Source organism: Mus caroli, unplaced genomic scaffold (genome assembly GCF_978045245.1).
Source record: "Mus caroli unplaced genomic scaffold, Mus_caroli_1 scaffold_11, whole genome shotgun sequence".
In the NCBI taxonomy this organism is placed as follows: Eukaryota; Metazoa; Chordata; class Mammalia; order Rodentia; family Muridae; genus Mus; species Mus caroli.
The window spans coordinates 17,784,352-17,922,599 of record NW_028227266.1 but is presented as its reverse complement, the minus strand read 5'-3'; the positions used below and the strand labels follow the sequence as shown (position 1 = coordinate 17,922,599).

The following is a 138,248-nucleotide window of genomic DNA, read 5'->3' as shown; positions in this document are numbered from 1 at the left end:
GGGAGACTTCATAACATGTGGGCCCTTCCTGTAACCAAGTGCTGGAGGACTCTCCTACTCTGCTCCAGCCCCTCCGAGATTCCCCCTACCCGACTCTAGCTGGCCATGGTGTGTTCAGCATCTCATGTTCTCTGCCCACACAGATTCTCCCTCCTTCCCCTATCCCTTCCCCGGGCTCAGCTCAGTTTTCCTTGCAAAGGAGGGGTGGGTGACTCAGACCTTTCATGAAAACAAATTTCTAACCTCTCTGCCTGCCTCTCTGCTCAGACTGCTGGGGTGGGGTGGGGCCTTCACAGCTCATATACCCCCCTCCTGGCCCCTCTGCACAGGCTGCTCCATCCGGGCCCCCTTCACAGCTCAAATGACTTTAGCAGCTACCCTGGTCTCTCAGACGTGTCACTAGTGACCCTCTTCATTCTCTCCATTCCCACCCCCAGCCTTCCCCACACCGGATGTGACAGAGGCTCCACCATGTTTGTTCCAGGGGCTTGACACATCTGGATTGCATCCTGGCACTAGAGGGGGTGCCAGCGCCCTGCCCACCCCCCAGGGACCCTGTGCCCTTGTGTAGTGTGAGATGGTGGGGATGGAAACCAGCTGTTAGTGAGTGGGTTGGTTTTTTCTCTTCTTTTTTCTTTCTTTTTTTTTTTTTTTTTGGCTAAGTCAGCATCTTTTCCCAGAAGATGGAGTGGATGGAGGCAGCCCAAAGCTGGTGTGTGTTGAGAAAGGGAGCACTGAAGACGCTGGCTAATACTTGTTGGATATTTCCTCTGCTCTGTGTGTGTTGTGTATGTAGGTGCATGTACGTGTGTGTGCACATGAGTGTGTGTGCCCGAGAACATGGTCACCTACTGCTCCTCAGATTCTATCCCATCTATGTTTTGCTTTGTTTTTTTGGGACCGGGTCTCTCAGTTGCCTGAGACTGTCCAAGATTAGATTGAAAGACCGTGTGCCCGGGGATACTCCTGTCTGCTTGCCCAGTGCTGGGTCACAGATTTAAGCCCTCACCCTTGATTTGTTTATTTGTTTTGAGACAGTGTAGCCTTGGCTGTCTTGGATTAGCTCTGTAGACTAGGCTGGCCTTGAACTCAGAGATCAGCCTGCTCTACTTCCTCAGTGCTGGGATTAAAGGCATGCACCGCCACCACCCAGCTCACCCTAGGCCTTTTGTGTAAGTGCTGGGCATTAGACTCAGGTTGTATATATTTACAAGGCAAGCATTCTACCAGCCTGTCTCTGCAGGCCCTGCATATATCTTTGTCTTTTTAGATTTCTTTCCACTGAGCTTCTGGGGAGATCCACCTGTCCGAAACTCCCACATGTTACCATTATTGGCCTTATTAAATGTGGGGATCAAACTCAGACCCTCACATTGAGAAGGCAAGTGCTTTACCCACCAAGTTGTCTCCCCAGCTTCTGTGCAGCCGTTCCCTTCCTTTCTCCTGGTCCTCCTTCCTTCCCCTTTTAAAGTTTATTGTGTTTATTATTATGGGGGAAGGCATGATGTGTGTGTGAGTGTGGGCACACCCATGCCACTGGCACCCGATGTGGAGGTCAGAGGACAATTCTGGAGAGTCAGTCCTCTTCTACCATAGCTTTGGGGACTCATGGCGTCAGGCTTGCTCAGCAAGTATGCTTACCCATTCAGCCATCTTTTATGCCCTTTCCATCCATCTTTTTCTGGTCCCACTCTTGTCCAGGCTGGTCGTGAACTCTCGGGCCAAAGTTCATGACACCTTGGGTGCTGTGATTACAGGTGCACAGAGGTCTCACACATCCTTGAAAACGATTTCCTCATCCCTTATGGAGAGACCGTTTTGGTACCCATTGTGCAGATGGGTATGTTGGGACTAAGAGGCTGAGGCTTCAGTAGCTCACTCTCTGGGTGTCAGATTTGGAGTGGGAACTCTGCCGCCAAAGTCTATGTCCTTCAGGATAGTACAGCTCTGGGAAGCTTGGACCTTAGGGCCGTCCTAGTGTCTCCCCAAGTTCTTATCTTTGGGTGTGCCCCTGGCCTCAAGGCTTAGTCCCAGCCTGGAATCAGGGCAGTGGGTGGTAATGAGCAGGGGTTTGTGCTGGTGGTAATAAGAATCTTGCTGACCCAGGTCAGCAGACAGCATTGAAGCCTGAGGCTCCTGTGTGTAGGACAGAGTGACAGGCTGTCCAACCACTCCCTGAGGCTTGTTCTGTGGGAAGGCAGGTAGGTTTCTAGGACTCCAGAGGATCTTCTGTGTGTTTCTTTTTCTTGAGACAGGATCTTGCTGTGCAGCTCAGGCTGCCTGGGATGTGTAGCAACCCTCTGACTCTGCCTTCTGAGGCTACCACTATGCCTGACTATTTTTTTTTGTTTTTTTTTTTGTTTTTTGAGACAAGGTTTTCCTGTGTAGCCTAGCTGTCCTGGAAGTCACTCTGTAGACCAGTCAGCCCTCAAACTCACAGAGATCCACCTGCCTCTGCCTCCCAAGTGCTGGGACTAAAGGTGTACACCACCACCAACCAGCTTGGTTTTAGGCCACCAACCCTAGCCTTTTCTTTTTTTAAAGAAACATTTATTTTATTTTTATGTAAGTACACTGTAGCTGTCTTCAGACACACCAGAAGAGGGCATCAGATCCCATTACAGATGGTTGTGAGCCACCATGTGGTTGCTGGGAATTGAATTCAGGACCTCTGGAAGAACAGTCTGTGTTCTTAATCACTGAGCCATCTCTCCAGCTTTATGCCTAACTTTAAAAAAAAAATTTAAATAAATTTTTATTTCTTTAAGTAGGAGTGGGTGGGTAGGGGAGCAGGGGGGGTATAGGGAACTTTCGGGATAGCATTTGAAATGTAAATAAAGAAAATATCTAATAAAATAAAAAAATTTTTAAAAGACAACCAAAAACATTTTTTTTTATTTCTTTAAAGAAGAAATATATCATTATCCCCTCTGCCCACTCCTTTCTCCACCCATCCCTTGCAAAGCCCTGCTCTCTCCCTCAGCTTTATGGCCTCCATTCCTTTCTCTATATATATATTCCTAAAAATATAAATACAACCTGTTCAGCTCATACAATGTTTCTTGTACAAATATCATTTCAGGGCTAACCATTTGGCATTGGATTTGGTTTGTTGGTTTGTTGGTTTCTGAGGCAGGCTGGCCTCAGACTCACGGAGGGAGACCTGCCTGCCTGCCTGCCTCTGCATTCCCACTGCTAAGCTTCAGCACATCCTGTGTAGTCCAGACTGTCTTCTCCAGCTTGCTTCATAGCCAAGATGACCATGACCTCAATCCTGCTTCTACCTTCCAAGTGATGGGGTTACAGATATGAACTACCATGTCTCTTGTGTGTGCCCTGCTAAGGTCAGAACCCTGGATTTCATGCATGTCAGGCAAGCTCTCTACCAAGTGAGTTACAGCCCTAGCACTCTGTTTTTTGTTTCTGAGACAGAATCTCACTATGTAGACCTCACATAGTTTAGCACACCTTTGATCCCAACACTTAGGAGGCAGCGGCAGGTAGAACTCTGTGAGTTCCAGGCCATCCGGGGCCACACAGTGAGATTCTGTCTTAAAACCAAATAAAACATCAAGAGACAACAACGAAAACAGGCGACTGTTGCTCCGGGCTTACTGGCTGCCTACCCTATCACTTGGTAGTTTGGTCACCTTGAAAAACTGAGGTGACTTCTCTAAGCATTCTGCCCGTCGCATGAAGGGTCAGTGATAAATGTAGCTCCCCTGGGGTCACTCACTGAGAACTTGGAGCTAGACCCTGTAGCTCTGCAGTCCTGGTTCAGAGTCCCTGCAAAAGCCACAACCGTGACCTGCTGTCCCCTTTTCTGTCCCTCTCTCCTCTGCAGTGCTCAGCCCCATGGCCCCAGCCGGCCACTGAGCCCCACCATGGGCGGCTTATACTCAGAGTACCTCAATCCTGAGAAGGTTCTGGAACACTACAATTACACCAAGGAGACGCTGGACATGCAGGAGACCACCTCCCGCAAGGTGGCCTCAGCCTTCATCATCATCTTGTGCTGCGCCATCGTGGTGGAGAATCTTCTGGTGCTAATTGCAGTGGCCAGGAACAGCAAGTTCCACTCAGCAATGTACCTGTTCCTTGGCAACCTGGCATTCTCCGACCTGCTGGCAGGTGTGGCCTTCGTGGCCAACACCTTACTCTCAGGGCACGTCACTCTGTCCTTAACTCCCGTGCAGTGGTTTGCCCGAGAGGGTTCCGCCTTCATCACGCTCTCCGCCTCGGTCTTTAGCCTCCTGGCCATTGCCATCGAGAGACAAGTGGCCCTCGCCAAGGTCAAGCTCTACGGCAGTGACAAAAGCTGCCGAATGCTGATGCTCATCGGGGCCTCTTGGCTGATATCGCTGATTCTGGGTGGCTTGCCCATCCTGGGCTGGAATTGTCTGAACCAGCTGGAGGCCTGCTCCACTGTGCTGCCTCTCTATGCTAAGCACTACGTGCTCTGCGTGGTCACCATCTTCTCTGTCATCTTACTGGCTATAGTGGCTCTGTACGTCCGAATTTACTTTGTAGTCCGCTCCAGCCACGCGGATGTTGCTGGTCCTCAGACGCTGGCCCTGCTCAAGACGGTCACCATCGTACTGGGTGTTTTCATCATCTGCTGGCTGCCGGCTTTTAGCATCCTTCTCTTAGACTCCACCTGTCCCGTTCGGGCCTGCCCTGTCCTCTACAAAGCCCATTATTTTTTTGCCTTTGCCACCCTTAACTCACTGCTCAATCCTGTTATCTATACGTGGCGTAGCCGGGACCTTCGGAGGGAGGTGCTGCGGCCCCTGCAGTGCTGGCGGAGAGGGAAGGGAGTGACGGGTCGCAGAGGTGGGAACCCTGGTCACCGACTCCTGCCCCTCCGCAGCTCCAGCTCCCTGGAGAGAGGCATGCATATGCCTACATCACCGACGTTTCTGGAGGGTAACACAGTGGTCTGAGGAGAAAATGTGAACTGATATTTAACCAAGCCACAGAGAGCTCTGTGGGGAGAGACCAGGTGACCTCATGATGTCCCTCAGTGCTGCAGGTCTGGAGAAACTGACCACAGCTCATAGGTCAGGTGGCCAGCGGAGGCACTGACTAATCAGATTGTAGTACTGTGGCTGTGGGGACCATTAAGGGCCTAGGGTGACAGTAGGCTGGAGCTTAGGGCTAGACATTTGCCACTTGATACAAAGGGTGTCAGCATTCTGTCTGTCCTATCTTCCAGCCCCCCTGGTTCCCGTCCTGCCGCCTCCTTGTTAGGGCCTCTCTACATAGCCTTGACTGGCTAGAACTTGCTATGCAGACCAGGCTGACCTGGAGCTCACAGCTGTCTATCTAACTGTCTGTGTTCTGAGGGCTGGGTAGCAGCTCACCCAGCTCCTGCCCTCTTCCATAAACAACCTTAGGCCGCCGGAGGAAAAACTGTCCCCAGCGGACCCAAGGCTTCTTCCCTGTCTCTCTGAGGCCTGAATCCACAGCTTCCCCAATTTCATCAACTGCTGCTTCTTCTCTTTCCTTTCATATTCGGGGAAAGGAAACCACTGTGGGGGCAGGGAGGAGTCCTGACATCCCAGTCTTTATTCTCAGATCTCATTGGCCACTTGCTTTAATGGTGAGCCGAGAGGGATCGGGTGAGGCAGTATGGGGCAGCTGTTGAGGAGACGTTGGGCTCTCACTCTTGGGGAGGTATTAGTCCTGGAACTCCTCCCCCCACACCCAGCCTTTCTCCCCATGAGCTCATCACCCCTTCATCCTATCCCAGGTACCACGGCCCCTAAGGCAGGGCAGCCTTGAGCTGGACATGGCTGCTTGCAATTTGTCTGTGCTGTTTTTAAAAATTGGGACAGGGTCTCCTGTAGCCCAGGTTGGTCTCCAGCTCACTGTGTAGCCAAGACTGGCTTTGGACTTCTGATCCTCCTGCCTCCACTTCTGGAGTGCCAGTATCTGTATCACAGGGGTGTACCACCACCACCTGTCTTGAAAATTACCATGAATGACATAGTTCACATAGCCATGGTGGCCAAGGACACTCCTGGGCACTCTTACTGCATCTTCCCTTGAAGGACTTTGCTAAATCCTGTGGAGAAATAGAAAATCCAATACGGTACAAACTGTATTTATACGTGTCTGTGTGTCAATGTGGGGTCTGTGACCTCCTATCCCAGTGTGGGTGCTGTCTGACCTCTTCTGTGCACATCCATATCAAGACTGCTAGAGAGATAGACGGGGGTGGGGTGGGGTGTGTCTGTGGGGGTCTGGCCATGATCAGGCCTCCTGGGAATTGCTGATTCATCTCTCCCACGAATAGAAACCTCTACCTTGAAGAAATGTGTGAAAGAAAAGGCTGAAGAGGGGGAGATTTGGGAGGCAAGGAGCCCGTCGGGAGTGTGTCTCCCTCATATAGCTTCCCAGATGTCCTCCTTGTGCTGGAAACCCAGATCTGGGCCAATAAACAGTTCAATTTCTCTTGCTGCGGTTATGTGTGGTGTGCATGTGTGTGTGTGTGTGTGTGTGTGTTGAAGGCAGACATTTCTGACCATTCGTGGCCTACCAAGGCACCCCAGCTATCCCCCACTCCCTCACTCTTAGCTCTGTCTGAGCTGGAATTGCATGCTGTGGCTTCTGAGAAATAACTGGCCAACCTTGACCTTTTCCCTGGCCTGTTGGGAGGCCATCTGGCTCCTCACAGTGACTCATTCCGCCCAGGGCCACCATGTTTTCCTTCAACGATACACCTTAGCAGGTGGGTTTCCACTCTTCTCCATCCCAAGTCTGTTCACAGTGTGGATGCTGGAGTTAGGGAGTTGGAGAGGTGTTCTTAGGGGGACAAGCAAGCCCAGACGCCCCTACAGGGTTACTATTTCCCAAACTCAGGGACCACCATCAATACTTTCTTTTATAAGATTTATTTTTTTAGATTTTCTCTCTCCCTCTCTCTCTCTCTCTCTCTCTCTCTCTCTCTCTCTCTCTCTCTGTGTGTGTGTGTATGTGTGTAAGATATTCTGGTATGCCCGTGCTTGTAGTGCCTGAGCAGGCCAGGGGCATTGGATTCTATGGTGATTGTAATTGGCCTGTTGTGCATGCTAGGAACAGAACACAGGCCTTCCAGAAGAGCAGGAAGTGCTCCTAACCATGGAACCATCTCTCCAACCCCTTTTCATATCTCCCACTCCTCCCCAGTTACTGGGGATTCAACCTAGAATGTCAATACACACAGGGTTTTACTAATTCAGGCTGGCCTCAAATTCACTATGTAGCTGCTGGGGACGGCCTTGAACTTAGGATCCTCTAGCTTCCACCTGCGCTCACCTCCAAAGTGCTGGAGTTACACCACCAAGCTAGGGTTATGTTCTACTAAGGATGGAACCCAGGGCTCCCTGTCTGCTAGGCCATTGCTCCATCAGCTGAGCACCCCTAACCCCCACCGCACCCCTGCCTCTCCGCTGCCCAGAGGCAAGGGTCTCTAAGAGCCTGTTACAGGGTTGAGGTTAGAACTCAGAGGCTGAAGCCCCTGCTGTGAAAGTGTGAGGACCAGAGCTGCATCTGTAGCAACCACATGATAGTGTAAAAACTGCAATCTCTGCACTGGGGAAGTGGAGGCAAGCAGTCTCCAAGCAGACCAAGAAAGACCCTGCTTCAATAAATAAAGAGAGGAGCTGGGCATGGTGGTGCATGCCTTTAATCCCAGCACTCGGGAGGCAGAGGCAGAGGCAGAGGCAGAGGCAGGAGGATTTTTGAGTTCGAGGCCAGCCTGGTCTACAGAGTGAGTTCCAGGACAGCCAGGGCTACATAGAGAAACCCTGTCTCGAAAAAACAAAAGAAAGAAAAAGAAAGAGAGTGATAGAGCGGGATACCTGAAGTCAACCTCTCTACACAAGCACTTGCATCTGTGAATTCAGCTATTGTAGACACACACACACACACACACACACACACACACACACACACACACGGGGTCTTTCCAGCCTGGCCTCCAACACAATCCTAGTCCCAGACAGGGTTCAAGTTACCCAACAGTGGTCATTTCTGAACTGTCCAGAAAAGGGAAATTCCAGGAGGGTGAAGTCCTCTGTCCTCTTGCAGATGTCTCTAACCTTTGGATACTGCAACAGGCAACTGACAGAGTCCATGCATTAGCGTCAAGCCCACAAATTAAAACACGCACATAAAAATATGTTTTTTTGTTTTTTTTTTTTGTTTGTTTGTTTGTTTTTCGAGACAGGGTTTCTCTGTGTAGCCCTGGCTGTCCTGGCACTCACTTTGTAGACCAGGCTGGCCTTGAACTCAGAAATCCGCCTGCCTCTGTCTCCCGAGTGCTGGGATTAAAGGCGTGCGCCACCACGCCCGGCTTATAAAAATATGTTTTAATTGTTTGATTTTGAAAATTATTCTTTTTAAAGTTTTAAGTGTGCGTGTGCACGCATGCACGTTGTGTGCAAGTGAGGGTAGGTGTCCAGGAAGTCAGAGGAATTGAATCTGGTGGGAGCGGGAGTTGTAGGTGGTTGTTGTGAACTGCCTGATGTGTGTATTGTGAACCGAACCCATGTCCTCTGTAACAGCTGTAAGCTCTCTTAACCCCTGAGTTGTCTCTGATTTTGTGTTGGTCTACATTCATAGCTAACGTAAGATGCACGCAGCCTTTTAGGTCACATAGGCCTGTGACTTGCTGTGTTTCCTTCCAGTGGCTGCCTTTGTGTGTTGGTTGAGCCTCTTGCCTCCAGCCTCCAGTCTCCAGCCTCCAGAGAGAATCTTCACCAATGGTCTCTCTCTATCTAGTGCTTGGAATCAAGCCCAGGGCTTTTGCACATACTAGCTACACACACACACACACACACACACACACACACACACACACACACACACACAGAGTTTAACATACTGACCTCAAACTAATTCTTTTCCCCAAATACCCTCATGTTTTCTCTATTTAGCCTCTGGTTAGTGCCCCCTCCTCTGAGGAGCATGCCCTGACTACATCTTCATCATGGCTCCTCTGCACACCACCTGTCTCTCCATTAGAATATGAGCAGCCGCGGCTGGGTGGTGACTCAATGGGTACTGTTGTTCAAGTAGAAGGATCTGAGTCTAGATCACCTGGCTCAGTTAGCAGAGTGCTTGCTGGCTGGCACACCTAAAGTCCCGAACTCAGTCCCAGCACGGCAAAAAAGGGCCATGTTGGCCCACACCTCTCCTCTCTGAACTCAGGAACTGGAGGTAAGAGGATCAGTAGGTCAAGGTCAGCCGCAGCTACACAGTGAGTTCAAGGCCACCCTGAGCTACAGGAGACCATGTCTCAAAACAAAACAAATGTATACTCTTAAGCTCTTGCCGGAAGAGTTTTAGGCCAAGGGGGTCTGAGTTGACACAGGGACATGGATTTCACCAGACATTCCCAATAATTAAAACAAAAAACAAAGGCTGGAGGGATGGCTCAGTGATTAAGAGCACAGGCGGCTCTTTCAGAGGACCTGAGTGTGATTCCTGGTACCCATGTGATAGCTCACAACTGCAAGTTACTCCAGTTCCAGGAAATCCACTACCTTCTTCTGGGCTCCACAGGTACCAATCACCACGTGGATCATGCCTATAAACCCAAGACTTGGGAGGCAGAGGCAGGCAGGTCTTCAAGGTTAGCCTGGTCTACCCAGGTGTTCCAAGACTACACAAAGGACCCCTGTTTTGAAAACAACAACAACAACAACAAAACAAGATAAGTAAACTAAGAAATTAATGAATAAAACTTCATGGTGCGGGGTGGCTCCTTAGTTAAAGATGGTTGGCATCAGTCCCATGAGCCTCAGGGTGGAAGAAGAGAACCGACCTCCACAGGTTCTCTGACTTCAGTGTGTATTGTGATACATGTTCCTGTGCACACACAGAGTGAAGAAATGAGAATGTCAAACACTTCTGAATTTAAAAATCCATGGTCTCCAAAAGTGTCTCTAGCACACTTGTAATTGGCCTTGGGCTGCGGTATGGTTCTCTGACACAGCTCTGGCCGAGCACACACAAGGCCTTATGGTCCATCACGACCATGGGATGGACAGCTCTGGGGGGCCTCAGAGGACCTAGTTTTGGTTTCCAGCACCTACACATGCTTCACAAACATTTGTAACTCCAGTTCCAGAGAATCTGCAACTTCTGACCTCCACAACACCAAGCATGCATGTGCTACCCACGCTGGCAAAGCGCTCGTACACATAAAATAATAAAGGCAAACATTCCTTTCTTGTTGTTGTGTTGTTTTGTTTTTCGAGACAGGATTTCTCTGTATAGCCCTGGCTGTCCTGGAACTCACTTTGTAGACCAGGCTGGCCTCGAACTCAGAAATCCACCTGCCTCTGCCTCCTGAATGCTGGGATTAAAGGCATGCGACACCACTCCCGGCTGCATAGAGTGAATTTTAAATTAGTTAATTAGTTAACTTTTTAAACTTCGTGCTGGAGACGGACCATTATTCTGTAACCCAGGCTGACCTAGAACTCACTGACCGTGTGTGCTGTCGTCCTTTGTAATCCCCTACACCAGAAAACCCAATTTCTTCCACGCTCTCAACTGAGCCAGTGTCTGTGTGTCGCTCGTCTGCCTTCTCTCCTTCGGAGCTGCTATTTCCTGATTCATAATTGTGAAGGGTCCTGCGGTGAGATCTCCTGACGGTGCAACTTCCTGTGTGACTCAGTCCATTCTCACCAGCTTCGGCGTATTCTCACTCATTATTTAGAAGAAAAAAAAAAAGCCAACAAAACAAAACATGAGAAATGAAATAACTTGTCAACATTTTGTTTTATTTCTCTAAACGGTAACCAACACTAGCAGAAAAAAGAAGCTTAAGCACAATAGCAGCATCATAGTTGGTATCAGAAGGGGATCACTTGCCAGCAAGGCGGATGGCCTTGTTCCATCCTCAGAGCCCACATGCTGGAAAGGAAGAACTGACTGTGGTGGTGGGGGGTCCTCTGATCCCTGTGCCCCCCACACACAATCGATAACTTAGTTAAAATAGTGTTTGTTTGTTGTGTGCAACAGGGTCTCTGTGTAGTCCTGGCTGTCCTGAAGCTCTCTATGTAGACCAGGCTGGTCCTGAACTCAGAGATCTTCCTGCCTCTGGAGTGCTGGGATTAAAGGTGTGTGTCACCACTCTGGTCCCAATTAAAAAAAATTTTTTTTAAAGCATCAGAGTTGAAAGCTCCCCATGTGGATTTCTTATGAAGGGGAAATGGAGCTGGATGTGGCGGTCACACACCTGAAATCCCGGGTCTTGGCAGGTGGAGGCAGGACGGTCAGATGGCTCAGTTGGTAGCGTACAAGCCTCTGGCCTTGATTTCCCCAGCATTGAGTAAACCCAGCATGTGGCAGTCCGGGTGGTAAAGCAGCTAGCCACCAAGGAGAGCCACTTACGTTTGGTTCTTCGTGGAGGAGAGAACCAGCTCCCAAAGTTGTGCTCTGACTGTCACACACGCTCCACAACACGTGTGGCTCACACGTCTCACATGTGAGAAATAAATGCACTCTTTTTAAAGTTTGGGGGCTGGAGAGATGGTTAAGAGCACTTGCTGCTCTAGTAGACAAACCAGCTTTGGTTCCCAGCACCCACGTGGTGGCTCACAACCATTTGTATCTTCGGTTCTAGGGGATCCGATGCTGCCTTCTGGCCCCTGTGGGTACCAGGCATGCGTATGCAGACAGGTAAACCCTCATATACATAGAATAAAAATAATTCAATCTTTTTAGAAAGTTGAATAGATAAACCTGGAGAGGCATGGACCCCTGACATCCCACAGGAGATGGAAGCGGGAGGGTCAGGAAGTTTGTCTCCTGTGATTCATCGCCAGCAGCCACGTGTGGTGTAAGATGGCCTCCAGCCTTTCACGGCCTAGCAGTGTCAGGCAGGCCACCTGACAGTGCACAGCTGTTTTCCCCTTAAAAACAAAAAACCAAAACAACAAAACACCCTAGCTGTGTTGCTAAGGCTGGCTGGCCTTGAACCTGTAATCCTCCTGCTCAGCCTCCTAAGTGCTAGGAGGACTGCCACATTTAGCTTGGCTTGTTGTGTCCCCTGCCCCCAGTTCATCAGCCCCCAACCCCCACCCCATGTAGCCCAGGCTGACCTCAAACTCACTATGTAAGGGAGAATGCCCTCCCCATTGTACCTGCCTGTGTCCTCCTCCTCAGTGTTGGTGTGACACACCACTAATCGGTGCTTGGGAGGAACACATGGCCTTGGGTATCCTTTGCAAGTCCTTCTTCAAAGGACCTACATCCCCAGTTTCCATCCTATCTCTGTTTGCTCCTGTAATTCAGAGTTCCCAATCTAAGCCTGGGACAGTGGAGGAAAACAGTGGAGGAAACTTCTAGAAACATCTCCAATACCCTGATTGGAAAGCATGGCCCGCTCTGTGCCAGGTACTCTCAATGATTGGTCACTGCCTTTGGCTCCTCTGCTGGGGTTGATTGAGGGCCATTGGAGGAAGGAACCATCAGGTGGAAGCCCTCTTGTTTGATGGCCAGCCCTTATATCTTCTACTCACCCCTGTTCTCAGACTAAGCCACTCTTTGCTGCTTGAGACCCGACGCTGCTGCGGCTTGTGTCTTCCAAAAGGTGGGCCGCTCCCCGAGCACTCATGGCTGTTCTTCTCCAGGGCTAGAAGTGGGGGATAGGGGCATGGCTGTGGCTCAGGTGATGGGAGGACAGCCCTGTGCGAGTAGGAAGGAAGGTCCTACTTGAAGTGAGTGAGGACACACTGGGGTCAGTGCTGAAGACTTAGAGCAATACAGTTCTGGGGTGTGCCCTGTGCCCCGCTTCTCCCCTGTGTACTTTGTCTTTTGTAACTTTGTCCTTCTGATTTCTGCGATTGGGGTTTCCTATGTGCTAGGTAAGCACTCTGGTACAGAGCTATGTCCCCAGTACTGTCTGTACATCTGACTGAAGCTGTAACATAGTCCTTCAAGGGGACTGCCAAGCTGCCATCCATGGTTTGGTTTCGTTATAGCTTTGGTTGGTTGGTTTGTAGCCCAGGGTTGGCCTAGAACTCCCAATATAATCAAGAATAACTTTCACCTCCTGGTTCTCCTGTTTCCCACAGCCCCTTCAGTGCTGAGATTCTGTACTTGTGGCTTATGTAGTTCTGGGTGGACCCTGGGGCTTCCTGCATGCTAGGCCAATGCTCTCCTCACTGAGCCGCACCCCCACCCCTTTCAGCTTATTGCCATGGGGACAGTAAATTAAACTATGAATGGTTATTCCATTTTCTCTTTTCCTTCTTTTTATTTTTTATTTATTTATTATTATTATTATTTTTATGAGGCAGGGTTTCTCTGTGTAGCCCTGGCTGTCCTGGAACTCACTGTGTAGACCAGGCTGGTCTCTCGAACTCAGAAATCCGCCTGCCTCTGCCTCCCGAGTGCTGGGATTAAAGGTGTGCGCCACCACTCCTGGCCGGTTATTCCATTTTTAAGTTGGGAGAGCAACTAGCATCTGCCAGTCGCTCATGCTCCTGCGGGCAGCACACAAGGCAGGTTGTGTGCTTGTGAACCTTATTAGCACATAGCGCTCCCCGGTTGTCTGGGGCTTTGGGACCTTACGGGCAGAGTTGGTATTTGAATTGTAACAGTACCTGTGGCGGCCCCACACATTGTAAAAGGCTTACTGTTCAGTCGCTTTGTGAAAAGTTTTATGGGGCTGGTGTTCAGTAGGTAGGGTGCTTGCCCAGCATGTACAAAACTCGGGGCTCCACCCTAGAACAGTACCCACCAGGCATGGTGCCGCGTGCAAGTCCTCAGTGCACTGGGGCGGTGGAGGCAGGAGGCTCGGGAGGTTAAGGTCCCCTTTGGCTGTGTAGCGTTTTACATAGTGAGCTCCAGGTTTTCCCTGTGCTGCTGAAGGAACTATCTCCACCTTGAGATCCCACATTCCATTGAGTGAAGTAACTGGCTTGGGTTTGGGGTTGTTGGGCGGAAACTGCTTCGAACACTTGCATATTTCATTCAGTTACTATGCAAGGATTCTAAGTACTTGCCTACTTGCCGAGTCCACAGGTGGGAATATACTGCATGTCAGTAAATGTTGCCAAACAACTTCCAAAGTGGTTTATTAAAATTTTCAATTAAGGGCTGGTGAGATGGCTCAGTGGGTAAGAGCACCCGACTGCTCTTCCGAAGGTCAGGAGTTCAAATCCCAGCAACTACATGGTGGCTCACAACCATCCGTAACAATATCTGACTCCCTCTTCTGAAATGTCTGAAGACAGCTACAGTGTACTTACATATAATAAATAAATAAATCTTTAAAAATTTTTTTTCAATTAAGAAAAAAAAATTGATCACACTTTCTTTTGTGAGTGTGCGTGCATGTGTGTGGGTAAGTATATGTCATGATGTGTGCGTCTTGGTCACAGGACACTAGCAGGAAGGAGTCGGATCTCTTCTTCCACTTTGTGGGACCCAGGGATTGAACTTGGATCTTTGGGCTTGGCAGCAAGCCCCTTTAACCTGCTGAACCATCTACTGGTCCTCACTTTTCAATTGTAGGTGTATGTTGTGTGAGCCATGGCAGGCACCTGTGGAAGTCAGGACAACTTTTCAGAAGTTGATTCTCTTCAACCTGTAATTGTGTTCCAGAGTTCAAATGCAGGGTGTCAGGCTTTTGTGACAAGTGCTCTTACCCACTGGGCCAGCTTACTACACCAGCTGCACCAGTTTTTTACTTCTTGTAGTGCTTAGAAAATATTCTGATGTTGCTAACATTGAAAATTTTCTTTTTAAAATTTGACCCATCCCGCGGTGTGTTACATGCTAAGAGTGTGTGAGAGAAGGACTGGAGAGATGGCTCAGCAGTTAAGAGCACTGATTGTACTAAACCACATGGTGGCTCACCACCATCCCTAATGAGATCTGATGCCCTCTTCTGGTGTGTTGGAAGACAGCTACAGTGTACTTATATCTAGATAGATAGATAGATAGATAGATAGATAGATAGATAGTGTGTTTGAGAGAAATGATATAGAGGTTTTAATTTGTGTCTCTGTGATGACTGAGCTTGGCCAACCTCTTTCACCATCTTTGTGAGTGAAGTTCTCTCTATCCTTCACTGTCCACGCAGGTCCATCCTTGAATTTGGAGTTCTGACTGTAAGCTATAGCTAGCTTTTTATCAGGCCACTTGGTTGCTGTGGAAGTTTGAGGGGACCACCATGAGCTCTGAGAAGCCACTCAGGTGTGGTGAGGGAAGTCCAGGTGTTCTGACGTGTAAACCTTCTCACAGCTTTCTCTCTGTACCTGGGGATGAGGCCAGGCTGGCATCAGAGGGGGAAGCCAGGAGCCTAGGGATAGGGAGGGCACCTGGAGGGGCAGTTTGCCAGCTGCCTGTAAAACAGGCAGGTGCTGGAGCCAGTCCCTATGATGCCAGGCAGAGTTCTGGGCTTTGCTCAGATGGGGGCTCTCAGAAGGTGGATGTATAGCACGAGTGACAATATCTGCATTTCTGACTTGGACAAGTTATTGGAGCCTGGAGAAAGGTTTGGTGTGTATGCCATCATACCCAGCTTGAAAGTATCTCTAAAAAATTACACTTGTGAGCCGGGCGTGGTGGCGCACGCCTTTAATCCCAGCACTCGGGAGGCAGAGGCAGGGGGTTTTCTGAGTTTGAGGCCAGCCTGGTCTACAGAGTGAGTTCCAGGACAGCCAGGGCTATACAGAGAAACCCTGTCTCGAAAAACCAAAAAAAAAAAAAAAAAAAAAAAAAAAAATTACACTTGTTAGCCAAGTGGTCCTGGCAAACACCTTTAATCCCAGCATTCTGGAGATAGAGGCAGGCAGCTCTGAGTTCAAAGCTAGCCTGGTTTACAGAGGGAAGTTCCAGGATAGCCAAGACTGCACAGAGAAGCCTTATTTTGAAAAAAACAAACCAAAAACAAAACAAAAACACAACCAAAAACCAAAAAAAAAAAAAAAAACAAAAACCAAAAAAAAAAAAACCAAAAACCAAAAAAAAAACAAACTCAAAACAAACAAAATAACCAACCAACCAAAACAACAAAAACCATTTGTTTGGAAGTTCATGCTGTTGTACTTGTGTTTTTTGGTGTTGGGCACAGAATCCAGAATAGGCTCTTCTCACTGAGCCACATGTAGCCTTTTGTGTGATATTTCAAGCATCCCATCAATTTGTCAAGTTGGGTAGACGATGGACTGTAGACTGTAAACCTACTTTTGCATCTTGATCCAGTTTGGGCCCCAGTTTTCCTTTGGGAAATGTAATGACAGAATTGTGAAACGAAAAATAGCTTTGTTTTAGAAAAACACTTTTATAACTAGAGTTGTGCCTTATCTGTGTACCAGGCAACCCCTGTAATCTATGTGCTGATTCAGCAGGTAGCTGTACTTGGTTCACCATGGTTTTGTATTAATAAAGTTTTATTGGGACACAGTCAGGATAATGATTTCTCTATAGCTATTTGACTTCAGTGGGTGCAGCTCTGAGTATGTGGTTCACAAAACCTTCAATATCCCTTTGTCTATGAAAGTTCGACCTCCACTCCAGTGAGGCAGATGGTAAAAGACTCTGGCCCTGGCTACTAAGAATGGTGTCTGGTAGGAGTAACAGGTGGCTTTCGTGTGGTCTGAGGGAGTTTTGGTGGAAGTATTTGGGGCTGTACAAATCTTCCCAGAGAATGTTCTGGGTAGAAATGATGGAAGTCCTGGGGCACACAGGCTTGAAATGGTAAGTGGTCAATGGAGCCGTGCCCAGTGGAGGGTGTGCGTGCCCAGCTAGCGCTCTGCAGATGGGACAAAGGCTTGCTTGATTCTTTTTATTATATATATTTAAATCTGGTGTAGGAAGGTTCCTAACATGTACTGTGGTGCATGTGTAGCAGTCAGGACAGCTTGGAGACGGTCCTCTCCTTCCCACTCTGCCATGCAGCTCAGGACATCAGGATGGACTGGCAGCCCCTTACCCTTGGGGCCATCCTGCCAGCCCAGATTCCACACTTTTCATTCTCCTCTAGGCAGGAGTTGCTAATGAAGCAGCTGTCCCTGGAAACTGGCTGGGAATCTGGCTGGTGAGGGCCAGGTTCAGTGTTAGCATCCCTAGTATGCATGGGCCTCACTCCCAGGACCTTGCTCCTTGACTGGAAGCAACTGAACAGGAAATCTGCCCATCTGGGTCCTTCCTTTCTTTCCTAAGTGGTTTATGGGTGGCAGGGCTAGGTTCTGGCTGATTGACGGCTCCCTCTGACATTACTGGTTACCCTGTTCTGCCTTCTATCTTTCCTCCTTTTCCCAGTGCTGTCCCCGTGGCCTATGATAGACTGAGCATCTCGTCAAACCTACAATTCGAAATGCCCATTGCACTTGAGGAGGCACTGAAATAGATCTACATTCCTGGTCCTTGGAATCTGTCTCGCTTGCTCTCTGTCTCGCTCGCTCTCTGTCTCTCTCTCGTACTGCTTGCTCTCTTTGGGTCTATTTCCCTCTGTATCTGTTTGTCTGACTCTTTTTTTGTTTGTTTGTTGTTTTTGTTTTTTGAGACAGGGTTTCTCTGTGTTGCCCTGGCTGTCCTGGAACTCACTTTGTAGATCAGGCTGGCCTCGAACTCAGAAATCTGCCCGCCTCTGCCTCCCAAGTGCTGGGATTAAAGGCATGCACCACCGCCGCCGGGCTCTTCTCTCCTTTCTTCTCCCTTTCTTTCTCTGTCTGTGTCTCTGTCTGTCTGTCTCTCCTTTAGACAAGGCCCTGAATCTCACTATGTAATGAGGCTGGCTCCAAACTCCCAATCTTCCTGCATTAGATTCTAAGTGCTAGAATAGATGTCTTTTATCATGCCTGTCTCAGGATTTTTTAAAAATTTTATGTATATGAGTACACTGTTGCTGTCTTCAGAGACACCAGAAGAGGGCATCAAATCCCCATTACAGATGGTTGTGAGCCACTATGTGGTTGCTGGGAATTGAACTCAGGACCTCTGAAAGAGCAGTCTGAGCACTTAACTACTGAGCCATCTCTCCATCCCCAGTGCCTCAGGATTTTTAAAGTTACCTTTGTTGGGAAAGGTTCTTTAACAATTTCACATTTGTGTACATGTGCGTGGGTATGTGATGTCAACTTACACACATGGTCAGAGGGAGACAACTTCCGGCTCAGTTCTCTCAGCTGTCTTTCTGGTCCTCCGTCATTGTTTTATTCATCTGGTGCTAGGGATGACTCCCAAGGCTTCTGCTGTGAGGTTAATATTCTGCTGTTGAACTGTATATTCTAAGTCCTTCCATACCATGTGGAAGGTAAATAGAAAATATCATTTCTCTGCGATCTGCTTTTTTTTTTATTCAACCCAGATGGCAGAAGTGGTTCCTGGCCTTTCCACTATACTCATTGGTATATTGGTCCAATTCTCTTCTGAATTACCTTTTTAAGGAGGCGATTTCAGCTCTGATTGATAGATGAAGCCACTGAGGAAGAGTCCAGATGGTGTGCTCATGGTCGTTTTAGAGGACAAGGGGGTGAAGATGGGGTTAGATGGGAGGCCTTTTGTTTAAGGGTTCATGTATTTCTACAAAAGATGAGCAGAAGGGGAGGGGGATAGAGCAATGCCTATAGTTTCTCCTCCCGAAGATGGAAAGTTCCAGAAATATGTTGTACAATTATGAACATATAGTTAGACACTACAGAACCACAGATTTCATCTTACAGTGAAGATAGTGGTTACAGTGGGGCATACCCATAAATCCACCACTCAAGACCAGAGAGGCCGGAGGATCTGAACTTCAAGATCAATCGTATTATCTATTGTATACATAGTAAAGTCAAGCCTATCTTGGGTTAAAAAATTGTTGGTGCATTTAAGAGCAGTGCCCACAGAGGCCTTCCCCTGGAAGTGGAGTTACAGGGCTTTGAGTGGCTGGATGTGGGTGGATGTAGGGAGGAAGCTAGCCACAGCGCAGACAAGCCCACTTTTGTTTGTTTTGTTTTGAGACAGGCTTTCTCTGTGTGGCTCTGGCTGTCCTAGAACTCAACTGTATAGACTTGGCTGGCCTCAAACTGAGATCTGCCTGCCTCTGCCTTAGTGTAAGGGACTGCAGGCATGCGCCACCACTGCCTGGCTTTTTCCTTTTTCAAAAGATTTTGTTTTTAGACCAGGCTCAACACACATAGATCCTCTGGCTTTTGCGTTCTGAGTGCTGGAATCAAACGCATGCATGCCACAGCCTCTGCCAGACTCAAAAGATTTTTAAGTTGTGTTGTGCATGTGAGTGCAATGCCCATAGAGGCCAGAAGAAGGCGTAGGACCCCCTGGAAGTGGAATTACAGGGGCTTGGAGCGGCTGGATGCGGGTGCTGGTAAGCAAACCAGGGTCATCCTCTGCAAGGGCAGCACTACCTGCTCTCAAGTGCCGAGCCACCTCTTCAGGCAAGGGAGAGGTGGGTGGCGCCAGTCGCAGCACGGACGAGCCCACTATAGCCAGGAGGTGTGGGTGCCTCTGTTGCGCGCATGCGCAATCCCTTCGGGCATAGCATGGTCTTCCCCCACTCTCTTGCCCTGTGTGGTACATGCTGCTTCCGCTTGCGCCGCCCCCTCCCAATTGGTTTCCGCGCGCGCGAAAAAGCCGGGGTCTCGTTCAGAGCTGTCCTGTCGTCTGCAACCTGCAAGATGCCAGCGCGAACAGCTCCAGCCCGAGTGCCTGCGCTTGCCTCCCCGGCAGGCTCGCTCCCCGACCATGTCCGCAGGCGGTAGGTGCCACGCAGGGTGGGGGTGAGGGGCGGGACCGATGCCGAGGCATATATTGGGGTATCTCCGGGTGGCCCTGCGGCCGCTGACAGCCCGGGCGCGCATGCGCGGGGCAGCGTTTGGCGCGGGCTGTGCTTCCTGTCGCGCGTGCCCTTAGCTGTTGGCGCCAAAATGGGTGGGGGCCGGGGTGCTGGCAAGCCCATTGACTGGGAGCCTGAGGGAGCAAGGGGATCAGCCCTCTGAAATAGAACAAGCTTGGGGACACCCTCAGGGGTTCCCCTCTTTGGTCAGCCAGGCTCCTGGGTGTGCAGGAAGTGCCACTCTCCCGGCCTGTGGACACCCTGAAGCCCCCACCCCGCTCCAGCCTCCACTTCCGGTGCCCTGCAGATCCCGCCGCGCCCACCCGAGGGTCCCTCCGCCTGGTCCCCTGGCCCTGGTTCAGAAGGGCCCTCCTTCCCAGCCCCGCTGTCAAGTCCTAGGACCTTTTCTCTCTCATCCTGCCGGGCCGGGCCGGACCGGGCCTGGGTAGCTTGCAGCCCTCGTGGGTTTTTGTTTTGTTTTCATCCTAACGTAAAGGAGCTCCTGCGATCCTGGAGCTATCAAAGAGACTCTGCCTGGAAAGAGCTAGTGCTGCAGAATGGGCCCTCCACTTTGGCAGTGACATAACTGTGTCCCGAGATCCCAGAGCAATCGAGGAAACCTTTAACTCCATCCAAAGTGTTTATCAGGGGGAAGGAAAGATGAATGGTAGTGAGATGTCTCGGCCCCCGCCCTATTATTTTAGCACCTGTAAACCAGTTCTTTCGGTCCTGGCGCCATCGAGGAAGCTTTTTACATTGTCCAGTGTTTATTTCCAGGAGTGAGGGATGGCAGGTAAAGTCCCCCATTTCAGTGCATATGAATCCCCCCTTTCTGCCCCCAAGCAGTCAAGGAAGACCTGGGTAATGGGCCCTCCACTAGTACCTTCCACGCCTCCATGAGGACGGCTGTGTGCAAGGATTGGCGGGAACACTGGCTCCCGCTTCCTGTTCCAGAAGGGCATCGTCAATCAGTTCATTCCTGAAAGCTTGTCCCGCGCGTCATTGAGCATTAGTCATAGGTGCCCTGCTAGTGCTGGACATATCCCAACCCGATTCTGAGTCTGCTTTTGCTGTCCCAGGGATCAGTTTACTGGGGTGATGCCAGGCCGATTCCCGTTTGAGCTTTGGGGGATAAAGTGGGAGAAGCGGCTGACCGAATTCCCCTTGTCAAATACCCCTGCCCCCAGCTCGCCCCCAGGGTTGGACCTGAAGCTCTGTACTGAGCTATACTTCAGCCCTTTCACTTGTTTTGGAGACTGGCCTGGAATTCTCTCTCTCTCTGCCTGTGTCTCCTCAGGGCTGGGATTACTGGCATGTGCCATCATGATAGTTTGGGTTAGTTTTTTGAATGCTTGTTTTTGATTGTATAGGCATAAAAATCTGAAGCCTTTGTGAGACACCTCAACAGATTTCTTTATACTACCAAAAAATACATACATAATTAAAGTATTTGGTTTTTTAAAGCTAGACAGTCTGTAACCTGCCTTTCTGTCTTTTGTCTTTCCTGTCCTCTGGTTGGTTGGTTTACCCGTGTATGCTTTGTTTTCATTTCCAGGAAGGGATTCCTGTAGGCCAAGCAGGCTAGCCTCCGGCTGTCTGTCTAACCCAGGCTAGCCTTGATCTTTTGTATCTACGCAAGTGCTGGGATTACAGGAATATGACACCGTGCCTGGCTTAGCTTTTCTTGATTTAGAAAAACTTACTAGCAAAATGTCTACAGTATGAGATTTGAGAGGTACCTGCATTTGGGAGGATAGTCCAGGAGCTGAGTAGGCCTTGAGGCAGCTTCCATCCATGCTGCTATTCTGTATTTAAATAGCAGTTTGTTTAAATAGAAGTGTGCATAGTTCCTCTGGATATATAAAATATAGTATCTTCAACATTTGGATTTTAAGTCTTTAAGTGTGTATGTGGGTCTGTGCTACAGCTTGTGTGGCCGTCAGGACCCCTTGCAGGAACTGGCCTTTCCCCAGGATCTGTGTATGGGAACTCAGATCATCAGGCTTGGTAGCATCCCTCTTACCTCGCCAGCCCCAGACTGACAGTTTCTTTGAGATATAGTAAACCTGGTGTCTTTCAAAAATCAAATCATGCTTTTTAGTGAGATGTTGTGGCCATGGCCTGTAACATCAGGAGGCAGGAGCAGGAGGGTCACAAGTTAGAATTCAACTAAGGCCTCATTTCAGACGTTCACACCTTGCAAGGTGAGGGATTTCTTTTCCCGAGCAGGGGGTGTCCTTTCACATAGCTGAGATTCCTTGGTTGGCATGGGTTTTTAATTTCTTTCAGTCAGTTTTTTAAAATTAAAACTTGTTTTCCAGGCACAGTTTCTGTGTAGTTCATCTGGTCTTGATCTTGCCATTCTTGTGCCTCTTGAGTGATGTGTGTTACATGCCTGGCTTGCTCTTTACTTATTTTTTGTTAAACCTGTGTATAAATGGTGTGTGTGATATACATATATACACATATATATGTACATATACATGAAGGTATGTGTTAGGGGACGGCTTTTTAATTTTCTGTGCATATGCACCACAGTGGCATATAGAGGTCTTCGTGGGAGTTAGAGGTCTTTGTGGTGTTTATTACTCTCTCACCTTTATGTGGATTTGGGATCAAACTGAGGCTGTCAAGAATGTGTAACAAGTGCCTGTCTCACCAAGCCATGGGTAACTATGTTTATCTGTCTGTGTCTGTACAGTGTATGGATGGAGTCAGAAAACACCTTTCTTGAGTCAGTTCTTAGGGGTCCTGGAAATGGATCTCAGGTCGTGGGACGTGACAACCTGTGTCTTTGTCTGTGGAGCCATTTCATCTGACTGTAAACTTTATTTCATTTTGAGACAGGGTCTTACCATGTAGCCTCAGCTAACCTGGAACTCTGTGTAGACCAGATTGCTCTTGAACTCAAATATCCACCTGCCTTTGCCTCTTGACTACTTAGAGACATGTGCTATTATGGCCAGCTTAAAAAGCTTATTTATTTATTTTAAAGTTACATTTGAACTTTTTGGAATTGGTTTCTTGCCTTCTCCCTTATGCTGAGAGGGGGTGGTGGAGGCAGGCGGGTTGATTACTTGTGTAGGTGCTTTGCTGTGAGTGTCTCTGTGCGCCACGTGTGTGCCTGGTGCCCCTGGAGCCCTGCAAATGGGTTTTCACTTTCAACCTTCCTTGCTTTTTGAATTTTGTTTGAGACAAGGTTTCACTATAGAACCCCAGCTGTTGTAGAACTTGGCCTGGAGCTAACAAACCCTTCTCCTACCTGTGCCACTGAGTAGGGGACTGATAACCTTTGCTTTGAGACCATTTCATTTAACCTTGCAGCACTTGATTCAGTTAGTCTGCCTGGCCAGCAAGCTCAGGGGACCTTTCTCAGGTCCATGCCTGTCTTTGAGTTTTGAGATCCAAACTCCTGTCCTTGTGCTTGTGTGACAGTCACTTCACTGACCTCCGCAGCCCTTTTCTGATGGAGTTTTCTAGACAGTGGGGTAGCTGGATCTGGCCTCCCATTTCCTGAGTAGCTTAAGATGACGTGAAGTCCTCATCCTCCTGCCTCCACTTCAGGCGCTGGCATCCGTGGTTTCTGTGGAGCCTCAGCTGCGCTAAGCAAGCTCTCCAGGCGCTGACTTTCTCCCTCTGCATTTAGGCTCACTCTGCAGAAGGCTAATACAGCCTGGCTTAGCTTATTAGGAAGCGGGTCGAGTTCTATGACTTAAACTTTATTTTTGCTGTGCTGAAGTTGATCCCAGGCCTGTATGTCTGTTAGCTTTCTGGTGGAGGGGGTGGGGAGTGGGGGTACCTCTCTCTGCAGCAGATCCTATGCTGTCCCTTACAGTGGTGTAGTTGTCTTTTTTTTTTTTTTTTTTTTTTTTGGTTTTTTTTCGAGACAGGGTTTCTCTGTATAGCCCTGGCTGTCCTGGAACTCACTTTGTAGACCAGGCTGGCCTCGAACTCAGAAAACCCCCTGCCTCTGCCTCCCGAGTGCTGGGATTAAAGGTGTGCACCACCACACCCGGCTGTAGTTGTCATCTTAATCTTGGTGCCCTGTCCATTTCCATTTATTTATCTGTGTGTGTGTGTCATATGCATGCATGTGCCCATAGAGATCACAGGAAGGGGTTGGGTCCCTCAGAGCTGGAGTTACATGGGGAGAGGGTGCTGTAAGCTGCCTGACCCAGGTGCAGAGCAATGCAGCCACGAAGCCATCTCTTCAGGGCTCCCCATCCATTCTGGGGGGCGGGTGTTACTGGGGTTGGAACTCAGGGCAGCTGTTTTACCACTCGGTGAGCTATCTGAAAAATGGGGCTGGAGCTGACTCAGGGTTCTGTAGGCCTGCTGAACTCATGGTAGCAGGTTAGGTCTCTACCCTGGGCCATCGCAGCAGCGAGCAGGGAGCGTCTACAATATATTCAGGTACGCTGTGCAGTAGACTGTTGGATTTTATTCCAAGCTCGCTTGTAGAATGATCTAGACTTGTTCTTTCTGCAGTTTGCCTAGGCAGTTTGTGTGCCAGATCTCAAGTCACCCTTCTGTTTTTAAACTGGGTCTTTGTAGCCCAGGCTATTTAACTCTCTGACCTGCTGCCTCAGCCTTCCGAGTGCTGCTGGGGTTGCCGGCATGAGCTGCCAAGCCTGGTTTAGCATGTAGCTCTTTTCTCAGAGGTTGAGGTGACTTTCTGTCTATCTTCTCAGTGTGGCAGTGGAGCTGGGGCTCTCAGACATGCCAGGCAGGTGCTGTGCCTCTGAGCCACACCTTGGGACAGACACTACTGTTCTCTTGCTATCGTTCTGTAGGTCAGGAATTGAGGGGTGGGATGGGTAGAGAAGAAACCGAGATGTTCCTGGGCTGGATTCCTTCTGGAAACGGGCAGGGAGTCTGTCCTCCTGGGGAGCTGACTTCTAGTTTCTTGCTGTTTGTGGGAAATGTTTTTGTTTTTTATGTCAGGGTTTCTCTGTGTAGCCCTGGCTGAGAATGTAGACCAGGCTGGCCTTGAACTTGGATCACCTGCCTGCTTGCCACTGCCTCCCAAGTGCTGGAAGGCATGTGCCACCATGCTTGGCCCTAATTTCTTGGTAATTTCAAGGCAGGGTCTAGTTGTATACTTCCGGGTGATCTTGAACTCGGCTTCCCTCCTGCAGCCTTGTGAGCCTGTGCCAGGTGTGTACTACATTTGCATATGTATGCGTGTGTATGACTGCAGCTGTGCTCCTCAGCATGCATATAGACATCTAAGGGCTATCCTAACATAACTTTTATAAATTGTAGTTACTACACTGAGGGGGGTGTTACCGTGGTATGTGTGAAGGTCAGAGGTCAGATTGTTGGCATTGACACACTTTCATCTTTGTGTGGATTCTGAGGATCAAATTTAAGTTTTTGGACTTGTACGGTAAACTCTTAACGACTGAGCTAGCGTGCTCTCTCTCTCTCCACACGCACGCACACACACACACACTCACACACACTCACACACACCGAGTACATTTATTAGTATATTCAGTGTGTGAGTGTGCATGTGTTGCCAGGCCAGAGGTCACTGTTGGTTGTCTTCCAAAATTATCTCCATTTTATTTTTTGAGATCTTTCTCACATGGGCTGGAGAGATGGCTCAGAGGTTAAGAGGACTGCCTTCTCTTCCAGAGGTCCCAAGTTCAATTTCCAGCAACCACATGGTGACTTACAACCATCTCTAATGAGATCTGGTGCTTTCTTCTGGCCTGCAGGCATGCATGCTGTATATATAATCTTTTTTTAAAAATCTTCTCGGTGAGCCCAGAGCTCTTCTTTGATCAGGTTGGCTAGCTGTCGAGCCTAGGGTCATTTTCTCCGCTTGCAGCTTTTACGTGGGTCCAGGAATCCTCACTTGGGCCCTTGCTGAGTCATCTTCCCATCCCTCTTCATTGTGGCTTCAGACTTGTTATGTAACAGGGTGACCTGAGCCTCGTGATGTTCCTGCCTCGGCCTCTTGAGTGTTGGAGTTGCGTGTGTGCGCCACTGTGTCTGGCTAAGGCCAAACTGAGTAGTCTCCAGCTTCTGAAACTGTCTGACAGGGCCACTCCTACCCCTCAGTCTTTCCTGCCAGCACCTCCACATTAGAGCCAGCCTCTTAGGCCAAGTCCCTGTCTCTGACCCTTCCTCCATGTTTTAGTACCTTGTGCAGTGCAGCTAGAAGGCTCTGTGCCTACGGAGCAGAGCGATTAGGCCCATGCTGATTGTCCCTGATAAGCTTCCCATCTTTCATTCGAAAATGCTGGAATCTTAGTCACATCTGCAGAGTCGCTGTTGCCAAATAAGTTAGAGTCACGAGTCCTGGGTTCGGAGCAACAGCATCTTGTGAGAAGGGACGACATCATTTTGCTACCCAAGATATTATCTGATTCATCAGCCAGCCTCACCCCATTTGCCTAGTCAGAGGCAGGGGGCCAGGTGGGTGTAGCTGGGTGGGAGAGAGTGCTTCAGCATATTCAAGGCCCTGACTTCCACCCCAGCAGCAGACAGAAAAGGCAGGGCTCTAGAACAGGCCCTGTTGTGTTGTCAAGTTGGGTTTCAGACGAGCATTTCTGGTTTAGTATGTTGAAATAGCAACCGTTGCAGTCTCTCCAGTTCATGTTTCTGTCAGACAAATTTTCCCTAAGAGTATGGCTCCCATGTTGTGGTCTTTCCTCTCATGTGGTTCTTTTGATGGCCTTGCAACAAGATGACTACTGAGTGTCTCCCACAGTTGCTGGCCCCTCTCTGGATGTACCTTTTCTGTCTGACACAGTTAGGGCTGTTTTCGGGTTGTCTTAGAAGCAGCTTCCACCCTGGGGCTCTGCTGGGGAGGCTCCCTCTGCCTAGGTCACCCCTTCGTGCTATAGGGCTTGCTCCTTCTCCAGGGAAGAGTGTTTTATGTTTTGTTGTTGTTCCTCTCCAGACAGGGTTTCTGTGTAGCCCTGGCTGTCCTAGAACTTGCCCTGTAGACCAGGCTGGCCTTGAGCTCAGAGCTGCCTGCCTCTGCCTCCCGAGTGCTGGGGTTAAAGGCGCGTGCCACTGTGGCCCTGCTAAAGAGCTCGAGATTTAACTGTTCATCTTCCTTAGATGTGCTAAGATTGGGTCTGTTGTGTGTGTGTACGGCATGCGTGTGGGGGGCGGGGCTGCAGTAGGAGGTCCTTCCCACCCCCTTGGTTGCACTTTGGTCAGGCTTGGTGGGAGGTGCCTTTACCTCAACACTGTCCGCTTTCTCGGGAACCCTACATTATCTTGAGATAGGATGGAGCTATACAATCCAGGCTGGTCTGGAACTTGTCATCCTCCTGCCTCTACCTCTTTGAGTGTTGGCATTCCAGTGCAGTGCTGCTGCACCTGGCTATGTTTGCCTGCCTTTTCAAGGTTTATGTAGTTTATCTTCCTTAGATGACTAGCTTGTTGGGAGTAGTTGCAAATGAATCATAGCCTGTAAGGTCCGCATGGGGCTAAGGATGTTTCCAGTTCTCCACGGGAGAACTGGACTTTGTCATTCACTTTGTTTGCTTTTTGTAGCCCCGGCTAGCCCGTGAACTCCCCATTCCGAGTGTTTGGATCCAGGCCTGTACCACCACACCTGACTGAGTCTGTCTTGGAGGAATCTCAGGATCTAGAGACTGCTGAGCGGTGATCACAGTAGCTGTGTCCCACCACGATTTTAAGGGCACATAACTGGGTTTGGGAGTGTGACTCAGTAGTGGGCCTCTTGCCCAACACATAGGAGTTTCTGATTTCATCTGAGCTCAGGTGGGGCATAAAAGGGACAAGACAGTCACATGGGCTGCTGTAGCAGCTGTGTTTATGCCTCTGGCCACAAAGGTCCACTTCTGCAGCTGCCTTTCTTTGAGTCTTGCCTTTGGCTAAGAACTGTAGGGCTACTTACTGTGGGGATGACTGTCGCCGGGCTGGCCTGAGCTCCTGGAAGAGTTTTCATCTGGGTGCTGGGATAGAACTCGGGGTGTTGTGTGTGTTCGGCAGTGTGCTCTGCCACACTCTAGCCTGAGCTAAAACAATCAACCTTATTTTAGTTATTTACGTGAAGCCAGACTAATCGGAAGCTCATTATGTAGTCTAGGCGGCCCTGTACTCTTGTATCTCCCCCCGCCCCAACTCCCAAGAGCTGGGCTCACAGGTGTGCGTTACCACACCTGGGTTACTGGGTGCTGGGGATGGAACCCAAAATGTGCATCCCCGGCAAGCATTCTCAAGGCCCCAGCTGCCAGGAGCTAAGTCCCTGCTCTACTGTAGCTAGCCACGGTCCAGCTGCCGGGTATAGAGCATCTTTCCTAAGCAAAGACCTGGGGCTGACTGTCAGGCAGGTAGGCAGGTCCCTATCTGCTAATTTGAGTCTAGTTACCCAGCTTGTTGCCTACTTCCTCTCTCAGGGGTCTAGAATGTATGCAGTGGGCACCCCAGTACAGGAGTGGTACTTGAAGGAGGAGGCAGGACCTGCCAGTAACAGTAATTACAGTAACCATGGTGACCCTGGTCCTGCAGCTGCCGGGAAGGCTGGATCTGCCTTCTAGTTACTGAAACCTGAGAAGCCAGACTTGGAAGCTACCGAGATGGGGCAGAGATGCACAGGCCAGGCCCTTGTAGTGCTTCTCTGACAGACACCCACCTAGCTGGTTAGACCTGTTCACCCTCTACTGCCCTCAGGCTCCCAGGCTGAGTAACAGGTGGCCTCTTCTGTGTCTTTTCCTTCTAGTCTTTCTCCCCTGACCAGAGAGGTAAGAGAGTCTTCAGCAGTCGGGACCAGTTCTTTGCAGACAAGCCCAGTAGAATGCTGTGCGGCTCTGCTTAGGTACACATTCTGGAGGCTGAGTTTTGTGATCCTGGCCTACAGTATTGTCCCTCCCTGTGCAGTGCCATGCATGGAATCCCGGGCCTCCACATGCCTGCCGGGCCGCTGCACTCTTACTCCTGAGCTGCGTTCTCAGCTTGCCAGTTCACCTCCAGCTCTTCAGTGTGTGGCTGTGGGCAAGCCCGATGGCCTGGGCCTCCTTTCCCATTTATTCAGTTCTGCAGGAGAGGGCTGCCAGCCATACATGGCCTTGAGGAGCCATCAGCTGGCTGGGTCCTACAATGCAGCCATGACTCATGCTAACATCATGCATGCTGTGGCAGGCCTTTTAGGAGCTGACCCAGTTAGGGAAGACAGCTGTAGGTCATCCAGGTTAGAGATGGACCCTGACTGACAGCTCCTCATGTCTTTTCTTGTATATTTTCCCTCTGCTTGGAAACAGGGTCTCCTGTACTCCAAGCTAGCCTCAAACTCACAGTACAACCAAGGATGACTCTGAATTTTTGAACCAACCCCTTCATGCTGAGTCCTAGAATTATAGGAAGTACCACAATACCCAATTTATGAAGAGCTAGGGCTGGAACCCAGTGCCTCATGCGTGCTCTGCAAGCACTCTTCTGGCTGAGCCCTATCTCCAGCCCTTTTGTTTGAGGGATGGTCTCACTATGTAATCCAGGCCATAATCTGTGTGCCAGTCTGTCGGTGTGAGGAGCTATCTAATATAGCTCCTGGGCTGACCTTGCCCCTTTCTGGTAGAGATGTGTGCACTCGCTCGGGTTACTAAGGACATCGTAGGAAGGCGTAGCAGAACGTACTAGAAATTCAGGTGTGGTGGGGCATGATTGTAGTATTAGCATTGGGAGGTGGAGGCAGGAGGAGTAGATGAAGATGTTCACCGCCACCCAGCTGTGAGACTCACCTCTATACAACAGCCAAAAAAGTTGATGCTAGACACCAGGTGCAGGGGCAGAAGAGGGGGCTGTGTTGCCCCAACACTCAAACATGTTCATTCCTCTTTCCCCTTTTTCTTTCCCTTTTCTTTTTGAGGATACAATTCTCACTGTGTTACCCAAGTTGGCTGCAAAGTTACAGGCTTGAGTGATCCTCCTGCCTCAGCAGGAGGCTAATGCCATACCCCCCCCCCCCCCCAGTTTTTTGTTTTAGATTGATTTTCAGAGGTAAATAAAGTTGCTTATTTATTTCCTTTACCCAGGCTCAAAGACTTGGAAAGAGATGGCTTAACAGAAAAGGTAACTGCTCTTCCTGTGTGTGTTTTGTGTGCTTTTGCGTGTGTTCATGTGTATGTGAGTAGCTATATGTGTGTGTGAGTAGCTATGTGTGTGTGTGTGCGTGTGTTGTGTGTGAGTAGCTATGTGTGTGTGTGAGTAGCTATGTGTGTGTGTGAGTAGCTGTGTGTGTGAGTAGCTATGTGTGTGTGTGTGTGAGTAGCTATATGTATGTGTGTGTGTGTGTGTGAGTAGCTATATGTATGTGTGTGTGTGTGTGTGTGAGTAGCTATATGTATGTGTGTGTGAGTAGCTATGTGTAATTAGGTGGGTACAGAGGCTAGCGGTTGGCATTGGGTCACTGTGCACTTTATTTACTGAGGTAGAGACCACTGAGTCTGAAACTCATGGGTTCAGCTAGTCTAAAGCATCATCTTGGTCTGGGAATCCTATGCTGAGATCCCAAATGCTGAGATTGTAGGCTGGCTACTCTGTCTGCCAAGCTTTTATGCTAGACCTGGGCGTCTGAGCCCTCGGCTTCACACTTACACAGCACGTGTCTGAGTGTCTGAGCTGTCGCCCGAGGCCTCTGGGGTTGGTTGGGTTTTTGTTGTTGTTGGGTTTTGTTTTGAGGCAGGATTTTGATCCATAGTTGGGCTGACCTGGAACTTAGTAGATAGTTCAGACTGGCTTTAAATTTACAGCAGCCCTTCTTGTCTAAGTTTCCTGGTTGTTGAGATCTCGGGCATCCTACACCATGCGTGCCTGGTCTGTATTTAGTTTTTAGCAGAGCCAGAGCTGCCTTTGGCCCCAGCTGCTGGGGCTTAGTTATGCATTAGTTTGTTAATTGCTAGCTTGGAAGTTTGGGGTTCCTCAGCTCTGTTCTTCCTACAGGAGTGTGTGAAGGAGAAATTAAACTTACTGCATGAATTCCTGCAAACAGAAATAAAGAGCCAGTTGTGTGACTTGGAAACCAAATTACATAAAGAGGAATTGTCTGAGGTAAGTCTGTTCTTTTTCCCAGTTTCCAGAAAGCTACCTGCTTGTGACCAGAGGCAGAGGCCCCTGTGTGTCCTACTGTGATGTCTTCCTACTAAGATATCCTTTCCTGTTGTAGGAAGGCTACCTGGCTAAAGTCAAGTCCCTCTTAAATAAGGATTTGTCCTTGGAGAACGGAACACTCTCTCTCACTCAAAAAGCCAACGGTTGTCCCGCCAACGGGAGCCGGCCAACCTGGAGAGCAGAAATGGCAGACTCAAACAGATCCCCAAGATCCAGGTCCACGCCTCGGGGACCCAGGAGAAGCAAGTCGGACAGTGACACCCTTTGTAAGGACACGTGACATAGTGGTTTGTTGGTTGTCTTGGGTTTTCTGGTTGTTTTTAAGACGGTACCTGTCAGTATAGGTCAGCCTGGCCTTAGAAGTCTGTCCTGCTTCAGCCCCCTGAGTGCTGGTGTGATAGGCCTATGCTGTCTCACAGGTCTCAATTGACTTGTTTGCATCTTGGAGGCTGTGGTTCATTTGAAGAGTCAGGCCACTTGAACCATGGCACGTACCACATGTATTCTAGTTGTTTCTGGTGCTGAGAAGGAAGCCTAAGGCCTCAAGAACACTAAGCCCATGCTGACACTCAGCTGTGTGTCTGTCTGCCCCTGCCTCTGGAATGCTAGTGGTATAACCCAGGACCTGGGTGTGCTAGGGAAGGGCACATCTATCTGCCAAGCCGAGCCCTGACTGTCTTTTTCAGGGGAGGGAGGAGCTCTGGTGCTGGAGATGGAGCACGGGTGTACAGGTGCTCTGCCACAGAGCTGTACTGGCCTCTGGCTTAGCTTCTGTGCACTTCTACCTAGCTTGGACTCCCAAAGATGGTCCCTACATGAGGTTTCAGTTTAGGGTTTTGAGTTTATAATGGTATAGACATGGTAGGTGGTCACTGTAAACTATTCTTGGGTTCTGGGCTGTATGCTACTGTTGCTGGATACTAAGCAATGGCAGTTCTAAGGGGCTGCCTGCTGACCCATGTAAACTGCTATGCAGTTTGTAGTCCAGCTGAGAGCCAAGAAATGTGCATTCTTGCAGTGCCTGCCACCTGCAGTCACTTGTTCTTGAAGTATGCCATGTCACCTTCTCTTGTTTTTAAGCAGTTGAAACTTCATCTAGTTCTGTGGCTACAAGGAGAACCACCAGGCAGACCACCATCACGGCTCACTTCACAAAGGGGTGAGTAGTAACGAGTGGCCGGCTAGTGTTCTTGGGGCCTAATAACCTTAGGGAGAGAATGAGTCCAAGTGGATGTCCCTGCCTTCCATAACTCATAAGTGTTGTATTTCTTGCCTTTCTTTTAGTACTGAGGCTAGAACCCAGGGTCTGGTTTATGTTAGGGCCTCTATCACTGAGCCATACCCTACCCCCTCATCAGGGGTTTTAGGGCAGGGGCTTTCCCACTGGGCCATGCCCCTACCCTCTCCCTGGGGGATTCTAGGCAGAGGATTTCCCACTGAACCACATGACAGCCTCGAAAGACATTCATTTTGTAGGTTTTTGTTTCTTTTTCACCTTGTGAGATAACTTAAAGCATACATATACAAAGCTATAGAATACAGTCCAAGAACCCTTATGCTGATTCAGAGAGATGTCTCAGCAGTTAAGAGCACTGGCTGCACTTGAAGAGGACCCAGGTTTGATTCTCTCCCAGAACATGGTAGTTAACGACCATCTGTAACTCTAGTCCTGGCGATCTGCTGCCCTCTTGCAGCGTCCTTCCTTCCGCACTGCATGCATATGGTGCACAGACACACACGCAGGCGAAACACCTATGCACACGAAGCTTGAACAAAACAAAGAACCCTCATACTGGCCACTGGGTAGTAGAAAAATCAGACACGATGCTGCTTTCCCGCCTTTATGAACTACTTTTGTAATGGAACCTTGCTCCATAAAGTTATACCAGCTAACTCCATAGCAGCATAAACTTAAGGCAAAACATATATTGTGGGTTTTTTTGTTTTTGTTTTTTGTTTTTTTAAAAAAGATTTAATCTTGTGCATATGGGTGTTTTGCTTGCATGTGTGTGTGCACCACATTGTACAGTGCCTGTGGAAGTCAAGAGTATTGGATCCCCTGGAACTGGAGTTACCAATGCTGGGCCCTGAGCCCAGGTTCTCTGCCAGAGGAGGAAGTGCTCTTAAGCACCAAGCCGTCTCTCCAGCTGCACACATTTGTTCCTATGCATGCATGCATGCATGCATACATACATACATCCATACATACATAGTGTGTATATGGCATGTGTATGCATTTGTGCAATGTGATCACCCATCCGGCCAGCCATGGCCTAGGTGGAACTTGGGTCTTTGAGAGCACTGGGCGCCCTTCATCACTGAGCCAGCTCTCCAGGACACAATGTTTCTCTGAAACATTAGAGCCTTGCCTGCCACTTTGTAAGTCTCAAAGAAGTGGATCTAGACAGCAATAGCTTCTTACAAAGAGAACAGATTTGTGACAGAGATAACTGTTCTTTGAGTCAGCCTCAAAGTATGAAGCTGGGTAGCTCTTTTAAAGAAGACCTGGTTTTAATTCCCAGAACCTACATGGTGGTTCACAACCACCTGTAACTCAGGGGTCTGATGTCCTCTTCTGACCTGTGCAGGCACCAGGCACACAGTTCATAGATACACATGCAAAACAAAGCATCCACAAACCCTTAGAGCTGGAAACGGGGAGATGACCTAGTAGGCAAAGTGTTTGCTTACTTTGCAAGCACAAGAACCTGTCCCAGCACTTAAGAGGCAGAGGCAGAGGCAGGTGGATCTCTGGAGCTCAAGACTAACCTAGTCTACAAGAATTCCAGGACAGCCAGGGCTACAGAGAAACCCTGTCTCAGGGGGAAAAAGGGCAGCTTCACTCAGTTCCAGGTGGCTCAGTTCGTAACAACACCTGCTCCTCTTGCAGAGGAGGACCTGGGTTCAGGGCCCAGCACCCATGGTGCCTCACAGCCACTGGTACCTCCAGTTCGAGGGGACCCGACACCCTCTGACTTCCACAGGCACTGTACAATGTGGTGCATAGTCACACTTACATACAGGCAAAGCACTCATGGACAGGAAATTAAATCTAAACTTTTTTGTTTAAAAACAAATATATGGGTCTGAGCACTGTGCTCACAACTGCCTGTAACCCCAGCTCTAGGGGGCCTAACTCTCCTGGTCTCTCACAGCACATGCACGTATACACTAAATAAAACAAGTCATTACTAAAGCCCTTCAGTCCTGGGTAGATGGCCCCTCCTGGCAGGGAAGATACCCGGACGTTTAAGAGCTTCTTTTGTGAGAGAAGGGAAGTCATTGAGGACCACCAGACAGCCGGGGGGAATCCGGAACTAACGGTCTTCTCACTGTGTGACAGCCCCACTAAGCGGAAACCCAAGGAAGAACCTGAGGAGAGAAACTCGGCCGAGTCTGTTGCAGAGGAAAAAGACCAGGTGGGCCAGCCCTGTCGACTCTCGACACTTTGATTTATTTGCTAGCAGAGTGAGCAAAGGTGGTCTATTTGAACGCGGTCTCCTTGTAGTAGGGGTGTTTCAGAGTACGTGGCTAGACGAGGGGGAGGGGCAACCTGTTGATGGAGTGTGCTGCATGGTGGTGGACCCTGGTGGGTTTGAAAACAGTAGCCCAGCAGGCTGAGTGCTGGGACAGCTGACGCTGTAGATTGATCTGACAGCATTAGGAGGCAGTTCTACTTAGTTTATTTTTTCCAATGTTGGGATCAAACCTAGGGCCTCATTCAAGCACTGTACCATTGAACTCATTTTGGGCCCCAGTGTTGGATATATACAAATATATTGACGGTATTATGTAGCCCAGGCTGGGTTTGAACTCGGCATGTAGTTGAGCCTGGGCTTGAACTCTTGATCTTCCTGGCTTCATCTCCCAAGTACTAGGATGACAAGTGTGGGCCACCATCACCAGCTGGTTGGGATTTCTATGTATATTTTGGGTTTTGTGTGTGGGTTTGTGCACATGTGTGCAGGTGCACAAGAAGCCAGAGTTAGAGGAGTCATGAGCCATGTGAGATGGGTACTGGGAACTGAAGTCTGCCGCTCTAGAAGAGCAACATACACTCTCTAGTGACTGAGCCATCTCTCCACACACCCTGTCCCTGTGTAATCCAGGCTGCCCTGAAGCTGTAGCTCAGGGTGGGCACGATCTTATGGTGGTCCTCCTGCCTCAGCGTCTTGAATACCGAGTGGCAGGTCTGGGCTAGCACGCCTGGCTCTCCCAACTTGTTTAATTTCTGTTTGTTGTTGGTCTGCTTTTCGAACCAACATTGTCTCCTCTTCCTCCCTCTGCCCAGGATAAGAAGCGCAGAGTTGCAGACACAGAGAGGTAAGGGTCCGTGTCGTCTCCTCTCTGACTTGTCTCACTTGCAGAAATTGCCTTCTGCGTAGAACCCTGTACTAACGATAAACCTGTTCATGGGGCTGAACTTGGGGCAAATTATTATTTTTGTTTTGTTTTGCGTTTTTGTCTTTTGTTTTGTTGTTTTTGTTTTTTTCAAGACAGGGTTTCTCTGTGTAGCTCTGGCTGTCCTAGAACTCACTCTGTAGACCAGACTGGCCTGGAACTCAGAAATCTACCTGCCTCTGCCTCCCAAGTGCTGGGATTGAAGGCATGTGCCACCACTGCCTGGCTTAGGGCCAAATTATTAATCTTTCAATTCCTTCCTCATCACAAAAGGAGATGAGGTCTCCTGGTGTCATGAGGCCTGGGTTGGCAAGAGATCATTTGGCTGTTAGAGTTCGGGCGTGGCAACTTCTGTTGGTGTAGGAAGTTGGGTTCATGAAGCTGCTTCTGGGGCTCGAGCTGCTTGGGTCCTGCCTAGGTAATATTCTACTTTACCTGACAGTGGTGCTGGAGCGGCTGTGGAGAAACTGGAAGAGGTAACACCGGGAACCCAGCTGGGTCCGGAAGAGCCGTGTGAACAGGTAAAGCCCCCGCCCCTTGCTTCTTTCCTTGAGCACATCTCTGGTGGAGGTGGGGAGAGCAGAAGAGGGGTGCGTGACACCTGACTTAGGAAGCTGAGACCGAAAGCCTCCAAGGAGGGCTCCTTTGTGAGCGGAGAGGTGGTGCTTAGAGGTTAGAGGTTCCGTAGCAACATCCACACACAAAGTTGCCTTCGGGGCTGTGCTCTGGCTCAGTGGCAGAGGGTTGCTTGAAGCTCCCGTTCCACCCCCAGTATCCTCACCAGAAACAACCCTCCCTACCTAGCATTGCCTCCTTGGCTGGGATGAGGTCAGCTCTTTCCTTCAAGCCACCCTGGGGGGAAATGAAGGTGAAGGCCCTGAGCTGCACAGATGCTTTTTGATAACCGTGTAGCTCCGTTGGTGGAGCACTTGCCTGGCATGGATATGCAGCCTTGGGTTTTATCCTCGCCAGGAACAACAACAAATTTCCAGGCCACTTAGTCTGTACTTGGGAAAGAGAGGCCATCCTTTTCCTTCCTTTCTTTCTTTCTTTCTTTCTTTCTTTCTTTCTTTCTTTCTTTCTTTCTTTCTTTCTTTCTTTCTTTCTGATTTGTTTTTATGTATATGGGCACACTGTAGCTGAGCAGCTGGTTGTGAGCCTTCATGTGGTTGGTTGTTGGGAATTGAATTTTAGGACTTGCTTGCTCTGGTCAGCCACAATCGCTCAGGTCAACTCCACTGGCTCAGTCCCTGCTCGCTCCGTCCCAAAGATTTCTTATTATACATAAGTACACTGTAGCTATACTGGGCGGTGATGACACACACCTTTAATCCCATCACTTGGGAGGCAGAGGCAGGCGGATTTCTGAGTTTGAGGGCAGCCTGGTCTATACGGTGAGTTCCAGAACAGCCAAGGCTAAGCAGAGAAACCCTGTCTCCAAAAACCAAAAAAAAAAAAAAAAAAAAAAAAAAAAAAAACCCCAAAAAAACACCCAAAAAGTACACTGTAGCTGTCTTCAGACATGCCAGAAGAAGGCGTCAGATCTCATTACAGGTGGTTGTGAGCCACCATGTGGTTGCTGGGATTTGAACTCAGGACCTTCGGAAGAGCAATCAGTGCTCTTACCCTCTGAGCCGTCTTGCAGCCGGAGGTCATCCTTTTCTACATAGCAAGTTCAAGATCAGCCTGGGCTACGTGAGACTTAACTCAAAAGGCACCTAAAAAATTACATTTATTGTGTCTGTTAGGGTCCATACATGTGGATATGAAAAACAGCTTTTAGGTGTTCTTTTTTATCATGGAGCCCAGAAAACCAGGTCATCAGTCTAGACAGCAAGTGCCTTCAGCCACAGAGCATCTCGCTGGCCCTAGATTTGTCCTTTTCTGTTCAGGGAACTCTAACTTGGGTCATTAAATGTGTATGGTGGGCCTTTGTGCTTGCCAAGATATTTCCCTAGCCCTTTAAAACTCTTTACTTTTGTGTGTGTGAACTGCAGCACCTCCCCTGCCCCAGGGTTTGTCTCCTAAGGATGCCTTTGCTGTCTGCTGACTCCACCAGAAGACAGTTGTTTTATTATTTACTTACTTATTTTCCCCTGAGGCAGGGTTTCTTTTGTGTAGGAAACAACTTGGCTGTCCCAGAACTAGCTCAGTAGTTGTCGCCTGGCCTCCTGAGTGCTGGGTTAAGGCCTGTGGAAGCCCCGCTGGGCTTTTTAAAGTTGTAAGGAAGCAGAGTTGGGATGTAACGAGGATGCTTTAATGCAGGCTTATGTGTGAGGTGACAAAGGCAACCTCCTAGAGACTGGGTGTGGCTCCCGCAGAATCAGAGGAAGAGCCACCCCAAACAGGTGTCCTGATGATAGCATTCACTTACCAATCTTAATAACTAGAACCTAGTAGGGTTAACTGCCGGTCTGTTAATTCAGGACAAATTGGGGAATTGACTTTTCTTAGTGGTGGTGCCAGGGTCTCAGTATGTATGTATATGTGGCTGACGTCAAACTCAATATGTAGACCAGACTGGCTTTTTATTAACTCTTACTTCCTCTCCTAGGAAGATGACAACAAGAGTCTTCGACGTCACACCAGAGAGCTGTAAGTGCAGCTGTCATGCCTCTGTGCCCTACAGTGGTGCTTGCTTGCAGTGTTGCTGCTGTGAACAAGGGCCTGGGACTGAGCACTAGTGTATTTTGTAGTCTGAGAAGTTCCACTGAGAAAACCTAGACGAAGGTGGGCTGGAGAGATGGCTCGGCAGTTGAGAACTCTAGCTGCTTTTGTAAAAGATGCTGGGTTTTGTTCCTGGCATGTGGAAGCCAACTACTGCCTGTAACTCCAGATCCCAGGGAGTTACTCTTCCGGCACATGTATACAGATAACATGCTGGCAGAACACCCATATACATAAAATACGAATAGCTGAAGAACAGACCCCAGGACCTCACCCAGTGAGGTGGCTCACTGGGTAAAGGTGCTTGTTCACAAGTCTGACAGTTGAGCTCAACCCTGGAACCTGCATGAAGGTTGTCTTCTGACCTCCATATGTGTCTATACTCGTACATACAGATAACTAAAGTCCAACCAAGCTAGCCATGGTGGGACACATCTGGAACCTCACCTCGTGTTGGAGGCTAAGACAGGAAGGTTCTCATGAGTTCAAGGCCAGCCCGAGCTGGAGTGAGCCACTGTTTCAAAAAGAAATGAGAAACCATTAAGAAATAAGAGCATTGTGGTACACACCTTTAATTCTAGCACTCAGGACACAGGTGTATCTCTGAGTTCTGAGTCAACCAGGTTTCAGGACAGCCAGGACTAGAGACACCCTGCTTCAACAACAAAAGGTAGTCTGCCTACCTTAGAAACGGCTGACATCATTTCTAGCCTGTGACCTTCTCCTTACTCAGACCCTGCCTCAGCAGTCACGTTGCCATCCATCACATTATTAGTGGCTGTTTAAGTGAGCTTGTGCTCCAACTGTCCTGGCTGACAGTGTGAAAGCTTAGCAGCCACTGAGCTCGCCATTGAGGCTTGCACCTGGCAGCTGATTCTGGCTGACAGTGGGATAACTTAATTGTCCACCACTTAGTCCACATGAGCACATCCTTATGTCCATAGAAGGGCACAAGCAACTAGTGCTGGCCTTCAATACTAAGTTTGATTCTGGTGTTTGTATATATTTTGTTTGTATATATTTTTTGTTTTCGAGACAGGGCTTCTCTATGTAGTCCTGGCTGCCCTGGAACTCACTCTGTAGATCAGACTGGCTTTGAACTTTGAGCAGAGATTTGCCTGCTTCTGCCTCCCAAGTGCTAGGGATAATGCTGTGCACCACGACCTGGCTTATTTGGAGGTTTTTAATAGATAGGATCTCCGATGTAATTCAGACTTGATCTCTGCCTCAGGATCAAGAATACAAGAATTTCAGGCCTGTCCTATCACATCCAGATAGAGATGGTCCTCGTGGCATGTCTTTAACATGTGGGTGTCTCAAATCCAGAGCCTGACAGGGGATTTCTTACTGGCATGCATCTATGCATTCAGACGGGAGTCCCAATTGTCTCTGGAGGTCACACTAGGGCTAGCCTCACACCTAAGCACTGGAGGCACAGGGCCTGCCCAGCCAGTGCTTATGTAGGTGCTGGGCAGTCTGAATTCCAGTCTGTTTCTGAGCTAGTCCAGCCTGAGGTGGTGGTGGTGGTGGTGGTGATGGTTTTCGGGTTTTTTGTTGTTTTTGGTTTTTGTTTTTGTTGTTGTTTTTAAAGCTTCTGTTAACACTCACTTGACTCGTGCAAATATTGAAGGCCCAAGTGCAGAGGACAGCCTGGTGCCTGATCCACAGATGTGCAGGGTGCAGGGTAGGATGCAGAAGAGTAAGACAGTCGGGCTCCTGTGGGATGGAGGCCAGCCTTCTGTGCTTGCTGATGCTGGCCTCGCCACTCATTTCATCACGACAGTCCCGTCTGCCTCCAGGACCACCAGTGAAGGCCTGCTGGTGGTTTGTCCTAACCTTTGGCGTCTCTGATTATCGTTCATTTGAAGAGCTGAGTGGTGTGGTTGATAGACTCGGGGTGTGCACGGGCGCAGGCCAGTGTGTTGATCTGAGAGTGTATACCCGTGCTCCACCTTGCCTGCAGAGGTAAGGGGAGAGCTCCCAGGTTTCACTTCACTCCTCCCATTGTGCGTTTTGGGGATGGAACTCAGATCGTCAGGCTTCCGTGGTAAAATCTTTCCCCTGTTCAGACGTCTGGTGGGTCCCAGCTGAGTGCTTGTCATCGGTTCATGATGCTGTGGGCTTGAGCCCCAGTTCTGCAAGATGCATAAAATCATGAAGGATAAACAGGTGGCGGGTAGGAAGGGTGACCTGGTCTCAAACTGAGAGGACACATTTAAACCCGCATTTGACTGCTTGGATGTTGCCCAGAGCATTGATCAGTGTCCATGTGTGAGATTTTTTTTTTATTATTTATTTTGCTTTTTTATTTGGCAGATCATTGAGGCGGAAATCAAAGGAGGATCCAGACAGAGAAGCAAGACCGGAAACTCACTTGGACGAGGACGAGGATGAAAAAAAGGCAAAGTCCTTACTATCTAAGTGGGCTGTGCTGCAACTCCACTGGATTGCAGAGATAGTGCTGGGCAGGGTCTGGGCGCAGCACCCGCTCCTCAGTACTCCTTTAGGTTTCAGGCAGGTTTCCCTGGTCTCCTTTGGGTGTTGGTTGGTTGTCACTGCACATCTGAGCCTGTCAATTCAGCAAGCCTGCCTGCTCCTTTTAAGTCCTAAGTTCAGTTCTTGACTCTCCATCTTTCTCTGCTTACTCAGCTGAGCATCTTCATATCCTAAACAGGCCTGGCTAATGGAACACACCTGTAATCCCAGCAGTAGGGTAGAGGCAGGAGCATGATCCTAAACACGAGGATTCCGGCCAGCCTGAGTTAAAAACTGTTTCAGAACAACCATAGTCCTTCCTGCGAAGCAAGAGCACACAGTTAGACGTCGGTGCAAGGATTCTCAGTAAAATACGTGGAGATTGAACAACCCAATGTTTGCCTGGGTGCTCATGTCCTCTGTAACCCCTCTAGTGCATGTGTGTTACCTAGCACGCTGTCTGTGCTGTTTGCTTTGCTGGTATGGTCCTGTTTAGGGAATAGAAAAGGACAGTCTGTGTGGGCTGAGGACAGGTTTCTGAGCCTCTTGCATCTACGGTCGGTTGACTCTTGAGAGACATGGAAGACTGATTGCCTTCGGTGCCAAGGCCTCTGATAGGGCACAGTGCTCGCTCTGTGGATCTCTAGGGCAGTGAGTGAGGCCACAGACTCATGTCTCAGGTGTCTACCTTAGGAGAAGCCTGAAATAGCTACCTGGTTTCCTCCCCATTGAGATTTATAGAGTGGAGCTTGAGCCCAGGCGAGCCAGCTTGTGAGTGTTCTCACTGCTTGTCTAAGAATGCAGCAGAAGCTCTCATAGTCGCCTCAGGTGTGGGAATATTTCTGTGTGTCTCCCTCTTTGCCCGGATGCCAGTGGATCACTGTCGATGCTTGCCTGAAAGCAGGGAGTTTTTGTCTGTATCCTGTTTTTTCATGAGTGGGTGTGGGTGTGGCTATGTGTGGACATCAAGAGGACAGCTTGTGGGAACTGGTTCTTGTCCACCATAGGGATCCCTGCAATGGCCAGGCTGGTTTGCAGGTGCTGAGTCCTCTTGTTGGCTAGCTCTTGGTTTGGGATAAGTTCTCACTCTGGGACGTGGATGGCCTAAAGCTTGTCAGCTATCCCACCATGCCTCATAGCTGCCTTGATATGAGAGTAATACTCAAGTTGTTGATATGTATAGATCCGCTCATACCAGATGGGTATCAGTAAAGGACTCCTCATTAACAAGCTCAGAAATGCTACACTGGCTGGCTAGTGTCTGTTTGGAACACAACTGTGTAATCCCCTTGCCCTCCTTCCTGGCTTTCCTGCCTCTCGCTCCATCCCCAGTGCTGGGATCGCAGGTCTGTGCCACCTCCCCCAAGACCTCACACTGTCCGCTCTGTCCACTGAGTCCACTGTTTGTTTGTTTGTTTGTTTTAAAAAGATTTATTTATTATTTATTTAATATGAGTACACTGTAGCTGTCTTCAGACACCCCAGAAGAGGGCATCAGATCTCATTACAAGTGGTTGTGAGCCACCATGTGGTTGCTGGGAATTGAACTCAGGACCTCTGGAAGAGCAGTCAGTGCTCTTAACCACTGAGCCATCTCTCCAGCCCCACTGTTTGGTTTTGAGACAGTGTCTCACTGTAGTCCTGGCTGGCTTCAAATTCAGAGCAACACCTGCCTCTCCCTCCCAAGTGATAATTAAAGGTGGGTGTCACTGTGCTCAGCTGTGGTTTTGTCTTTGTTTTTTTTTTGGTTTTTCGAGACAGGGTTTCTGTGTAGCCCTGGCTGTCCTGGAACTCACTCTGTAGACCAGGCTGGCCTCAAACTCAGAAATCTGCCTGCTTCTGCTTCCCAAGTTCTGGGATTAAAGGCGTGTGACACCGCTGCCCGGCTTGTCTTTGTATTTTAAGGCAAGGTCTCAGACTTCATCCTCCCCCAAGTGCTAGGTTCCCACTAGCCTACTAGCATGACCACCATGACTAGAAAGTTCTGTAGTGCCTGTTGATCTTGAAGCCTCTGGTTTCCCCGTTTTGGCTCAGGAGAGAATCTGTCTTGTGTTCAGAACCAAGATGTTGAACCTGTGCTCTTCTTGCATTCACTCTGCTTGGCCTCTGAAGTAACGTTGTTTTCTCTCCATTGTTTGCTGTCAGGATAAAAGAAGTTCCAGATCCAGGAGCCAGCCCAGAGATCCGTAAGTGTCAAAAGTGCTTGCACCTTGCTAACTGTTAACTCCGAAAGGCTCTGCTAGGGAGGGTCTGAGTAGACAGGGAGACCAGGGCAGGGCGTCTGGGGCCCTAGCTGGGGACCCTGTGAGGGTTCGCTGGGACACCTGCAGACCTTTCAGAAGGGTTTCTGCCTTCAGAGCCTTTATGATTTTTGGTTTAGGGGTGAAAGTGTTGAACTGTCTTATGGAGCCCATGGTGACCTTGAGTCCCTGATCCACTCGCTGCCTCTACTTTCCCTGGGCTGAGATTACAGGTGTGCACCACTGTGACCTTAAAAGTTTATGTGTATGGGCATCATGGCCTCATACGTGCCATTCTTCAGATCCCTGGTTTTAAAGAATTAAACATTTTATTTATATATACATGCTAGAATTGGTTGAATGCATGAAGTGCTCTCAGAGGCCCCAAGCAGTTGTTGGATTTCTTGGAGCTGGAGTCGTAGGCTAGTGGGAACTGAACTTGGGTCCTCTAGAAGAACAGCAGGTACTCAGCTGTTGAGCCGTCTCCCCAGCCTCTTGGTTTATGTTTGTTTTGTTTTTCTCCTTTGTTACTACTGAGAAACTAATGCTACCAAGAAGTCCCATGTGTTGCCCAGGCTAACCTGGAACTCATGATTCTCCTTTTAGCCTTCTAAGTGTTAGGGCTGCAAGTGTGAACTACCATATATGGCGGTGCTTGCTTGTGTGTGTTTGTGTGTAGTCACAAGGTTGACACAGGGTCTCTCACTGAACCTGAAGCTCATGGATATGCTTGTTAGCTGGCCAGTAAATCCTGTGGATCCTCCCGTCTCTCCCTCTCCAGCACTGGGATGCCGGCCGTGTGCCTCTTGTGCCGGCTTTGGATGCTGATGATCAAAGCCGGTCCTTACGCTTGTAAGGCATCTTAGGCTGCCTCAGCTGCCTGTGTCCTTCAGAATGGGGAGCTGGTTTTCAGAGCTAACATTTGGTGTGTTACTTGTTTGTAGAGCTGCCAAACGGAGACCCAAGGAAGCAGAGCCAGAGCAGGTAGCTCCAGAGACTCCCGAGGACAGAGACGAGGATGAAAGGGTAAGTGCTCTGCCCCTTCCTTCTCTTCCTTAACTCTTTCTTAAGGAAAAGATTGGCTGTGTATGAGTGTCTTGCCTGCGTGTACGTCTGTATGCCACATTTGCGCAGTGCCCACAGAAGACAGTGTTAGGTGACCTGGAACTGGCTGTGGGTGCTGGGACTTGAACCTTGGCTCCTGTGAAAGAACAGCAGTGTTCTGGCTCGTGATTGTATTTGTTTCAGATTTGGTACAAATAATGTAGAAGGTCTACTCAGCGTGGGCTGTAATTTGTGGAAGATGTCCTGTGGTTTTCCAGCTCGATTGTCGCTTCTCTGGCGTGTTTCTTGCTGTTGTTCTTCTGTAGGGATTCTGGAGGTGGCGAGCAAGCGCTGAGGCTTTAGCTTAAGCCCGGGCACCGCGGGCTTCACCTGTCTGTTCAGCCGCTTATATCATTCGTCTTTAAGTATGGGGATGAGAGCCAAGTCCTCTGCTACTGAGCCCCAACATTGGTCCTAACTCAGTGTTGTTGTTCTTCGCTGTTGGTTTTTTGAAGTTTTCTCCATAGTCCAGGTTTACCTGCGTCCCTCACTGGGATGTGACCTGAGCCACCATACCTGCCTCGCCTAATGTCTTTAGTGCTTTTACCTAAAACTGACTGGAAGCTGCAGAGGGCAAGAAACTCAGTCTCTCCTTCGCTTGTTTGTGGGAATTCATTTAAAACCACTGCCTGTGTGTAGCCTCTGTTTGAAGCTTGAGCCCATATTTATTTCCTGCTGCTTGAAATAACGGGTGTCTGGGGACAACAGATCTCCATGGATCATTGCTGGTGAGGCCACTCTGGTCATCTACCCTGTGCAAGGCTCTGGATTCCATCACCCAGCATTGCAAAGGGGAAAAGTTGGGTGAAAGCAGCTGCAATCCCACATCCAAAGGGCAAGAGGCAGGCAGATCTCTTGATTTGAGGCTCTCAAAGTAGCAACCTGACTTCTCTTTTCAGTTAGCACTGAACTGATTCTGTCACCTTGCTCAGAGGTGCCTCTGGCAAGCACCTCCAGTGAGTCATGTATTCTTTTGAACTTCGTGATTTTAAGAGGTCCTTGTTTAGGAGAACCCCACAGTTAGCTACTAGAGAGGCTGCTTCTGGCTCCCAGACCACGCCCATGTTGTTGTGGCCTCATGTAGCTGTGCATGGCATAAGGAGAGACTGGGCTCTGATATCCTCCTTTCCACAAAAATGGCTTATTTTAGCTGGCAGTTGTGGTGCATGTCTTTAATCCTAGTATTCGGGAGGCAGAGGTAGGCCAATCTCTGAGTTCGAGACAGCAGCCCAGAGAAACCCTGTTTTCAAAACTAAAACAAAAAAGGTACAGCTTTTGGACCAGGGCCTCTGTTGGGACTTTGTTAAGCCTTGTTTACATCCTTCAGTGCCTTGGCTCCTGATGTGCCCATGCTGGGGCTGCTTGCTTGGTCTTTTTCTGTTTGTTTTTAGAGACATGGTTTCTCTGTCCTGGAACTCACTCTCTAAGCCAGGCTGACCTCAAACTCGGATTCTCTGCCTCTGCCTCTGCTCTCTCAAGTGCTGGGATAAAGGTGTGTGCCACCACTGCCCAGCTTTTTTTTATATATATATATAATTTGAGTAGGTTCTCACCAAGTATCTCAGGCTGACTTCTAACTCACGGTTCTAGGCTTCTGAGAAGTGGGGTTAGGGCAGACTTGTCATGGGATTTGGACATTGGCATAATTTGGGCCTCATTACCTGACCTTAACCACCTTCCTTCCTGGGTAAGTTCTTAACCCTAAAGTGCTGTCCAAACCAAGAGAGGTTCTGTTCCTTTGTTTAGGAGGAGAAGAGACGAAAAACGACACGTAAAAAACTGGAGTCGCTCACCGTTCCCGTACAGAGCAGGTGATGGTGTTAGACAGTTCCAGGAAGTGGGGTGAGAGATGGGTTAGTGAACTGTCACAGCAGCCTTAGCTTCTGGTGGGAGTGCAGACCAGGATATTCGGCTTCTGCTGCACATGTTGGTAGAGGGTCCCTTAGACCTCCTCGTCCTGACAGTCATCAACGTGCACGGGGTGGCTTAGGGGGAGAGAGTGAACGCAAGGCTGCTGCTGGTGTATTTAAAGCTGATGAAATGGCCGACAACCTTGCGCTTCCTTCCAGATCGGAGAGAAAAGCCGCTCAAAGCAAAAGTGTGATCCCGAAGGTAAGTGCATCTGTGGGAGCTTGGCCGGCAGGGAGGCGTACAGCAGTTCCCTGATGCTGTGGGCTGCCCTCAGGCTGTGCCTGTTCCTTCCCACAGGTCAACTCGCCAAAGTGCCCCGAGTGTGGCCAGCACCTAGACGACCCTAACCTGAAGTACCAGCAGCACCCCAAGGATGCTGTGAGTCCCTTTCTGCCCTCGCCCTTTTACCCCCCTGCCACCTGGTGCCCACGTCTCACTGTCCCCTGTCCTTCAGGTGGATGAACCCCAGATGTTGACCAGTGAGATACTGTCCATCTACGACTCCACCTCGACTTTGTTTGATACCTATGAAGATTCTCCCATGCATAGGTTCACTTCCTTCAGGTAATCGCCGTGCTTGGCTGCCTGTAACGATGTCCTACTGGTAGATGCCCTTATTCGGGGCATCCATGTATAAAGTCCTTCATCCTAACCACAGGGCTCTGGAGATAACTCACCCTGTAAAGAGCCAAGAGGCCGATGAAGTTTGGGTAGACATCAGCCACATGAGACAGGGTTTCACTTAAACAGCCCAGCCTGCCCTCCAACTTGATAGGCAGTTGTGGGTGACCTTGGCCTCCTGACGCTTTTGTGCAGTTCTGGGGAGCCAGACCTCACTTACGCTAGGCGGGCACTTCACCAGCTGAGCCTCATTTCCAGCCCCGGTTTTTGTTTTTGTTTTTGTTTTCTGTTTTGATTTTCCAGACAGGGTTTCTCTGTAGTCCTGGCTGTCTTAGAACTCACTCTGCAGACCAGGCTGGCTTTGAACTCCCTGAGATCTGCCTGCCTCTGCTTCCTGGGTGCTGGGGTTAAAGGTGTGTGCTACCACCTCCAGTCCTGCTTTTGTCTTTTGAGGCCCAGGGTCTTTAGTCTTTAACTATGTCACCGGACTATCTGTCAGCTCTCTTTCATCCCAAGTATGCCACCACAGAGCTTCATTTTTCTTTTTTTTTTCTTTTCTTTTTTTTTTTTTTTTTCCTTTTTGAAACCAGGACTCACTATATAGCCGTGGCTAGAACTCTTGAAATTGATCAGGCTAGACTCAACTTGGATCTGCCAGCCTCTGCCTCCTGAGTACTGGCACTAAAGGTGTGCACCACTGAGCCTGGCTACAACGTCTAGCTTTGTTACTGTTCCAATGCTGTTTCACTGTGCTCGAGCCTAGGCCCTTCTGCACTCTCGACGAGTGAGCTACTCCCAGCCCCCCACTTTCCGCCCGCACCCCCAGGTTTGTTTGACGCTTTGAGGTTGGTGTGGCTCTGAGTTAAGTCTTTAGTCTGTGCCAGTCTGAAGCTCATTCCTGTGCTCACACAAGGACCCGCTCTGAGCTGTGCAGGGAGCCAAGTCCACAGACGTAGCACGTAGAGCCTTGCCTTCCTGTCACAGAACACCAGCGAGTGCTCTCACATGATTTGGTAGTGCTTGCAACCCAAAAGCACTTTGGATTTGCATTGTTTCGCAGGATCTGTGTGTATCTCGCAAGGTATCTTGGGATCCACATCTAGAGATGAGACTCCCAAGGGCTCGGGTTCACCACCTGCTGTGGACCCAGCAATCCGGGCCAGGCTAGCTCTGAGTTTTTGGTTGTCCTCCTACCTTTTTTCAAGTGCTGGAGTTCCAGGCATGCCCGCCATCTATAGCTCAGACAGTATCTCTTTAGTGCACTAGCGGTTTGCCTTGACTTTGTTTGGAAGGCTCGGAATGGCAATTCCCGTGTGCTGTAGACTTTAATGCTCAATGTGGGATTGTGGAGATTGGGTTAGTAATCCTCAGCCTAACAGCTCCAGGTAGTGAGAGAGCCTGCCTGGCAGAGAAATCGCAGAAGCAAAGTTGCAGTCGGAATGCAGGCTTGACATGAAGAAAGGCCTTGTGAAGGCCAGTGGGGCACAGAGAGTTGGCCGAGGCCCTTGCTTGGTTTGCCTGAAGGCTTGGGCTAGGCCTGATCTGACTGGGCTGCAGTAAATGCAGAGGCTGTAGCGGCTGGTGGAGAAGCAGGCCTAGGTTGTGACCAGGCTGGGACACACGAGTCCTGGGCTGTATGGTGGAAGGTCCCCTCAGGAAGCACCATTGGCACTGCAGCAGGCATCATTCCTGGGTTGAACCCACCGTGGGCTGAGATGCCTAGGGCCATTTGTGTCGAGATCCCTGAGTGTGGCTGTGGCTGTCACTGTTACCTCTTCCCTGCTGCTGGAACGCTGATTCCCATAAAGGATACTGTCCGCCAGTAATCTAGAGGGCTAGGCCGTAATAAGCAGGAGACCTCTGAGGGGCCCATTGAAGCCTGCCCTGTGATAGCAGTCATCAGTGGTGTCTCTGTGGCACCCTCGGGGCTGAGGCCAAGCTTCCATCAGTGAGTTATATAGCCACATTCCTGGTGGGGGAAGGTCTGAGGGCACACAGCCCTTGTGCTAGAAGCTGGGCACCATAAGGGACTCCCTGTTGGCTGAGTGACTAGTAGAAACAAACCTTGGCCAGGATCAGGCCTGGTACTACAATGTTCCTTTTAGTCTGGAGAGTAAATTCGGGTTCGGTTCCTGATACCTATGTAGGAACCCTCTGACCTTGGTGTGTGTGCTTGTAGTGCAGGGGAGGGAGCGAGAGTCGGGGTGGGTGAAGGGCGGTCTTGGCTCTCAGTGTTGGGTTTGGTGGTAAAGTGATGTTTGTTGCCTATTCAGTGTGTACTGCAGTCGCGGGCACCTGTGTCCTGTCGACACCGGTCTCATTGAGAAGAACGTAGAGCTCTACTTTTCTGGGTGTGCCAAAGCAATTCATGACGAGAATCCATCTATGGAAGGTATGTGAAGTGTTCGAACAAGGGTTGTTTCAAGAAGCAAGCACATTGAGGAGGCGCGATCCCTCCCTTGGGAGGCGCTGCTTCAAGGAAGAGCTTGAAGTTCTGCCATTAACTGAGCAAAGTGACCTTGGAAAGGCAGCCTGCTGGCTGGGTCTCCGGCGGGGATATGAGTTGTGAGTCGCCATGTTTTTAGTCTTGTTTCTTATAGAAAGACATCTTTTCTACAGGTGGTATTAACGGCAAAAACCTCGGGCCAATCAATCAGTGGTGGCTCAGTGGCTTTGATGGTGGCGAGAAGGTGCTCATTGGCTTCTCCACTGGTGAGTGTCTGCAGGCACAGCATCCTGGAACCACCCGCCTGCCCGCCCGGGCTTGCTGGGCTCTGGGCAGAGGTGTCCTCCGGCCTGGGGAATCTGGTGGCTAATGAATCATAACTGGCCTGGAAGCACACTACGACAGTCAAATGCTTACAATTTGAATGGGTCCAAAACTTAGCTAAGTTCCCTTTTCTTCTGGCCCAAGTGGTTCTAGCTAATGGAGAAGTTGGGCTGTTGGGGTTTGGTTGTGGGCTTTTTGTTTGCTTTTTTTTTTTTTTTTTTTTTAGGTTGTAGGATAAATTTTAGACTGTTCTGGATGCTGGGAGGATTTATACTTGCCCCGTATTCAGCCTGGAGGCCATCAGCTTTGAGATGGCCTTAAGTTTCTTTCTCTACACTTCCCTGTGAATGTTGTGTACTGTACCATGCGTGTGGGGTCATATAGGACAACTTGTAGTTGATTCTCTTCCTCTACCATGTCAGTCCCTAGGCTCAAACTCAGGTCGTCAAGCTTACAAATTAATGCCCTTACTGGTGAGCTGTCTCATTGGCCTTGAAACAGCTTTTTAAAATGTCTTACCTGCTGGACAAAGCAGATACCTGTTGTCCTAGCTATTCAGGAGGCTTGAATTCAGGGCCAGCCTAGGCAACGTGACAAGAGCCCTTACTCAAACCAAGCAGCTGTCTGCATAAATGACAGGTGTTGGAGATGGAAATGCTGGTCAGCCTAACTGGACTGATCATTCCTCCACATTCTTGAAAAAACAAGTCATGCTTTCTTCCTAGCATTTGCTGAATACATTTTGATGGAGCCCAGCGAAGAGTATGCGCCAATATTTGGGCTGATGCAGGAGAAAATTTACATCAGCAAGATCGTTGTTGAGTTCCTGCAAAACAATCCTGATGCTGTATATGAAGACCTGATCAATAAGATTGAGGTGCGAGCTTTGCCTTGCCTTTGGGTTTGGATCCACATACAAGAATGGGCACAGTCTTCTGCTACCACTAGAAGAGCTTTGATATAGATGAATGAAGCAGGCCTTAGGGCATGACACAGCTGTAGAACCCCTGCCTAGAACTCCCCAGTGAGGGGCTGAGGTACACTGCTTGCCTAGCATGTGTGAAGTACTAGGCTCTCCCTCCCCCAGTATTACAAGGATGTAAAATATTCAAAACATCTGATCTTCTTTTCTTCCCCTAAAGACCACTGTTCCTCCTTCTACCATTAATGTGAACCGGTTCACAGAGGACTCCCTCTTACGCCACGCCCAGTTTGTAGTGAGCCAGGTAGAGAGTTACGACGAAGCCAAGGACGATGATGAGACACCCATCTTCTTGTCTCCCTGTATGAGAGCCCTGATCCATTTGGCTGGTGTCTCCCTGGGACAGAGGTAAGGATGTAGCAAGAATCGGATTGGAGGCTTGAGACCAGAGGAGGCAATCTCCTGTGTTTGGTTCTCTGAAACGGTGGCCATCTCCCTCAGGCGAGCAACAAGGCGCGTCATGGGTGCTACCAAGGAGAAGGACAAAGCGCCCACGAAAGCCACCACCACCAAGCTGGTCTATCAGATCTTTGACACTTTCTTCTCAGAGCAGATTGAGAAGTATGATAAGGAGGACAAGGAGAATGCCATGAAGCGCCGCCGCTGTGGTGTCTGTGAGGTGAGCCGGCCATCCTTGGCACCCCTTCCTTAGACGTGAAGGAGAGCAGTCCATGCTTTGGGGTAACCTCCTGATCCTCTCTGTCCATCTGGGGTTGAAGTCGGAGTGTCCAAGACCTTTGGTCTCGCTGATGCTAGGCTACAGATCCTGGGTTTCCTGAGAGATGCTAGCTCTGCCTCTATTTCCTGTGGGTGTTGAGAGAGCAGACGCTGACCCCAGGAGCCAAAGCTGTCCCCTCCACCCTCACCCCGGGCGCATTTCCTGGGATTCCATCTAGAACTGAAAGAGCGCATTGCTCTCAGGTTAGACTTGTGGCTGCAGAAGCCTCTTGCTTTGACCTCCAAGAGCTGGCCTTACAGACCTGTGCCACCGTGCCTGGCTCTTGTGAATTATAAATCCTTTTCATATAGATAGCCTTGGAATCAACCTACATTACACTAAACAAGCAAATACAAACTTCAAATAATGTGGTAAAGCTACACATGGAGGCGCCGGCCTGTGATCCTGGCCCAGGCTGAGAAGTGGAGGCAGGAGGATCGGGACTGCAGGGTCATGCTCAGTTTATCGTGAGTTTGAGGTCAGCCTGGGCTGAATTTATCCTAAACCGTAGCCTACACGCGCACGTGTGTTCTGAGGCGCTTCTGTGTCCAGGGCTGACTGAAACTCCTCGTGTGCACTGGGCATCCAGGTATGCACTGCCGTGGCCAGACCTGTAACGTCAGTGTGTCCTGCCTGACAGCAGCTTACAGGGCTCGCCTTGGCCCAGGTTGTACAGGGACTTGGGTATCCTGTGGCTTTGAATGGGTGACAAGACTCCTGCGTGTGCTGTTCTTAGCATCCAGGGGGCAGCTGGGGGTTTATTTTCTTCAGAGAAAGTCACCTTTTGCAATTTAGTGTTTTGACTTTCCCTGGGTAGAGCCTGGCTGGTTTCCACACAACCACAGTAGCGTGTCCTCTTCTCTCTTGGCAGCCCTCATGAGGATGCCCTGTCCTCGCTGTGCCTTGACTTTTCTCACTGTCCTTGTATCTGGTGTTTGTTTTAAAGGTGCCCCTTTCTTGGCGGTGGTGTGGGAGTGTGGTTGCGGTGGTGTGGGAGTGTGGTTGCGGCGGTGGTGGGTTTTTTAGGTGGAGTCGGGTACTTGATGGTCCTGTTTGGTTACCTTATTCTCATGGTTCGTTTTTGTTAGGGGCTGTCCCCACTGACTGGTGGGGACTCTGGTAGCTCTGACACTCAACAGAGCTGCTTTTGAGCTTCTAAGGTGCCGTCAGCACCCTCTTCACCTCCGAATTCTCAGATGCACACGCCTCTTCTGCACATGTCCTCTGTGAGCAGCCGGATGGCCTGGTACCTAAAACAGGTTAAGGCCATGTGTGGCTGCCATGCTATTGCTCAGGGGAAGGGTCAAAAAACTCTGTTCAGCACAAGGCCAGTATGTTTTCACACTTTGACAGTTTTCATTAGAGAGCTGTCTGCATGGGCCACGGTGTGCATATGAAGGTCAGAAGAAACTCTGTAGAGTTGGTTTTCTGCCTTTCTGTGGGCCTTGGGTATTGAACTTGGGTTATAAGGCTTGGCACCAAGTGCCTTTACCCACTGGCCCAACATGCATATTTTTGAAAGTTATAATTAAAAATTCCTGGGCCTGGGTGTGGTGGCACACACCTCTAATCCCAGCATTCAGCTGCAGAGGCAGGAGTATCTGAGTTCAAGGCCAGCCTGGTCTACATAGTTCCATGACAGCCAGAGTTTTGTAGAGAGACACTGTCTCCAAAACAAAAACAAAAAGGCCAAACAAAATGAAAGTTTCTAGTTAAGAATTGCTGATTGATCGACTCTTTTGCTATTTTTCAGGTCTGTCAGCAGCCTGAGTGTGGGAAGTGCAAGGCGTGCAAAGATATGGTGAAGTTTGGTGGCACTGGACGGAGTAAGCAGGCTTGCCTCAAGAGGAGGTAGGCTGTGCTGTATTCTGCTCGGATAACAGAGCAGCCAGGGTGCCAGGGAATGCTGCAGGGACGGGGTGTGGAGCTGACATGCGCTTTGCCTGGGTTGACTGTAGTGTGTGTTCTGCAGGTGTCCTAACTTGGCGGTGAAGGAGGCAGACGACGATGAAGAGGCTGATGATGATGTGTCAGAGATGCCATCACCCAAAAAGCTGCATCAGGGGAAGAAGAAGAAGCAGAACAAGGACCGCATCTCCTGGCTTGGGCAGCCTATGAAGGTGAGGCCCCTTCCTCTTCATGCTGCTGCGCCTCTGAGCCCAGCCATGCAGCCAGGACCGAGAGAGGAGGACTGTCGTCCAGCTGCTGTCCTCTTTCCCTCCCTCGTTCCTGATACTGGGAGTGGAATGCAAGGCCCCAGGCTGCTGGACTAGAGCTCTGCACCTGAGCTGTGCCTCACTCCTCACTGGTGGACCCTGAGCCAAGGCTGCAGCACAGGTAGCCCATCTGCTTGTGCCCTTTGTGGTGCTCCATGGCCACCTCTCAGGCGCTAAGCCGCATGCTGCCCTGTCAGACTGTGTTTTGTTGCTATAAAAACCAAGCCTGATGGTGGTGGCACATGGCCTTTAATCTCAGCACTTGGGAGGCAGAGGCAGGCTTGGCAGGCATAGCTTGAGTTCTGGGTTACTCTGGTTTACACAGCATATTCCAAGAGAGCATGTTCCAAGAATGGGGAGAGGTCAGAAGCCTTGTGGGTTTGGCTTGGTTTGGAGATAGGATCTTACTGTATAAGTTAGAACTTCTATTTTCATTAGTCTTTTAGATTGATTTATCACATGTAGATGGCTGGGGTTAGAAGAAGATAGTGAATCGTCTAGACCTGCAGTTAAGGTTGGCTCTCAGCCACTGTGGGTGCCGGTAACCGAATCCAGGTTCCCTGTAAGAGCAGTGAGTGCTGCTCTTCATGGGGTTGCTTTCTTTTTAGCCTTTCCAATGTGAGGATTACAGGCATGCGCACTACCAATCCCAGCGGCTCGTGCCTTTTCTTTGAGTCAAAGTTTTTTACTGTGTAGCTCTGGCTGGCCTGGAACTCAATGCAGACTAGGTAGGCCTGCCTCTGCCTCCAGAGTGCTGGAATTAAAGATGTGTGCCATGACACCTGGCTTTTTTTCCTTAATTTGATTACATTTACTCGTGGATGCCGCAGCACCGTGTGTCAGGACAGGTCGTGTAAGTTGCCAATCTCCATCTCCCATGTTGGTCCCAGAGATCAACCTTTGGTCGTCTGCCTTGGAAGCGAGCTTCTTTGTTTATCCACTGAGCCATCCCATCCTCCATGACTTAGTAAATCAAAAGTCGTGGTTGGCTGGTTTGTCTGTTTGTTTATTTAGGGTTGCTAGGGATGGAGCCCAGAGCCTAGCATCTCTTAAGTACACTTTGCACTGCTGACCCACACACCCTTAGTCCCAAGTAATTTTCATAGGAAGTCAGGGAGAGCCGCCACCCAGCTTAAATCTAGTGAGAGCCTTGGATGTGACTATCACCTGGGCTCCATCGCTTGCTTTCAGATTGAAGAGAATAGAACTTACTATCAGAAGGTGAGCATCGATGAGGAGATGCTAGAGGTGGGCGACTGCGTCTCGGTCATTCCAGATGATTCCTCCAAACCACTCTATCTAGCCAGGTATGCACGCCTGCCTTTTCTCTTGAACACCTAAAGTCCAACTTTGTCAGAACAGACCCCAGGTTCTGCTGGTTACATGAGACCTCTGTTCCCCGTCCTGTCTTATGACTGCAGGGTCACAGCTCTGTGGGAAGACAAGAATGGGCAGATGATGTTCCACGCGCACTGGTTCTGCGCTGGGACAGACACAGTCCTGGGAGCCACCTCCGACCCCCTGGAGCTGTTCCTGGTGGGCGAGTGCGAAAACATGCAGCTTTCCTACATCCACAGCAAGGTCAAGGTCATCTACAAAGCCCCTTCTGAAAACTGGGCCATGGAGGTGAGTGCCTCTCGTCCCTATGCTCTGTCCCACTGTTAGAGCCGAGGCCGACACAAGTCTGTCTCCATAGGGAGGCACAGACCCTGAGACCACACTGCCTGGGGCTGAGGACGGCAAGACTTACTTCTTCCAGCTCTGGTACAACCAGGAGTATGCAAGGTTTGAATCCCCACCCAAGACCCAGCCGACCGAGGACAACAAGCACAAGTGAGTGTGGGAGCCAATCGCAGGCCTCCCCGTGCCCACCCTGCTCTGCCGTCAAAGTTTTACTTCCCAGTTGTGTTCTTTGCTGACCAAAGAGGCCTAACATAAGGGAATGTTTAAAATGTATGGACCACTTGGAGGTTACCTTGAGCAAGGTGTGGCCTTCTGTTTAAAAATCCTCATTTGTGGTGCTGGGTTGTAGCCCTGGGCCTTGGACATGCTGGCAGAACACACTGCTGCTGTTCACAGCCTCGGCCTTGTTTCTAGTATTGATTTCTGTCTTTGAGCTGTGGTCCCCAAGAGCTGTCTTCAAAGTGTAGACATAAAGAAGGGGGACAATTCTCCAGATACCTGCAGATGTTCTTAGGTTTCAGTGACTGCTCCTGCCACCATCCTGCCACTTCAGAGCCTCGAGCTTTTCTGCTCTTGCCTTGGCTTCTGCAGGTTCTGCCTATCTTGTATCCGGCTGGCTGAGCTGAGACAAAAAGAAATGCCCAAGGTCCTGGAACAAATTGAGGAGGTGGATGGCCGGGTCTACTGCAGTTCCATCACCAAGAATGGTGTTGTCTACCGACTGGGTGACAGTGTGTACCTTCCTCCCGAGGCCTTTACTTTCAAGTGAGTGCCCCATGTCCCACACCAGTCAGCTGGCTTTGTGATATCCCAGCTGATCCTTTAAGCCAATGTTAGACCATCATTCTGGTTTCTAGTGAGAAGCCAATAACCTCCTGACTGCATTTCAGTTTCAGAGCTGTTAGCTTTATTACTATAGCAAAGTACCTGATGGAGCTGAGTTGCAATATGGAAGCCATATTCTGGCTCATTTTGGAAGTTCCAGCACAAGGTTGGGCAACTACCACTCTAAGCCTGAGGGTGACAGAGCTCGTGTCATCTGGTTAGGAAGTGAAGGAGAGAAGAGGTTCTGTTGCCACTGTCCCCCTTGAGGGTAACAGAGGGCGTATCTCCAGGGACATTCCTAGCCTTGTAAATGTTCATCGCTTGCTGATAGTGCAGCCCTGGGGACTTGGGGACCTTCAGCACACTGCCTCGGGAGCCTTCTTTCTGCATCTGAGCTGTGAGTGTCGTGAGCCTGGGTGAGACCCACAATGCTGGACAGTCTGTTCCTACCTCAGCTCTGCCTCTCAGCAGCTGGGAGGCCTCAGGCTTGGGTTTCTCCCTGCAGTCTTTTTCCTGAAGCTGATGGGGTCTTGTCTGCCAGGACTCGAAGCCTGTTGAAAATGCAGTGCTCTACCCACTGGTCTGGCAAATGAGATCTTTTACTGTGAGCAGGATACCTCAGACTCCACGTGTTGGATGTTGAGACATCATCACCTTCACTCTCCATCCACTTTGTCCTCAGCACTAGCAAAAGTTGGAGTTGCCGTTTGTGTTTACCAAACCATACCTCAGGATCTAGACTTGTGGACCCATTTCCCTCATGCCCAGTGGGACCTTAACCCCCAAATTCAGCTTAGTCGTTTTGACCCATGGAACTGAGGCATTGGGTGGGTGCCTCTGTGCTACTGGTGTTAGGTGTTTTACCAGTCTAGTACTGCTTGTCTTTGGTACCCTCTACAGGTTGCCCTCTGTAAAGTCCCGTGCCAGGTAGAGGCACAGCATGGAGGTCACACACAGTTCTCAGAGGGGCCTCTGGGACTAGAGCAGACTGTAGAGCCCAGATAAGAAAGTCAAGGCAACTGCTAGCCAGAGTGGGCAGCCAGCTTTGTTAGACCAAATTTTGTTTGTTAGACCAAATTTTGTTAGTTAGACCAAATTCAGGCTTTCTCAGGGTCCATCCTTCACCATCACATTTACAGCCTTACATCTGTTCTCCATAGTCCAGGAAGTGAAAGTCGTGTCCAAGCGGAAAGCATCCACACCCACCTGAGCTCTGGGAATTGGGTGGCATGAGATTTTATTTGCGTTATCTTTCCTTGACGGTACTTGGATGTGACGAGGAATTGGCTCACTCCAACCAGTCATCTAGGCTCTAGCTCCAAGCTCAGTTGTACCCTTCACTATTCCTCTCTGCAGCATCAAAGTGGCTAGCCCCGTGAAACGCCCAAAGAAGGATCCTGTGAACGAGACCCTGTACCCTGAGCACTACCGCAAGTATTCGGACTACATCAAGGGGAGCAACCTGGATGCTCCAGAGCCCTATCGCATCGGTCGGATAAAAGAGATCCACTGTGGCAAGAAGAAAGGCAAGGTCAACGAGGCAGACATCAAGCTGAGGCTCTACAAGTTCTACAGGTGGGCGTGGGCTCTGCCTGCCCAGAGGCCTTCCAGGAGGCTGTGCTGGTTATCCTGAGGTCACGAGTGTGTTTGCAGAGCTGGAGCTTTTCAGGCATTCCTAGTTGTAGACCAGTGGGGAACCTATGTCTGACGAGGACCAAGAGCTGGTGTCAATGACTGTGTCCTGATTTGACTGGGTCTTCCTCCCCAAACCACAGTCCCTTTCTCTGCTCTTGCATCGCCCTCCCTGAGCCTGCTCTGCACCTTCCTTGCTGGTTCTGGAGTTTGTTTTCCAGTCCTTGGCTTAACTCAACACTCCCCTACACGTGCGCACGCGCACGCACGCACACACACATCTTACACCTTTGTGCATTTGTGGGTGCTTTCTGCTTCTTTGATTGTGAGTGGGTGTTAACTGGTTGACAAAGGCAGTTCGATCCCTAGGGTTTGAGGCTAGCTTGGTCTACATAGTGAGTTCAAGGATAGCCAGAGCTACAGAGAGACAAAACAGACCTGGGGTTCCATTCTGGAGTTCAGGCTCCCCTAAAACATACTCTGTGGTCCACTCCTGCCTTAATACCATATTGATCCTCCTGCCTCAGCCCTCACTGTCTTTACCTTGTAAAAATCCCGCAGCTGGAAGTGGTGAGGGGCTTCTGTGAAAGAGAACTGTACCAGGTGGACCAGCCAACACAGCTGGAGCGTGAGATCCTTGTCTCAGCATCCCAAGGGTTGGATAGCAGGCACTGCTACTACACCTGATTTTCCTAGAGCCTTTGTAATAATCAGCGTGGTAAACAAAAGAGCAGGGCGCCCAGCATTGATGGGTGGGATGAAGGCAGAGAGCACCACCAGCCTCGGATGGTGCCCAGGAATCCTATTCCCGCTGTGGTATTGGGGCCAAGTAAGGGTTGGTGGCCACCAAGCTGACTGGACTGGGATGTGGTCTTTTCTATGGTGCAGTTTGGTTGAGCATCCTCAAAATACTGAAAATTCTACAACTGATCTCTTCTTACAGGCTGCCACAGGTATACTTAATGCTACATAGAGACCAGAGAGATGGCTCAGTGCTTAAGATTTGATGTTTGTTTTCTAGCACCCAGAGAGGTGGTGGCCACAGTCATCTGTAACTCCAAATTCCACAGGACCTGCTGCCATTCTCTGCCCTCCGTGGGCATTGTACACACCTGTAACCATACACATACGGACGGAAATTACCCATTCACACTAAATAAAAATGAATAAATATTTTTTAAATGCTGCCTGAAGTGACCTGGGTGACAGGGATGGTAGCTGATGTCCGTGTTCCTGGTAGTTGAAGTGCTGTGGCAGGAGGATCACTGAGTTGGAGGTCGGCCTGGGCAGCAGAGCAAGACACTGTCTCAACAAATAAAAGGCCTTGAAGCTGTGGTGTGAGGTGTACAAGACTAACAAGATTCCTGTTCTCAGAGTCGGCACTCAGTTGCTGGTTCCAGGCATTTCAGAGGAGGGTGCTCGGCCTGGGATTATAAATGTGTGGTAAAGTAGTATTCCCCTGGTATCCTCCTCACAGGCCTGAGAATACCCACAAGTCCTACAACGGATCCTATCACACTGACATCAACATGCTTTACTGGAGCGACGAGGAAGCTGTGGTGAACTTCAGCGACGTGCAGGGCCGCTGTACCGTGGAGTACGGAGAAGACCTACTTGAGAGCATCCAGGATTATTCACAAGGGGGCCCCGACCGCTTCTACTTCCTCGAGGTGGAGCCAAGCTTCAGGGGCAAATGTGCAGGAGCAGGGTGCCTAAGAAAGTGGCTCGGGCTGGGGCAGGGCTCAGTGAGACAGGGCCTTTGTTCGGCAGACACTAGGTTAATCCTGGGTGTGTCTTTCGACAGGAGATATAAGAGAAGCTAAGGAGGCAGCTAATTCGTGTGTAGATTTGATTATTTTGTTTGTTTTTTTTTTTTTTAGTGAATTTTTAAAAAATTTTTATTTTCATGAGAATTAATTGGTATTTTGCCCACATGATATATGTCCGTGTGATGGCATCAGATCCTTGAAACTGGAGTTAAAGACAATTGAGCTACCCTGTGGGTGCTAGGAATTGATCCTGGGTCCTTAGAAAGAGCAGCTGGTACCCCATCTCCCCAGACCTGTCTGTTTGGCCTTTTGAGATGGGGTCTCACTGTAGAGCCCTAGAGTTCTATATGCAGATTAGGCTGACCTTGAACTGACAAATTCTCCTGCCGCCTCCAAGTGCTGGAATTAATACTTGTGCTCCCCCCACATCCAATTGAGTCTTAGGTGTGGGATTTTGGCTTTTAAAGGAAAGAGTGCAGCTGGGGTATGGCTTGATCTGTAGAGTTCCTGCCTAGCACACATGAAGCCCTGGGCTGGGTTCCCACACGGCATAAACTGGCTGTGATGCCCTGCGAGCGGGCTGTGGAGGTAGTGTTGGGCATTGTCACGGAGAGAGGTAGTGGCTAGCAGGCCAATTGTTAACATGTAAGGTGTTGGGGCTGAGCTGAACATCCGTGCTCACTGCACACCTGTGCACACTGCACGTCCGTGCGCACAGGTCTGATTTCAGTTGCTCTGCAAAGTCAACACTCGCTTTTTAAGAGTAGTAATGGAGAATGCAACATTTTATTGTCTTAACAGCATTAACTGTTTTTGTAGTCGTCTAATAGCCATGCCTAGGGTTTTGATATGTATTAAGAGTGTCCCCCTTCTTGGAGGAGTACACTTTAGTCCCATGTTGGTTGTATGTAGGCAGCTTCTCTGTAGCGTGGACTGGCCTCAAATTCATACTTGTGCCTCAGTACCTCTACCAGCTGACTGTAGGTTTTGTCTGTTTCCATTGGTGAGATCAAATTCCATTGGTGGCTAGTTGGCTGTGGCTGAACTCGGATTAAGAGACTGTCGGTCAGTTCTTAAACAGTGTGAGGGGATCCATGCATTTCTCTATTAATGTGGCTTCTCTCTGCAGGCCTACAATTCAAAGACCAAAAACTTTGAAGACCCACCAAACCACGCCCGCAGCCCTGGGAACAAAGGGAAAGGGAAGGGGAAAGGTGTGTCCTTGTCCCATCTGTCAGTCCTCCTGCGTATGGTTCTGTGAGAGAAAGTGCGTGCCATCTAGGCAGCACTGAAGCCCAGAAACTTCTGCCTCCACCTGCCAAATTCTGGGGTCATAGATGCCAGTGCTTGGGAGGCTGAGTCAGGAGGGTCTCCCAAGAGGCGGCTCTAGGTCACATAGCATGGCAAAGAGAAAAATCTTCTGAGTAGGCCTGACGAGAGCACTCTGATGGCTCTTCTCATTAACTGTTCCTCCTCCAGGGAAAGGGAAGGGGAAGCATCAGGTGTCAGAGCCCAAAGAGCCTGAGGCAGCCATCAAACTGCCCAAGCTCCGGACCCTGGATGTGTTTTCCGGCTGTGGAGGGTTATCGGAAGGATTCCACCAAGCAGGTAAGCAGGAGCTGCTGCTCACTCTGGCCTGGCTTTAAGGTGGCTTTCGGGCATGTCCGGCTGGCCAAGGTGGCTGTCAAGTGGTGTGATGCATGTTTGAGCAAATAGAATTAGTTAAAATAGATATAAAATGGCACTCGTCTGGCTTTATGTCTGCCAGGCATCTCGGAAACGCTGTGGGCCATCGAGATGTGGGACCCGGCAGCCCAGGCATTTCGGTTGAACAACCCCGGCACCACAGTGTTCACAGAGGACTGCAACGTGCTTCTTAAGCTGGTCATGGCCGGGGAGGTGACCAACTCCCTGGGCCAAAGGCTGCCACAGAAGGGCGATGTGGAGATGCTGTGTGGTGGGCCACCCTGCCAGGGCTTCAGTGGCATGAACCGCTTCAACTCCCGTACTTACTCCAAGTTCAAAAACTCCCTAGTGGTCTCCTTCCTCAGGTAAGCATGGACCACAGCCCTCTGCCATCTGCTGTGGGGGGGCTGACTCCCAGTCTAGATTCAGGTTTGTGGGAGCAACCCCAACGCCGCCCCCATGGGAGCTGCCCATGCCCTGTTGCCGGTTCCCTGGGCATGGAGGGGTTTGCAATGACTGTGTCCCTCCTGCCCCTACAGCTACTGTGACTACTACCGGCCTCGGTTCTTCCTCCTGGAGAACGTCAGGAACTTCGTGTCCTACAGACGCTCCATGGTGCTGAAGCTCACACTGCGCTGCCTGGTCCGCATGGGCTACCAGTGCACCTTCGGTGTGCTCCAGGTGGGCACCATGCGGGCAGAGGGACTGAAATGGCCTCTCATAGGACAGCCCCTGGCCTGTTGTGAGCAACAGAGGTCTGCATGACCACCACTGAGACTCGGCTCAGACAGAAAAAGCATAGGGCTAGCCAGGAACCTTTAATCCCAGCACTAGGGAGGCAGGTAGGCAAGTCTGAGTTTGAGGCTGTCTGGTCTACAGAGAGTTCTAGGACAGCCAGAGCTACACGGAGAAAGTCTGTCTTGAAAAAGACAGTGGGCTGGTGAGATGGCTCAGTGGGTAAGAGCACCGGACTGCTCTTCCAAAGGTCCGGAGTTCAAATCCCAGCAACCACATAGTGGCTCACAACCATCCGTAACAAGATCTGACTCCCTCTTCTGGAGTGTCTGAAGACAGCTACAGTGTACTTACATATAATAAATAAATAAATCTTTAAAAAAAAAGAAAGAAAAAGACAGTAAAAAGCATGGGGTGACGAGGTGCGGTGGCACAAGCCTGTCTTTTCAAGTCCTGGAAGGCTGGAGTAGGAACCATGGATTGAAGGCCAGCATCTCAGGATTCAGTTGGCCATAGCTCAGTGTGATACATTCACTAGCAGCACATTGCCTTGGTCCTGTCCCTGTAGCTGGGACCAAGTTGGTAGAGCACTTGTTTAACCTTCAGGAAGCCTGGGCTCCATTCTTACCACCACACAGACGTGGTTGCGCACGCTAATCGTCCCAACAAATAAAATGGGGGTTGTAGGCAGGTTCAGTACCTGATTTGCCTACACAGCAAGTTTATAAAACGGGGGTTGTAGGCAGGCTCAGTACCTGATTTGCCTACACAGCAAGTTTGTGACCAGTCTGCCTACAGGAGACCTTGGTTCTATAGTCAGACAGCAAAATTCGCTGCTCAAATGTGTGCCGAAGTGACTTGAAAGTTGTAGGAGCCCACGTGGGACGAGTGCTGTGTCCCCGCCCCTTGCCCTGTGCTTGTGGCCAAGCCTGGTCAGCAGCTATGGTCTTCCATGACTGTCGGGGAGGGAATTGCTGGGATTGCCAGCAGCCGAGTAGATGTAAGGTCAATAAAACACAGGGAGAGAAATGGCCCAGCAGAACGGGGTTTATCCAGAGCAAACCCAGGATAGGAGCGCTCCTGTTGGTCACCCAGAGGTCTTGTCATCCACTTACAGATGCAGGAGTTACTAAAGACACAGTGATGGGTTAGCATTCCTGGGAGTCGGCCTTAACTGAGCTTGACAGAATTGGCAATGGCAGGAGCCTACGCAGACCAGTGATTTTAGTAGTTACTGTAGGCTTGGGGGCTGTCTCCATTTAACCAAAATGGGAGTTTTACAAATGGTGTGACCATGGCTAACTGGGGCAAGCTGTTGTGTCATTTGGTGAGTTGCAGATCTGTGTTGCCGCTTTCCAGTTCAGCTCTCCCGAGAAGAGGCCAGCTGGGCAGACACTCTACCTAAAGCCATCTCTCTTCCTCTGGCGCAGGCTGGACAGTATGGTGTGGCCCAGACACGAAGGAGGGCCATCATCCTGGCTGCAGCCCCAGGAGAGAAGCTGCCTCTGTTCCCAGAGCCTCTGCATGTGTTTGCTCCCCGTGCCTGCCAGCTGAGCGTTGTGGTGGATGACAAGAAGTTTGTTAGCAACATCACGAGGTAGGAGCTGTGCTCTGCCCCCATGTGTGGCATAGTGGCTGGGATGCTGCCAAGCTCTGTGTGTTCTGGGCAGCGGCAGTAGGTCATGTTGCCTGGCTCACTGAGGAGATCTGCGCCAGACGCTGGCTGGAAGGTCTGCACCATTCCACCTTAGGTTCTGCCTTGTGTGCAGGCAGCAGGCTTGAGTAGAGCCCATACCACAGCTGCCCCTCCCTCACGTCCTAAGTTCCAGCAGAGGCCACCTGCCTGACCTCTAATAGAGCACCTCTGCTGCAGGCTGAGCTCGGGGCCCTTCCGAACCATCACCGTGCGAGACACCATGTCTGACCTCCCTGAGATCCAGAACGGAGCCTCGAATTCTGAGATCCCCTACAATGGAGAGCCGCAGTCCTGGTTCCAGAGGCAGCTGCGAGGATCACACTACCAGCCCATCCTCAGGGACCATATCTGCAAGGTAGCGGCGGCCGCCGGGCCGGGCACTTCCACGGGCCTCAAGGCTCAACATCTCCCATCTACCCGCATGCTGTCATCTTTGAATACTCCCTGGATGACATCCAATGTCCCCACAACACACCCTCTCTTAATAGCGTTTCTGTATGGGCTTCTCATACATCAGACCTCACGTTGTGTGTGCTCCCCTCCTTGTCCTGTGCATTTATCTCAGCTGTCCCTCCATACATGTCCTCGGTCACATGTTCTTACGTGACCATCTCTCAGCTAGGGTTGTGTGGTTGTCTCTTCCTGATAGGATCTGAGCCTCTAGGTACCCTTCTGTGCTTCCAGAACCGGGTTTCAGCTGGGATTCTCTGTGTTCTAGGACATGAGCCCACTGGTGGCTGCCCGCATGCGGCACATCCCACTCTTCCCAGGATCAGATTGGCGTGACCTGCCCAACATACAGGTGCGGCTGGGAGATGGCGTCATAGCCCATAAGCTACAGTACACCTTCCATGATGTGAAAAATGGCTACAGCAGCACCGGTGCCCTACGTGGAGTCTGTTCCTGTGCAGAAGGTGGGACCCCAAGCTTTAGTCACCCCCTTCCACTTGGTCTTCCCGAAAAAACATGAGTCTCCCTTATGGCAGCCCTTTGTGTGGGCTGGCTCTTCAGTGGGGTGGCTTCCTGGGGTTTTGTAGCAGCCCCCATTCAACACATCTACTTGATAAACCAGAGGCCTGGCCACACCTCAGTGCTACTAATTAAATGGCTGCATGGTGTGAGGTTACAGCAGCATGGGGGGCCCAAATCAAACACCCGTAAGAGCTCCCTTTGGAAGCCCCTATGCAGAGATGAGAGATGAGATGCCTCAGTCTCTGGCACCAGCCTTGTCCATAGCTCAGTGTTCCATTGCAACAGGCAAGGCCTGCGACCCTGAGTCCAGACAATTCAGCACCCTCATCCCCTGGTGCCTGCCGCACACTGGGAACCGGCACAACCACTGGGCTGGCCTCTATGGGCGTCTGGAGTGGGATGGCTTCTTCAGCACCACTGTCACCAACCCTGAGCCCATGGGCAAGCAGGGTCGGGTGCTCCACCCGGAGCAGCACCGGGTCGTGAGTGTTCGGGAATGTGCCCGCTCCCAGGGCTTTCCAGATAGCTACCGGTTCTTCGGCAACATCCTGGACAGACACCGGCAGGTCAGTTCATCACCAGAGCTTCTCACCAAGTGGCCTCAGCTCTCACATTGGGGGTGGGGGCTACCGCTTTCGAGTCAGGTTGTGTAACAGAGTATGGGTCAGCAACAACAACACAGTGGCCCAAATGTGCCCTTTCTACACTGGCTATTCCTGGTTGGGAATTGCTATTGAGAAAAAGGCCCGTGCCAGAAACCTCGACCTGACCTGGGCTCCATGCAGACCATTCCCATGTTCCAGACCCTTGGCTCCTAATGGGACTCACATTGGCTCTGGGTGGGTCCAGATTTTGCTTCCAGACTTTCCTAAAGCTTTTAAAAAGTTCACTGTCAGCCAGGTATGGTAGTGCATGCCTTTAGTCCTAGCACTGGGGAGGCAAGCAGGTGGATCTAAAAACTACGTGTTAGTGACCTGAGGGTGTGTGGACATCACAACAAGGGCTGTACCACAAAGCCCAGGCGACTGGTGAGCCTGGTGTCAACCTGGTGTTACCTCCTTCTTTCCGCAGGTGGGTAATGCTGTGCCACCACCCCTGGCCAAAGCCATTGGCCTGGAGATTAAGCTCTGCCTGCTGTCCAGTGCTCGGGAGAGCGCATCAGGTACGTGCCCCATTCCTCGTGGGCAGCTCTTGTCCCTGGGGCCTGTGTGTGCCAAGTCCACACAAGGTCAGAGGAGTAGGGCCAGGGCAGATGGCACAGGTGCGAGCTTCTGTTGACTGGTCAGTCCAAGTCAGCGGGCACCGACCTCAAGGGCTGCCCCAGCACCTACGTGCAGAAACGTCGGGGAACTATGTCTCAGGCCTGAATGTTTCCAGCGGTGTGCATGTGCTCAAGACCAGCCGTGAGCGCCTGCTGCCGTGTTCTCAAGTGGCTTTTCCTTTCTCCTCAGCTGCAGTTAAAGCAAAAGAGGAGGCTGCTACCAAGGACTAGTGCTCTCATCCAGAGCCCCGCGTGCACTGATGTTTTTAACCCTTTGAGCCCCATCATTTGAAGTCTTGTGCTCAGTGTCTGTGGCCATGGCTGACACTAAGCTGTTTGTATGAGGTTTGTTTTGTGACCAAGCTGTGTAGTACTTTGTGCATTCTGAATTTTAAGGGTTTTTTTGTTTTGTTTTGTTTGTTTTTTTTTTTCTTATCCTGTATTCTATCAGATCTGCCACTGTGCAGGTGGCAAGTGAGACTTGATGTAGTTTTATATGTTGTAATATTTCTTCAAAATAAAGCGCTTCTGTCAAGCACCCAGCTAGTGATTGAGTTCTCTGGCAGCGCAGCGTTCCCCCCAGCGGAGGGGGGAGGGGCTCGTGCTTTAAGGTGTCCGTGGACCAGCCACTACGTCCACCTCAGTGGGATACTTTTCTGTAATTCAGTTCTGTCCAGTGAAAGGCAAATGGAACTTTCTAGTAGGTTTTCCCAGAAAGCCTCTTAGGATGGTCTTGGCTAATCTCCACGGACACTCTGCCCTTTTTGTTTTGGAATTGACCTTTTATTGTGTGTCTGGTAATAAAGCAGCCATCCTGCAATTACTCGTGATGACATAAGACCTGGATCATGGAGCAAGAAGAGACCATGACTACTAAGCCACCTTCAGAACTCCTGTCTCTGCCCTGTGTGCAGAACTCCAGTTGGCTTAAGACCTAGAAGAGACTCCTGGATCCTGGGTTATGGCTCAGCACGTACCTTTTTGATATATTGTGTAACCATGTTTGACCCTTATGTTCACTGTGTAGTTCACGCTGGACTACAAGTTGTGGCAATCCTCCTGCCTTCTAAGGGCTACTGTACTGGACTAAATCTAGCAGTAATTTTTTTAAGGCGCCTCTATCTTGCCCAGGCTAGCTCAGAACTTTGTTCTCTTCCCTATATTTATAACTGTACCACCACACAGATCATTTGGAAGGTGTGCTTCTGTGTAAAGGGGAGCTTGTTTGCCTCTGTGGAGCGACTGCTGCCTTTCAGCAGGGCTGTAGGCTGTCTTAGGAGTGAGGTTGCAGGTCGGCCTCCATGCTGGCATCTTGTACTGGACGTGTGTCAGACTTCCACCTCTCCACACACTGGCCTCTCAGGTATGCTGGGGATGGGCCCAGTGCCACACTGCCAGCTGATCAAACCCCCAGCTCTGTAAAGTTTCCTATGTCAGAATTTTATAGTATGATGTTGGAGGTGACTGGGTGCCACGGGTCACATGTGGAAGTCAAGACAACTTTGAGGTGTGTACTCTTCCACCTGTGTGTGGGCTCTGGGAATTCATTTGCCTGGCTTGCACATCAACACTCAACCACTGAGCCATCCTGCTGCTCCAGACTTGGGGGTTTGCTGTTTGTATTGAGTTGCCTGATGTCGTTCCTATTACTGTGAAGACACCATGACTAAGGTGAGTTACATAGTGAGTTCCAGGCTGGCCACAAACTTGTGTATTCACCTGCCTCTGCCTGAGTGCTGGGATTAAAGGTGTGCGTCTCCAGGGTCTGGCTGTGTGACTTATTGATGAAGAAACTTGTATTTCCACTAATTGAGTTGACTGAGCATAGAAGAGGAGGCCGAAGAGTTAGCTCAGCAGTTAAGAGTAATAGCTGCACTTATAAAGAACCTGGGCAGCCGGGCGTGGTGGCGCATGCCTTAATCCCAGCACTCGGGAGGCAGAGGCAGGCGGATTTCTGAGTTCGAGGCCAGCCTGGTCTACAGAGTGAGTTCCAGGACACAGAGAAACTCTGTCTTGAAGGAAAAGAAACAAAACACCTGGGCTTAGTTCCCAGCACCCCACATAATGGTGGGGTCCCCAGAGTCTGGCACCCTCTTCTGACCGCTGTGGGTGTGGGTACAGCAGTCATACACACTGATGAAAAACACATTTTAAACTTTTTTTGAGCAGGTGGAGATCTGAGTTTGAAGTCAGTTTTTGTTTAAAGATCCAGTTCTGGGACAGCCAGGGCTACTCAGAGGTCCTATCTCTAAAAAACAAACAACTTTGAGATAGTCTCCTATATATAGCTCAGGCTGGCCTTGAACTTCTTCCCCTCCTGCCCAGGTCATCTGTGTGGCCACAGATGAGGAAGGAGCCATTGCAGCCTGCCGGGCTCACACTTGGGTGTACAACTCCAGGCAATGACTTTCTAGAGTCCGTTTCTGCCAATAACTCAGCAGGGAGGGCAGAGCTTTGGAAGCCCTGTTCGTCCACACCGACCTGACAGGCCGGTCCCACGCAGGCTCACGGCTGATACTAAAGGCATGTCCGCAATGGCTATCTAGTCCTGAGGATGCATCGTGGCCATTCTGCTGCTTACATTCTCCCACCCCCCTCTCGGGCTCGGGGACGTGCCGTAGAAGTCCTGCTTAGGGGTACCTAAACTCAGTTTCCATCAATTAAATTGCTTCATATTTCCTCTTCTTGTTATTCCATTGTCCTAACATTATTTGAGTTTTTAACTCTAATGAAACATTCCACTACGTATATGATCCAACTTTTTAATTATAAATTCTTGTTCCTTTTGCTACACAAAAGGCTCATCTTAAAGGCCATTCATGTTGTTAACTTGTGTTGTTATCTCTTTTGTAAATCTATAGCCACAGGAAACCCAGACACTCAGATCTGCCTCTTGTGGACCAAATAGACTCCACCCAGATAAGTACCTCTGCCCAAAGCTCCCACTTACTACCTACTCCAGAGGGTGGGACTCCTCTGGGTTTCAAATGTACATCTTAAGAAAATTTCTTTCTCCCAAATGTACTTAATCTCTCTATACAATAACTATATTGTGTTTGAGCATCTTGTCAAGTCCAGGCGCTCACTACATCCAGGACAGCTCCAGAGAAGCAGCCTCCCTCCAGATGCTCCATCTCCTGTCTCAGACACAGACGCTTCTCCTGGACCTGCTCCTTCTGACCCATCCTCAGATGGCTCCACAGACCCTGGACAAGGAAACAGCCCCATCCCTCTAGGTTCCCGAGAGACGTCACCCCGATGTCAGCATGAAGCAGCCAGATATCACAACGACCCTATTTCCGCTTTGCCATCCCTCCCCTCTTTCTAATTTTTTCTTTTTTAGTTAAACCAAAACAGTGGAATGTTAGCATTCTGTCTAAACTCCATCCCACAGTTACCTGGCAACAGCCCAGTTACCTGGCAACAGCCAGGTAGGCCTGACCCACTATAAAGGAGGCTGCTTGCCCCCTCCTCCCTCTCTTGCTCTCATGACCTCTTGCTCTTCCCTTCCTGCTCCTGCTCTGTTCCCTTGCCCTTCCCCCCTCCCTTTCCCATTCCCTTCCCCCCTCTCTCCACGTGGTCATGGCCAACCTCTATTCCTCTCTCTCTGTCTCTCCCTCTCTCTGCCTCTACTACCCTCTTAACTCCCCTCCCCATGCCCTGAATAAACTCTATACTATACTGTTGTGTGGCTGGTCCCTCAGGGGGAAGGGATGCCTTGACATGGGCCCACTGAGACACCCTCTTCCCCCATACCTCACTGCACCTCGATAGAACATATCCCCCTCTTTTTATAAACACATCAACTTGTTCTACGTACCCTGAGCAACCTTGAGCAATGCCTACCTCCACTGTCCAGGCCAGGCGTTCTCTCGGTCTCACTTGTTGCACAGGGTGGCCTTGAACTTGCTGTCATCTGGCTGCCTTGGTTTCCGGAGTGCTGGGGTCATTGGTGTGAGACTGGCCTGAGACAGTTTATGCTAGTTGTTTTGAGACAAGTCTCATTTTGTAGCTCAGGCTAGCCTGGAGCTCATTTATGTATCCTAGGCTGATTTCAGACTGGCACTGCTCCTCCTGTCCTTGACTCTTCCAGTGCTGAGGTTGCAGGCGTGAGGCACTATTCCCAGCTGCATTATCTGTTTCAAGGGATTCATCTAGTATATGCCAAAGGGCTGAGCAAAACAGCACTGTGCTTCTTTTAAAGGCAAATACCTAGAAGTGGGTGGAATGCCAAAGGATCTGAGAGATCCATCAAATCCCTGGTAAATGCTGCAGAATTACATTGGTTTTGAGATAGAGTCTCCTGTATGGCCTGGACCGTTCTCAGACTCATGTAGCTGAGGCTAGCTAGTCCTGCCTCCCCTTCTCAGGTACCAAGCTAACAACCTTGCCTCTCCACCCCATCACACATTCACACCCAGCCTCTAGAGGAGTGAAAGGGAGCCAGCATAGAGAAAAAACTCAAGCCTCAGATCTACCTCCTGAGGGGCAAGCTGAAGGGGAGTTTGAGCCACAGGGAAGGGAAAAACTTCAGTAATGACATGATGCTTGGGGACTGTGCAGGGGCCACAGCCACACCCGTAGCCAAGCTTAATGTGTGAGTTAGATCCCTTGAGCCCAAATGGTGGAAGATGAGAACCAATACCTGAAAGTTATTTTCTGATCTCCACTAACCAATCACACAAAGTAAATCATTTTTTTAAAGATTTATTTCTTCATTTTATGTATATGAGTACACACCAGAAGAGGGCATCAGATCCTATTACAGATGGCTGTGAGCCACCATGTGGTTGCTGGGAATTGAACTCAGGGCCTCTGGAAGAGCGGTCAGTGCTCTTAACTGCTGAGCCATCTCTCCAGCCCCACAAAATAAATTTAATATATTTTTTTTCGAAACAGGGTTTCTCTGTGTAGCCCTGGCTGTCCTGGAACTCACTCTGTAGACCAGGCTGACCTCGAACTCAGAAATCCGCCTGCCTCTGTCTCCCAAGTGCTGGGCTTAAAAGGCATGCGCCACCACTGCCTGGCTTAAAAATGTTTTTAAAACGTGTTTTAAGGTCAGGCATGGCAGATGCCCCTGATTCCTACACTGTGGAGGCAGAGGAATGTGGATCATCACTGTGAGTTCAAGGCCAGCCTGGTCTACACAGTGATCCCTTGATTTGTTTTGCTTTTCAAAGACTACTGAAGGACTGAACATGGTGTCTCATGCCTTAATCCCCAAACTGGAGAAGCAGTTGATCTCTGTGAGTTAGAGGCCAGCCTGGTCTAAATAGCCAGTTCCCAGACAGGCGGGAGATAGATACTGTCTCCGAAAGAAAACAGTCAAAAGCCAACTGTGGGAGCCATGGGTTGCAAGCCTCCTCCGTGCAGCGCTCCTCCATGGCCTCTGCCTCAGGCTTTAAGTTCCTGCCCTGGCTTCGTTCAGCACAGTACTACAAGCTGAAGATAAAATGAGCCCTTTCCACCCTAAGTTGTGTTTGGTCATGGTACTTATCACAGCAAGAGAAACCTGCCTAAGACGGCTTGTCCAGAGTGCACTGGGGCTCAGCGTGCACTGGGCTCCACTTGTAACATGAAATAAATCAGCTGTGACAAGGTTTGCCTGCCATCCTAGCACTGGGGAGGTGGAGGTAGGAGGAGCAGTAGCTTGACATTGTCCTCAGTTCTGTAGCGAGTTTGAGGCCAGCCAAAGCTCCCCAGAGAAGGCCCAACACTACTTATTTATCTATGGGTTTTCACTGTGCAGTGCAAGCGGCCTCTGGAGGCTCCCGGCTCCTCCCCAAGCTGATGACAGGCATCTGCAGCTCCTCCCCTCCACTGCACAGCCTTCTAACAACTACTAGGTTCCAAGGAGAAATCCTATCAGTATTTTAATTTTGTACCTTTAAAAACCACCTGGCCGTTTTTCTTTTTTCTTTTCTTTTTTTTTTTTTTCTTTTTACTTTTTCTTTTTCTTTCATTACAAACAGAGTTACTGTGTAGGCCAGGCTGGCCTTGATCTTGAGGTGGCATTCCTGCCTCAGCCAGGTGTGTGCCCCTGGTGGGTCACCTTCTTAAAAGGGGGCTTTGCAGCTGGGGTTCTTTCCTTCTCTGACTGTCCTACTCTGCCCTCTAGTGACCACTGCAAGTTTTTCTCACAAGAAAACACAGTAAAGCATCCCAAGAAACCTTACTTAAAGTGACTGTGTTCTCCAGCCTGGAGGATGGAGACCTGGAACTAACTCTTCAGTCTGTTTTTGTTTGTTACTTAAGTCACGACCCCACTCTATTTCCTCATTCCCAGCTGAGTTCAAACTCTCGGATTTTCTGCCTATGCCTTCCTAGCACTGAAATTGACCATTTTGTTTATTGCATCCTTAGAGAGAACAACAGTAAAAACCAAATGTAAGTTAGTTAACCAATTTCCTTTTAAGGCCATACCATCCTTGGATGTTGCCTGACTTTATCTGATTCTATTACTTTGTTTTGTTTTGTTTTTTTTTTTTTTTTTTTTTTTTTTGGCTTTTCGAGACAGGGTTTCTCTGTGTAGCCCGGGCTGTCCTGGAACTCACTGTGTAGACCAGGCTGGCCTCAAGCTCAGAAATCGGCCTGCCTCTGCCTCCCGAGTGCTGGGATTAAAGGCGTGGCCACCAGGCCCGACCCATTACATTTTTATGAAGTGTCGTCATTCTTAGTCCCAGGCCTGGCTGGGAGCTGGGAGCAGGGACATTCAGCCCCTGGACTGAATCCTGAAGAGTCTCACAGGATTTCTTCAAGGTCGAAGTCCGTCTAGAAAGCAGCTATTCACTCTGATATTCACCCTAGATCCTGTGATTCTACAGGGATCCCACTACAATGCAGTGTGTGAGAACATGCCACAGCGTAAGTGTGGGGCTCAGGGTACAACCTGCTAGAGTTAGTCCTCTCCTTCCCTCAGATGGGTCCTGGGGTTGAACTCCAGGCAGCAGGCTTGTGGAGAGTGCCCTCACCCACTGAGCCATCTTGCCAGCTCAAGATACAAGTTCCAAGTGTTGGGAGTATAGGTCAGTACTAGTGTGCCCAACTCCCTGCTTTCCATTCCCCACCAGCATCCCAAACAGACACATGGACTTGGAGTGGATGTTCCTATGGCAGCGAATCTGATATAACCTCCACTTACTTGACAGGAACTTAGCACTGGAGCTAGTTTAAGGTGGCAGGAATAGAGTTTGCAACATGTTTTTGCAGCTAAGGAGGTATTGGGACCTAGGTAAAATATTAAGGCCTAGATAAAATGTTAAGGCCTAGGTAGCCTACTTGGCTAGCCTACCATTATAAGGAAACTTTCTCATATGTTTCTGCTGTTACTAGGAAACTTTCTAATGCCCAAACTGATTACATATTCTGTTATGCTTTGTGCCCTTGGAAACCAATCATGATAGAAGTTAGTAGAACTTTTTTGTATAGTTACCCATAATAAGCTTTGACCTGAACCAACCATCCAGCAGCACTTCCTGAGCCATATATAATTTTTTTATGGTATTTGCCTTTATAAGCTGTCCCTGGGATGGACTCCAACATAAGAGAAATCTGTGGCCTGGAGAGATGGCTCAGCGGTTAAGAGCACTGACTGCTCTTCTAGAGGTCCTGAGTTCAATTCCCAACAACCACATGGTAGCTCACAACCATCTGTAATGGGATCTGATGCCCTCCTTTGGTGTGTCTTCAGACAGCTCAAGTTTTGTTTTGTTGTTGTTGTTTCTGAGACAGGGTTTCTCTGTGTAGCCCTGGCTGTCCAGGAACTCACTCTGTAGACCAGGCTGGCCTCGAACTCAGAAATCTGCCTGCCTCTGCCTCCCGAGTGCTGGGATTAAAAGGTGTGCGCCACCACGCCCGGCTTCAAGTTTATTTATATAAATAAAATAAATAGGTGTGTGTGTGTGTGTGTGTGTGTGTGTGTGTGAGTGAGAGAGAGAGAGAGAGAGAGAGAGAGAGAGAGAGAGAGAGAGAGAACTGCACCAATATAAGAAACCCTTTGGAATAAGACTTCCATTTTGAGTAACAGCTGAGTAAAGGTTAAGTTCCCAAGACCTCCCTGGACACTGTCATCCTACTTGGCAGAAAGAGACACGTGCGTTGGTAACTGACAACCTGGTTGGCACATTAAGACATGAATGTTCAACAAGGAAAATGCCTTGCCACTGTTGACTATCCCAACCAATGGGAGCAGGATAAGTGTAAGGCAAAAACATGTTCCCAGGTAAATCCCCTATCTCTGAATCCTGATTGGTGATGTAACTTGGCCCAGATGTTTGTGGATTTTGGGCTTTTTAAGCAGGATCTTAAGTCAGGGTCACAGTTCAGGTCCTGAATCTGAACTGTGGTCCTGGTTAACCAGCCCTGACATGTATGCTCATTAAAGTGCCTCTGTCTGACTGAGACTGGGGCTCGTGTGGTCTGTGAGGGGACTCCTGGACCACAACAGGAGGCTGGCTGCCAAGCCTGAAGGCCTGAGATCAATCCCAAGACCCACACAGTGGAAGGAGAGACTGTCCACAAAGTGTCCCCTGACCTCCATGTGTGCTGTATGCACAAGCATGCTGTCCTCAAATAATACAAACGCACAACAAGGTTGTATGATAACCCTAGCATGCTACACAGCAAAGGAGGCACAGGAGACCAGGTGGCCACTTGTTCAAAGAAAGGACATCTTAGCACAGGACAAAGGGGTTTGGACTGAGTCTGTTTCTTTTTCAACAAACCAGAATCCTGGTATCCTCCAAACGATATGGGGCAAGGGCATTCTTGATACACGTGCTTTTCAGCCAAGCTTATTGGCACACAATTATAGCCCCAGCTATTTGTGAATTCCTTGCATATAGGAGTTCAGGGGCAAGCCTGGGGAACAAAACAAGACACCTTTAGTTTTGTAGACAGAGTCTCATGGAGCACAGGCTAGCCTGGAATCCACGAGGTAGCTGAAGATGGCCTTTAACTCATAATTTTCCAGCTTCCACCTCCAGGACTGCGATTACTGATGGCTGAAAACTAATTCTCCGGGAAGAGGGAGAGAACGAATCAGTTCCGGGTGTGGCGATTTCATGTTCATATTCCTAGCACGGACGAGAGTAAGGTGGAAAGACAGCTATGAATTCAAGGCCACTCTGGGAATATTGCTCATGAGCCTGTAATTTCAGCCTTTTGGAGTTGAGACAGGAGGATTGTGAGGAGTTACTGGCGACCCTAGCTATAGAGTGAGACACTGACGTCTAGCCCCATCACCCAAAGGGGGAAAAAAGTTTAAAAAGTTCTTTGAAGCTTTTTTAGGACCCCCTTTTCCAGGTTGGGTCTCAGCGCCTTGCGGTGCGCGAGAGCCGCGTGTCCACCTTTGTCCGCAGGGAGGCGCTGTGCTCACCGCGGTCTGGCCGCTCTAGGCTGCGGCCGCGGCACCGGAAGCCTCTTCTACTCGGGCTTCCTGTCTTTACCCGGGCTGGGAGCTGCGTGGAGTAAGACTTCGAGATGCCGACTGGCGACTTTGAGTATGCGTCGGGTGGCGGTGGGGTCGCCGGGGAGGCCGTGTGGGGGCAGCTCTGGGATGCGTGGAGGTCTGGGCAGCGCGGGGGGCCGGGATCCGCTCACCGATCTCCTGTCCCCGCAGCTCGAAGCCCAGCTGGGCCGACCAGGTGGAGGAGGAGGGAGAGGACGGTGAGTGCCGAGCGCGGCCGCGCCCGCTGCCTGTTCCCGGGGCCCACGCTCCGGCTAGGGCCACGCGTGGCCAGTCCCACCCTCGCCCTGCGCTGTGCCCCCGGTGCAACCCGCAAACACACACACACACACACACACACACACACACACACTCACAGACTTGAAAGTTCCAGTCCGGTGGCTCACTCTAACTTCCTCCCCGAATTCCCTCTGGCAGACAAATGTGTCACCAGCGAGCTCCTGAAAGGAATCCCTCTGCCCACCGGGGACACCAGTCCAGAGCCCGAGTTACTGCCCGGAGGTGAGCAGTGTCCATCCCTGCCTGCTTCCTCTTCCCTTCCAATTCTCAAGCCTACTTTCCAGCCAGTCCCCATTACCCGGGAGTCAGTTTCTGTCATCTTCCTCCAGACCCGCTGCCACCTCCCAAGGAAGTCATCAATGGGAACATAAAGACGGTGACTGAGTACAAGATAGAGGAAGATGGGAAGAAATTCAAGGTGAGGTCGAAGTGGGCACATATGGCCAGTGCCTTTGTGTTCAGGGGTTCGGGTGGTGAGGGTGTCACTGGATGAGACAGGGCCTAAGACTCGGGAAGCACTCCTCTCTTTCCATCTTCAGATTGTCAGAACCTTCAGGATTGAGACCCGGAAGGCATCAAAGGCAGTGGCAAGGAGGAAGGTGAGATTCTACCTCATTTGGGGCGTGGGGGTGTTCTCTGGGGCTGACCCTGAGGAGTTGGGAAGCCCCTTTTTGTTGATGTGGAGTAAACGTTTAGTGTTTGTTGGTTTTTGGTTTTTCGAGACAGGGTTTCTCTATAGCCCTGACTGTCCTGGAACTCACTCTGTAGACCAGGCTGGCCTCGAACTCAGAAATCCTCCTGCTTCTGCCTCCCAAGTGCTGGGATTAAAGTCATGTGCCACCACGGCAAAGGTTTAGTGTTAGGCCTTGAAAGTTTAGGGCCCAGGAGTAGATGAAGTTAGATGTTTGATTTATTCATCTACTTTTTCTTTGTTATTGTTCTCCTTTTGTGTGCGATGTGCACAGTAGCAGCCCCCCAGCACACAGCACAGCATATTTTTGGCTTGAGCTGGTCTCTCGGTATTAGGAACTAGACTAGGCTTGCTGGGCACTAACCCCCAGGGACCCTGCTGTCCCCGCTTCCTGTCTGGCCTGCACCAGGAGTCCAAGTTTGCCTCTGTGCACAGTGTTTGACTGTGGGTGCTCGGGGTCAGAGTCTGACGGGCACTTGTGTGACAGATACTGTACTGAGAAATACCCAGCCTTCTTGGGTTTTATTGTTTGTAGTTTGTTTTTCCAGACAGGGTTTCTCTGTGTAGCCCTAGCTGTCCGGAACTCTCTCTGTGGTCTAGGCTGACCTTGAACTCAGAGATGCACATGCATCAGGATTAAAGGCAGTGCCACCATTTGCTGGCTTGTTATTTGTGAGAGGCTCTAGCTCTGGTCTTCATTCTAAACGCTTCTGCCTCAGCTTCCTGCATCCTGACCTCCATTCTTTCTCCTTCGACCTGTCTACATGAAGAAGCAAGCAGCCTCTCCTTACCTAGGGCTTGGAGAGGAGGGACAGCAACGCTTGAGAGCAAGGTCCTGTGCCAGCCATTCAGCAAGACATGGCTTCTCAGGCTCCAGGCCAGCTTAGCGAGGCAGGGAGCTTTGTGGTCCCCGTTTTACAGGCAGGAAATGAGTTTCAGGTTTAACTAGCTTGGGTTCCTAAGGTCTGGGTGATTCCTCCTTCATCCCTGGTGGGAGGCAGGCCCATGGACCTGCCCAGAAACTGCCAGCGGCACAGTGGAGCCCTGTACTCAACCTTTTTTTTTTTTTTTTTTTTTTTTGGTTTTTCGAGACAGGGTTTCTCTGTATAGCCCTGGCTGTCCTGGAACTCACTTTGTAGACCAGGCTGGCCTCGAACTCAGAAATCTGCCTGCCTCTGCCTCCCTCCCAGGAGCTGGGATTAAAGGCATGTGCCACCACGTCCGGCATGTACGTAACCTTTTATATGAGTGTTAGAAAGTGTACTGCACGTTTTTACATGGGCTACCTTACCAGCACCTACCTCAGATAGCTCAGGCTGGTTTTGAGCTTGCGTGTCTTGAGGTCCTCCTGTTTGCACCTGGCAAGTGTTGGGGTGACAGTTGTGTGCCACCGTGTCTAGCTTAGGAAATGGGGATTGTCACCGTTACCACAGGGAAGGTCTCTAGAGAGACTAGATCTTCGGATTCAAGGCCCCGGGAATGGTTGTCTGTCTTGGGTACCCACTGCAGGTTCCTTCCTGTCTTTTCCTCACTTCTCCCCATTTTTTCTGGGAGCCCAGAATTGGAAGAAGTTTGGCAACTCGGAGTTTGACCCACCGGGGCCCAACGTGGCCACTACCACAGTCAGTGATGACGTCTCTATGACATTCATCACTAGCAAAGAGGTGAGCTGGGTGAAGCTGGAGCCTGAGAAACGCAGTGGGGGTGGTGTGGGCCAGGCCCAGCAGCCTCCTCTGAGCCTTCCCTCCATGTTCCCCACCAGGACCTAAACTGTCAGGAGGAGGAGGACCCAATGAACAAGCTTAAGGGCCAGAAGATTGTGTCCTGCCGCATTTGCAAGGGTGACCATTGGACCACCCGTTGCCCCTACAAGGACACACTAGGACCCATGCAGAAGGAGCTGGCTGAGCAGCTCGGCCTGTCTACTGGGGAGAAGGAGAAACTGCCAGGAGGTGTGGACGTGGGGACCTTGGGGGGGCCTCAGCTGTTCTGTTGTAGTGTGTTCTTCTCTTCCCTGCATCACCTGTGGCCAAGTTTGAGTGGCTTCAGGCATGGTCATCCTGATGTGTGACTGATAACTTACTCTAACTTGGGTGTGCGTGCATGCGTGTGTGTGTGTGTGTGTGTGTGTGTGTGTGTGTGTGTGTGTGTGTACATATATACTCAGGCAACACCCACCATGTATGTGCTGGGCTCAGTGTGGCTCTGTAGGCCATAATCTAATGTGTCCCGTGGGGGTGGCTGCCTCTTGTGACTTGTATGGAACTTTGCTTCTCACTGTCATGGATGAGTGGCCTAGGGACATCCTCATTGTCGTGTGCCTATAGTCGGGATGCTGCCGGGCTGGTGGTGTCCAGCGTGTGGGGCTCTGCAGTGCTGGTTCTGCTGTGTCTGCCCTGTGGCTTGTTCACTTTGCTCGTGACACTAGCAGAGACTTTGAAGAGTGATAGCTTCCTAGATGTGATGTTTGGGTCACCAAAGGACGGCTGGGTGTCTTTACCTCGGGGCTGGGGCTGAATAATACTTATGTCTGCTGCTTTCCAGAGCTGGAGCCTGTGCAGGCCGCCCAGAGCAAGACAGGGAAGTATGTGCCCCCCAGCCTCCGGGATGGGGCCAGCCGCCGCGGGGAGTCCATGCAGCCAAACCGCAGAGGTGAGGGGGGTGGGGATACTCACCCGGGAGGGAGTGGGGAGCTAGACACCCTGTGAGTACTCCTGCACTGTGGGCGTGGGGTCCAGCGGTGGCACTCTTCTCACTGCCCTCTCCCCCTGCCCTCTCCCCCTGCCCTGCCCACAAAGCTGATGACAATGCCACCATCCGTGTCACTAACCTGTCCGAGGACACTCGTGAGACTGACTTGCAGGAACTCTTCCGGCCTTTCGGCTCCATCTCCCGAATCTACTTGGCCAAGGACAAGACCACTGGGCAGTCCAAGGTGGGTGAGCTGGGCTGAGGAGTGGGTAGCTGGAGTAGGCATCCCATGACCCACTTCTTACACTTCCATGTCTGCCCCTGGCCTGCAGGGTTTTGCTTTTATCAGCTTTCACCGCCGGGAGGATGCTGCACGTGCCATTGCAGGGGTGTCTGGCTTTGGCTACGACCATCTTATCCTCAATGTCGAGTGGGCCAAGTAAGGACCCTCCTGCCCCTTTGCACCTTCTCCCTAGCCCAGTCCTGTGGTTGCCAGGCCTGTCTGGAGGAAGGTCCTGAGCAAGCCAGGCCAGGGGTTCCCTGGTGTGAGTGCAGTCTCTCTCAGGTCCCCTTCAGGATCACAAGTCCCACCTGCATCCTTACCACCTCTTTCCCTCCCTCTTTCCAGGCCATCAACGAATTAATAAGACATCTGCTACCTGCTGCTGTTGTCCAGACCCTCAGGACAGAAAGCTTCAGTAAACAGACTCCAAATGCACTTTGTCCTGCTTATTTTCTGGGTCTCCCTTTGGGGCCGGGAGGGGAGTGGGGAAGGAGGGAGCGTGAAGCCTGGACCCTCCCTCAGGCTGAGGTTTTATAAAGGACCTGTCTGGATGCAAGGCAGCCTCCATTGGTGAGACACTGGCCTTGAGGGGTAACTAGAGGAGGACCCTTGGTACTTAGGAACTGCTGTCACAGCCCAGCCTGTGGCAGTGAGGTTTCAGCAGTCAAGGCCATGGCATAGCTGGGTTTGGTGAGTGGTTGTACCTTCTAGAGGCAAGTCTTACAAGGGCTCTTGTCCTCAGAGTTTCGGTGACATGGGTGGCAGTGCAGGCTGGGTGCCTTGGCCATGCAGAGCAAGGACTGTGTGCATGTGGCCAGGGGCACAAGGATGCATGTTGTCAGGTCGCCAAAGAAGGGCCCCAGCTCCTGTTCAGCCTGCACCTTATTGGAGAAGCTGGGGTCATGAGCCATCCAGCGCAACCTGGTCTCCACCTGAAGCACATGTGTGATGTAGCAGGGTGCATAGGAGCAGGCGTGGAGAGCTACACTGCTGCCCACCAGCACTCCCACATGCAGCTTCTGGGCTGTGGTCATGCCCTGGCTGTGTACCAGCCCCAGGACATAGGCCATCAGTGTGAGCAGCAGGGCGGGTAAGCCCATGCCTACAGGATCAAGCTGTAGGTTCCAAAGGCCTTTAGCTGGCTGTCCTACACTTTTAGGCACTTGACACAGGTGTTAAGATTGTCGAATTTCGCCGGGCGTGGTGGCGCACGCCTTTAATCCCAGCACTTGGGAGGCAGAGGCAGGCGGATTTCTGAGTTCGAGGCCAGCCTGGGCTACAGAGTGAGTTCCAGGACAGCCACGACTACACAGAGAAACCCTGTCTCGAAAAACCAAAAAAAAAAAAAAAAAAGATTGTCGAATTTCTGAGTTCGAGGCTAGCCTGGTCTACAGAGTGAGTTCCAAGACAGCCAGGGCTACACAGAGAAACCCTGTCTGGGGAGGTGAGGGGGGAGGAAAAGATTGTTGCTGCATGCCTCAAATCTGTTGGGGAAAGCAAGCATGGGGGCAGCACACAGGGTGGCCATGTCCCAGCTGGCAACACTGACAGCCTAGGCATGCTTGGGTAGCAGGTGCCTTTGTGTAAAGGGGTGCACAGCCACCACGTGTCAACTGAGGCTGATGCAGGTGCTGAATGCCATTGAGCAAGCTGCATGCATTGCTCTAGGCAGTAGGCCACCTCACCAGTTTCCAGCCTCGAAGTAGGCAGCCAAGGGGGGGAAATGGCACAGGAACTATTGCCCACTGAAGCCCTGCCATCAGGATGAGCCAGAGGAAGTCCTGAAAACTATTATGTAGGGTGCTTGTGAGATGATGGCTCAGTGGGCAAGAGCGCTGACTGCAATTAAGGAAGATGACATGCCTGGCACTGACCTTTGACCCCCACATATACACAGCTGACCACACACACACACACACACACGAAGTTCCTTAAGGTGGAAGGAGGGCTGGAGAGGTGGCTCAGTGGTTAAGAGCACTGACTGATCTTCCAAAGGTCCTGAGTTTAAATCCCAGCAACCACATGGTGGCTCACAACCACCCGTATTGAGATCTGACTCCCTCTTCTGGGGTGTCAGAAGACAGCTACGGTGTACTTATGTATAATAATCTCTGGGCTGGAGCGAGCAGAGGTCCTAAAACTCAATTCTCAACAACTACATGAAGGCTCACAACCATCTGTACAGCTAGTTTACTCACATAAATAAAAATTCTTAAAAAATTAAATAATTACACTGCAGCTGTCTTCAGACACACACACTGACACAGCATGGTGCAGGTGGAGACATTCTGAGGAATGCATCAGGTCCCATTACAGACATTCCAAACTCTGCTCCCAATTTGCAGTCTTGCGTGGTTCCCCTCCCAGCAACCAGCAGTGTTAAGAACCACATGCAGTGCGGTTACTTCTGACCTGGCCACCTTAAGCTCCCTTAGTACCCTCCCACCATCCTTCCCTTCATGTCCCTCTGAGCTGGCACCTGGTTACCTGAGAGGGCAGACATAATCCTCACAGCAGCTTCTGGTCCCACCGGGCCTGAGTTCCCAGCAGTCTGGTCACTGGCCTATCTCTAGTCAAGAGTGACACCTCCCACCTAGCCCACTTCTTCCTTATACTATCCAAGTACTGCTAGCTCTGCTCCCCACCACCACCACCAGAGTGAAGACTCAAAAGCACCATGTTTAGGTTTATTGGAGGTTAAGAACTGGGCAGTTCCTTTATAAAAGGAAACCGGACTGCACTGGATCCCAGGCAGCTCCCGGACCCCAATCTGGGGCATCCATAGTCCACCCACTGCCGGCAGATTCAGTTTCCTCTCCTTGATGCTGGGCGTGAGTCCTGGTGTGTGGCTCTGGGTCTTGGCTTGGCTTTGCCTCTCTGGGATCTACCTTGTAGCTTCAGAGCCCGCCAGTTGCCACCCTGACCTCGGCCTTTATTACCAGGCCTCTGCTCTTTCCCTCGCTGCTTCTTGCCCAGAGGGCCCCCCTGCCGTCTCCGCTTGGCCGCTGTGGGGAACAAGTCTGTAGGGAGAGAAATGGTTAAGCTACTTGGAAGAAATGAAAAGAAAGGGCCAAGGTGTCACCAGCAGACCCTGCCACATACCTTCGTCAGGCTCCTCCCCCACAGCCTGGCGAAAATACTCAGCGTCATCCTCTTCATCTTCAGGCTGACCTGCCCCCACTGCCTCTGGCGGTGCCCCTGGGTCCTCAGCATCACTGTCACCGTCAGCCCTTGCACGGGCTCGCTTTATGCCTGCCAGGCTCTTCTTCTTGTGGGCCTCTCGCAGCTCCTGCTTGCGCCGCAAGTTCTCTGCCTGTTGGTTCTGACGCTGCGCCTTCAGCCGGAGCTTCTCCTCCTTGGCTGCCAGGATGGCCTGCAGCTCCTCCTCGGTCTTGTGTACTGTGAGGAAGGATCAGACAATATGTCAGTCACAGTGGGACTTCAACACTGCTCTCACGGGCTGGCCTCACCCTGTCCCCTCACCAAAACTGTGGAAGAGGACATTGCCGTTCCCGACGCCCTCCTGGATCTTAATGAGCTGCAGTGTCATCCGGGGCCCAATCTGCCAACACAGGAGAATGGGAAGAGAGTCAGGCTAGCCTTGTGACTGGGAGCTGACAGGGAGGGCCACCATAGCCACCCTCACCTCAGTAAGTCGGATGGCGCTCTGTTGGGCCTGCATGTTGCCACGGCCAGCCACAGCCTGGGGCAGTTCTGTGGTGTTGTGTTCTCCGTCTGGCTCCACCTCACTGTCTGACAGCCCCACACCCCTGTGTAAAACAACAGGTTACCTTGGGCGCTCCACAGGTGCAGCTGCCACCCACCAGCTTTCTTACATACGTGGCCAGCAGCTCACTGATGTCCTGCAGTCGGCTCATGTTAGGGAACTTCTCCTGTAAGAGCTTCTTCATGCCCCGGCTTGCACCCACGGGAACCACTTTGACGCTGCTGCAATGGCGGGAGTAGGGGGAGAGGTGAACGGTCATGGAGTCCACGGTCAGCTCTCTGCCCTCTCCTGTACATGCATCAGGGCGTTTACTTTGAGTCGGAGCAATCACACAACCTCAGCCGCAGAATTCTCATCAGGTGCACGGGTGTCCCACACTGAGCCCCTCCCTCCCTCTCACCAACACTCACTAGTGTCGGAAGTCCAGCTCTTGGGAGTCGGGGTTGTAGTTAATGAGGAGGCAGCGCTTAATGGTGTTCAGGTTCACCTGGGGGTAGAGGCAAGGGGACCGTGAGCCGCCTGCCTGGGGAACTATGTGCTGAAACCAGGGACTAAGCTGGGAAGGAGTATAGCTTTCTCCAGCAGTCTGTGTCTGCAGAAGGCACTAGGGATGCCTAGTGCAGGTGTTAGGGGCTACTACAACCAGAGTCCTCAGACTGTCTGAAGCACTGGCTAAAAGTCCCAGGGGCCACCAAAGCCAACCATCAGACTTAAGACATTGTAAGGAACCTAATCTGAGAAGCACTGATGCCAGGGTTTAGCATCTGAAGCTCTGGGGCCAGGAGCGTACTTGACACTCTCTAGTCTTCCTAGGTGGCTTATTAAAAAAGACCATTAAGTCTAATCTTAGCCTGGTCTAACATACGACCTTGAATCCAGAATAAGGAGCAGAGATATGGCTTAGTTGGCAGAGTGCCGGCCTACAATGCACAAAGCCCAACACCTTTCAAGGTGTACTAAGCACAGAAGATATGGAAGATCAGAGGTTCAAGTCCAGCATCAGCCTCAAAGTTGGAGGCCAGCTTGAGATACATGAGACCCTCCTATCAACTCCTAACCCCGCCTCGGAATTTAACATCAAATCAGTTGCTTTATGCCAGCGAGTCTCTCCACTCAATGGAGATGTAACATGTGGCCTGCTCCCTCTCCAACTGTCCAACCCTGCCCCGGCAGCTGTCACAGATCTGGCCCGCCCACCGTGTGCACGTTGATGGACGGGAACAGGTTCTGGAACATGGTGGCCATGAGCTTGATGTGCATGCCCTGGGGGCCGAAGCTGTTGAGCACCAGGAGGGGAGGGTGGTTAAACTGCTGCTCGTGCATCCGGTGTCGGCGCAGGGAAGAGACCACGTCCCGTATCAGTGTATACTGAAAGGAGGGAGACGAATGGCTAAGCACCCGTGTGACCAGGGCCCTCCCCAAGGGCAAGAGCAAGCCGGGCTCTCATATCTACCCTTCTCACCTGTTTGATCTGGAACGTCAAAGTGGGGCCTCCTGGGAGTCGCATCAGCTTCTGCCAAAGAAAGGTTGGGTGAGGGTGCAGGGGTCTGGCTGGGGGTGGGGCGGGAGAAGGGAAAGCCCTGCTCCTTCACTTCAGAGCGTTTACTTTGAAGCCAGCATCACAAGAGCTCAGGGCAATGGGCTCATCATCAGACAGGAGCAGCTGGGGCTCAGGGAGAGAAAGGGACGGTGTGGTGCCCACTCACCAAGTATACACTGTTATCTGTTTTGCTCAAAATAAGGAAGTGTGTGACCCCCAGGGGGCCAGCCACTGCCACACAGTCCTTCAGGGAGTTCTTCTTTCGAACCTGATAAATGGAGAAAGAAATGGACACAAACATTGAGGGAAGACGCTTAAACCGATGATCTGAGATGGTATTTCTGACCACACACCCCTTTCTGGAGGTATTGGGGTTTTACCTGTATCCCTAAACTATAGCCCCAGCAACTCAAAATAAAGTATTTTTGTACAAGCCTGTAGGGAGGGTCGCAAAGATGGAGGTCAGAGGACAGCCCTTCAGGAGCTGTTTCACCCCCTCCACTACGTGGGGCACAAGAATTGAACTACAGTTTAACAGCAAGCCCCTTTTCCTACTGAGTCACCTAGCGATTGCCCCCAACGTATGACTTTTCGTTTTTTACACAAGACTTTACTATGTAACCACAGATGGTCTCTATGGTGATCTGCCCCTCAATCCTATTCCCGATTTCGCCTGCACACCATTATGCCTGGGTCAGAGGTGCTGATGATTCAGCCAAGCCCTCCCACATGGAAGGCAGGCGCTCAGCTTCTGGCCCCAAGTCCTCGCCAAGATGCCGAGCCCCGAGCCTGGAGCTGAAGGGCTGAGGGATGCAGACCTGCAGGCGGGTAGCGGTGAGAGGTTCCATGACCCGCCGCACATCCAGGCTGAGCTGCCGGACACTGCGACCCGCTCGGCCTCGCGTGAACACGAACGAGTGCGGCTGTGCAGCGTAGGACTCGAGGTTGCGGAGCTGCGCCTGGGCGCGATTGCGCTTCTGATGTCGGGACTGCGGGGACGACAGGCAGGCGGTGAGCGCCCAGGCTTCGGCCGCGACCCCACCAGCGCCCCATGCCCGCCCGGGCCGCCGCGCCTCACCCGCCCCGACTGCCCCATGCTGCCCGCTTCCCCACGAGGCAGCCTCTGTAGTCGCTTCCGGCGCACACCGCTCACTTCCGTGCAGGAGACGCAAAGAGGACGGACTTTACGCACTGCGTGGCCAACTTCCGGTGCCGCGCGGCCCCTAACTCTTCCCACTTCCTGCGTGCCGGCCAGTGACGTCATCCAGCGGTCCTTGGCTCCGGGCGGCTTAAAGGACCAAGAATCCTTTCCAGGGGTCGTTATAAAGATGCCGTGCTCCTTTTTGCACAAAAGAGAGGGGCCTCACAATCATTTGAGGGTTCGAGTCCCTATCCTGAACGTTTCGGCAAGCGTACTGCCCCCTTTGTTTGGCCTTTCAGTTTTTTTTTTTTTTTTTTGTTTTTTTTTTGGTTTTTCGAGGCAGGGTTTCTCTGTGTAGCCTTGGCTGTCCTGGAACTCACTCTGTAGACCAGGCTGGCCTCGAACTCAGAAATCCGCCTGCCTCTGCCTCCCGAGTGCTGGGATTAAAGGCGTGCGCCACCACGCCCGGCTTCCTTTCAGTTTTTTATTCTGAAACAGGATCTCACGCAGCTCACGCTGGCCTGCAACTAACAGATTCGTTTGCGTACGCTGAGCGCTGGGATTAGAGGCATGTGCCACCATTCCTGGCTGACTAAAACTCACACAGATCCGTGGGCCTGTGACTTCCAAGCACTGGAACTAAAGACTTGTACCACCATGTCCACCCCCTCTCCAAATAGATTGTATTTATGTATTATCTGTGGTGGTGCATATGAGGAGATCAGAGGGTCATTTTTAAGAGTTGGTTCTCGGGCTGGAGAGATGGTTCAACGGTTAAGAGCACTGACTGCTCTTCCGAAAGTCCTGAGCTCATATCCCAGCAACCACACGGTGGCTCCCAACCATAATGAGTTCTGACGCCCTCTTTCGGTGTTTCTGAAGACAGTTACAGTGTACTCTTTTTAAAAAAAAAAGAGTTGGGGCTGGTGAGATGGCTCAGTGGGTAAGAGCACCCGACTGCTCTTCCGAAGGTCCAGAGTTCAAATCCCAGAAACCACATGGTGGCTCACAACAACCTGAAATGAGATCTGACGCCCTCTTCTGGTGTGTCTGAAGACAACTACAGTGTACTTACATATACTAAATAAATAAATCTTAAAAAAAAAAAAAAGTTGGTTCTCTCCTTCTGCCATATGAGGCCTAGAGATGGAGTTCAGATCCTCAGACTTGGTGGTAGGCGTCTCTACTCAACTGAGTCATCTTGCCAGACCTCTAAAATGTTTTAAACTATAATTGTGTTATGCTCATGGGTATTTTGCATGCACAGATGTTTGTCACTTCTGTGTCTGTGGAAGCAAGAAGAAGACATCCTGGAAAAGGAACTGGAGTTACAGATGGTTGTGAGTTGCCATGTGGGTGCAAGGGATTGAACCTGGGTCCTCTGTAAGAGCAGCTAGTGCTCTTAACCCTGAGCCAGCTCTCCAGCCAATTTTATCAGCCAGTGACGTCAGCTTACCAGTATTGGATTCCCTTATGTTTTTCATCCATCTTTAGTTTGACTCCTTCATTTTCTCTTTCTTCCTTGCATCCATTTCTTTCCTTTGTTCCTGCCCTACTTCTCTCTCGCTCATTCTTCTGCTAGTCTGCCTCCCATCTGTTGTATCTTAACAGCCATTCCTCTATTCTGAGGCCCTTAACAGACCCCTAACTAAGTATCCTAGCACCCTGCCTTCCGTGAATAAAGATGCAGTCCTGATCCTGGGCACAGTGGTCCCTGACACTTGGGGCTCACCCAGTTGTCTGTCAGATCCTGAGGGCCATCTTTGCTCCCCAAGATCCTGTCTGCAGATGGGCAGAAGTGTGGAAACTTCCTTTGGAAGCCAAGCACTCTGAATCTTTCAAACCTTCCTCTCTCCCTCTAACCCCACCCCACCCCATCTCAGCTGCAGGACCTTGGGCTCTTCCCAAAAGTCCTTCAGTGAAGGGAAGAACATTCACCCTAAGGCTTAGCATCTTATGTCCCTTTTAGGATCTCCCTCTGCACCTCCTATTTTGCCTTCCCACCTCACCTGGCTTCCTATTTTTTTTAAAAGAATTATTTATTTTATGTGTATAAGTACACTGTAACTGTCTTCAGACACACCAGAGGAGGGCATCAGATCCCATTACAGATGGTTGTGAGCCACCATGTAGACGTTGGGAATTGAACTCAGGACCTCTGGAAGGACAGTCAGTGCTCTTAACCACTGAGCCATCTGGCTTCCTAGCTTCCTATCCTTTCCCCTCCCCTTACAACATTATCACCAACTGTCAGTGTAGCTACACAGGCCAAAGCTATTTTCTTTTTTTCTTCCCCTGACTCCCTGGGTTTTGGGAGACAGGGTTTCTTTGTGTAGCCCTGGCTTTTCTGGAATTAGCTCTGTAGACCAGGCTGGCTTTGGTCCCCTCCTGCCTCTGTGTTCTGAGTACTGGGATCAGAGGCGTGCCCCATCACTGCCTAGTGGCTATCTTCATTTTAAAGTGTGAGCATACACAGGAATGTGAGCACACTCATCCTTCTCTTTTTCTTATTGTTTGAGTCAGGGTTTCATTATGTAGACCAGGCTAGCTTAGAATTCACAGAGATCTATCTGTCTCAGCCTGGCAATTAAGGAGACTAGACATAAATTTCTGTTTTAAAGAACTGGGCAAAATTTCGGGCAAGTCCAGGCCTCAGAAGCTGCCCCACCACCTGGCTTGAGGCAAGGACAATGGGTCAGCAACAGTTTCCAGACTTCTTCAGCTACTTCCTCAGCAACAGTTTCTAGACCTCCCCAGCAAGTTTCCAGCCCCCACACCCCAGTAATGAAATGTCTATAGAGATGGATCCAACAAATTAACAGAGAGGTCACCCAGCCCAGAATTCCCTAATATGCTTTAAATCAGGCCTGTAAGCTCACTTGGGTGTCTCTCTGTCTTGGTACTGGAGAGACCCCAACATGTTGGACCTCTGCCGAATAAAACACCCTTCGCCTTTACATACTCCTTGAGTCCAGGGTGTCATTCTTCAGCGAATCATGAGCCCTTACCTGAGTGTTGGGATAAAAGGCATGTACCACCCACACCCCTAACTAAATAACTCGCACCCAGGGAGTAGTTCGTGACTATGGTAGTTTGAAGAAGGCTCATATATTTGAACATTTGGTACTCACTTGGTGGAACAGTTTGGGAAGGATTAGTGGGTGTGACCTTATTGGAGGAGATGCATCACTTTGTGGATTCAAAAGTGATGTTCTTTTTCTGCCCGTGAGCCAATTCAAGACAGATTAGATTATATTAAATGCAGGTTCCTTGGGAAGCTGCTCCCGGTGGTTTCACTAGCCCCAAGGACCGAGGCCTGGGAAGTCACCACGTGATAAAGAGAGAAAGGGCACAGGGCAGGAAGAAAGAGAAGGTGAAGGGGGTGGGGAGACCAAAATGTCTGGACTATATAGGGAAGAGCCTCTGGGGGAAGGGCAGCCCAATCCCTGGGCTGGAAAGATCAAGATTGAGGGCAGGGTATGCCAGGTGTGGGACTGAGGGATGCTGGGAGAACTTAGAAGCCAGGTCTGAGCTGGGCAGTGGTGGCACATGCCTCTAATCCAATCCCTCCAATCCCAGTACTCAGGAGGCAGAGGCAGGTGGATTTCTGAATTCGAGGCCAGCCTGGTCTACAAACAGGCAGGTCTACAAGACAGCCAGGGCTATACAGAGAAACCCTGTCTTGAAAAACCAAAAAAAAAAAAAAAAGAAAAAAGAAAAAAAAAAAAGAAAGAAGCCAGGTCTGGTTTGGTATGCGCGCACACACACACACACACACACACACACACACACACCGTCCCCTGTCCCAGGGTCTGAAGCCAAACAAAAAGGTCACTCCTCTGCTTCCTGCTTATGTGTAGCATGCAAGCTCTCAGCTACTGCTCCAGGATTATGTTTGTCTATCTGTCTGTCTGCTGCCATGCTCCCTGTCATAATGGTTATAGACTCACCCTCTGACATTGTAACCAGGCCCCCAATTAAATGCTTTCTTGTATAAGTTGCCTTGGTCATGATGTCTCTTCACAGCAGAAGAGCCATGACTAAGACAAGGATCTAAAGCAAAGAGCCTCGGACAGCTCCAAAACTCGCTGGGTAGCATATGGACAGAGACATCTTGTCTGACAAGAAAGCCAACATAGTGATGAGAGCATCTGCAGGCAGGAGCCAGGAGAAGACTAACGACTAATAAGGTCAACATAGAACAACCCTCAGATAAAAATCTTCTTCCCCAAAGTTCCCTTTTGTGTCCTCTAAAACCCCAAGCCCCCTGCCTGCCCCTCGGGCAACCTCCACTTCGTTTCTCTAGTAAAGGACTGCCTGTTCTGTTGAGGTCAGCTTATGCTGGCTTTTACTTTCATGTTGCCTTCATCAGTTCGGATCTAACAACCACTCCCACTCCCTTTTAAGATAGGGGCTCAATGGAACTCGCAGAGCTCCAGCTGCCGCTGCCTCCCAGGTACTATGATCAAGTATGTGCTGCCACATCCTAAGGTTTTGTTTCTTCTGGCAATATTGGGTACCAAGGACCTTGTAAGTGCTCTACCACTGAGCTACACCCCCAGCCCCTCACTGGGGGATTCTAGGCAGGGGCTCACACCTCTACTGGCTGCTAGGGTTAAATGAGAAAGTTTTACCCCTTTAAGGGTGTCCCCAGCGCCAGGCATCAGGGTGCTCACTGATACATCATCATTGTCATGGTTGTCTGAGTCTGGAGCCCACAAGTCTACCAGGGCCTAGGGCCTCCCATGCTCTGTGAGCCTGAGAGAAAGGAAGAAACTCGTAGGGCAGTGGCCTCTGTTATCATGCTCCGGAGGCCTGGGCAAGGGGATCTGGCTATTCTGCCCAGGGTTCTCACACTGGAAATACTAAATATTTACACTTGCTGTGCTCCCAGGCTCCATCCATGCTCTGGGGGATGGGTGGTTTCCAAGTCTTCTCTGGGCTTCTGTCTTTTCAGCCTCCTGCACCCAGATAGTCACCCAGAAGGACTCCCGGTCCTTCATCCTGGTCCTTCAGGCCTTCCTCAGATTTTGTGGGATTGCTGCAAACCTCACTGGAGCCAGCGTCATCACTGGAGCCAGCGTCTGGGCTGTGAGAGGTTAGAGGGGGTTGGAGTGGATGTAGGTAGATGCTGTTTGTAGAGTGCATCTGGTCTTGATTGTGTGTGTGTGTGTGTGTGTGTACGGGTGTGTATGTATGGTGTCTATGTATGTGCATGTATATGTATGTATGTGTGTGTGGGGGGGTGGCGCACAGGGAGGCTCCCAGGCCTCTCATTTACTCCAAGCTTGCCAACAAAGGCGGCCACATGTGCCCAAGATTCTGCCCAGTGCTTGGGAGCTGACGCCTGATGAGCAGCCATTGTAGCTGATGTACCTTGCCTCTAGCTCAGAAGTTTCCACGGGTCTCCGTGCTTCAGAGCAGAACCTCAAGTGCTCCAATTTGGTGCTTTCCTGTCTCCCGGCGGCTCACCCACCCTCACTTCCCTTCTATGCCACCCCACAGCCTCTTTGCTATGTATTCTTTTCAGCACATCTGAAATGAGATCCAATCCCCAGGGCCTTTGCACTTGTGGTTCCTTCTGAGCAGGTCCAAGTGTGTGCCCGAGTGCCTGGGAGTGGTGGCATAGGGCCCTGGGTGTGAATTCTGCAGGGCAGGAGTGAGGAGTCACGAATTTTAACTTGGCTGGAGACACTGCGTGAAGCACGGCATGGTGGCACACACAAGCCATCTAGGGATGGAGAGGCCCAGGCAGTAGCATCCCAACCTAGTTCGGTAACAGACTGGGCTACTAGTGACACCATGTCTCAAATTAGAAAAGAGGGGCCCAGCATGAGTGATGGATGTTCAGGGTTCCATCCCTTGCACGCCCCGCCCCCCCACGCAAAATGGAAGTTTTCTCTTTTAAGTGGGGGCGGCCGAAGGTTCTGAGGGGAGAGGTGACCAGGCCCACGTGTCCGGAACCGAGGGTGGAGAGGGATTTGGGGTGTAAACTGATTCTGGTTGTTTTATGAACTGTGGTAAACGGACAATCTGCGCTGCGAGCTGCAGCCCAGCTCTGTTGTGGAGTACAACCGTAGGAAGTGAAGCCCTGGGATCAATACTTTAGCCCTCCTTGGCTACCTTGGAGCTTTGGGACCCGTCTAGGCTTTTCTTTCTCTTTCCTCTTTCCTCTTCACTGCAGGTGGCGGCCATGGGGACTGCCAGGCTACGCAAGCTGCAGCTGCTGCTTCTGCTGGGCGCTTGGAGGGCGCTTGGAGGTGCCGCGCGATGCCGCGTCACCCTGGTTTTGTCCCCGCAGAAGGCAACTGGCGCCATCTGCAGGAGCTCAGAAGCCACCCAAGACAGCGAACTGGCCACGCTGCGCATGCGCCTGGGCCGCCACGAGGAGCTGCTGCGCGCGCTGCAAAGGCGTGCGGCGGAGGGTGGTGCGCTCGCGGGCGAGGTGCGCGCACTGCGCGAGCACAGTCTCACCCTGAACACGCGCCTGGGCCAGCTGCGCGCGCAACTGCAGCAGGAGGCGAGGGCGGAGCCTGACCTGGGGGCGGAGCCTGCTGCTGCGCTTGGTTTGCTAGCCGAGCGCGCGCTGGACGCTGAGGCCGAAGCGCGCCGGACGACAGCACGCCTGCAGCAGCTGGACGCACAGCTCCGTGAGCATGCGCAGCTCATGAGCCAGCATAGCAGCCTCCTCGGCCGCCTGCAACGCGCGTGCGCGTGCCCGGAACGGGGACAGCAGCAGGTAGCTGTGCCACGCTCTCCGTGTCAGGGGCACCACCCACTGCTTATCTGGGTGAATGGTTGGGGAGAGCTTCATTGGCTGCACGAAAATATTCACAGCTCCTAGGCTTACACGCACTATCATCATACACAAGGACTTTTTTTTCTTTTTTTAGTTTTACTAGACAGGGTTTCTCTGTGTAGTCGTTGCTGTTCTGGAACTCACTCTTTACCCCAGGCTGTCTTTGAACTCAGAGATCCACCTGCTTCTGTCTCCCAAGTGCTGAGATTAAAGGCGTGCGCCACCCCACCAGGCTTGCAATATCCTTTTAAGGATTTATTTTCATCTTAATGTGTGTGGACCCATGCATGTCTGCATGTGTGTTTGTGCACCATGTGTGTATATAGGCTAAAAATGATCTGGAACTGGAGTTACAGATGATTGTGAGCCACCTTGCTGGGAATTGAATCTGGGTTTTCTGGAAGAACAGGCAATGCTTTTAACCGCTTGTAACTACATGGGACTTATGAATTTTGGGCAATTTCTGTCACCAGCCTTTTTGGTTTTGCTTGGTTGTTTTTATTTTTTCTCTTTCTTTTTTCTTTTATTGAAATAGGGTCTCATGTAGCCCAGACTAGGTTCTAGCTCCTTGTATAGTTGTGAATGACCTTGATTTTCATGTTCTGCCTCAGCACAAATGACAGACATGGGTCAACAGCCAGGTTGGCTGGTTTTACATTCCTATTGATTTTGGGGTCCCTGGGACCTCCTGTATGTGAGGTGACTGTTCTGATGCTGAGCCACATCCCCAGCATTGGGCCTGAATTTTGGCTTAGTGATGATTCTGTGGATTTTCCTAACTCGTCCAGGGCCCACTTGCTCCTGCTCAGCAGTGAAGCTGTGATTAACAGCAGACTGGGAATCAGCCTGGCTTTCTCTGAGCCCCAAAGCCTAGAGTAAAGCAAGCATGGGGTCACACACCTGCAGTCCCTGGCACAAAGGAGGCAGAGGCAGGAGGGTGTTACAGGTTCCAGGCTAGCCAGCTGGAGTGAGACAAACAAGACAGCTTGGCTGGGAGATGGCTCAGGGCCCAAGTCCCATCCCCATCCCTATGGAAGCCTGGATCTGCCTGCATGTGCTGTGTCTGCTCTAGTGCTGTGCTGGGAAGACAGGTTAACTGCGGCTTGCTGGCCTCCAGGCCAACTCCAGCACAGTAAGAGACCCTGTCTGAAAGGAACAGGGAGGGTGGCAGAGCAGGACACCCAACACCCCCTTTTGCCCTCTGTGCTTTTCTTAGGATGGGTGATAAAGCTGCGACATTGCCCTGCCGAATTTCTGTTTATCTGGTAGGGGATTTGATCTATGGAACCTGCCTATCTCACTCCCTACGCCAGGGGATTTCTGTCCTCTTTAGCTGAGGGAGTTAATGTAATCATGTCTGACTGTGTGGCCCCAGGTCCTGCCACTGCCCCTGGTGCCTCTGGTGCCTCTGAGCCTCGTGGGCAGTGCCAGCAACACCAGCAGGAGGCTGGACCAAATCCCAGAGCACCAGAGAGAGCAGAGCTTGAGACAGCAGGGGCCTCCATCTTCTCCGCTGCCCACAGGGCACCTTGCTGTCCCCACCAGGCCATTGGGTAAGTCAAAGCAAGCCTGCTGGGATGAACGAGAGAGAGAGAGAGAGAGAGAGAGAGAGAGAGAGAGAGAGAGAGAGAGAGAGAGAGAGAGAGGAGAGAGAGAGAGAGGAGGACGACTCAGGCAAGGGTTCCAGTGCTTTTTGGATAGATGGAAATAGTTAGGATTTGGTTGGTAGTGTGAGGAATAGAAGAAATGACACTCTTTTTTTTTTTTTTTTTTTTTGGTTTTATGAGACAGGGTTTCTCTGTATAGCCCTGGCTGTCCTGGAGCTCACTTTGTAGACCAGGCTGGCCTCGAACTCAGAAATCCGCCTGCCTCTGCCTCCCGAGTGCTGGGATTAAAGGCGTGCGCCACCACGCCCGGCGAAATGACACTCTTATTCTGATGAGGGGATAAGAAAGGACTATTAGCCTGTGAGAAGACCAGACTGGAGATGTGCTTCAGTGGTAGAGCACCCAGGTCTTCAGTTGCCTTCCAACAGCACAGAAGCAAACAAGATCAATCCTCTCACTCACCAGGAAGGGAAAATAGGCATGTAGGTTTTCTTTTTGATAGGGTTTCTCTGTGTAGTCCTGGCTGTCCTGGAATTCACTCTGTAGACCAGGCTGGGATTAAAGGCCTGTGCTGCCACCACAGGGGTACTCTTATTTTGATGAGGGCATGAGAGATTAGGACTGCTGCTTTGGTGAGGAGTTGCTTCGTAGGATCATGTTTATTGAGAAAGGAGGGCTGGGTAAGGAAGTGGCTCTTCCTCAGGTGAAGAGAGAAGATGACTTTTTTTTTTTTTTTTTTGGTTTTTCGAGACAGGGCTTCTCTGTGTAGCCCTGGCTGTCCTGGCACTCACTTTGTAGACCAGGCTGGCCTCAAACTCAGAAATCCGCCTGCCTCTGCCTCCCGAGTGCTGGGATTAAAGGCGTGCGCCACCACGCCCGGCAGAAGATGACTTTTATTTGGGTAAGGGGATGGATGAGAACCAAGACTCTGATCCAGTAAGGGGTTGGTTGACTCAGTCTTCCCTTGCCACAGGCCCATGGAGGGATTGTGCAGAGGCTCACAGGGCAGGTCACTGGCAGAGTGGAGTGTATGACCTGCGGCTGGGCCGTCGTGTGGTAGCCGTGTGGTGTGAACAGCAGCAGGAAGGCGGAGGCTGGACTGTCATCCAGAGGCGGCAGGACGGCTCTGTCAACTTCTTCACCAACTGGCAGCACTACAAGGTGTGTGCTTGTGGTGCGGGTGTCAGAGACTGCTGGGCAGAGAGGACGCCCCCACCCTCTTCCTCCTACCCTTCCAGGCGGGCTTTGGGCGTCCAGAAGGAGAATACTGGCTGGGCCTGGAACCTGTGCATCAGGTGACGAGCCGTGGGGACCACGAGCTGCTGATACTCCTAGAGGACTGGGGGGGCCGTGCGGCACGCGCCCACTACGACAGCTTCTCCTTGGAGCCTGAGAGTGACCACTACCGTCTGCGGCTTGGCCAGTACCACGGCGATGCCGGAGACTCCCTCTCTTGGCACAATGACAAACCTTTCAGCACTGTGGATAGGGACAGAGACTCATATTCTGGTAAGGAGAGCTTTTATTCTGGTGGGAGGATAGGGAGGCGGGACTGCTATTCAGGTTGAGTGAAAAGCAGTGAAGCTAGGTTTTTCCCTCAGGGAGGCTGGAGATGGCTCAGCAGGTACGTACATACGTACACACGTACATACGTGCATACGTACATACCCTTCCTCCTGGGCTCAGTTCTCAGCATCCACACTAGGCAGTTCTCAACAGCCTGTGACGCGAGTGAGTGCTAGGGGATCGGACACTTCTCGCCTCTGTGGGCATCTCCTTTGAAAATAAATGCAAAGATTCTTTTCTGGTGAACTGGGTGTGGTGGTGCAGGGCTGCAGTCCCAGCTCCAGGAGAAGGAGGTCTGAGGGGCAAGAGAAGGAGGTCTGAGGGGCAGGAATCTCGGAGCATCCTTGGGATAGCAAGTTCAAGGTCAGCCTGGGCTACATGATACCCAGACTCAGAAAGAAAGCCCCTAAGCTTAAGGATTTCAAAGTATGACGGCTTCTCTGCCAGAGAACAAGGGGCTTTTATTCTGAGGGGAGCAGGGAGGCCAGAGTTCTTTTCTGCTGACTAAATAAAAGATGTAGGCACCCTGTTTAGAGGATGGGGGGGGGTGAGAGCTTGACACCCCCTCCTCCCCCCCCCCCCGGCAATCTAAGCACACTCTACCACTGAGCTATATCCCCAGTCTGTGTTTGTTTATTTTTGAGACAGGAACTCACTGTGGAGCCCAAGCTGGTCTGAAACTCCAAACCCTCTTGCTCCTATCTCCCATGTACTGAGATTACAGGTGTGCACCAGTACACCTGGAATAAACCTAGAAAGGAAGCAGAGCCCTCCCCCTCAAAAGGAATGAATAATAGACCACTACTTTGCAGAAAATATGGTAAAGGCATGTCTCTTATTTTGGCGAGGAGATGGGGAATTAAGGCTATTACTCTGAAGAAGAAAGTGAGAAGCCAGAGCCTTTTATTTTGGTGAAGAGATGGAGTAGCAGGGCTTCTATTCAATAAGATAGGGAAGGTTGAGGAATGCTTGCAAAAGCTTTGCACAAAGAAGTGCTGGTAGAGACTTTTATTTTGGTGAAAAAAATTGAACTCTCTCTCTCTCTCTCTCAATTCCTCTCCCTCAGGTAACTGTGCCCTGTACCATCGTGGGGGCTGGTGGTACCATGCCTGTGCCCACTCTAACCTCAATGGAGTATGGTATCATGGAGGTCATTACCGGAGCCGATACCAGGACGGGGTCTACTGGGCCGAGTTCCGTGGTGGGGCGTACTCTCTGAAGAAAGCTGTTATGTTGACCCGGCTTGTGCGCTTGTGACTGTCCCATGAGTATCCCCAAGGGTGTTCCTATCTCCTTCAGCTGGTATCTTATAGCAACACGAGGTGGCCACACACTGTGTCTGTCTTCCTGTGTGCACCTAGCCAGGGTCACTCTCGGGGCCCACCGTCCTCCTCTTCCTCCTCTTCCTCCTCCTCCTCTTTCAGGTCCTCCAAGATGAGGTGGTCCAGGTCATCCACGAGGCCTCCTTGGCTCAGGCACGTAGCCACCGTGGAGCCGCTGCTGATGTGGGGGTTGCTCGGGTGCAGCACTTTGGGGAGGTGGTTCTGCTTACGGCTCTTGGGGTGGGCACAGGAGGTCCCAGGCACATGGGGCTCTAGGGGAAGGAGAGTCGCTGAGGTAAGAGGGGACCGGGGACTCTGCAGGGAGACCCACTGGAACCAAAGGACAGAGAGATCAGAGGTCATAAAATCTACAGGTGTTGAAACTGACAGAGGTGGGAACTTGGCCACAAAAACAGACTCACAGGTAGTGGGGATATGGACCTAGCTGGGTGGACACCACCAAGCTGCTAGAAATTCCATGTGAGGAGGGAGCAGCCCAGGGGGTCGATCTGCAGGGGATGCAGAATGCAGGGTGTGCACCAGGGCCTCACCTCTCCGATTGTAGCAATCTGCAGCTGAGCAGGAGTGGGTGTGTGTGCTGCGACGGTCCAGGTCTCGGTCCCAGCGTGGGGGCAGGATCCGGGTGGGGTACACAGGGAAGCCGCACCCGTAGCAGGGTGATGGGGACCCCATCTGTGCCCAGCCCCTGGGGGCCAGCAGGGCTGTGAGGGGCTGAGAGGGTGGCCGGGCACAGGGCACAGGAGGAGGGGACTAGGCTGGGGCTGGGCTGAGGGTGGGCTGGGCTGGGACAGGGCTGAGGGTGGGCTGGGGTCCGGGCCCTCACCGGAAGTTGTGGCGACACTTTGGGCAGTGGAACTCTGCCAGGCCCCACATCTTGTCGAGTGGCACTGGTTCGTAACGCTTCCTACACTTGCGACACCGTGACACCTGAGAAAGTAAGAGCCCAGAGCTGTCAGGGCCAACTGGCAGGGCTCACTCAGTCCAGGGTAGCTTTCAACTCCTGGTCCCCCTACCTCCACCTCTCAAGAGCTAGGGCGACAGGCCTGTGCCTGATACGTGGTGCTGTGTTGCTGGGGAGGAAACCGATGGCTTCATGAATGCTAGGTTGACTAATGGAGGTGCAGCCTCAGCTTTTATCACAAGTACACTAGTAATCAAGAGGTTAGGAAGCCAAGCCAGGCATGGTAGTACACGCCTTTAATTCCTGAGTGCTGGCAGCACTCAGGCAGAGGCAGGCAGACCTCTGAGTTCCAGGCTAGCCAGGACTACATAGAGACTCCCCAAATCAAAAAATAAAAGAGGTTTAAAAGCCAGATTGGGGGGCTGGTGAGATGGCTCAGTGGGTAAGAGCACCCGACTGCTCTTCCAAAGGTCCAGAGTTCAAATCCCAGCAACCACATGGTGGCTCACAACCATCCATAACGAGATCTGGCGCCCTCTTCTGGAGTGTCTGAAGATAGCTACAGTGAACTTACATAAATAAATAAATCTTTAAAAAAAAAAAGCCAGATTGGGTTTGATAGGTGTCAAAGCTGAAAGTTCAACTTCTTAAGTTCAAGGATATTGAAGTTGGACTTTTGTGGCATTCATGAAGTCCCTGGTTCCACAGGAACCAGGTGTGGAGGCAGGAGGATGAGGGGTTCAAGGTCATCCTCAGCTGCATATTGAGTCTGAGACCAGCTTGGGCTATGTGAGGCACTCTCAAAAAACCAAACAAGGGCTAGGTGGTAGTAGAGTATGCCTTTAATAACACTTCGGGGTTTGGGAAGAGGGCAGATAAATCTGAGTAAGAGGCTAGTCTGGTCTACAGAGCAAGTTCCAGGACAGATAAGGATACACAGTGAAACCCAGTCTCCAAAAAACAGGAAACAAACAAACAAACAAATCCCAAACCAAGAGGCTGGGGAGATGGGCCAGTGGTTAAGATCACTTGTTATTCTTGCAGAAGATCTGGGTTCAGTCCCCAGCACCCATGTGGTACTGTGGTACACAGACATACATATGAGCAAAATACTAACATGCATAAAAACACTGAAAAATGAATAAAAAATAAACACAAAAGGAAAGGGGTGGAGAGATGGCTCAGTGGTAAAGTGGGCTGTGCTCATGGGACTGAGTTCAAATCCATAGCACACATAGAAGGGCCAGGCCTGGCTAAAGGCACTTATAAGCCTAGCTCAGGGGAAGTTGAGTCAGGAGGCTTCCTGGGCCATGCTAGTCTACACATTAACTGATGAGCTGCAGGGTTCAGTGAGAGGGCCTGTCTCAAAAAATAAGTTGGAGGGCAACTGAAGAACACACCTACCATTGAACTCTGGCCCCCACTTGCACATGACATGCACACAGATACACTCATACACACACGTGCACAGAACACCTCCCCTTGTCCCTGTTGATGACCTTCAGTTAGATATAACTTCTGGATACGGGGATCAGGAGTGGGGTATAGGAAGGGTTTATCACCTCTTTCCTCTGGGGCACACGGCGCCACCATACATGGTCACAGGAGGAGCAGGCAAACTGTCGGTCCACGGCAGGGATGAGGTCATCTTGGGCTCTTTGGAACATTCGAAGATTGGCTTGCGTCAGGGGCAACAGAGAGGTGGCTACTGCCTGCAACATGGATGGACACGGACAAAAAGGTCACCTCTGCCTCTGGAGCCCACAGTGACCACATGGCTCCTGCCCCGGGGACAGTTATCTTCCCTGCACCTCCTCCATCCACACCCTCACCCATTCCAGCCACCAACGTACCTGGATATCTTGGTCTTGCTTCATGTCCTCTGGTGGGTCCTGAGGGGAGACACGGAAGGGGAGGGCAGAACCGGAAATACCCGGAAATACTCTCAGAGTGCTATACCCATGTTGAGAGCGGCAGAAGCCATGGAGACAGGACCCTGGCTCTGCATAGCTCTAGCAGAGATGAAACATTGTTGCCTGCATTGGGAGCTTTCCAGTTAGTTACTGGAGATGAAACATTGTTTCAGAGATGAAACATTGTTGCCTGCGTTGAGAGCTTTCCAGTTAGTTACTGGAGCTGGGTCTGGTGATACAGGAGGATTACACGTAACTAAAGAAGGCTGGGGGCGTGGCTTAGCATTAGAACCCTTGTCTACTATGGAGTCCCAAGTTCGATCCCTAGTACTGTAAAAACAGACAAAAGCACAATGTCCCCAAAGTCCTTGAGGACTGGATACATTTGCTATTCTCATTTCCTAGATGGCCCAGAATCTGGATTCACTCAGGGATCATGGCCCATGGAACCCAGAACTCTGCATGACCTCGCAGAGGCCACACATGTGACAACTGGCCTCAGATGCCACATGGTTTTAAACACTAAAACGTTTAAAAATGTCTATGTGTGTCTCTTCCCATGTGCATGTATATGTGTGCAGTGCCCATGGAGGCCAGAAGAGGGTGTCAGATCCCTTGGAACTTGGAGTGGTTGTGAGCGGTTCCCATTTTGGAGCTAGGATCCTCTGTGAGCAGCAAGTGCTCTTAACTGCTAAGCCATCTCTCTGTCCCCTGGCCACACTACAAAGCTCTAGGCTTTGGGGCTTGCAAGCAACTGGCTGCAAGCCTAATTGGCTGCTCAGTTGCTCCCTGATGAGGGATGGTGGTCCTCACAGAGCCCAAGCTTCGTTCCAAGTGGCTAGAGTTTGATTCCCTGAAGTCAACTGCTGGTCTCTGGAACCTGGTGAGTGTCGTGACCCTGGGCTGTGTTCTTGTGCAATTGGATTGCCTCCTGGGACCACGAGGAGGGCAGGAAATGAACGAAGGCCTGGATATCTGCCTCACCGGTACTCTCCATGAAGGCTACTTCCTGCTATTATTATTACTATTATCTTATCATATTGCTTATAGACCTAAAGCAAAAGATTATTATTGGTAGGATTCTTTTAGATGCCCAGTAAGGTGGTACACGCCTTGATCCCCTGCTCTTGGTAAGCAGAGGCAAGTAGATCTCAGTGAGTTCAAAGCCAGCCTGGCCTATCTAGTGAATTCCAGGGAAGTCCAGGGCTGAGCTACGTAAAGACTCTGTCTTACACAAAACAAAAACTCTGGTATGTCTTTCAAGCAAACTGAATGCACAGGGTAACAGCTACAGAAGCCGAGGAACAAAACAACCATATTGCCTTGATTCCTTCATTCCTCCTGTCAGGCGTCTTTCTTCCCAGGATCTGCCCAGCCCAGACTTTCTTCTTCAAGCAAGGAAGGGTTGTCTTGAGCTTTCTTCGACATTCAGTCTCCTTATCCTAGTCCTGTCTCCTCCATTTGAGGTAATCAGCATGTAATGAGCACCTACTGTTTGAAGGCTGCTTGAGAAAGGAAAGGACCCTAGATGGTAAGGGGAGCACTCACTGATTTGTTCCTCCTGACAAGAGAATGGGGATCCCCCTTCCTTTGGGGACAGGGGGAGGTTACCTGAGCGTCCAGATCGTTGCTCAGCTCCTGCCCGTCTTTCTGCTTGACACCTAGTGGGAGAACATGGGAGGGGCTCTTGAAGGGTGTAGGAGTTCCAGGCGGTGGAGAGCCTCCGGTTAAACGGAGCCAGGGTCGCTGAAGCGCTACAGCAATTCTGAAACCACACCCACTCAGTGTTCCCCCCCAGGGCTGACTCACCATACACGATAGAGCGCCCAACTCCCGTGTGGTCGCTGCCAAACTTCCTCATAAGAGCCCCTGCCTTCTTGGGGGACACTTTCCCATGAAACTTCTCCCGGAGACGCCTGACGCTCTTCTCCAACTAGGATAGAGGGGGGATAAGCTCTGATGTCGCCAGCGACGGGGAGCAGCCCCCGCACCTTCATTCTCCTGAACTTGACCCTGGCTTCTGGCCTCCGCATCCCCATTCCCCCCCCACCCCCCCTTTAAGCCATTTCCTGGAAAAATCCGAAGTTCTCCAGGCATTGGGGGATGGTGGAGACTGCGGCGCGTCCCAGCCTCCCCGGTGCGAATTTGGGGTCTGGCGGTGTGTGTGTGTGTGTCGCGGGATACAGGCCAGGTTACCCCCTTTCCTTCTGACCTCTGACCCTACAGTCCCACTGTGCCCAGGGATAGAGGAGGGAGACAGCCCAGGGGGCAGGGGTGTTCCCGGGAGCCCTTTCCGCGCGGCTTGTCGCCGGTGGCGGCTGTCCTACCTCCACGCCATCCTGAGCCATGGTGGCCGGAGCACACCTGGCCGCGCCTGGGTCCGGGCCTCGCAAGCCTGGGTGGCGTCGCTGCAGCTCCGCCTCCCTCGGGCCCCTCTTTCAGTTTCGTTTCTACGCAAAGCTGGGGACCCTGAGGAGACCCCGCCCAGGCCTTGCGGCCACGCGTCTGTTCACGCGCCCTGTAGTGCTCCCGGGTGGTGCTCCCGGGCCTCCGCGCGCGCCTCACCGCGTCCTGCGCAGCAGCGCGGCCTCTGCAGTCGGTCACATGTCCCCACGCTGCGCGGGGTCCGCGTCTTCACGTCCCCCTTGGGGGCGGAGCTGCACCGCAGTTCGGTGCTCCCTCGCTGCTCCTCCTATTCAGAACCCGAAGCTTCTTCGGACCACCGTGGCGTTTTGCTATGCTCAGCAGTTCTAACTCCCACGGCTTCTCTCTCTCTAATTCCCATACTCTCAGCCTCAGTTTCCTCCTCTGTAAAATGGGCATGCAGGATAGGCATGGTGACACACACCTGCCACTCCAGCAGTTGGAAGGTGGACGCAAAAAGATCGGGAGTTCAAGGCTGTCCTAGACTATGTGTGAACCAGTTTCAATAAAGAAAAAAAGAAAAGGGGTTGGGGGAGGGGAACATCCTAGGACAAAATGAAATGAAAGAACTTATTTATTTATTTTTTTTAGCAAGTTTTACAGACTTCTCCAGAGAATGGGCCCCAGAATCTAAGAGGCCTGGGCTTTTTCACCCTGTTTAAATACCTTCTTCCCAGTGAACCTCTTCCTTGCCCCTTTCGGTACAGAGCTTGGGTCTCACTATGATCCAGGAGCACAGAAATCTTTGCTGGGTGATCTGGCTCCCACCACCAACAAAGGTGGATGCCACAGGTGCAGATAAGGTGGTTTAACAGTGAACCAGAAACCAAAGCCAGAGGGGGGGATGGAAACTGACCTACCCTCCCCCTTCAGCCTCTTGCCCAGGCCCCATAGTTTCAATGGTGGCTCTTATGCTCCAGGTTACTCTGGAGCTTCCTATGTAGCTGAGGATGACTTTGAACTCACCATCCTCCTGCTTCCACCTTCTGAATGCTGGGGATCTCATTGTACAGCCCTGGCTGTCCTTAAACGTATGGTATGGTGGTCCTCCAGCCTTAGTCTCTGTAGCACTGAGATTACAGCTGTGAGCCACCGTGCTTGGTTTTCCAGGGGGATTAATGCCACTTAGCACAATGTGGGACATAGATATTGCATCAGTCACCAGGTGACCTTTGAAGTGTCATGCTGGTTGGAAGCAGAGTAAAAATGTGAAGAAAAGGTGACTCCTGGCCCCTTACACCCTTGTAGACTTCTGGCTCCAAGGAATCCACATTGTAAATCTAAAGCCGAGAATCATGTGAGCATCAGGCCCTGGTCTCTATGCAAGCCTGAAAGGAACACCCCCGAATGGATTGTCATCAATAAGTTATATTGAAATCCTATAGCTGTTATGGAAAGTGGGATAGAAGTTCATCACAGAATATAATGAACATAAGATCTGTCAACTATTGGGGGAAATGCCTGTAGGAAAGGAAACCAGCTTGTTAACGAGTGCCGGATACTTGCGCCTTGTTCATTGCGGTATTGTTCACGCGAGTCAAGACATAGAATCAAATGTCCATTAATAGGTGAATGGATAAAGAAAATGCAGTGTGGACACACCATGGAATATTACTCATCCATGAGGAAGAAGAAGCCTCATTACTTACTGCAATAGGTATAAGGCTGGAGGGCATTATGTCAAGGTGCCTAAGATCTCAGTCAGTCAGTGGAGACTAAAGAAATTGTTGGAGAAGCAGAGAGGGGCAGGGCAGAGGTGGGAAGGTGGAAAGCACCTGGTCAAGGGTTACAGTGTTACTGTTTGAATGCAAGAGTAAATTCCATTGAGCTGACTGGGTCAGGAACAGCCTGACTGTTTCAAAATAGTTAGAAGAGACCCTGCAGAGCCACAGGAAGAACCGTCTGTTTGCTGTGCTGGCCAGGCTAGTATGCCATTTCTATCATTATTTCATGATCACTGGTGGCAAAATGTGCAGACGTGTGCCAATCAAAAGTAAAAACCAAGCCAGGCGTGGTGGCGCACGCCTTTAATCCCAGCACTCGGGAGGCAGAGGCAGGCGGATTTCTGAGTTCGAGGCCAGCCTGGTCTACAAAGTGAGTTCCAGGACAGCCAGGGCTACACAGAGAAACCCTGTCTCGAAAAAAAAAAAAAAAACAAAAAAAAAAAAAAAAAAAAAAGTAAAAACCAGAGCCAGGTGGTGGTGGTGCACACTTTTAATCCCAGCACTCTGGAGGCAAGTGGATTTCTGTGAGTTTGAGGCCTCCTTGATCTACAAAGTGAGTTCTAGGATGGCCAAGACTACACAGAGAGACTCTGTCTTGAAAAACCAAAAACCAAAAAATGAAAAATAAAAAAAGTAGTAAAAATCAGGGCTGGACTGTAGCTTAGTTGTTGGGGCACTTGGCCCCATTTTTACTCCCTAGCACCTCATAACCTGGTGGCATGGTGGCATGTGCCTGCAGTTCCAGCATTTGGGAGATAGAAGCAGGAGGGTCAGTTCAAGGTCAGCCTTGGCTATATAGCGAATAAAAGGCCAGTCTGGGCTGTGTAGGAGAAGACCATGTCTGCCTGCCTGCCTGCCTGCCTGCTTGCCTGTCTGTCTGTCTGTCTGTGGGGGTGTTAGATGTTTATGTATGAGTGTGGGGAAGTGCACAAATGCCATGATACATGTGTGAAAATCAGATGACAACTTTTAGGAGCTGGTGCTCTCCTTTTACCATATGGGTCCTGGGACTCGAACTCAGCTCTCCAGACTTGGCTGCAAGCACCTTTACCCACTGAGCCATCTAAAGGTCTTATGTGATGGCTGCTAATGAACTGTGTCATTTGGTCTTTCCAGAATATCCAGCATGAACCAGCAACAACCAAGTGGACGCTGAATCACGCCCTGACTCAGCCTCACTCCCACCAATTCCAGAAGTTTAAAGTCTGTTAGTGGATCCTGCCCCCTCTTTTGAGCCCCAGGCTGCTTTTGTGGAGGACCCAGGTTTGATTCCTAGTACCCACATGGTAGCTCACAAGGTACCATTTACAAGGGATCTGATGTCCTCTTTTGGGCTCCGTGGGACTGCACACATGTAGTTCACAACATACACGCAGGCAACACCTATATGCATAAAATAAACAAATTAACAAACAAACAAACAAACAAAACCATTAGAGCTTGTGGCACACACCATTAATCCCAGCACTCAGGAGACAGAGGCAGGTGAGTCTACATAGAAAGTTCCAGGGTAGCCTGAGCTAAACAGTAAGACTCTGTTTCAAAAAACCAAGCAACAACAACAACAACCACAGCCACAACAGCGAAGCTACAGGCTGGCAAGATGGCTCAGCTGGCAGTTGGTAAATGTGCTCACCAAGCCTCACAACATTGGAAAAAGAGAACAAACTATCTCATTATTCCCTGATCTCTGCCATATACCATGGCTCTTGAGAGCACACACACACACACACACACACACACACACAGACACACACACACAGACACACACACACAGACACACACAGAGGCACAGAGGCACACAAACAGACATACAGAGACAGAGGTATACACACACAGAGGCATACACACAGAGACACAGACAGGCAGACACACACACACACACACACACACACACACAGAGGCACACAAACAGAGGCACACAAACAGACATACAGAGACAGAGGTATACACACACCGAGGCATACACACAGAGACACAGACAGGCAGACACACACACACACACAGAGACAGACACACACACAGAGGCACAGAGGCACACAAACAGAGGCACACAAACAGACATACAGAGACAGAGGTATACACACACCGAGACATACACACAGAGACACAGACAGGCAGACACACACACACACACACACACACACACACACACACACACACAGAGACAGACACACACACAGAGGCACAGAGGCACACAAACAGACATACAGAGACAGAGGTATACAGACACAGAGACACAGACAGGCAGACACACACACATATACACACACACACACACACACACACAAAGAGAAAGATAAACAGAGACTTAACCAGAAATTTGAACTGTGCCATGCGTAGATGAGGCTAAACACACACCACCACCACCAAAGCCCCCGCCTGACTGCCATCCTTTGGAGCTTTAGAGGTCATCCCGGTTAGACATCAGGCTTATGTGTCCCTCAGTGTGTGCATGGCGCCATGCAATCTTTTATTTTAATAAAGGGCATAGACAAAGAAGAAATATACGTTTGTCAAGAAAGTGGAGAACAAGGGAGCTGCTGACACACTGGTATAAATGGCTCAAAGGAGGCTCTCAGCAGCTCTGGGTGTTGGTCAGAGTGGGTGTCGTTTGTCTGGCGCGCCATAGGCTGCATTGTGAGACCTCCTTGATGGTTTGCTCATTTGGAGCTGATGATCTCCCCCAAGAGACAGAGTTTCTCTGTGTAGCCCTGTCCATCCTAGAACTCTCCCTGTAGACCAGGCTGGCCTTGAACTCAGAGGTTCACCTGCCTCTGCATCTCAAGTGCTGGGATTAAAGGCACGTGCTACCATCTCCTAGCTGAGCTCATGAGCTTTCAAAAATTATTTTTATGTCTTAATTTTCCTTTGATACAGGGTCTTATGTAGTCCAGGATGGCCTTGAAACCTGAATTCCTGATCCTATTGCCTCTACCTCCATGGTGCGGAGATGTCAGGCATGCATTGCCGTGTCTGTCTCACACTGCATATTCCTAACACCAAACGTTCATCAGTTTGGAACTAGGACAACTCAACGAGACAAATTTAAATGTTTTTTTTTTTTTTTAAATAGCAAGAAAATCAGCTGGTCTGTGGTGGCACATGCCTTTATCCCAGCATTCGGAAGGCAGAGGCAGGAGGATCTCTGAGTTCAAGGCCAGCTTGGTTTATAGATCAAGTTTCAGGTGGCCAGGGCTACACAGAGAAACTCTGTCTTAAAAAAAAAAAAAGATCCTGTACCTGTATATGAGCCTTTATGGTTTCTTGCTTTTAAAAGCTGACCTGGGACAGACCTCAAGATAAGAAAGACACCTGTACCAATATAAAGAGCCACTCAGAATAAGACTTCCATTTTGAGCAGGGATTGAGTAAAGTTTTAAGTTCCCAAGACCTCCCTGGGAATTGACATCCTGCTTGGCAGAAAGAGACATGTGCGCGGGTAACTGACATCCTGGTTGGTAAGTTAAGACATGAATGTTAGGCAAGGTAAGTCCTCCACTACAGTTGAATAACCCAACCAATGGGAACAGGATAAATGTACAGCACAGACATGTTCCTAAAGAAATCCCCTATCCCTAAATTCTGATTGGTGAAATAACTTGGCATGGATGTTTGTGGATTTCAGGCTTAAATTTTTATAGGATTCTGGCTTGGCATTGCAGTTCAGCTCTGGAGTCTGGACTGTGCTCCTGATCAGTCAGTCTTGAGGTATTCATTCAATAAAGCAGCCCTGTTTGACTGATACTGATGTGTGAATGGTTTGTGCAGCAGTTCCCAGACCCCAGCAGGAGTAACTAAGAAAGGATCTACTTTGTGTTCCTCAGTGAATGCAGCGGATCTGGGACCCAGACAGGGGTCAAATGCCCTTGGTAGTACACATATCTGTGGTCCTGATAAGTCCTCTCCATTGAACGTTTCCCAGAATGTATCTCCAGGCAGAGTTGGAGAAACCTGTTCAGGGCTGTGCTTAGGTGAATTTGGTGAACATGGAAACTGCAGGCTGGGACTGGGCTCAGTAGGGAGAGCGCTTGCCTAGCATGGAGCCCTGAGGCCCATCCTATCACTGAACTGGCTGAGGGGAGAGGAGGAGGCATTTACAACTAGCCCACTCAGTAAGAACCTTTATTCTTGGGAAGGAAGGAAGATGGAGAGATGAGGACTCGGTGGGAACAGTCCTTTTCTAAGCTTCATGGATCAGTGTGTTTTAATGGGTTACTTTACAACAGGTGAGGTTTTTGAACAAGTCTGTCTCTGACTTTTACAAGTCTGTCTCTGGTCTTTTTTTCTTCTTTCCTTTTTTTTTTTGGTTTTTCGAGACATGGTTTCTCTGTGTAGCTCTGGCTGTCTTGGAACTCACTCTGTAGACCAGGCTGGCCTCGAACTCAGAAATCTGCCTGCCTCTGCCTCCCGAGTGCTGGGATTAAAGGCGTGCGCCACCACTGCCCAGCCTGCCCAGCTCTTTTTTTTCTTTTTTAAATGATCGACCATGCTGTGTGGGTTGTGCCACAGCAGAAGTGTGGGAGTCAGAGAAAAGCTGGGGGGCTGGCTTTCTCCTTCTACTATGCAGGGCTCAGGGGTGGATCATGGGCACTCAGGCTTGGCAGCAGAGGAGTCTACCAGCTGAGCCCTCTTGCCAGCCCCTTATGTGTTCTTGCCTTTTTACCATGTGATGCCCTGGGCTGCCAGGGATTCAGCTAGCAGAGAGGTCAACAGATGGGCACCTGCCCTTTGACCTTGGATCAAACTCTATGCCAAGATAAATCTGTAGTCTTTGCCAGTGAGTTATCAGAAAGCACACAAGGACACCCATTATCCCCCCACCGTGATGATAATGGAGAGTAAGAAGGCCATGTATGTGTGTCCTATCTTTTGTTTGTTTGTTTGTTTGTTTGTTTGTTTTTTGTTTTTTTTCGAGACAGGGCTTCTCTGTGTAGCCCTGGCTGTCCTGGAACTCACTCTGTAGACCAGGCTGGCCTCGAACTTAGAAATCTGCCTGCCTCTTCCTCCCGAGTGCTAGGATTAAAGGCATGCGCCACCACACCCGGCTTTTTTTTTTTTTTTTTTTAATAAGGGCTGAGTAAAACCCCAGGACCTCACACAGGCTACACAGGTACACTACAACTGAGCCATGTCCCAAGCCCCTATTGGAGGATTCTAGGCAGGGGCTCTACCACTGAGCCACGCCCCCAGCCCTACATTTTAAAGGGAGAGGTCTTTGAAGTGGTGACCTTCAAGCCGGGGCCCCGCTGATGAAGTGGCTGGAGCTCTGCAGTGGGCTGAGGAGTGTACCTGGCAGAGGGACATCAAGTGCAAAGTTCTGTGGTTGAAATCAATATGGGTGTTGGAAGGACACAAAGGCCTGGTAAGTCGAGATAGTGTCAGACAGTGGTGGGCGGCAGGTAGGCCGGCCATGCATGACACCCACTGAAAACTGGGGCGAAAAGGAATGTCTGGACTTTGGGCATTGCGTGCTGTAGTCTTTATTTGAGATTTAGCCAAAAGTCCAGGCTTCTTTGCAGATTTCTTCTCTCTCCCTGATCTCAGGATTCAGTGTTAGAGTGTGGCCTGGTGAAGACTTAATATTTCAGCTGTTCTGGTCCATCCCTTTGGCTGAGGGACCATCCCCAGGACGGTGGGGCTCACCTTAAACCATGTTAGAGAGATGTGTGGGACAATTAGTTCTTTAATGAAATACTACACATTTCCTTCCCAGGACCCCCAGTCCTCTTGCGGAAGCTTTTGGATAGCAGCCATGTAGGGGCCCAAGTCTGCCCTCTTGTGGCAGTTTGGGTGAGACTGGCTCACAAAGGCTCAGACATTGACTTGCGTGGTTCCCCGTTGGCGGGCTGTGGGAAGAATTTGGGGGTGCCTCCTTGTTGCAGGAGATGTGTCACTGAGCTTTGAGCTTTCAAAAGCCCATGCCAGGGTCAGTGTTACTTTCTCTCTGTCTTCTGCCTGTGAATCAGGGTGTAAAGCTCTCAGCCATGTCTCCAGCACCATGGCGACCTGCATGCCGCCATATTCCCTGCCATTATGATAATGGCCTAAACCTCTAAATCTGTAAGCCAGCCCCAATTAAATGATTTTTTTCCCCATAAGAGTTGCTGTGGTTCCGGTGTCTTTTCACGGCAACAGAACAGTAACAAGACACCATTTTTCTTAATTATTTTTAAAAGTGTAACTTTTCTTCTATGGCTTTTCTAAACATGCTTTCCTGAACCTTGGGATTTCCACTCAACATTTTCAGCTTCCACATTCTTTCTCTCAAGCTTCTGTTTCCACCATGGGTCTGACCATCAACAACATGACATTTCCCCTTCTCTGCCCCATCCTCTCCCTCTGAGCCATAACTGGCCCTCACTGGGGATCTCTCTCTCTTTCTTAAAGATTTATTAATTAATTTATTTTATGTTTATATGATTACACTGTAGTTGAACTGATGGTTGTGAGCTGGGAATTTGAATTTAGGACCTCTGCTCTCTCTCCGGTCGACCCTGCTTGCTCCAGTCTAAAGATTTGTTTATTATTATATGTAAGTACACTGTAGCTGTCTTCAGACATTCCAGAAGAGGGCGCCAGATTTCGTTGCGGATGGTTGTGAGCCACCATGTGGTTGCTGGGATTTGAACTCTGGACCTTCGGAAGAGCAGTCGGGTGCTCTTACCCACTGAGCCATCTCACCAGCCCCAATCAGTGCTCTTAACTGCTGAGCCATCTCTCCAGCCCCTGGGGTTTTCTTTTTAAATGCCCACAAACTGTCCTAGTGTTTCCATTTGAATCCATTCTTAAATTATTTTTATCAATGAGACTAATAACCTCAAAGGAGGACCCCGATTTCGTTTGGTCGTTGCACCCAAGGGTGGTCTCTGCAGCTGGTCCAGCAGTGCCTTCTGTCCCACAGTCCCTGTCCATTGGCCAAAGCATGAGGAGTATCTCCTAGCCCAAGAAGTAAATGTACCGGTGGGTGGGAGGCAGGGAGATGGGAGAACAGGAAGAATAGAGGCTGGTGCCCTCCTTCCCCCACCTCCCCCATCTGTTCTGCTTTTCTGACTGAGAATCTCAGCTTCGGGACTGGGATGGTCACTCCTGCAGTTAAAAGACTTGTCAGGTATGGGGTCTGGCAGTGCTGGATTTCCACAACCCACAAGAAAGGCAGGCAGGTGTGGTAGCTGCCTGGAGTCTTAGCACTCAGGACGCAGAGATGAAATTCTGGGACAAACTGGGCAGCTGGATTTGCCAGAATCAGCAAGTTCTGAGTCAAGTGAAAGGTCCCACCTCTGTGTACAGGTGGAGAGGAGTTTGCCTCTGGCCTCCAAAGGGGCATGCAACATGCACTCCCCATGCCATGGCTCCACACACCGGTGATCCACATACAGGGAAGAATTTTGTCCTGGATTTGACCACTACAAGGTCTCTTGATCTCCTCATTGCTAGCCCCTAGGACTGGAGATCTGGAGGAAATGTCCCCTTTCTGCTGCTCACTGCCCTCTGTTGGATAACTGAATCATAACACATACATACCATCTCCACAACCATGAGTCCCTGGAGTTGTCCAGTGCCCAACCTGTGCCTCCATTGTAGGCAGCACTGATCTCGAGACCTGTGTCTGACAGGTCCAGGGCAGAGTCCTGCATGTGCAGCTTCTGTGCCTCCTCACCTGGGTTGGGATGGGATTTTTGGTGATGCAGCTGCTTTGAGTCATGCCTGCTCTATGTAAGTATCCTCTCCCCCAACTCCTGTTAGCAGCATGATGGATTGTTACTTTGGTCTGTCATTGTCTCCCTTTTCAGAGTGAGGTGTGTTGTGCCTCCCCAGAAAAAAACTCTCTCATTATGACATGTCCGATGAGGAGGGTGTTTTTTTAGCTCGTGGAGACTGACGCTCATACATGTGAGTTGAATGACTGCACAAAGCTGTGGTTATGTCTAGTGGGAAGCAGTTAGCTAAGCAAGTTAACTAAGCAGCAGCTGGAGGCACTCCAGAGGCAGAGTCACACTTAGCTAGAGTTGCAGAGTCACACTTAGCTAGAACAGGTTGCAGATCTCTCTAAGGTCTCCTTCCAGGCCGCTGGGGATGCGTAGTCCACGGTTAGAATCTCCCAGGCAGGAAGGGGTATCAGCTGTCCTCACAGTCTCCTCCCTGACTTCCCATGGTTGTAGCCATGAGGGAATTCAACTCAAACCCTGTTTTTCTTGAGCCCTAGCCTTAGCTTACAAGAGTCTCTAATATCCAGGAGACCCATAAGGACCAGTGAGAGGGCTCAGTGGATACTGGTGTTGCCACCAAGCCTTGTAACCTGTTTGATTTTTGAAATGTACATGGTGGAAGGAAAGAATCGATTTCACAAAGTTGTACTGACTTCTACATGTGCACATGGGCACTTGTACACACACTCGAGTGCACACCTACACACCCACACTCAGAAAAAAAAAAGAGCCAGGCATGATGGAGCACACCTTTAATCCCAGCAGCTCAGGAGGCAGAGGCAGGCAGATGTTTGAGAGTTTGAAGCCAGCCTGGTCTACAGAGTGAATTCCACTCAAAGCTACATAATGACACCCTGTCTGGAAAACAAACAAACATTAAAAAAAAGAAGACATCGCTTCTCGGCCTTTTGGCTAAGATCAAGTGTAGAAGAAGAAAAGAAAATGAAAAGGGGGGAGAAAGGCACCCTGTGTGAATCGACACTAGTGCCTGCATCCTGGACTTCCTGCTACAGGACAGTAAGGAGTGCTTCTGCTGTTAAAGGCCCTCCTAACTTTATGACAGCTTTTGTTGGTTTGTTTCAGTCACAACCCAGCACCTCATTAGGGATTAAAGACACAAACCTGCTGAGCCCACCATCAGTGTGCATATTATGGTGGTGCAGATGTCGCTTACCTGATGGTGTCTTTGCTCCTGACACTAGGTGTCTTTGCTCCTGACACTAGCCTTGATGGCCAGTTCATCCTCAGCTAGGAGCTGAGAGAGAGGTAGGAAGGATGAAGAAACAACACAGTCAGCCATTAGGTAAAGTGGAGAGGAACACACTCGCAGGGTCTTGGACTTTTGGATATTTTCCTAACCTGGACTTCATTCATTTCTGCATTTCTCACATGAAACCTTTTTCTTTTGTTTAGTAGTGCTTAGGATTAGATCCAGGACCATCATTATAAAGTGCTGGATCTCTGAGCCATGTCCCCAGTGACTCACTGGGGGATTCTAGGTACACACTTTACTGGGAGCCAGGCTCCCAGACCCTCATTGGGGGATCATAGACATGGCCTCTAGCACTGAGCCAGGCTCTCAGCTTCTTTTATTCTGAAACAAGGTCTCCTGAGTTGTCTAGGCTGGACTTGAACTCACTCTGCATCCCAGGCTGGCCACATAGGCAGGATGGCTAGCCTGTCACCAGGCTGGGTAATGGCAGAGGCTTCATGGAATCAGGTCATGGAAGAGTTCTTGCTCCCTGTACCCACACAATCTCCTCTTTCACAATGCACTCCTCTGTTCTTGTATTTACAATGCGTAAGATGACATCTATCAAGCATGGGCTGCTGTCTCTTTCCAGGTTATATTCTCCATGCTGACAAGGGAATTTTCCAAAACTTAGCAGAGCCTTGGGAAGTACCAGCAGGGTACACGAGTGGGTGACATGTTGACAGATGGTAAAATCGCCCGCCCATAGTTATGAGGTCATCTTGTGGTGGAAGGATGGCAGGGCTATGACTCCTGGCCTCACCCTCAGTATCACCTTTGTGTGGAGCACCTTTTCATCCCCAGAGCACTAACTACTGATGGTAGCCATTGCTGTGATCAGTAGTCCACTGAACATTCAAGGTACTGTTGGGGACACTGATTTCAACACAGATAGTGGGCACCCTCGAAGGACACAGCTTGTCTGAAGTGGATCAAGGCTTCAAGGGTCACCATGGTCATCTGAGTGCTGGAACACACAGACAGTGGTTCAGTAGTACCACAAAGAGTGATCCATCCAACCAGGCCTCTGTCCGGCATCCTGAAGGACTCGGTACAGATTGAGCATGGTGTGTGCGTGAGCACTATTGGCCCTTCCCAATTCAGAACCATGGAGATGCCCTTGCGTTGGACTGGGAACCTCAGCATGGGTTGGGAGCTGACATACCAGCACTTGGTCACCACATCCCTCTCTCCAAGGTCCTCAGCACCACGGACAGGTTCCTTCCGGGTTGTCAGGCTACCCACAGCCGGGCTCCTCTAGACCCCTACTTAGATCCATATACAAATCTTCCAGGTAGCTTCAGGTCGGGTTGCTTGAGCTAGCATATGGGTTAGTTCCTCTTTCCCAATATCCTTGTCAGCACTGCGGACAGCTCCCCATAGGGCACCTTGGGGACTTAATCAGGACCACGGACAGCACCTATGCCTTGGCCCCACTCTAGGTGCATCAACACTTTGTTTAATTCCCTGTCCCTGCCTTTCTGAAAGCTACCTCTCAGCTCCCGCTTGTCGACTAACCACTCTACAATGGCATTTGTTTCACTGTGCAGACTCAGCTACAGCTTCTTTATTAGTGTGTAGGGTGCTGCCTCAACTTTGTACAGAAAGATGGGATTTTGGTTCAGCTTGTCCTCTGGTCAACAGGTTTTGTATACAAGAGGCCTGTTCACGCTGGGCAGTGGTGGTGCACGCCTTTAATCCCAGCACTTGAGGCAGAGGCAGGCAGATTTCTGAGTTTGTGGCCAGCCTGGTCTACAGAGTGAGTTCCAGGACAGCCAGGGCTACACAGAGAAACCCTGTCTCAAAAACAAACAAACAAACAAACAAACAAACAAGAGGCGCGGTTATCTAATCTGTTTATGTAGAGCTGGGCTACCCAGCCCAACCTGCTCTTGAGACACCTAGTCTCGTTTTTTTTTCACCTTCCTTAAAAATTTTTGTGCCGGGCGTGGTGGCACACGCCTTTAATCCCAGCACTCGGGAGGCAGAGGCAGGCGGATTTCTGAGTTCGAGGCCAGCCTGGTCTACAAAGTGAGCTCCAGGACAGCCAGGGCTACACAGAGAAACCCTGTCTCGAAAAGCAAAAAAAAAAAAAAATTTGTAACAGGTCTTATGTAGCTCAGAGTGGCCCAAACTCACCATATAGATTCAGTGAACTCCTGACCCTTCTGCCCCCACCTCCTGAGTGTTGAGATTACAGGAGTACACCACGACACCCAGTTTATACCGTTCTGGTAATGGGACCCAGGTTTTATGCATGAAAGACACACACTCTATAAGATGATCCACATCTCCATCCACGTTTTATTTTGTTTGTTTTTTATTATTTATTTTTGTTTTTTGAGACAGGGTTTCTCTGTGTAGCCCTGGCTGTCTTGGAACTCACTCTGTAGACTAGGCTGACCTTGAACTCACAGAGATCCTCTGCTTCTGTCTCCTGAGTGCTGGGCTTAAAGATACATACCACCACTGCCCGGCTAAGGTTTTTTGTTTGTTTGTTTGTTTGTTTGTTTGTTTTTACAATGTTGATGAGATGGGGTTTCATGTAGTTCAGACTGTCCTGGAACTCACTATATAGCTCAGGCTGGCTTTGAATTCATAGTGTTCCTCCTGCCCCAGCCTCTTGAGTACTGGGATGATAGGCAAGCTCTCCCAAGCTTGACTCACCTGCTGTTTATGAAAACCCCTCTGTTAAGTACTGATCATAATAAGAGACAGGACTCCAAGTACTCAGATATGGGTAACTGAGGTTCAACAAACATTCTTGAATGTTGTGTCCGGCCAGCAGATCACAGCCTGGGTTCTAGCCTGGAAAGGCATTTTGGAAACCTGGAAGAGAAGAGGGGCTAGGCGGCGAGAGAAAGAAATGCAGCTAAGACAGGCATTCTGATCAAAGCTCAATTTTACTTTTTCAGACACTCAGTTATAAAGGAAGGGGGAGGGAACCCGATTTCCCGCCAAACAATCTCGGGATCAAGTAACAGGGTGGGCACGTGTGTGGCTCCAAGCGGCAAAGCGGCACGGTCCAGCAGTGGGCGTGGCAGAACGAATGAGCAGGAAACTCCACCCCTGAGCCAGCAGGTTCCAGGCTGGGGGTGGGGAGGCTACACTTGAAGTCCCTCAATTCCAATGAAAGCATGTTTTCCGAATTTCGCCCTGGACATGAGGATGGAGAAGACAAGAGTGGATATTTGGGGGGTCATGGGGACCAATGCTTTTGAACAACCCGTATTTCACAGCTGCAGTCTACCTTTGACCATATCATGTTTTCTCTTCCACATTTCTCCCTTCCCTTTTTCTTCCCTCACCCCTTTCCTTCTTTTCACTTTATATTTCTCTCTACCCTATTTTCATTCTCTTCCTTTGACAGGGAATCACTAGTTATCCCAGGCTAACTTCCGACTCACACTCTTCTTGCCTCACCTCCCATATGCTGAGATGGCTGCTTTGTGCAATTGTGCCTGGTCGCTTCTGTGAGTTCAACAGCCACCCAGCTTCCAGTCTTTATGTCCCTCCCTGTTATCATGCTCAGCCACCCTGTTCACCATCTTACCAGTGTTTATCTCAGTAACTATTCACTGATCAGTTTGTCACTGGCTTGTTTCCACTGGAGAAAGTGGGACCTCAGAGGGCAGGCACCCCGTCTATCATGCTTACCCTTCTCTCTCAGTGTCTGAGCTCAAGACCTGGAGCATAGTAGTTTCTCAGTAAGCACTCACAGCACACACACTTCCGTACTTGAGGTCACGTTTGTGTCCACCCTGTGACTATTAGCATAGTCAGTCATCCACCATGGCTGTCCAGGTGGCAGGTGCTTGGGGGTGAGTGCCAGGCACATGAGGCTATAGCAGTAAATAAGGTCACTTGATTGGTGCGCACCCATGTCTCCAGGAAGCCACCAACTCTCTGGATGCTGCCAATCAAATTCTAGAGTCAGAGGGAGGAGGTTAGACGAGGTCCCTGGAGAGAAAAGAGGACCCAGAGGAGCTAGAGGATGGGTTGCTACACCTATTGGCATCTTCCAGCTTCCCAAATTGATCTCTTCATTCAGAGCAATCGGAATGAAGGCTGCGAGGGACACATCTGCTTCTGAGCCCTGGTACCTGTCCTGTGTGAGGAGAGTCACACACGATCCCTGGAGCATTCCAGAGACACCTACCCGAGCTTTGAAATGTTCCCAGGCACCCAGATGTGCCCTGGATCATGTAGCTGGAGGCAAAATGGTGAAAAGGAAAGGGAGAGAGAGAGAGAGAGAGAGAGAGAGAGAGAGAGAGAGAGAGAGAGAGAAGAAGAAGAAGGAGGAGGAGGAGGAGGAGGAGGAGGAGGAGGAGGAGGAGAGGAGAGCACTCAGGGTGTGCTTGGGTGGAGTCTGTCATTCTAAGTAAAGTGCCTATGGCTGGCTGGGTATATAGCTTCATGGTGACAAGTGCCTAGCATGTGCAAAGGTCTCAGGGTCCTTCTCAGCTCTCTGTATAATATCACAGCATCCTAAATACAACTGTGAGCTGAGGGGCCAGGGGTTGGGAGCTCCAGCTTAGCTGGCTGGTGATTGTCCTTAGCTTGGCTGATGGTTGTCTGGAAGTGCAGAGAGGCCTTCGGGAGACTTAAGCTGTGGCTGTAGTCAAAGGCCTTCCTGTGCTCCCCACAGCAGTTCTTGATGAGACAGTCCATGGTTCTAAACTGTTTATTTACTGTTCATCGTGGAAGGTGGATGTGCACCACTTCTCAGGGTGGACCAGAGATTAAATACTTTTTGCAGGGAGGGATGGGAGCTCATTGGCTAAACTCTCAGGACCTCTGGGTACCTCATTAGCATGGAGAACTCTGTTCTAGGCCTGTGTAACCACAGGTCACATTTATGTGGGAAGTGTGGTATGTGTTCTGGGCCAGGAATCTGGTACGGAGCAGGGAGCCGGCTACCATCTCAGGTGTGCACCCTGGGTTTCTGGGGACTCAAACCTGCCCTACCTTACCAAGTTTCCTGGCAAGGTCCACTGCCCCACAAAGTGGCCTCTGTTTCTATCTCCGTCTTTCTCTCCCTCCCTTTCCTTTTCACCATTTTGCCTCCGGCTGCATCATCCAGGGCACATTTGGGTGCCTGGGAACATTTCAAAGCTCGGGTAGGTGTCTCTGGAATACTCCAGGGATTGTGTGTGTGACTCTCCTTGCACAGGTTGGGTACTGGGGCTCAGAAGCAGTCATGTCCCTCACAGCAGAAGCCTCTAGGTAACGATCCAGTTAGCCATGGTACAGAGTGAAGTCAGGTCAGGCACTTTGACTCCTGTTATTAGGAAAGCCATGAGGAAGATCCAGAACACATAGCTGATGAGTCTATCAGGAGCACGGGTGACACTGGATGGCCACTGGTGGTTTGAATGCCCCCCTGTCTCCCACAGACTCATGCATTTGCACACTTGGTCATCAGCTGGCGGTGCTTTTCAGAAGGTTGTGGAACCTTTAGGAGGTGGAGCCTTGATGGAGGAGGTGCGTAAGTGGCAATTGGTGGGCTTAAGGCTTTACAGTATGGCCCCACTTCCTGTTCACTCTCTGCTTCCTGACTGTGGATGCAGTGTGAACAGCCTGCCTGCTATTCCTACCACTATGCCTTCACCATCACAATCGTCTGTGAGTCCCTTCAATTGCTTCTTGTCGGGGATTCCGTCACAGCAACAGAATAGTAATCGGCATGCCTGCACCTGCCTATAAAGGCTTTCAGCCCTTATGGAAGAGGCTGCCCACCCACACCTCGGAATCACATTGCCCCTCTGAGCCGTGGGGACAGCATGACAGGTCTGTCCTTACCATGTGCTTCCTGGGCTTCCCTTGATGACATGGTAGCCTCATTTTTTGCTAATATAGGTCAGCACTTGGGTGTGACCTGGAGGGACAAAGAGGAAGTGTATGGGGAGACCAGAAAGCCACCCTCAGTTGCTATGGAAAATCTCTAGCATAGGGACAGGATATAGATGTGGCTTGGGTCCACACCATGTTTAATTTTTAAGTGTCTTTTTTTTTTAAATAAAAGATTTTATTTATTTTATGTATATGAGTACACAGTAGCTGTCTTCAGCTACACCAGAAGAGGGCATCAGATCCCATTACAGATGGTTGTGAGCCACCATGTGATTGCTAGGATTTGAACTCAGGACCTCTGGAAGAGCAGTCAGTGCTCTTAACTACTGAGCCATCTCTCCAGCCCCTTAAGTTCATTTATTTAAGTATTCACTTAGGTAAGTGTGGGGTGGCACATACATGTTCCAGAGTTCGCGTAGAGGTCAAGGGACAACTTTCAGGAATTGGATTTTACCTTCCACCATGTAAGTCCTGGGGATAGGACTCAGGTCTTTAGGCTTGGTGGCACTGAGTCATCTTGCCACTATGACAGCGCTGGGTGATACCTGGGGAGGAGACTCACCCAGGCATGTGGAGGAGGGGGCTTTAGAGCTGAGGGGACTTGAAGGTCATGGCTAAGGACTGAGAGCCCAGTTACAATTGTCTGGGAGTCTCCTGGGACTCCATCCTAGAGAGAGGTGTGCCTCTGGTGTGTCTGCTGCCCAGACAGACTGCAGGTCTGTTCAGGAGCAGCTGCGGAGGGGCGACATGAGGTCCCTGAGTGTCCTTGAGCTGCATCCTGAGTGCAGACTCAGGCTGCCACTGTGTGACATCATGATGGGGCATAGGGTGGGGCATCCTCTGCGGTAGACTCTGAGGTTTTGAATGTTGTTGGTTTCTTTTAATTCAGCGCTCAGAATCAGACTCAGAGCCTTTCAGACAGTTGGTGAGAACTTCACAGCTAAGCCATGCCCTAGCCCCGCACTGGGGGACTCGGGACAGGGACTCTACCACTGAGCCATATTTCCACTTCTCCTGCTCCTCTCCTCCTCTTTTCCTCTGTGTGTGTGTGTGTGTGTGTGTGTGTGTGTGTGTGTGTGTGTACTGTCTGTGCACTCATCTCTGTATGTGTACTGAGCCATCTCTCCAACCCCTCCACTTGAGTTTTTCTTTTCCTTTTTTTTTTCTGAGACAGAGTTTCCTTGTGTAGCCCTGGCTGTCCTGGAACTTGATCTGTAGACCAGGCTGGCCTCAAATTCACAGAGATCTACCTGCCTCTGCCTCTTGAGTTTTGGGATTAAAGGTTTGTACCACCATTGCCCAGCTCTTCCCTCAATTTTTTGATTGTTTGAGACAAGGTTTAGCTGGGATCCGTCTATTTCCACCTAGTCCCGGAGTCAGCTGCTGAGATTCCTGGCACAAATTCTTCCAGTTGCTTTGTACTGTGGGTGTGTGGAGTCCGAATTGTCCAAGCATCGTTTACCCTCTAAGCCATTTTCCCCACCCACTTTGTTTTTATTTTGAGACAGGATCTTGCTTGGTAGCTCAGGCTGGTCTTTTGATCTTCCTGCCTCTGCCTCTTTAGTATTCAGCAGGCGTGAGTGGTCATGCCCAACTCTGACTATTGCTGTTTGGGTATTATCAAAAGCTAACCGAAGACTTGGTATTTGGTTGGGTGACAGTGGGATGGCAGTATTGGGGTGATCTGGATGGTTGGTGCCTGGTGTGTCTCTGACGTCCATCTCTGATGTCAGTTGGGGAGGAGTCAACATGCAGGTGTTGTGTGACGACACCCCCGGGTGCTACTCTGTAGTTTGCTGTTTTGCTTTGTCTTGGCTCCAAGAAGGACAGTGAGTGCAGCTTCACCTGCAGCGTCCTGCACCTGATTGGGAGAAATCATGGGATCTCCCTTCCTTATCCCTTGTTAAGATCCCACAGAGCTGCACTGACAACTTAGGACTGACAATGCTCTTGCCCAGCTCTGTCCCAGTGGCACATGGCATCCAAGTATCAGGTCAAGATAATCACAGAGAGCCAGGCAGTGGTGGTGCACACCTTTAATCCTGGCACTTGGGAGGCAGAGGCAGGTGGATTTCTGAATTTGAGGCCAGTCTGGTCTACAGAATGAGTTCCAAGACAGCCAGGGCTACACAGAGAAACCCTGTCTCGAAGAAAAAAAAAACCCAAAACAAACAAACAAACAAACAAAAAAAGAAAAAAATCAAACCAAACCAACAACAATAACAGCAACAGCAAAGATAACCACAGGTGCCTGCCATCTGGGAAGCCCCTGGGGACCTGTACAATGTCCCCTGCTTTACTGGATGTCAGGCTACCCATGACCAACTCTCCAAGGAAGTCACCTGTCTGGTGGATGACATCATCTTGACACATGACTTACCTGTTCACTGCAGATGGCCATCCCGAGTCCAGCAATCTCAGAGAAGGCAGCTCCACCCCCCTAATATGAGTGCACTGTCGCTCTCTTCAGACACATCGGAAGAGAGCATTGGATTCCACTACAGATGGCTGTGAGCCACCATGTGGTTCCTGGGAATTGAACTTAGGACCTCTGGAAAAACAGTCAGTGCTCTTTAACCGCTAAGCCATCTCTCCATCCCTAGTTGATATTCTTTTGTCTTTGTTTTTGTTTTTGTTTTTCGAGACAGGGTTTCTCTGTGTAGCCCTGGCTGTCCTGGAACTCACTCTGTAGACTAGGCTAGTCTCGAACTCAAAAATCCGCCTGCCTCTGCCTTCCAAATGCTGGCATTAAAGGCGTGCGCCACCACTGCCCAGCCCTAGTTGATATTCTTAAAGAATTATTTGTTTTTGCTTTTATTTATATGTGTGTGACTGAGTGTGGAGGTGCAGTGCCTGAGGAGACCAGAAGAGGGTGTCAGATCCCCTGGGGAGTTACAACATTAGTGTCTGATATGGGTGCTGGGACTTGAACTCTGGTCCAATGCAAGAGCAGCCAGCACACTTAGCCAGCAAGCATCTCCCCAGCCCAGAGATGGTGCCTTAAGACATTTGTATCTGTCTGTAAGGAAGGAAGGGTTTGCTCCAGGGGATTCAGCTGGTCTAGGTGAAGAAGGCACGGTGTCCGAGGTTGAGCCACCATGTGGTTGCTAGGAATTGAACTTAGGACCTCTGGAAGAGCAGTTGGTGCCGGGAAGCAGGGAGAGGGACAAGTGGTGGCCAGTACTTGTATTTTACATGCACTTAAGTAGACGTGTGTATTTTGGTAGGGTCTGCCTGCTTTGAGCTGCAGATTTGACACGGAGCACTGTATGTGGCCCAGCTGTGACCCTGGCACTTGGGAGGCAGAGGTTCAGGAGTTAGAAGTCATCCTGGCTATGTGAATTCAGGGCCAGGCTAAAATACAAATCAAAACAAAATCCCATTATTTATTTATTTATTTATTTATTTATTTATTTATTTATTTATTTATTTAAAATCTAGGGCTGGGATGTGTGCAGCTCAGTGGAAGAGTATAGAGTATTTTTGCCTTGCATGCAGAGGCCCTGGGTTCAATTCCCAACATCATCAATGCAATGAAAAAAATCTAAATTTCTAACTGCTTGTTGACCCACAGCTCTCTGACTATTCTGTAGATGACATGATTAGCCTGTTCTTATAAGTGAGGAAATGGAGGCTCAGAGAACTTCAGGAAGGCACTCAATGTCACACAGGAAAGGTAACATTTGAACTCACAGCTTCTAAGTGAAGCTTCATGCTTTCTCCGGCAGCTCACTGGCAACCTTCCCATCAGCCTCCCACATCTCTCTCCCATCCCCGACCCATCACAGAGTCTGTGACATGTGGAAACCTGCTTGTCTGCCCCTTAATCAGGGAATTACACAGCAGCGTGATTTACCAATTACAGAATTACTCAGACCAAGAGAATCTTCTTCATGTGGTCCTGGGTCGCAGGGTCCATGGTCTAAGCCTCCACACCCCAGTCTTGAGATGCATGAAGGGCGTAGTCCTGGTAGAGGTGGGGGGCACAGCCACCACTTGGTTGAATGGGGGCTCTTAGCTTGATGCATGGTGACTCCTTGTGGGGGAATTCCACTTGGTCTTAGGGCAGGAGCGACAGGACCATATGCTCACAAGCATCACATACACACTCAGTGCACTGCTTGGCATAGAACTGCTTCTGCTGTTTCACGCTCTCTGCCTTCAACTCCTCATCTCAAACCCAAATCATTGTACCTGTTGGTTGGAGTTAGCGTGACATTTAAATGAGATAATATGGGGCTAGAGAGATGGCTCAGTGGTTAAAAGCATTGGCCGCTCTTGCAGAGGAGCTGGGTTGAGTGTCCACAGGGGAGGTTCACAACTGTCTGCAACTCCAGCTGCAGGGGGTTTGATGCCTATGGCCTCTGAGAACACTGCACACACACATGCACACACATGCACACTCACATGTGGTACATGTGTCCATACACACAATTAAAAAAGAAACTAAATGTTCACAAGATTTTTTTGAGAGCTCACAATTCAGTCTAACTTAGGACATCAAGGCTGACAAGGGGAACTGTTTTTGTTGTTGTTGTTGTTTTTTTTTTTTTTTTTTTTTTTTTTTTTTTTTTTTAAGAGACAGGCTCTCTCTGTGTAGTCCTGGCTGTCCTAGAGCTTGCTATGTAGATGAGGCTGGCCTTGACAAGGGAACTTCTAACCTTCTGATGAGGCAGTCTCTTCCTCCAATGGACACCTCCTGTCCATGTGGTCTGAGTCCAATCCATATTGCCCTGACTTCCATGCTTCTGCTCCTTTTGTCTGCATGTGAGTGCATGTGCATATTTATTTCTTTTTTTCATTTTTTATTAGATATTATATACATTTCAAATTTCAAATGCTATTCCAAAGTTCCCTATACACCCCCCACCCCGTTCCCCTACCCACCCACTCCCGCTTCTTGGTCCTGGCATTCCCTTGTACTGGGGCATATAAAGTTTGCAATACCAAGGGACCTCTCTTCCCAATGATGTCTGACTAGGCCATCTTCTGCTACATATGCAGCTAGAGACACAAGCTCTGGGGGTACTGGTTAGTTCATATTATTGTTCCTCCTATAGGGTTACAGACCCCTTCAGCTCCTTGGGTGCTTTCTCTAGCTTCTCCATTGGGGGCCCTGTGTTCCATCTTTTATTTTTTTTTAAGATTTATTTATTTATTATATGTAAGTATACTGTAGCTGTCTTCAGACACTCCAGAAGAGGGCATCAGATTTCATTACGGATGGTTGTGAGCCACCATGTGGTTGCTGGGATTTGAACTCTGGACCTTCGGAAGAGCAGTCAGCGCTCTTAACCACTGAGCCATCTTGCCAGCCCCCTGTGTTCCATCTTATAGATGACTGTGAGCACCCACTTCTGTATTTGCCAGGCACTGGCATAGCCTCATACAAGACAGCTATACCAGGGTCCCTTCATCAAAATCTTGCTGGCATGTGCATATTTATGTGTACTGGGGCTAGCAGACAACTTGGGTCTCATTGCTTCGTTATACCCAGCGTGGGTGAATTGCAGCAGCAGCAGCAGCAGCAGCAGCAGCAGCAGCAGCAGCAGCAGCAGCAGCAGCAGCAGCAGCAGGTGTTCTTGTTAGTGGTGGTGATGGTGTGTGTGTTTGTGTGTGTGCTTCTATGGAGACCAGAGGTCAATGGTGGTGCCTTCTATCTATCTCTAGCTTACTTAATTTTTTAAAAATTTCATGTGCACTGGTGTTTTGCCTGCATCTATGTCTATGTGAGGGTATCAGAACCTCTGGAACTGGAGTTACAAATAGTTGTAAGCTGCCATGTGGGTGCTGGGAATGGAACTTGGGAACTCTGGAAGTGCAGTCAGTGTTCTTAACTGCTGAGCCATCTCTCCAGTCCCTCCACCTTACATTTTTACACAAGGTCTCTCACTGAACTGGGATCTCAGGGACTGGCTAGGTTGGCTGGCTGGCGAGCCCTTGGAGCCCTTTGCCTCCCAGTACTGGGTTACAGGTGAGCACCATAGTTTTACATGGGTACTGGGGGGATGAACTCAAATCCTCATGCTTGTGGGGCAATTCTTCACCCACAGAACCATTTTCTTAGCCACACATTAGTTTCCTATTTTGGACAGGGTCTGTGTTTGGCCTGGAACTTGCTCATTCATCACTTGCCAGTGAGCCCCTAGAGCTCTCCTGCCTCTGCCTTCCAACTGGTAGAAAGCTTAAATGCTGCTTCTTGTCCAGTACATTGCCTTGACATGTAGAAAGTTCCCAGAGTTCTCTTGGGTTGAGTAAGGCCAAGCTGTCATGTTGGTTGAAGCCTTAGGTCAGAGGGTGACCCCCATTTCCAGCTGTGGAACGTCTAGGGGGTCAGTCTAGCACTTCTGGCCACAAGGTCCCAATGCTACCCACCTGTCCCTGCTGAATCGATACCACAATGGGCAGCCTTTTCAGATCTGCGTCTGTGCTGATGGTCAGCGCAGCCTCTCCATCTTCTGAGGCGCATGATCTGTGGCTCTAGCAGTGGACAGGGACCCTGGATACTGGAGAGTCATATGGACCTGAGACAGAGTGAGAAACGGAAGCCAAGATGCGATCACTTAAGCTGTGCACTGCACAGGGCCAGGACACGGTCCACCCGAGTTTTTATGAACTCTGTCACACATGGTCTGAGTGTTAGCTTGTAGGCTGGAATGAGAAACTCAGAGTGGAATGGGTAGGAGATCCTGGGGCTTGGGGGAAGCCTGAGGTAGACTTGCTTTAAAGGTCGGGCTTTGTAATGTCCACCAGCTCAGGATCTGGAAGAGGGCTGGGGTGAGGGCTCAGTTGTTTGAGCCTGCATAGCACACACAAAGCCTTGGCTTTTCTATCCCAGTACTGTGTAAACCGGGCACACCGTGGTGTGCATCTGTAATTCCAAGTGCTGGGGAGGTGAGGCAGGAAGATCAGGAGTTCAGGACTGTCCTAGACTCCTAGTGAGTTCAAGGGCAACCTGGGCTTAAGACTTAGTGTAAGAAGAGAAAAGGATGAGGAGTGGCCTTGGGATTCATTCACACAGTGTAATGGGTTCAACTTTGGCTTGAGCCCACTCATGAGATCTGTTTACAGATCTGAGTCCCTGAGTGTAACGAGTTTACCCTGAGTCCCTGGGTGTAACGAGCCTAGTGTCTGACCGGAACATGGAATGGCAACCCCAGCTTGAAATACTGTGGCATTCTTGTTAACTTGATGCCGCAGAGAGCCTCCTGGAGTTGCAACATTCTTTATTCCTGAGGTCTCTGCTTGGACACTCTTACCTCTTGCGGGGACAGGCCATTCTGGAGGCTCAGGGTCTCAGGCAGGTGGGCACCCTGTCTATGGAAAATGGAGAGACAGGGAAATTACAGTTTCCCCTCCCTCCTGGTCACACTGTTTCCCAACTCTCTCTCTCTCTCTGTTTGCACATGTACATATGTGTGCATGTGTGTGGAAGCTTGAAAGTGACTTTGCTGCTCATCCTCAGGCCCTATCTACCTCAGGTTTTTCTTTTATGTTTATACATGTGTGTGCAGGTATGCTTACATATACATACACAGGTACACATACTTATGTGGATGTCAGAGAATAGCTTGTGAGAGTAGGCTCTCTCCTTTCTATAGGTACTGAGTGGAATTCAGGACATCGGCTTTGCTATCTTATGAGCAAACCTTATCTATCTATCTATCTATCTATCTATCTATCTATCTATCTATCTATCTATCTATCTATCTATCTATGCCCTCCTGTCTCTGCCTCTTCAGTGCTGGGATTACAGAGATGAGCCAAGATGCCAGCTTTTTAAATTTATTTTTACTTATTCACTGCCCCCTCCTGAGCACCCCTTCCCACAATCCTTCCCCCCATCTCCCTTCCCCTTCTCCTCTGAGTGGGCAGGTCCCCCCTGGGTATCCTCCCACCTGAACACATCAAGTCTTTGAGGCTAGGTGCATCCTCTCCCACTGAGGCCAGACATGGCAGCCCAGCTATAAGAACATATCCCACAGACAGGCAACAGCTTTTGGGATAGTGTTCGCTCCCGTTGTTTAGAACCCACATGAAGACCAAGCTGCACACCTCTACATATGTGTGGGGAGGCCTAGGTCCAGCCTGTGCATGCTCTTTGGTTGATGATTCAGATTCTGAGAACCCCAAGAGTCCAGGTTAGTTGACTCTGTTGGTCTTCCTGTAGATTTCATATCCCCTTTGGGACCTGCAATCCTTCCTCCTATTTTCCCACAAGGGTCCTCAAGCTCCATCCACTATTTGGCTGTGGATGTCTGCATCTGTCTGAGTCAGGTGCTGGGTGGAGCTTCTCAGAGGACAGCTGTGCTAGGCTCCTGTCTGCAAGCATAACAAAGCATTATTAATAGTGTCAGGGATTGGTGCTTACCTATGGGATGGGTCTCAAGTTGGGCCAGTTATTGGTTGGCTATTCCCTCAGTCTCTGCTCCATTCCCCATCCCTGCATTTCTTTCTTATTTTTTGGTTTTTCGAGACAGGGTTTCTCTGTATAGCCCTGGCTGTCCTGGAACTCACTTTGTAGACCAGGCTGGCCTCGAACTCAGAAATCTGCCTGACTCTGCCTTCCGAGTGCTGGGATTAAAGGCGTGCGCCACCACTGCCCAGCCCTGCATTTCTTGTGAACAATAAATTTTGAGAGTTTTCTGGGTGGGTTAGTGTCCCTATTGCTCCACTGGGGTTCCTGTCTGGCTACAGGAGATGGCCTCTTCAGGTTCCATATCTCCCATGCTGTGAGCCACTGCTAAGTTTTTTTTTTGTTTTTTTTTTTTAAAGATTTATTTATTTATTATATGTAAGTACACTGTAGCTGTCTTCAGACACTCCAGAAGAGGGCGCCAGATCTCGTTACAGATGGTTGTGAGCCACCATGTGGTTGCTGGGAATTGAACTCTGGACCTTCGGAAGAGCAGTCGGGTGCTCTTACCCACTGAGCCATCTCACCAGCCCCACTGCTAAGTTTTAAGATTTATTTATTTATTATATATACAATGATCTGCCCACATGTATGCCTGCAGGCCAGAAAAGGGCATGAGATCTCATTATAGATGATTATGAGCCACCATGTGGTTGCTGGGAATTGAATTCAGGACCTCTGGAAGAGCAGCAAGAGCTCTTAACCTCTGAGCAGCCTCTCCAGCCCATGCCCAGCTTCCTAATAGAGTCTCTGGGGATCAAGCCTTGTGCTTACTTAGCAAGCACATCACACACAAGGCCGTCCTCTCAGCCTCTTCTCATTTCTTGGATAAGGAAACTCACTCAGATCCTGGGGTTACATGGCTGGAACAGAACAACACCGTGACCACCAAAGGATCCCTGGGTGCTGGTGTCACCTGAGGGAGATGGAAGCCTTCATGAAGTTTTTCAGGACTGTTGAATACCATATTCTTCTTCAGGGAGACATAGCTCCGGCCTCCAGGAAACAGTTAGGATGGTGTGTGTGTGTGTGTGTGTGTGTTGGGGGAAGGTAGAGGGAATATGGGCTATTGGCATGAGTTGTGAGCAGAGAGGAGGAGGCTGGGGAAGATGCAGGACTCAGTTTCCTCCACCCTCTGCAGTGAGCTCTGGGTGGTGACCTGATGGGAATCCATCAGACCCCGAAGATGGCCAGCACGCACCTATCAGTCGGCTTGTTGCAGACTTACCTGGAGAGTGAAAGGTCTCACAATAGCTTGGAGACACCTATGACATCATGATTTCGGAAGGTGATATTTGGACCTCACTGCATTCAGAACATGAGCCTAGACCTGGGGTGTGCCTCTGTGGGGGAGTACCTGCCTAGAGTGCATGGAGCCTTGGCATTCATCACTAACACAGACTAAAACAGGCAGAAGCCTGCGACTCCAGCACCAAGAGGTGGAGGCCGGGGAGCTGCCTGACAGCAGCCTAGCTTTGGGAGAGGCCAAGGTGGCTTCAAAAATGAATATGGGGGTCATGGGGCTAGAGAGATGGCTAGCAACTGACTCTTTCCTCCCTATAGTCTTTCTCAGTCACAGCAACAGAAATCAGCTGTCATCGTTGTCACAGAACACCTGACAGAAGCAACTTAAAGGAGCATGGGTTGATCTGATTCATAAGTTTAGGGGTGTTTCAGTCCATCATGGTGAGAAAGACATGATGTGCTTCAAGGCCCTGGGAGCATGGGACAGACTCATGGTAGACAGGTTGAAGAGAAGCAGCAGGAAGCAGCACAGGGCTTTAACTTTCAGGACCACTTGGCCCCCAGTGACCCACTTCCTTCAGAGACTCTTCCTCTGAAAGACCCCGCAAAAGCCCCAGTAGCACCCTATGCCAGAGCCCAGCATTCCAGCACACAGGGAACATTCCAGAGTCACACTGTAACAGGAGCAAGTCCTCCATCTGTCTGGTTCCTCCGTCTCCCTGGTCCTCTAGCAGGACTGAGGATCAAGGGGACTCACCAGGCCTGGATGCCAATACTCAGTGCCTCGTTGCTAAGGTGGAAGACTGTCTTGTTTGGTTTCAGCCTGACCACACAAGACGGGAGCACTGGACATGATCCGATCGATGGGACCCCCCAGCATGTCACATGTCTTGGCTGATTCTCCTCTATGGTTTCCCCTTGACCTCCACCCTGGCCTCCACATGTCCTCAACACACACTCTCCTCACTGGACTCCTTCATATTAACGGGAGCCTTGAACTTCTGCTTGTCTGTGCTTTGGTAGTTGGCCTCCATGGTCTAGGCCCCTAAACTGTGACAGAAAGTTGGGACATAGAAAGATAGACAGTGACTTCCTATGCTGCCTGTCTTTGAGGGGTACATCAGGCTTTTGGGGATGTGGGTAAAGATGGCCATGTTCCTCAGGTTTTCTTGAGGTTTTACTCCCTAGGAGCAAATCCTTGGGCCAACCCTTGACAAAAGAAGCAGTGAGGGTCTCTGTTGTTGGGAGAAAGGCTGCCTTGTGCAGTCACGCAGGCTGCCCATCACACAAGGACATTCCCGGGGAGAGGGATGAGGTTAGCATGCAGTTTCCTAAAATACCAGTAGAGGGCCCTTCCTGCCTAACCAGTTTCCATAGTGGAAAGAAGACTTCATTGGCCATCAGGCTGGTCACAGTGACTCTGGGTTCTGCTGGTACAAGGGGCAGGGCTTGTAACTGTCCTGAGAAAGGGTTTTGATGGTCTGTGCCTCCAGCATGCAACTCAACTGCAGCTCACAAGTCCCCTTTTTCCCTGTCAGGGTCCACCTTGATGTCTAGTGTGAGATATCTTGATACAGGCTCTGTCCTGTGGTTCACATTAAGTGCAAGATACTGAACTAAGAGAGACTGGAAGACCCTGAGCATTTGACACAGGATAGGAGGGCGAGAGGTCTCAGGGAGATAAGAGCAGCTCCCTCAGAGAATGGGCAGAGGAGGAACACCTCGGGAGCTGGTGAGGATTTTAGGGTGTTTGAGATAAGAGCTTGTGGAAGTTTGAATGGCCCCATAGGCAGTGGCATTATTTGAAAGGATTAGGGCATGTGGCCTTGTTCAAGTAGGTGTGGTTTTGTTGGAGGAAGTGTGTCCCTGGGAGTGGGTTTTGAGGTTTCAGGGGCTCAAGCCAGACCTAGTGGCTCACTGTCTCTTCCTGTTGCCAGTTGATCCAGATGTAGAACTCTCAGCTCCTTCTCCAGCACCACGTCTGCCTGCATGCAACCATATTTCATGCCATGACAATAATGGACTAAATCTCTGAACTGTATGCCAGCCCTAATTAAATGCTTTCCTTTATAAGAGCTGCTGTGGTCATGGTGTCTCTTCACAGCAACAGAAACCCTAAGACAGAGCTGCCCCCAAGGACCCAGCAGGGGTACACACTATCTTGTCTGCCTGTCAGCATGGAGAAACTCCAGCCCCATATTCTCTGTGGATGGGAAGTCAGAGTAAGGCATGCAAGTCACCCAGGTGAGGACACGTTGTTGTCCTTGTTTTGGTGGAGGTTACACCAGGCTCTCGAGAAGCTGGAGAGATTTACTCACTTTCCTCAGGCTCTGTTAGGGGATCCCCCTCTCTAGGGGTAAAGCTTTGGCCATGTTTTTGGAACAAATGAAGAGGACTGGGGAGATGACCCAGCAGGCAGAGTGCCTGCTGCGCAGGTGCCAGGACCCCAGCTCAGATCCGCAGTACGCATGTAACGGGTGGTCATGGTGGCACACTCCTGTAACCCCAGTGCTGGCAGACACAGACAGTCTAGCCAATCAGTGAGCTCCAGGCTCAGTGAGCGATCCCATCTCAAACCCTAAGATAGAAGGGCTGGAGAGAGGGCTCAGCACTTGTTGCTCTTATAGAGGACTTGAGTTTGGTTCCCAGAACCCATGTCTGGTAGTCACAGCCTTCTGTAACTCCAATTCCAAGGCATCAATGTCCCCTTCTAGCCTCTGAGGGAAGCTGCACTCATGTGCACATACTCTCATACTCATATAATTAAAAATAAAAATACGTTCTTAGCACAAACAAAATGGAAAAACCAGGTCTGTTATTTCAGCATGGAAGAGGCAGAGGCAGAGGCAGGCAGATCTCTATGGGTTCAAGAGCAGCCTGGTCTACCTAGAGAGTTTCAGAACAATCAGGACAGCAAGACCTTGTCTCAAAAGTCAACTATAACAACAAAAATACGATGAAGAGTAATAGAAGATGCTTGGCACTCTGGCTTCCACGTGTGCATGTAGCTCCTTCCCTCTACCCACATATACTGAGCACACACACTATATACTGAAAACCAAAGGAGCAGTTGACTGGCCTGTCTTTGGGAGTGTCTTAGGGTTTCCATTGCTGTGATGAAACACCATGACAAAAAAAGCAAGTTGGAGAGGAAAGGTTTATTTGGCTCACACTTCCATATCACTGTTGTTCATCAAAGGAAATCAGGTCAGGAACCAGGAGGCAGGAGCTGATGCAGAGGCCATGGAGGGGTGCTGCTTACTGGCTTGCTCCTCATGGCTTGCTCTGCCTGCTTTCTTATAGAACTCAGGACCAGCATCTCAGAGATAGCACCACTCACAATGGGCTGGGCTCTCCCCTGTCAATCACTAAGCAAATGCCCTCTAGGCTTGCCTACAGTCTGATCTTATGGAGGCATTTTCTCAATTAAGGTTCCCTCCTCTCAGAAGACTCTAGCTTCTGTCAAATGGTTATAAAAATAACCAATACAGGAAACAAGTTTGCCGTGCAGTTGTGAAGGCTGCTCACTGCAGAAGGACACTTTGTCAAAGGAGGAACGAGCCCAGCCCATGCTCAGCCTCCCAAGTTGAAGGCACAGGAGATCCTCTATGGCTTTCATAGGCATCTAAACATGGACTAGCCTTTCTTGGCTCTTAAGGTTTGGGGACTTCTTATTTCTAAACAGATAGGACATGAATCATTACAAATTCATCCAGGTCCTGCATGGATGTCACAGTGCTCCTTGTGGGAAGCCCTCCCTAGTGTCTGTGCCTAGAGTCACATTTTGTGGCCATTTGTCATCTCTTGTATAGCCTACTATTACATCATCTGTAATAGTAGGCTATTACAGATGTCTTAGTTCTCTAGGGTAATAGAACTTACAGGATGAATCTGTATAGAAAGGGGGTTGATTAGCATTACAGGCTATGGTCCAGCTAGTCCAACATGACTGCCTATGAATGGACGGTTCGAGACTCCAGTAGTTGTTCAGTCCACGAGACTGGATGTCTCAGCTGGTCTTCAGCTGCACTGGAATTCTGAAGAAGTAAGCTGTGATGTCAGTGGAGGCAGGGGCTAGCTGTAAAGAGCAAGCAGGCAGAGCAGGAGCTTCCTCTTTCCACGTCCTCTATAGCGGCCGCCACCGGAAGGCGTGGCCCAGGTTAAATGTGATCTCCTTCCCACGGAGAAGATCCAGATTAGAGGTGGGCCTTCCCACTTCAAATTATTTAATTAAGAAAAAAAAATCTCTCATAGGTATGCCTGGCCATTTGGGTTTTAGTTAATTTCAGATGTAGGCAAGTTGACAGCCAGGACTATCCATTGGAGCAGGCATCTGAACTATGAAGCCATTTTCCACTGACAATGATCAGGCTCCTGGACAGCACTGTCTTCTTCACCAGAGAGTCCCACACCATGGTGGTCACCTCAAGAGGTATCTCCTGGAGTCTGAGTGGGCATAGATACTGATGTTCTTAGAACCGCCAACCTTCACGACTCGGTGTGTGTGTGTGGTGGCTGAGGGTGTCACCTGGAGGTACCTGTTAGAGGCCAGAAGAGACACAAGAGGAACTCAGTGACTAGATAGTCATTGGGAAGCACTGCCTGGGTGACTCATGAGGGAGGCTCAGCATGGCCCAAGGGGCTGCCAGTGAGGACCAGGAAGAAGCCCAGGATCCAGGGCTGGTCCACGGTGTGCCTGAGATAGAGCCCAGGTCTGTTGGTGTTGGCTTATCTTGACAGAGTTCATGTTTAAACAGCTTGGAAGGGGAGTACCTGTAAATCCAACAGAAGGGGCCTAGGAGATGCCCCTCAACCTCAGCCAGACCTCCCAGGGGCGCTGGAGACAGTTGCCTTGAGATAAGCCCAGTCTAGGGGGTCAGAGTGGCATGAAGGAGAGCCACAGATGGTTTATCCTCTCTGCTGGCGGGAGGATTGTCTGCTAGTGACAGGTGGCACTTCCCCTGGCCCCCAGGTCTAGATGGCTGCTGTTGAGGTTCTGCAATAGTTGTGGCCACAAGACACAGTAAGCATTTTCTCCAGGCTCCAGTTCCAGGCATGAGTGACCTTTTGGCACTCAGCCTGTCTGGCCCAGGAGCTTCAGACGTGGAGCTGTTTTAGAAACGTGGATCAAAATCTTCTCCAAGGCCGATGAGAGGGCTCAGCAGTAAGTGCAGGAGCCACGAAGCCTAAGGCCCCGAGTTCCATGCCCAGGCCTCACATGATGGAGGGGGAGACCTGACTTCTGAAAGTTGCCCTCTGATCTCCATGTGAGTGCCCTTGGGCACACACAATTATTAACAAGTGTGATAAAACTTAAAAAATCCTCTTGCAGGCTGGAGATTTGGCTCTATGGGTGGAGTGTTGAATATGCACACAAAGGGCTGGGTTCCATCCTTAGGGACACAGAAAGCAGGTGTGCTGGCTCACACCTATACTTTCAGCAATGTAAAGTAGAGGCAGGTGATCTTTATGAGTTCAAGGTCATTCTGGTCTGCATAGAGAGACTTTCTCAAAGCAAGCAAGCAAGCAACCAACCAACCAACCAGCCAAACAAACAAACAAACAAACAGTTTAAAATTATCCTTCGTTACAGCTGGAGTTCCAGGCCAACCTGGCCTATATGATACTATGGTTTGCCTTTTTTTTTTTAAAAAAAAAAAGGAAAGAAAGAGAGGGAAAAACAGGAATTGAACAGAAGAGGGAGAGCCTCAGATTGAAGGAATGAAGAAGACTCACTCCTGAAGGAGGTGCAAAAGTCCAGGGGCAGGAAGGGACTGAGAGTCATCTCAAAAAACAAAGGGAAGGGCTAAGGAGGTGGCTCAGTCAGTAACATGCCTCCTGTAGAAACGGGGGGGAGGTCTGACTTCAGATCCCCACTATCTATGTGTGGTGTGTGCCTGGAGTCCCAGTGCTGGGGACAGAGACGGGTGGATTCCTGGGGCTCACACTAGCTGGGTAGGTAGTTTAAACCCATCAGCAAGTCCCAGGTTCAGTGAGAGGACTTTGAGAGGTTCAGTGTCTCAAAGAATGAGCAGGGTATAAACACACACACACACACACACACACATGCACATACACACAGTCACACACACATGCACACACACACTCACATGCACACACAGACACACATAGACACACATGGGCATAGACACACACACATGTACACACATATACACACACAGACACATGCACAAACATAGACACACACAGATACACACACACACAGACACTCACACAGACACATACATGCACACACACATACACACATAGACACACACATACACACGCAGACATACACACATGTGCACACACATATACACACATACACACACTCACGAGTGTGCACACACACACTCACACTCGCCTCCCCTCCAGCTCTTGCTGAGCTGGTCTTTGATTTCTGCACCAAGCAAGCACCCACTAGGCTCCCCATCCTTGCAGGCAATGGTTGTTTTTGGTAAATAAGGTCCATTGTCCATTGTTCCTGACCTACACCAGCCTCTATTTCCAGAAAGCAAATGATATATATTAAATAAAGGCGGGGAGGGAAGCACAGCACACTGGGCACATTCCTGGAAGAAGGCTTGCTTTGTCCCCAGTAAGTCCTGCTGGCTGGCGTGTGTGTGTGTGTGTGTGTGTGTGTGTGTGTGTGTGTTAAAGAGAATGTCGATCTCGCTTGGACACAGCTGGAGTTGCAGAGAAATTCTTTCTGAGGTTTTGTCTGCCTGCAGCTTGGACAATTTACAATTATTATTTTTATTTAATATTATCAGTATTTTTATTTTAGTTTTGAAACAGCCTGTCATGTAGCTCAGGCTACCCTTGAACTAACTATGTAGCCAAGAATGACCTTGAACTTCTGATCCTCCTGCCTCTAACCCTGAGCTCTGGGATTGCAGGTATGTCCACTACAGAGGATGTGAGGTGTTAGGGATGGAACCCAGGGCTCCCAGCTGGGTGATCACTACCAAGTGAGCTACAGCCTAGTCTCAGCTTGGACAGTCTTGCCTCTTGCATGACCTCTGACGTCCATCAATGACTCTAATGTACGTTTGTCCAGGAAGCATCGTCTGTGAGTGTGGCTCTACTTAGCACACCATGGCCATGAGTGTGACAAATAAAATCACTCCTGTGAGTGTGGACATTTTCTGAGAACTTAAAAGCCCAATGTGCATTTTTTGTCCTTAAATGTTACAGCTCACAGTGAACTGGGTGGCACATGCCCGTGATTCTGGCACTCAGGGAGCCTAAAGCAGAAGGCCAGTCTAAGCTGCATAAGTCAAACAGACAGACAGACAGACAGACAGACAAACAGACAGACAAACCAACAAACCAACCAACCAGGGCTCTGTGTGGTGGAGCATGACTTTAGTCCCAGCACTCAGGAGACAGAGGCTGGTAGATCTCAGAGTTCAAGGCTACCCAGTCCACATGGTGAAACCTTGTCTTAAAAACAGAAGAAAACAAGCAAGCAAGCAAACAAACAAACAAATTAAAAGCACCTATAACCAGGGAGCTGGAAAGATGGCTTGGTGGGTAAGATGGTTTGCTGTAAAAGCAACAGGACCCAAGTTCAAATCCCCAGCACACACTTAAAACATGAGGTGGCCAAGATGATTCATCAGGTCAGACACTTGTCAGCAAGACTGGTGAACTAAAGCTGGGTCCCTGGGACCTACAAGGAGGAGGGGAGAACGGACTCATGCGAGGCCTGCTCTGACCTCCATGTTTGTGAGCCAGCAAGAGGGCTCAGTAAGTAAAGGTCTCTGACACCAAGGCTGACAGCCTGAGTTCTGTGCTTGGGACCCACTAAATAGGAGAGAACAACCCCCCACAAGTTGTCCTCTGACCTTCACCCCAGTGTGCATGTGAAATAAATGCATAGATGCACAGGTGTATTTTTGTTTTGTTTTGTTTTGTTTTTGTTTTTTGAGATAGGGTTTCTCTGTGTAACCCTAACCATCCTCAAACTCACAGATCTCCCTGCCTCTGCCTCCTGAGTGCTGGGATTAAAGGTATGGACCGAGAGTTAGCCAGAGCCAGGCTGACTCCATGACAGGCTGCCAACTGGCAGTCTGGGAAATGAGGCCTAAGTTTCTGTTTCCCAGAAATGAGAACCTGGATCTGAAAACCTGTGGTCAGCCAACCACTGCTGTGGCAGCCCATCTGAAGACACCTTGTCATCTGGCTTGATGTAAGAATACATAGCTAGAATGACTAAGCCACCCCCTGGGAAGTCTCCAGAGCCTGACCAACTGTAGAATCAGTCAGACCCCTGGAGACAGAGATGAGCAATGAAGGTAAAAGGACAAGGGCACTTACCCCTCCCTGGAATCCTCTGACAATTGGCCTGCAAGTCCACCAGAGGGAGACCCCTGCATGCAAGAAATTCAGCTGAGGGCTGGGTGTGGTGGCGCATGCCTTTAATCCCAGCACTCGGGAGGCAGAGGCAGGCAGATTTCTGAATTCGAGGCCAGCCTGGTCTACAAAGTGAGTTCCAGGACAGCCAGGGCTACACAGAGAAACCCTGTCTTGAAAAACCAAAACAAAAAAAAAACAAAAAAACAAAAAAAAAAAAAAAAGAAATTCAACTGAATAAATGCTCTTTGCTTTTGCATACTATATGAGTCTGGGGTGTCATTCTTCAGTGATTCCTAACAGCACCACCACTGCCCGGCTATAAATGTAGTTTTTAAATTTTACTTACTTATTATATGTAAGTACACTGTAGCTGTCTTCAGACACACCACAGAGAGCATCAGGTTTCATTATGGATGGCTGTGAGCCACCATGTGGTTGCTGGGATTTGAACTCATGACCTTCAGAAGAACAGTCAGGGCTCTTAACCACTGAGCCATCTCTCCAGCTATAAATGTAGTTTTAAAAGTAGAGTGTGCACTAGAGGAACTCCTAATCTTCTCTTAGGCTTCTACATACGTGCACACCTGCATGCACCTACATACACACGCTATATATGTGCACACCACACAGACAAAACAGATGAATTACTAACAAACTGCAGCTTTGGGGAACTAGGGCTCAACAGCCCTCTGAGGAATCACATCTTCAAAGCAAGTTAGACTCTAACAAGGCAGGTGGACTCTGAACAGACTGGCCTTGAATTAGGGAGCCTCCTTCTCCAGGCTTCTGGGTGCTGGGATTACAGGCAAGGGCCACCATATCCAGCTAGCATTCTCTCCCTCCCCCTGCCCCTCCCTTTCCCCTTCCCTCCCTCTCCCTTTCCCCCCTCCCCATCTCCCTCTCCCCTCTTTCTCCCTGTGTGTCTGTCATATGTGCACATACTAAGTTATACACGTGTAACATATACAGTTCCATAGGTCAGGGAACAACTTGCTGGATCCCATTCTCTCCTTTCATGTGGATCTTGGGAATTTTTTGCTGATGTTTGAAAGCAGGTTCTAGAACACTGATGTCTATTTATAGTCTTAGGTTCTTAAGGGATCACAGTTGGCTAGGGGATTTGATCTTTTCCCCCACCTCCACTAAGTGTTTCTCTGTGTTGAAGGTGATAGGTGATGCTAAGGAGCCCAGGGCAGCAGATAGACCAACAGTGAAGGTGTCTGGGGCTCTAAGCTCCATCCCTGTCACTTTTTTCTTTAATTTGTTTTCCCACTGATCAGTTCCCATCACCCACACCTCAGGTCCAGCAGATTACAATGAAAAGTATTTGATCAACACCTAGAGACCAAGTGTGTGTTGTGTGTCCAGTGTCACCACACTGGGGTGTGTATGTGTCTGTATGTGCGCGTGTGAATGTGGTGTATGTGAACTTGTATGTACATGCATGTGGAGGTCAGAGGACAACGTGCAGGAGCCAATTCTCTCCTCCTACCCTGTGGGTTGCAGGGATGGAACTCAGGTTATCAGTCTTGGTGGCAAATGCCTTTATCCACTGAGCCATCTCTCTGGGCTTCCTTCCTCCCTTTCTTTCTTTGTTTTTTGTTTGTTTGTGTTTGTTTGTTTGTTTCTGACATGCTCATCCCTCACTAACCCAGGGCTCATCCAGTCAACCAGGCAAGAACTCAACTAGCCAGATGCAGCCTGTCTCTGCTTCCACAGGCTGGGCTTACAGACATGTGTCATCGTGACTAGTGTTTTAAGAGGCTGCTAGTGATTAAATTCGGGTCCTCATGCTCTCCAGCCACCTCTCCAGCCCATTATGACAGGATCTGGGATCATCTAGGAGTTGAGATTCTAGGCACCACTGCGAGGGAGTTTCTCGACTGGGTTAATTGAGGTGGGCAGTGCCATGCCATGAGCTGGGATCCTGGAATGAACAAAAGAGGAGACAAAATGAGCACCAGCATCCATCTCTATCTACTCCTGACTGTGGATGCAGCGTGACCTCGTGCTCCTGTGGCCACAGCTCTGCCATGACTGTAGCTCACACTCTTGAGCTGTGAGCTAAAT

General features: G+C 50.1%; 7 protein-coding genes and 2 non-coding genes across 11 annotated transcripts in view; 4 read left to right on the top strand and 5 right to left on the bottom strand.

Moving 5' to 3' along the window:
* S1pr2 (sphingosine-1-phosphate receptor 2) overlaps positions 1 to 6,455 on the top strand; it is a 10,948-nt gene extending 4,493 nt beyond the window's left edge. The window contains exon 2 of the mRNA XM_021172392.2: positions 3,845 to 6,455. Within this exon, the coding sequence (XP_021028051.1) occupies positions 3,885 to 4,943 (1,059 nt within the window). The 5' untranslated portion in view covers positions 3,845 to 3,884 and the 3' untranslated portion in view covers positions 4,944 to 6,455. The remainder of the gene's footprint in view (positions 1 to 3,844) is intronic.
* Positions 6,456 to 19,472: 13,017 nt separating this feature from the next.
* Dnmt1 (DNA methyltransferase 1) lies at positions 19,473 to 65,785 on the top strand. 2 transcript variants are annotated; one of them, XM_085844455.1, is made up of 39 exons: positions 19,473 to 19,711; positions 29,809 to 29,845; positions 30,716 to 30,823; positions 30,939 to 31,149; positions 31,967 to 32,042; positions 34,227 to 34,302; positions 35,175 to 35,206; positions 35,727 to 35,805; positions 37,839 to 37,879; positions 40,268 to 40,352; positions 42,572 to 42,612; positions 43,611 to 43,692; positions 45,517 to 45,581; positions 45,840 to 45,882; positions 45,979 to 46,059; positions 46,136 to 46,245; positions 48,576 to 48,694; positions 48,922 to 49,014; positions 49,798 to 49,949; positions 50,215 to 50,402; positions 50,496 to 50,673; positions 52,526 to 52,623; positions 52,745 to 52,892; positions 54,180 to 54,295; positions 54,410 to 54,614; positions 54,685 to 54,821; positions 55,263 to 55,436; positions 56,853 to 57,071; positions 58,606 to 58,798; positions 60,027 to 60,111; positions 60,377 to 60,505; positions 60,666 to 60,948; positions 61,123 to 61,264; positions 62,749 to 62,915; positions 63,192 to 63,369; positions 63,733 to 63,928; positions 64,272 to 64,552; positions 65,058 to 65,148; positions 65,438 to 65,785. In XM_085844455.1, exons 1-39 carry the CDS (start codon positions 19,473 to 19,475, stop codon positions 65,476 to 65,478), a joined length of 5,019 nt encoding a protein of 1,672 aa, XP_085700581.1. In that variant the 3' UTR covers positions 65,479 to 65,785. The 2 variants fall into 2 exon arrangements, with proteins under 2 accessions (XP_085700581.1, XP_085700582.1); XM_085844456.1 differs by having other exon boundaries at positions 19,555 to 19,711; positions 31,964 to 32,042.
* An 8,888-nt stretch (positions 65,786 to 74,673) lies between these two features.
* On the top strand, positions 74,674 to 79,092 carry Eif3g (eukaryotic translation initiation factor 3 subunit G). The gene is made up of 11 exons (XM_021172043.2): positions 74,674 to 74,747; positions 74,867 to 74,913; positions 75,131 to 75,214; positions 75,322 to 75,410; positions 75,532 to 75,591; positions 77,243 to 77,347; positions 77,446 to 77,635; positions 78,228 to 78,335; positions 78,482 to 78,618; positions 78,707 to 78,813; positions 79,003 to 79,092. Exons 1-11 carry the CDS (start codon positions 74,728 to 74,730, stop codon positions 79,016 to 79,018), a joined length of 963 nt encoding a protein of 320 aa, XP_021027702.1. The 5' UTR covers positions 74,674 to 74,727; the 3' UTR covers positions 79,019 to 79,092.
* Positions 79,093 to 79,356: 264 nt separating this feature from the next.
* On the bottom strand, positions 79,357 to 80,299 carry P2ry11 (purinergic receptor P2Y11). Its single transcript, XM_085828231.1, is given in 3 exon segments — positions 79,357 to 79,756; positions 79,759 to 79,848; positions 80,089 to 80,299. Coding segments are annotated over 3 exon segments (693 nt in total). The 3' UTR covers positions 79,357 to 79,364.
* A 1,032-nt stretch (positions 80,300 to 81,331) lies between these two features.
* On the bottom strand, positions 81,332 to 85,082 carry Ppan (peter pan homolog). Its single transcript, XM_021172370.2, has 11 exons — positions 85,003 to 85,082; positions 84,743 to 84,913; positions 84,091 to 84,192; positions 83,847 to 83,897; positions 83,582 to 83,752; positions 82,795 to 82,871; positions 82,498 to 82,605; positions 82,304 to 82,427; positions 82,141 to 82,219; positions 81,760 to 82,056; positions 81,332 to 81,677 (listed from the first exon to the last, which is right to left on the bottom strand). Exons 1-11 carry the CDS (start codon positions 85,018 to 85,020, stop codon positions 81,463 to 81,465), a joined length of 1,413 nt encoding a protein of 470 aa, XP_021028029.1. The 5' UTR covers positions 85,021 to 85,082; the 3' UTR covers positions 81,332 to 81,462.
* Positions 82,674 to 82,753, bottom strand: LOC115032075 (small nucleolar RNA U105B). Its single transcript, XR_003837713.1, has one exon. It is a non-coding gene; the product is annotated as a small nucleolar RNA U105B (small nucleolar RNA).
* On the bottom strand, positions 83,962 to 84,046 carry LOC115032071 (small nucleolar RNA SNORD105). Its single transcript, XR_003837710.1, has one exon. It is a non-coding gene; the product is annotated as a small nucleolar RNA SNORD105 (small nucleolar RNA).
* Positions 85,083 to 89,955: 4,873 nt separating the features above from the next.
* Positions 89,956 to 96,370, top strand: Angptl6 (angiopoietin like 6). The gene is made up of 6 exons (XM_021172468.2): positions 89,956 to 90,163; positions 91,250 to 91,804; positions 93,240 to 93,417; positions 94,445 to 94,632; positions 94,710 to 94,980; positions 96,104 to 96,370. Exons 2-6 carry the CDS (start codon positions 91,259 to 91,261, stop codon positions 96,292 to 96,294), a joined length of 1,374 nt encoding a protein of 457 aa, XP_021028127.1. The 5' UTR covers positions 89,956 to 90,163; positions 91,250 to 91,258; the 3' UTR covers positions 96,295 to 96,370.
* Shfl (shiftless antiviral inhibitor of ribosomal frameshifting) lies at positions 95,912 to 101,829 on the bottom strand. 2 transcript variants are annotated; one of them, XM_029481912.2, is made up of 8 exons: positions 101,522 to 101,829; positions 101,004 to 101,127; positions 100,806 to 100,855; positions 99,135 to 99,173; positions 98,844 to 98,993; positions 97,204 to 97,307; positions 96,911 to 97,091; positions 95,912 to 96,631 (listed from the first exon to the last, which is right to left on the bottom strand). In XM_029481912.2, exons 1-8 carry the CDS (start codon positions 101,540 to 101,542, stop codon positions 96,509 to 96,511), a joined length of 792 nt encoding a protein of 263 aa, XP_029337772.1. In that variant the 5' UTR covers positions 101,543 to 101,829; the 3' UTR covers positions 95,912 to 96,508. The 2 variants fall into 2 exon arrangements, with proteins under 2 accessions (XP_029337772.1, XP_021028129.1); XM_021172470.3 differs by having other exon boundaries at positions 96,911 to 97,065; positions 101,522 to 101,825.
* Positions 101,830 to 138,248: the final 36,419 nt, after the last annotated feature.

Bases quoted from the DNA above. Each gene is read 5' to 3' on its own strand.
- Eif3g (XM_021172043.2), top strand. From the start codon at position 74,728: ATGCCGACTGGCGACTTTGA. The intron at 74,748-74,866 runs GTATGCGTCGGG...CTGTCCCCGCAG, and splicing joins ATGCCGACTGGCGACTTTGA to CTCGAAGCCCAGCTGGGCCG. The intron at 75,592-77,242 runs GTGAGATTCTAC...CTGGGAGCCCAG, and splicing joins AGGCAGTGGCAAGGAGGAAG to AATTGGAAGAAGTTTGGCAA.
- Angptl6 (XM_021172468.2), top strand. From the start codon at position 91,259: ATGGGGACTGCCAGGCTACGCAAGCTGCAGCTGCTGCTTCTGCTGGGC. The intron at 94,633-94,709 runs GTGTGTGCTTGT...CTACCCTTCCAG, and splicing joins CCAACTGGCAGCACTACAAG to GCGGGCTTTGGGCGTCCAGA. The intron at 94,981-96,103 runs GTAAGGAGAGCT...CCTCTCCCTCAG, and splicing joins GGACAGAGACTCATATTCTG to GTAACTGTGCCCTGTACCAT.
- Shfl (XM_021172470.3), bottom strand. From the start codon at position 101,542: ATGGCTCAGGATGGCGTGGAG. The intron at 101,128-101,521 runs GTAGGACAGCCG...CCTCTATCCTAG, and splicing joins TGGCTCAGGATGGCGTGGAG to TTGGAGAAGAGCGTCAGGCG. The intron at 97,308-98,843 runs GTGATAAACCCT...TTACTTTCTCAG, and splicing joins GTGTGCCCCAGAGGAAAGAG to GTGTCACGGTGTCGCAAGTG.
- Dnmt1 (XM_085844455.1), top strand. From the start codon at position 19,473: ATGCGCAATCCCTTCGGGCATAGCATGGTCTTCCCCCACTCTCTTGCC. The intron at 30,824-30,938 runs GTAAGTCTGTTC...TTCCTGTTGTAG, and splicing joins ATAAAGAGGAATTGTCTGAG to GAAGGCTACCTGGCTAAAGT. The intron at 52,893-54,179 runs GTGAGGCCCCTT...GCTTGCTTTCAG, and splicing joins GGCTTGGGCAGCCTATGAAG to ATTGAAGAGAATAGAACTTA.
- Ppan (XM_021172370.2), bottom strand. The intron at 84,193-84,742 runs GTCTGCATCCCT...TCCATTTATCAG, and splicing joins TCACCGCTACCCGCCTGCAG to GTTCGAAAGAAGAACTCCCT. The intron at 82,872-83,581 runs GTGGGCGGGCCA...CTCTACCCCCAG, and splicing joins CGTCCATCAACGTGCACACG to GTGAACCTGAACACCATTAA.